Source organism: Pristiophorus japonicus, chromosome 23 (genome assembly GCF_044704955.1).
Source record: "Pristiophorus japonicus isolate sPriJap1 chromosome 23, sPriJap1.hap1, whole genome shotgun sequence".
NCBI classification, from domain to species: domain Eukaryota; kingdom Metazoa; phylum Chordata; class Chondrichthyes; family Pristiophoridae; genus Pristiophorus; species Pristiophorus japonicus.
In genome coordinates this window covers 34,581,611-34,687,126 of record NC_091999.1, presented here as the reverse complement: position 1 = coordinate 34,687,126, position 105,516 = coordinate 34,581,611, and the positions used below count along the sequence as shown (strand labels likewise).

Here is a 105,516-nt window from a genome sequence, read left to right as displayed (position 1 = left end):
GTTCTGCAACCAATCGCGGTGCTTGAGGGGTGGATCCTGAGTCAGCCTATCAGGTGAGTCTGTGTGAACCCCTGTTAAACTATTTATTTTTTAAAGTTCATCGAGATTTCTTTTGTCAGCAAAACAGTTTAACATTTGTCAGTATTTTATTTCCCTGGAGTTCCTATTATGAGTTTCAGACACTTCAGTGCCAAGTGGACCAGGTGTTTAAAGGTCATTCATTTCCCTCATGTCGCTGTCAGTTGAAGATACAGAGATTGATTTCCCTCCATTATGCATCTTTTGTAAGTAAACAAAAATCCTTTCTGTTAGCAGTGAGTCACATTCTGCACTGGGGGACATGGCTGGTGGCTTCAGGCTTTAAAATTCTCATCCTCTTGTTCAAATCCCTCCAAGGCCTCGCCCCTCCCTATCTCTGGAACCTCCTCCAGCCCGCCAATCCTCTTAATAAGGAGAAACAATTTTCAGTGTCAGAAAGTTCAGTAACCAGAGGCACAGATTGAATGTGATTGGTAAATGAACCAGATGCTACATGAGGGGACTAATGAAGCAGCGAGATGTTCTGGCCTGGAACGCACTGCCTGTTCGGGTGCTGGAAGCAGATTCACTTGTAACTTTCGAAAGAGATAAACATGAGTTTAAAAAACTTTCAGCGTTATGGGGCAAGAGTAGGACAGGAGTCCCCTGAGTGCATCTCGCTCGCTAACCGGTTTTCAGTTCTGGATACTGATGGTTTCTCTGGGGAGTGCAGCCAGAGCCATGTCCACGACACCGCGGGGAGGAAGAAGAGTGGAAGAGCAATAGTGGTGGTGGATTTGATAGTTCGGGGAACAAACAAGCGCTTCTGCAGGCACAGACATGATTCCAGGATGGTATGTTGCCTCCCTGGTGCCAGGGTCAAGGATGTCACTGAGCGGCTGCAGGACATTGTTGAGGGGGGAGGATGAACATCCAGAGGTTGTGGTCCATATCGGGACCAATGACATCGGTAAAAAGAGGGATGAGATCCTGCAGGCAGTATTTAGTGAGCGAGGAAAGAGATTAAAAAACAGGACCTCAAAGGTAGTAATGTTCGGATTACTCCCTGTGTCCCGTGCGGTGAGTACAGAAATAAGAGGATAGAGCACATGAATGCATGGCTGGAGTTTGGTGCAGGATGGAGGGCTTTAGATTCCTGAGGCATTGGGAGCGTTTCTGGGTGAGGTGGGACCTGTACAATCCGGACAGGTTGCACCTCAACAGGACCAGACAATATCCTCACTGGATAGAGAGAGGGGACAGTGTGGATAGAGAGAGGGGACAGTGTGGATAGAGAGAGGGGACAGTGTGGATAGAGAGAGGGGACAGTGTGGATAGAGAGAGGGGACAGTGAGGATAGAGAGAGGGGACAGTGAGGATAGAGAGAGGGGACTGTGTGGATAGAGAGAGGGGACAGTGTGGATAGAGAGGGGGGACAGTGTGGATAGAGAGAGGGGACAGTCTGGATAGAGAGAGGGGACAGTGTGAATAGAGAGGGGGACAGTGTGGATAGAGAGAGGGGACAGTGTGGATAGAGAGAGGGGACAGTGTGGATAGAGAGGGGACAGTGTGGATAGAGAGGGGGACAGTGTGGATAGAGAGGGGGACAGTGTGGATAGAGAGGGGGACAGTGTGGATAGAGAGAGGGGACAGTGTGAATAGAGAGAGGGGGACAGTGTGGATAGAGAGAGGGGACAGTGTGGATAGAGAGGAGGGACAGTGTGGATAGAGAGAGGGGACAGTGTGGATAGAGAGAGGGGACAGTGTGGATAGAGAGGGGACAGTGTGGATAGAGAGGGGACAGTGTGGATAGAGAGGGGGACAGTGTGGATAGAGAGGGGGGACAGTGTGGATAGAGAGAGGGGACAGTGTGAATAGAGAGGGGGACAGTGTGGATAGAGAGAGGGGACAGTGTGGATAGAGAGGGGGGACAGTGTGGACAGAGAGAGGGGACAGTGTGGACAGAGAGAGGGGACAGTGTGGACAGAGAGGGGGGACAGTGTGGACAGAGAGAGGGGACAGTGTGGACAGAGAGAGGGGACAGTGTGGACAGAGAGAGGGGACAGTGTGGATAGAGAGAGGGGACGGTGTGGACAGAGAGAGGGGACGGTGTGGACAGAGAGAGGGGACGGTGTGGACAGAGAGAGGGGACAGTGTGGATAGAGAGAGGGGACAGTGTGGACAGAGAGAGGGGACAGTGTGGACAGAGAGAGGGGACAGTGTGGACAGAGAGAGGGGACAGTGTGGACAGAGAGAGGGGACAGTGTGGACAGAGAGAGGGGACAGTGTGGACAGAGAGAGGGGACAGTGTGGATAGAGAGGGGGGACAGTGTGGACAGAGAGAGGGGACAGTGTGGACAGAGAGAGGGGACAGTGTGGACAGAGAGAGGGGACAGTGTGGACAGAGAGAGGGGACAGTGTGGACAGAGAGAGGGGACGGTGTGGACAGAGAGAGGGGACGGTGTGGACAGAGAGAGGGGACGGTGTGGACAGAGAGAGGGGACGGTGTGGACAGAGAGAGGGGACGGTGTGGACAGAGAGAGGGGACGGTGTGGACAGAGAGAGGGGACGGTGTGGACAGAGAGAGGGGACGGTGTGGACAGAGAGAGGGGACGGTGTGGACAGAGAGAGGGGACGGTGTGGACAGAGAGAGGGGACAGTGTGGACAGAGAGAGGGGACAGTGTGGACAGAGAGAGGGGACAGTGTGGACAGAGAGGGGGGACAGTGTGGACAGAGAGAGGGGACAGTGTGGACAGAGAGAGGGGACAGTGTGGACAGAGAGAGGGGACAGTGTGGACAGAGAGAGGGGACAGTGTGGACAGAGAGAGGGGACAGTGTGGATAGAGAGAGGGGACGGTGTGGACAGAGAGAGGGGACGGTGTGGACAGAGAGAGGGGACGGTGTGGATAGAGAGAGGGGACGGTGTGGACAGAGAGAGGGGACGGTGTGGACAGAGAGAGGGGACGGTGTGGACAGAGAGAGGGGGACGGTGTGGACAGAGAGAGGGGACGGTGTGGACAGAGAGAGAGGACGGTGTGGACAGAGAGAGGGGACTGTGTGGACAGAGAGAGGGGACAGTGTGGATAGAGAGAGGGGACGGTGTGGATAGAGAGAGGGGACGGTGTGGATAGAGAGAGGGGACGGTGTGGAGAGAGAGAGGGGACGGTGTGGATAGAGAGAGGGGACGGTGTGGATAGAGAGAGGGGACGGTGTGGATAGAGAGAGGGGACGGTGTGGAGAGAGAGAGGGGACGGTGTGGAGAGAGAGAGGGGACGGTGTGGACAGAGAGAGGGGAGACAGTGTGGACAGAGAGGGGGGACAGTGTGGACAGAGAGGGGGGACAGTAGGTATCATGTTTGGAAGGCAGTGGAAACAAAAGCTAGAAAATAGACAATAAGGGAGTTTGGCAGCACTAAATGCCAGTGCCAGTGTATTTCAATGAGATCACCTCTCATTCGTCTAAACTCCAGAGAGTATAGGCCCATTCTACACAAACTCTCATCATAAGACAGTCCTCTCATCACAGGAATCAATCTTGAAATACTTCAATGCCAGTGCAAGGAGTCTAGGGATTAAGGCAGATAAGCTGAGGGCACAGACAGACATGTGGGGGTATGATATTGTAACTATTAGTGAAACACGGCTAAAAGAATTTCAGGAATGGCAGCTCAACATTCCTGATTACTGGGTTTTAAGACGAGACAGAGACAGGGATAAAAAAAGGAGAGCGCGTCGCAGTGTTGATTAAAGAAACAATTCCTGCTGTGGGGAGGGATGATATGTTCGAAGGATCATCAAATGAGGCCACATGGGAGAACTGAAGAACAAAAAAGGGGCAATCACACTGCTGGGGATGTACTATAGACCCCCAAACAGTCAGAGGGAGACAGAAGAGCAAATATGTCGGCACATTTCTGATACGTGCAAAAATAATAGGACAGTAATAGTCGGGGATTTAACTATCCAAATATTAACTGGGATATAATTAGTATGAAAGATATCGAAGGAGCAGAATTCTTAAAATGCATTCAGGAGAACTTTTTTGGCCATTACGTAGCAAGCCCAACAAGAGAGGGGGTGGTTCTGGACTTAGGTTTAATGAATGAAGCTTTGGCAGGTGGAAGGGGTATCAGTGGGAGAGCATTTTGGTGCTGGTGATCATAATTCAGTTAGATTTAGAGTAGTTATGGAAAAGGACAAAGATGGACCAGGAATAAAAGTTCTCAATTGGGGTAAAGCTAATTTTACTAAGCAGAGAGGTGATTTAACCAAAGTGGACTGGAAACAGCTACTTGAAGGTAAATTAGTGTCAGAGCAGTGGGAGGCATTCAAGGAGGAGATAGCGACGGTTCAGAGCAAGTATGTTCCCTTAAGATAAAGGGTGGGACTAATAAATCTAGAGCCCCATGGATGTCAATATTAGAATATCAGAGATAGGAGCAGGAGTAGATCATACGGCCCCTCGAGCCTGCTCCACCATTCAATAACATCATCGCCTTCAACTCCACTTTCCCACCTGATCTCCATATCCCTTGATTCCCCGAGAGTCCAAAAATCTAACTATCTCAGCCTTGAATAGACTGAGCAACCACAGCCCTCTGGGGCAGAGAATTACAAAGATTCACAACCCTCTGAGTGAAGAAATTTCTCATCTCTGTCTTAAATGACCTCCCCCTTATCTTGAGCCCCGAGTTCCAGTCACTCCAGCCCGGGGGAATCGAGCTCTCAGCATCGACCCTGTCAATACCCTTCAGAATCTTGTATGTTTCAATGAGATCACCTCTCATTCTTCCAAACTCCAGAGAGTATAGGTCCATTCTACACAATCTCTCATCGTAAGACAGCTCTCTCATCCCAGGAATCAATCTTGTGAACCTCCGTTGCACCATCTCCAAGGCAGGTATATCTTTCCTTAGATAAGGAGACCGAAACTGCCCAGTACTCCAGGTGTGGTCTCACCAAGGCCCTGTACAATTGTAGCAATAGATCCTTACTCTTATACTCCACCCCCTTACCGCTTGCTGTCCCTGCATGCTCGCTTTCTGTGTTTCTTGCACAAGGACACCCAAATCTCTCTCAACACCAACATTTAAAGTTTCTCACCATTTAAAAGATATTCTGTTTTTTTTATTCTTCCTACCAAAGTGAATTACCTCACATTTCCCGACATTATACTCAATCTGCCACCTTACTGTCCATTCACATCGTCTATCTATATATCTTTGCACTCTTGTGTTCAGCTCACAGTTTACTGTCTCACCGAGCTTTGTATCGTCAGCAAATATTACACTCGGTCCCTTTATCTAGGTCATTAATATAGATTGTAAATAGCTGAGGCCCCAGCACTGATCCTTGCTGCACCCCACTAGTTACAGCCTGCCGGAAGCCCCACCCCTCACACACTCCAATTGGTTGGAGGACCAACCGCCCATTTGGTCTTCCAGCCCCGCCCCGTTCTTCCTATTGGTGGGGAGCTGCCGTCAATCACCCGGGCAGTGTGAGCTGAGCATGTGCAGGCGGCGGTGACAGACGCTGACGTCGGAGGTGAGCGAGCTCCAGGGAGCTGGTTAAAGAAACGCTGGGGACAACAACACCGAGTGCAGCCCCCGGGCCCGGATATAAACCGGGGAACATTCTCCCCACACCGGGGGGGGGATATAAACCGGGGAACATTCTCCCCACACGGGGGGGGGGATATAAACCGGGGTTCATTCTCCCCACACCGGGGGGGGGGGATATAAACCGGGGAACATTCTCCCCACACCGGGGGGGGGGGATATAAACCGGGGAACATTCTCCCCACACCGGGGGATATAAACCGGGGAACATTCTCCCCACACCGGGGGATAAAAACCGGGGAACATTCTCCCCACACCGGGGGGGGGATATAAACCGGGGAACATTCTCCCCACACCGGGGGATATAAAACGGTGAACATTCTCCCCACACCGGGGGGGGGATATAAACCGGGGTTCATTCTCCCCACACCGGGGGGGGGGGATATAAACCGGGGAACATTCTCCCCACACCGGGGGGGGGGGGATATAAACCGGGGAACATTCTCCCCACACCGGGGGGGGGATATAAACCGGGGAACATTCTCCCCACACCGGGGGATATAAAACGGTGAACATTCTCCCCACACCGGGGGGGGGATATAAACCGGGGAACATTCTCCCCACACCGGGGGGGGGGGATATAAACCGGGGAACATTCTCCCCACACCGGGGGGGGGACATAAACCGGGGAACATTCTCCCTACACCGGGGGGGGGGGGGATATAAACCGGGGAACATTCTCCCCACACCGGGGGATATAAACCGGGGAACATTCTCCCCACACCGGGGGATATAAACCGGGGAACATTCTCCCCACACCGGGGGGGGGGATATAAACCGGGGAACAATCTCCCCACACCGGGGGGGGGGATATAAACCGGGGAACATTCTCCCCACACCGGGGGGGGGGCGATTTAAACCGGGGAACAATCTCCCCACACCGGGGGGAGGGGGGATATAAACCGGGGAACATTGTCCCCACACCGGGGGGGGGGGGGGATATAAACCGGGGAACATTCTCCTCACACCGGGGGGGGGGGATATAAACCGGGGAACATTCACTGCACACCGGGGGGGGAGATATCAACCTGGGAACATTCTCCCCACACCGGGGAGGGGGGAGAGGGGGGATATAAACCGGGGAACATTCTCCCCACACCGGGGTGGGGTGGGGTGGTGTGGGGGGGGGGATATAAACCAGGGAACATTCTCCTCCTGCCTGCCGGGTCCTGGGTCCGTTCCAGCCCGAAGGAGCGGTCAGTGCACGCGCTGTGTCTGCGTCAAACTCTCAGGGAGCGTCTGTAAATCAACGAGAAATAGTAATGGACCAGGGAGCGTCTGTAAATGAAGGAGCAATGGTGACTGAGCAGGGAGCATCTGTAAAGAATTCTAGAATCACAGAATATTACAGCAAAGATGGGGGCCATTCGGCCCATCGAGTCTGCGCCGATACTTTCGGGGAGCAATCCGGTTATCCCACTTCCTCCGCTCTTTCCCCAAATCCCTGCAATATCATTCTGCTTCAAGTGTTTGTCCAATTCACTTTTGAAGGCTACTATTGACTCTGTCCCCACCGCTCCGTCAGGCAGTGCATTCCAAACCCTAACCACTCCTTGTGGGAAAATGGTTTTCCTCATGTGACCTCTGTTTTTGCCAATCGCCTCAAATCTGTGCCCTCTGGTTATCAGCCGATAGAAACAGTGTCTCTATTTATTCTATCTCATCTTCATGATTTTTAACACCTCTATCAAATCCCGTCTTTACCTTCTCTGCTCCAAGGAGAACAATCCCAGCTTCTCCAGTCTCCACATAAATGAAGTTCCTCATCCCTGGCACCATTCCAGTAAATCTCTTCTGTCCCCTCTCCAAAGCCTTTGTGTCCTTCCTGAAGTGTGCCCAGAATTGGACCCAATCCTCCAGCTGGGCTCGAGCTAGTGTTTTATATCGCTTTAGCATAACTTCCCGGCTTAATACTCTGTGCCTCGATTTATAAAGCCAGGATCCTTTACGCTTTATTAACAGCTTTGTTAACCTGTCCTGCGACCTTCAAAGATTTATTAAAATCTTTAAATATTTCAAAAAATGTAGCAGAAATGGAGAGTGGCCAGGGAGCGTCTGTAAAGGAAGGAGAAATGGAGAGTGGTCAGGGAGCGTCCGTAAAGAAAGGTGAAATGGTGACTGGGCATGAAGCTCAATTTTAAAATTCTCATCCTTGTTTTCAAATTTCTCCGTAGCCTCGCCCCTCCCTATCTCTGTAACCTCCTCCAGCCCGACAACCCTCCAGGATCTCTGGCCTCCCTCGCATTCCTGGTTTTAATCACACCACCATTGGTGGCCATGCCTTCAGCTGCCTAGGCCCGAAGCTCCAGAATTCCCTCCCTAATCCTCTCCTTCCTCCTTTAAGACCCTAAGAACATAAGAAATAGGAGCAGGAGTCGGCCATTTGGCCCCTCGAGCCTGCTCCGCCATTCAATAAGATCATGGCTCATCTGATCATGGACTCAGCTCCACTTCCCTGCCCACTCCCTATAACCCTTTACTCCCTTATTGTTCAAAAATCTGTCTATCTCCACCTTAAATATATTCAATGACACAGCCTCCACAGCTCTCTGGGGCAGAGAATTCCACAGATTTACAACCCTCAGAGAAGAAATTTCTCCCCATCTCAGTTCTAAAGGGGCGGCCCCTTATTCTAAGACTATGTCCTCTAGTTTTAGTTTCCCCTATGAGTGGATGCAAATATCCTCTCTGCATCCACCTTATCGAGCTGCCTCATTATCTTATATGTTTCAATAAGATCACCTCTCATTCTTCTGAACTCCAATGAGTATAAGCCCAACCTATTCAACCTATCTTCATAAGACAGCCCCCTCATATCCGGAATCAACCTAGTGAACTTTCTCTGACAGCCTCCAATGCAAGTATATCCCTCCTTAAATAAGGAGACCAAAACTGTACGCAGTACTCCAGGTGTGGCCTCACCAATACCCTGTACAGGTGTAGCAGGACTTCTCTGCTTTTATACTCTATCCCCCTTGCAATAAAGGCCAACATTCCATTGGCCTTCCTGATTACTTGCTGTACCTACATACTAACTTTTTGTGTTTCATGCACAAGGACCCCCAGGTCTCTCTGTACTGCAGCACTTTGCAATTTTTCTCCATTTAAATTATAATTTGTTTTTCTATTATTTCTGCCAACGTGGATAATCTCACAGTTTCCCACATTATACTCCATCTGCCAAATATTTGCCCACTCACTGAGCCTTTGCAGATTTTTTGTGTCCTCCTCACAATTTGCTTTCCCACCCATCTTTGTATCATCAGCAAACTTGGCTACATTACACTCTGTCCCTTCATCCATGTCATTAATATAAATTGTTAATAGCTGAGGACCCAGCACCGATCCCTGCGGCACCCCACTAGTCACTGTTTGCCAACTGGAAAAAGACCCATTTATCCCGACTCTGTTTTCTGTTAGTTCGCCAATTCTCTATCCATTCTAATATATTACCCCCAACCCAGTGAGCTTTTATCTTGTGTAGTAACCTGTTATGTGGCACATTATCGAATGCCTTCTGGAAGTCCAAATACATCACATCCACTGGTTCCCCCTGATCCACTCTGCTTGTTACATCCTCAAAGAACTCCAGCAAATTTGTCAAACATGATTTCCCTTTCATAAAACCATGCTGACTCTGCTTGATTGAATCATGCTTTTCCAAATGTCCCATTACTGCTTCCTTAATAATGGACTCCAACATTTTCCCAACGACAGATGTTAGGCAAACTGATCTGTAGTTTACTGCTTTTTGTCTGCCTCCTTTTTTAAATCGGGGCGTTATTTGTGGTTTTCCAATCTGTTGGGACCGCCCCAGAATCCAGGGAATTTTGGTAGATTACAACCAATGCATCCACTATCTCTGCAGCCATTTCTCTTAAGACCGTGGGATGTAAGGCATCAGGTCCGGGGACTTGTCCACCTTTAGTCCCATTATTTTACCTAGTACCACTTCATTACTGACAGTGATTGTATTAAGTTCCTCCCTACCTATCGCCCCTTGATTATCCACTATTGGGATGTTTTTAGTGTCTTCTACCGTGAAGACCGATGCAAAACATTTGTTCAACGTCTCTGCCATTTCCCTGTTCTCCATTATTAATTCCCCAGTCTCATCATCCAGGGGACCAACATTTACTTTAGCCACTCTTTTCCTTTTTAACCCTCTTTAAAATGTGCCTCTTTGACCCTCTGTGTCATGCTATCTGATGATGCTCCTGTGAAGTACCAGGGGCCATTTTACAGAGTTATTTCAAGGCTGAGATAGATACATTTTTGGTGTTTTGGAGAATCGAGGGATATGGAGATCGGGCGGGAAAGTGGAGTTGAGGTTGTTGTTCAGTCATGATGTTATTGAATGGTGGAGCAGGCTCGAGGGGCCGTATGGCCTACTCCTGCTCATAACTCTTATGTTCTTAAAGGTGCTATATAAATGAAAGTTGTTGTTGTTGATAAAGGAAGGAGAAATGGTGATGGGTCAGGGAGAGCATTTGATCAGAACTGGGAGATATGGCAAATGGACAGCTTATCGGGAGTGATACAGTGAGGGAAAGGAGAGATAGAGAGAGAGAGACCATGTACACAAGAAATGAACTGTAAAGTTGGGTGGGGAAGAAGAGGTGGGGAAGTGACAGCAGACAAAAGGAGGCACAATGGGAGAAGGGAGAGTAATAAAAGACACATAGAAAATAAAAAGACTTGCATTTATTTCGCACCTTTCACCACCACCAGATGCCCCAAAGCGCTTTACAGTCAATTAAGTTCTTTTTGATGTGTAGTCACTATCGTAATGTAGGAAACGCAGCAACCAATTTACAATGTGATAATGACCAGATAATCTGCTTCACTGATAAGGGAAAATATTGGCCAGGACATCGGGGATAACTCCCCTGTTCTGCTTGAAATAGTGCAATGGGACCTTTTACATCCACCTGAGGGAGCAGACGGGGTCTCGGTTTAACATCTTATCAAAAAGACAGCACCCCCGACAGTACAGCAGTCCCTCAGCACTGCACTGGAGCATCAGCTGAGATTTTTGTGTTCATGTCTCTGGAGTGCGACATCAACCCACAACCTTGTGACCCAGAGGCAAGTGTGTTACCCACTGAGTCACAGCTGACACAAATACTGACATAGTTACAGCAGGTTAGCTCAGTTGGAGATGTTTGATGATGCATTTATCAATGCTTAGATATTTTGTCTATTCCTCAAAATCAGTAACATTTTGGAAGGTTCAGGTCAAGGTTCACAGATTAACAATAAGAAATAGGAGCAGGAGGAGGCCATTGGATCCCTCGAGCCTGCTCTGCCATTCAATAAAATCATGGCTGATCTGATCTTGACTTCAACTCCACTTTCCTGCCTGCTCCCCATAACTCTTGATTCCCCGATAATTCAAAAATCTGTCTATCTCCCTTTTAAATATATTGACTGACTCAGCCTCCACAGCTCTCTGGGGTAGAGAATTCCAAAGATTCACGACCCTCAGAGAAGAAATTCCTCCGCATCTCCGTTTTAAATGGGCGACCCCTTATTCTGAAACTAAGCATCCTAGTTCTAGATTCCCCCACGAGGGGAAACATCCTCTCTGCATCTACCCTGTCAAGCTCCCTCAGAATCTTACACGTTTCAATAAGATCACCACTCATTCTTCGAAACTCCAATGAGTACAGGCCCAACCTGCTCAATCTTACTTCATAAGACAACCCTTTCATCTCAGGAATCAACCTCGTGAGCCTTCTGTGAACTGCCTCCAATGCAAGTATATCCCTCCTTAAATAAGGAGACCAAAACTGTACGCAGTACTCCAGGTGTGGTCTCACGGACACCCTGTACAATTGTAGCAAGACTTCTCTACTTTTATACTCCATTCCCCTTCAATAAATGCCAACATTCCATTTGCCTTCCTGATTACTTGCTGTACCTGCATGCTAACTTTTTGTGTTTCATGCACAAGGACCCCCAGATCCCTCTGTACCGCAGCATTTGGCAGTCGCTATTTAAATAATAATTTGCTTTTTTATTCTTCCTACCAAAGTGCATAACCTCACATTTTCCCACATTATACTCCATCTGCCAAATTTTTACCCACTCACTGAGCATGTCTATAACCCTTTGCAGATTCTTTGTGTCCTCCTCACAATTTGCTTTCCCACCTATCTTTGTATCAGCAGCATATTTGGCTGCAGTGCACTCCGTCCCTTCATCCAAGTCATTAATATAGATTGTAAATAGTTGAGGCCCCAGCACTGATCCCTGTGGCACCCCACTAGTTACAGTTTGCCAACCTGAAAATGATCCATTTATCCCGACTCTGTGTTTTCTGTTAGTTCGCCAATCCTACATCTATGCTAATATATTACCCCCAACCCTGTGAGCTCTTATATTGTGCAGTAACCTTTTATCTGGCACCTTATCGAATGACTTCTGGAAATCCAAATACACAACTGCTACTGGTTCCTCTTCATCCACCCTGCTCGTTACATCCTCAAAGAACTCCAGCAAATTTGTCAAACCTGATTTCCCTTTCATAAAACCATGCTGTCTCTGCTTGACTATTATGGTTTTCTAAATGTCCTGCTACTATTTCCTTAATAATGAACTCCAGCATTTTCCCAATGATAGATGTTCAGCTAACTGCTCTATAGTGTCCTGCTTTCTCTCTCTCTCCCTCCCTTGTTGAATAGAGGTGTTGCATTTGAGGTTTTCCAATTCACTGGGACCTTGCCAGAATCCAGGGAATTTTGGTAGATTACAACCAATCCATCCACTTTCTCTGCAGCCACTTTTAAGACCCCAGGATGCAGGCCATCAGGTCCAGGGGACGTCCACCTTTAGTCCCAATAGTTTGTCTCGTACTTTTTCTCCAGTGATAGTGATTGTTTTAAGTTCCTCGCTCCCTGTGAACCCTTGATTATCTATTATTATTGGGATGCTTTTAGTGTCTTCCACCGTGAAGACCACACAAAATATTTGTTTAAAGTCTCTGCCATTTCCCCGTTTAATTCTCTCAGGGACCAACGTTTATTTTTGCTATCTCTTCCTTTTTATATATCTGTAGAAGCTCTGACTGTATTTATGTTCCTTGTCAGTTTACCCTCAATATATCTTCTCCCTCTTTATTATTTTTATTAAGTCAATACTTAAAGCCACACAGCAGAAGGAAAGAATGTTCCATAGAAACTAGAATTGTCTCTTCTGAATTTCGATCCTGTACTTAGTGATGACTTTTGTAAACTCCTTTTGCAGGGTGTTAGAAGGGGAGGATTTGAAGGAGGGAAACTCAAACTAAACATCACGTCATGATCAGATAGAGTCACTCGATTCAGCAGGACTTGAATATCATCGGCCTTTGAATGTGGAAGGAGAAATGTTTGTTTATTCTGTCTGTGGGGAAAGATTACAAACATCAATGTGACTGAAAAAAGCACTGAGACACACACACCCGAGTGAGAGTGTTTCAGTGCACTGATTGTGGAAAGAGCTTTAACCAGTTACACAGCCTGAAAAACCCTCGAACCATTCACAGCGGGGGAAAACTGTAAACATGTTGTCTGTGGAGGAGGCTTCAACTGATCATCCAACCTGGAGAGACAGAACCACACCCGCACCACGGAGAAACCGTGGAAATGTGGGGACTGTGGGAAGGGATTCAGCTACCCGTCTGCGCTGCAAATTCATCAACACATTCACACTGGGGAGAAGCCGTTAACCTGCCCCGTGTGTGGGAAGCCATTCACTCAGTCATCCAGCCTGGTGAAACACCAGCTTGTTCACACTGGGGAGAGGCCGTTCACCTGCCCTGAATGTGGGAAAGGATTCATTCGGTCATCCGACCTGCTGGCACACCAGCGAGTTCACACTGGGGAGAGGCCGTTTACCTGCTCTGAGTGCGGGAAGGGATTCACTGTGTCATCCAGCCTGCTGAGTCACCAGCGAGTTCACACTGGAGAGAGGCCGTTCATCTGCTCCGTGTGTGGGAAGGGATTCACTGTTTCATCCAACCTGCTGGCACACCAGCGAGTTCACACCGGGGAGAGGCCGTTCACCTGCTCGGAGTGTGGGAAAGGATTGACTCTGTCATCCAATCTGCTCAAACACCAGCGAGTTCACACTGGGGAGAGGCCGTTCACCTGCTCCGTGTGTGGGAAGCGATTCACTCGGTCATCCCACCTGCTGGCACACCAGCGAGTTCACACTGGGGAGAGGCCGTTCATCTGCTCCGTGTGTGGGAAGGGATTCACTGTGTCATCCAATCTGCTGGCACACCAGCGAGTTCACACTGGGGAGAGGCCGTTCATCTGCTCCGTGTGTGGGAAGGGATTCACTGTGTCATCCCGCCTGCTGACACACCAGCGAGTTCACAAGTGACTGCAGTGGTTGGATTCTGCTATCATTGCTGCTGTTAATCACATCCCGACTGAATCGTGTCCATTCCGACAGTTGAAGTTTGTTTCTGATGATAATAACCCCTATAACTGGGCTGGAATATAATATTTTGATGTTTCAATAACAGCGTGTGTCGACATTTAATATTCCAAGATAAGAGGAGACTAATTGATGTCCTGTTACTGACTCCACCATTTTGGGGCCTTTTCTCCTTTCTAACTCTGGATTATTTCAGTTATCATACCTTTGGTTACTCTCGTGGACAAATGCCAGTTCCCCATACCTTCCAGAGTACCTCTCCTAGCCTTGGTATTGTGGGAAGGTGTCGGTAACATGCCCCGGATCACTAAACACAAAACCCAGTCTGTGAATCACTTTCAGATACTGGACTTAGCGTGTGCCCCACAGCATCTCTCTCACCTTCGATGTGTGAATGGAGCATCACGCCTGCAAACCTGGGTTCAATTTAAATTTGAATTTATTCAGCAAATGTATTTAAGAAAATACAGATCACATCAAATAATTGGCAACGGTTTAGAGTCAACAAGATGAACAAGTAAATACATTCCGGCCCAAGATTCCAGCTCTACATTCACAGGAGAAAGCCTGTTATCAAACTCCTCGATTAGACAGAATAGAGAACAATGCTAACTCGAAGAATATCTAGCATCTGTTGTAAATATCTTTCAAATCCCGACTGATACAATCTGGCGTTTTCCTTTCAGTTGAAGTGAATGGAAGATGAGAGGGGTGTTGGCAAAGGGAACTCGGTTAATTCAGCTTCTGAAAGGTGTTCATGTTTAGTTCATTGCATATCGGGGAAAATGTGGTTGTTATCATTAGAGAGAGATTTCACTGAGCAGCAGTTGGTGTTTGCAAACAACTGGCCGTGGATATTTTCATCATAGAATGTTTAGATTAGAAATATTATGTTTGAAAAAGAAGAGTTCAGAGACTAGTGGTTTGTGCTTGCCACAGGAAGACCAGTGTTTTACGTACTTCTAACATTGTTGATGCATGGTGAAGAAAATGCAGACTTGTGTCTCTGGACTATGCCGTAGCCAAAGACTACCATATTAGACAATGCCAGTTCCAGTTGGATAAGAGGTTGATGGAATAGCAAAAGATCCAGCAGCTAAGACAAAATTATCTCCAGTTATCTGCAGCATGCTGACACAGTTGGACTTAAGAATTTAAAGTATTGAGTTAAATTATTGCGATCGATTGTTATAGAATTGAATTGTTGTGGAATGGAAAAGTAGCGAAGTTATGCTAAACTTGTATCGAACCTTGGTTAGACTTTGTGTGTGCAATTCTGGTCACCATATTATAAAAAGGGTATGGTGGCACTGGAGAGGGTGCAGAGAAGATTTACAAGGTTGATGCCAGAAAGGCGAGCGTGTACCTATCGGGAAAGGATGGACAGGCCGGGTCTCTTTTCTCTTGAAAAAAGAAGGCTGAGGGGTGACCAAATGTTTTTAAAATGATGAAAGGTTTTGATAGAGTAGACACAGTGTTTCCACTTGTGGGGACCAGCATAATTAGAGGCCATCAACATAAGATAGTCACCAAGAAATCAAATGGGGCATTCAGAAGAAACCTCTACCCAGAGAGTGGTGAGAATGTGGAACTCACTGCCACAGGGAGTGGTTGAAGCGAATAGTATCGATGCATTTAAGGGGAGGCTAGACAAGTATATGAGGGAGAAGGGAATCGAGGGTTATGTGGATATCGTTAGATGAGGAAAGAAGGGAGGAGGCTCGAGTGGAGCATAAACGCCGGCATGGACTGGTTGGGCCGAATGGCCTGTTTCTGTGTCCTATATCCGATGTAATCCTATTGTCCAAGTCACACTGCTCGAAGGGGAAGATAAATGACTTGCATCCAAACGCGATTGTTACTTTTGTCTTCTTTGTAAAATGACAAAGTCTGGGCATAATTTGTTTGTGAAATTAAAACTGATTTTATATATATATATATATATATATATATATATATATATTGCTAAGCATCACTGGTCAAACCCATGGGAAGGAAAATTTAGCTGAAAATTGAGATAATTAAGTTTTATTTTTGAAAAAGTCCTGTCTCTGTGGTTCTGTCCAAACTATGTATTCAGAAATAAGTTTTTGGGGGCGACTGTTATGCTAAAGGTAACTAACATCCTTCCTCTTGGATACTGAATTGCTCTCTGGCATATTTTGGAGAATAAAAGGTCCAAGAAGAGGTTCGGTTAAATAAAATTAAACAAAGAAACTGGGTCAAAACTTGGACCAAGTGGGAATGTTTGATCGATGTTTAAAGACAGTATGATAATATTGTATTCGACAGAAAAGTTCCTCCGTGCTCATGAATGAAATGGTGAACACTGTATAAAATGTAATGAGAGGAAATGAGTGAGGATATAAGAAGAAAACAGGAAAGTTACATCTCCAAATAGAAATGTTTCTTAACTCATTGTTCCTGGGTGAATTGTCATAAATCACCTGGGTACAATCTGGTGTTAATGTAAATTCTTGTTAAAGTCAGGGATGTGTAGGAAATTGCTAAGATTTCTCTGAGATGTTTGTGTCATTGCCTACACTGAACAATAAGAAAACTGAATTTGATCATCTGGTCACTACCCGAGACATCGGGACCGTGCAGAGGGAGATGAGCAAAGATCTTCAGACACCCCACGATCTTTTGATAAGATCACCTCAAATGGCTTGGATCAGATGTCACATGTGGCATGATACTGGGATACCGCTGCGTGTGTGTGTGAACGAGTCTCAGGCATGCTCAGTTATCGACAACAGCACAACATGAAATGGCTAATGTGGCACAGGAGAGTGAGAGAACCTTTTAAACCATCAAGGTCGTCACACATTCTCCATAGAGAAAGCGACTTTGAAATAATCCGGATAGAGTTAAACACACTGCTACCTGTCAGAGGCATTAGAATTAACAGGAGCGAGAATGCTGACCAAATTAGGATTTCCTTACAGCTGGAATGGTCATCAGTTTCAAGGCCTCCACTAAGTACTGAACAAAGAAAGCTTGTAGAGAGGCTAAAAACAAAAAAAGTCAGCCTGTCTCTGTCTGGAAAAGGTGGCCATGGCTGTGTACAGATCCGCTACAAGCTGAAGGTGGGAGATAAGGAGGCCAGACCTTACAAGCTCCATAAAAAAAACATGGATCCAAGTGAGAGGCGATCTCCAGTAGGAAACAGAGGACCTCAAAAGAGTTAGTTTTGGAATCCGTGATAAACCGAGGTATAGACCCTCAAAAGCATACTTTTAGTGGTAATAGAGAAAGAACCCTAAAGCGTGCTCCTTGGGAAGATTAGGAGACCAGGAAGACTCCCCTGAACCAGGTGGGTTGGAACACATCCTGACCCCAAACACTAAATTAATAGTGTTCACTTAAAGAGTTAGTATCACTCCAGGACAATAAGTAATTCAAGACCATTATAACATACTTCAATACAAACTTAAAAGATAATGACGGCAGGTTATTTTAAAGTAAGAAATATTGTATGTTGATCAGTAATGTTAACTATTGGTTTGCCAAGTACAAACGCTGATCGTGATCATCATATGTGGGACTTAAATAAAATGACATCCCACCTCACAAAAAGAACTCGACCTGACCCATCCAGTAAAAGAACCCACATTTAATGGACTAGAAGTAACTGAATCAGGAAATGTATTATATAACAATGTGTGTTTTTAAATTGTTCATTGAAATCAAAAGTTTTAAACATGAGCTTGAATCTATCAACTAGATTATGTGAAGGGAGATATTCACAATTAATAGACAAAATGGGAAGAGAATTAGTAAATAATGTGTTAGTAAAGAAGAGAAAACAGGAACCAAGGGATGAGGAAGATGGAGAACACAAGGAGAATCAGTTTAAATCACAAGGAAAGTGAGAGCTGACAGGATAGCTCAGAATAGGAGCCACAGCAAGGTTAGCAGGAGTAAACAGAATAGATATAGAAAGTGAATGGGAACACGATGTGGCTTACTGGAGGTATCATGTGTAGCCTCTGTGACATTTATGATGAATGTGATACAGAAGGGACTGGACAAGAGAGAGAGTAATCAAATCCCTTTGTTTATTCATGAAGAACAACTGAGAAAATGGTTTAGGGCAACCAAGTCATAGGCTTTGATGTGATGCCGACAATAGGATTGGAGATTTTGGCTCGTAGGGAAGAAGAAAGAAGTGAAGATATTAGACCATTGGGATTGGTCTTGCCTTTGCTAAGGAAAAATGGAAATGAAACGAAATCTTGGCCAGTGTATAGGGTAGAACTGTTTGCAAGGGTGGAAGACTGAGCTCGGTCCGATCCATAAGCAGTATGAGGAATATCCAAGATATCTGATTAAGAAGGGAGGAACTTGGATAGCACCAGATATGCAGTGTTGTACTCTGAAAGGGACAACATGGGTTTATAGATGCTCCAGCTTGTGGGTTCAACCTCGACAAAGAATCTCCAGAATGCCAGATTGAAATAAGTAAATGGGGTGAAGGCCAAACTAATACCGTGTATAAAGGAAAAGGACAGTATTGTGTGACTACTACTGTCACGTATATGACTGTGGGTTAAACCGATGCCCCATACTAGAACATCACTTTAGCTTGATTCCACCGAGGAGCACATGTATCGCTGCTAAACATTGGTTCTGGCACATCAGCATGACGCAACTTATCTGCAGACAAGACTGCCTCTGGAGGATGAAGCCATTCAAGTCATTCCACATATAGGACACTATATTCTCCTTGTTTCTGGCTTTAAAGCTCATAATTCAGCGAATTAGGACATCCCAGAAACACACAGTGCAAATGATATAGACGAATAGAAAGACAGAACAGGCAATCCCGAGACATGAGAATCAGGAATGGAGGAAAGTAGTATCTAATTAGATTGTTCCAGCTGGGATTGGTGATAGCACGGATAATAGCTTCAGGGAATCTGGGCATTGCATTATGCTGTAAGGAAGTCAATAAGAGACATTGAAAATATAAGGAAAGGGAAGGACACTGAGAGGAAACCAGGATTAGTAAAGACAAAGAAGGATATAAAACACTTTGTCAACATGTAATGTAACCCATAAAAAAAAACCTCTGGGACAGGTTGACACGTGGACCCTGGTTAATTCAGCTTCTGAAAGGGGTTTATGTTTAATTCATTCGATAGTGGGAAAATGTAGTTCATATTATTAGGGAGAGAGAGACAGATTTCACTGAGCAACAGCTGGTGTTTTGTGACCAACCAGGCTTCGATATTCATAATAGAATGGATTAGAAATATTGTTAGGATAAGTAAAGTCCAGAACTAGTGGTTTATGATCACCTTGGCCAGGCCGCAATGCTTCTAAATGTGTTGCTGTTGTAAACTTGTGTCTCTGGACTATGCAGTAGCCAGAGACTACCATATTAGGCAATGCCGGCTCCAGTTTGATAAGAAAACAGTCTATAAATGTAAGCTTTTTCCTTTGTTCGTTAGCATGGAGATACCCGTGCCTGGTTACACGTGCTCCATCTGTGACTATATTCCACTTGTAAATTGCTTTTCATGCTGATGGTAAAGAATAAATTGATTATAAACAGAAGACTGAATTCGTTACTACTCAAGTGAACAAACAGAAGTTTGTTTTAAATCAACACTTGGTTATTTTTTTTAAGTTTGGAACTTCATAACTTCCTTAAGAATTAAAAATCCGTTAAAACAGCAAAATCATTAGTAAAGCTATCATTATTATCCTTGAATAAAACATAGCGTAGTTAATTTCAATAGCTCCAATTTAATTCAGACCAATATTTTATTAACTAAACAATACAGAACAGATAAAATGAAACAAAATAGCACATGCTTACAGAACACAGTAAATTACATCATTGTTACCTTCAGGTGCTTTTCCAAATGACTAAAAATACTGACTATGAGTAGACAAATATTGATTTAATTTGTTTAAATGTGAAAAAACAAAGTGCTATGGAAATTTCAAACCATGCATCAGGCACATGGCAACCGTAACTTCAAGGCTGAAGCTTATCTTTTGTAAAACAAACTCGCCTGACTTTCAGAGTTGCACAGCTTGCCCCAGTCAAAATATATCCACAGCAGCGTCTTTAACTTCAAAATGTAAATCACAAAGATCCAATGCTACTAGTTCCACAATCTGAATTGAAATGAACATACTCAACACATCCACACTTCTGTAAAACTCCCAACATCCAAGACAACAAAGGGTTAAATGGCTTTGAGCTCCATGCAGAGAAAAGTGGGTGAAGCTAAAACAAACATAACAGATGCTTTTTTCAAAGACAGACTTTCAGACAAAAGGAATACTGTAAATTCTTAAACAGTCATGGTCAGGAAAACTTCCACTCTAATATAATTCACCCAAACTTAAATTCCAGCATCCTTTCAGGTTCCTTTCACTCAGTAATCTTGTGCTTTATTTTTCTCGGCACAGACACTGACAGCTTCAGTGTTGGTTTCAACTTTAAGTTCCCCTTTTTCACCTTTTAAATTGTCATCTCAGTAACTTATTCTCTAATTCTGTTTTGTCCTTCCTTTGCTGAGTTCTCGGCTGGGTTAACTTGCACCTTAGATCTTTTCCCCTCTCTGTCTCGCCTGCTCCTTATGCTTCTCCTCTCTCACCTGTTAATTTCTCAAGTCTGTGCACAGAGGTGGGTTGCGTAAACCAATATACGCTTCCCTTTGTCAAATTGGAACTTGCCCTCGTCAATTTGACTCTGGACCCAATCGACCGATTTTCAGTACGAGTCACCTTGTGGACTCGCAAGGAATGATGTCAAGTGAGTGGTATGGAGCAGCTTCACATGTTCATTGTTCCTGGCACACTCTGTCAGGTTAGCCATGCTTAGCAAACCCATCGCTCAATTACTGGTAGATTAGTCCTACATCTCCCAGAAATTCTCCATCCTGGATTGATAGCATGGCTGAGTAAAACGAGATGGCCAGAGATCTACGGACCCCAGTTCCACTGAACAAAATATTGATTAATTACTATCTGTCAAGTCAATTTGTTGAGTTTTTGGGTCTGTGCCAATTCGCCCTTTCACACCTAAGTTCAGAAAGCTTTCACTTAACTCGTATTGGTGACAGTAATTATATTTTATTCAGTGAAATTGAGACACTACTCTTCACCAAACCCCGCATCCCAACTCCCCTTGCACATCTGTCTCCAACCATCTTCATCCCAACTCCTTTCACCCTTATTCTCCACCCTCACTGACCACTCCTCTTAAACCCCTCTCATCTTAGTCATTTCAATTGAAAGGAAACAGAGAGATTGTACCAGTCAGGATTTGAAAGATATTTACAACAGATTCTACAGGTTCTTGGACTTATGGTCTTTTATATTCTGTCCACGCGATCAGTTAGATAACAGACATTCTCCTGTGAATACAGAGCTGGACTATTGGGCTCTGATGTGTTTATTTGTTCATTTTGGTGAATCTAAAGCTTTGCCAATTAATTTATATGATCGGTCTACTTGTTCATCTTTTGTCAAATACATTTCCTGAGTGGATTCAAATTTAAATTAAAACCAGGTTTGCAGCCATGATGCTCTATTCACACATCGAAGGTGAGAGAGATGCTATGGGGCACACGCTAAGTTCAGCAGTGGAAAGCCTCTCCCCAGTGTGAACTCGCTGGTGTGTCAGCAAGTGGGATGACCAAGTGAATCCCCTGCCACACTGGGCGCAGGTGAACGGCCTCTTCCCGGTGTGAACTCCCTGGTGTGTTCGCAGGCTGGATGGCTGAGTGAATCCCTTCCCCCGGTGTGACTGTGCTGATGAATATCGAGGTTAGACGGTGAACTAAATCCCCTCCCACAGTCTCCACATTTCCACGGTTTGTCCATGGTGTGGGTATCCTTGTGTCTCTCCAGGTTGGACGCTCAGTTGAAGCCTGGTCCACACACACAACACGTGTACGGTTCTCCCCGATGTGAACGCTGCGATGTTTTTTCAGGCTGTGTAACTGGTTAAAGCTCTTTTCACAGTCAGTGCACTGGAACACTCACTCGGGTGTGTGTGCCTCGGTGCTTCTCCAGTCACACTGATGTTTGCAATTTTTCCCACAGGCAGAAGAGACAAACATTTCTCCTTCTATATTGAAAGGCCGATGATATTCAGGTCCTGAGGAATCGAGTGACTCCATCAGATCTTGGTGTGATGTTTGGTTTGAGTTTTCCATCTTCAAATCCTTTGAATACCTTGTAAAAGGAGTTTACAGATCTCATCACCATAAGTACACAAAAAAAATTCAGAACAGTAAATTCTAGTTATTATGGAACATTTTTTCCTCTCTTGTTCCTCCAAGGCTGTAAATCGCTGCCTCCTCCTTCTGCTGAAATCCAAACACATCGCACGTCTCAAGACATTTTATCCTCCATTCCCAGTTTTCCCCACCAACTATGGCTGGTTTCAGTTCTACACTCCCTCTCCTACTCTGATGGTGCTGACTCTGGCTGGGTTCCGTTCTCCTTCACTGGTTCCTCTCCCTCTCTTCCCCTAATGGTGCAGACTCTGGCTGGGTTCAGTACGACACTCACTGGTTCCACTCCCTCTCCTCCCCTTATGGTGCTGACACTGACTGGGTTCACTTCTGCACTCACTGGTTCCCCTCCCTCTCCTCCCCTGATGGTGCTGAATCTGGATGAGGCCCTGAAGTTCCAAGCACTCTGTGTTCATTTAAAAGGTGACCACACATGCGCTCTATGGCTCGACGAACAGTGATAGCGGTGCACAGATCTGCATCGTACCTTTACAAAGGCTGCCAACCTGGGCCTGTTCCCGTGAAAAAGTCCCAGAGCTGCAAACGTGGGACCTCTAGGTTCTTAGTCAGGGTTTAGCACCAACACCAGTTACAAATGGATATGGTCTCATAGCCATTACAGAGACATGGTTGCAAGGTGACCAAGACTGGGAACTTAACATTTCGGGGTACTTGACAATCCAGAAGGAAAGACAGAAAAGAAAAGAAAAGGAGGTGGGGTAGCTCTGATGATAAAGGATGGAATCACCGCCATAGTGAGAAACGATATTGGCTCAAATGATCAGGATGCTGAAACACGTTTAGTTACCAACGGATGGCTATCTTTTCTCTTACACCCTTTCCTCCTCACTGAAATATATTTTTCTTGAGAGTTGTGAAATATCTCCTGAAATGTACACCAACCATCCTACACTTTAATCTATTTTCCCAGTCCACTTTAGCCAACTCAGCCCTCATCCCTTCATAGTCCCCTTTATTTAAGCTTAGTACGCTGGTTAGAGATCATAGAAACATAGAAAATAGGTGCATGATTAGGCCATTTGGCTCTTCGAGCCTGCACCGCAATTCAATGAGGTCATAAGAACATAACATAAGAATTAGGAACAGGAGTAGGCCATCTAGCCCCTCGAGCCTGCTCCGCCATTCAACAAGATCATGGCTGATCTGGCCGTGGACTCAGCTCCACTTACCCGCCTGCTCCCCATAACCCTTAATTCCCTTATTAATTAAAAATCTATCTATCTGTGACTTGAATACATTCAATGAGCTAGCCGCAACTGCTTCCTTGGGCAGATAATTCCACAGATTCACAACCCTCTGGGAGAAGAAATTCCTTCTCAACTCGGTTTTAAATTGGCTCCCCCGTATTTTGAGGCTGTGCCCCCTAGTTCTAGTCTCCCCGACCAGTGGAAACAACCTCTCTGCCTCTATCTTGTCTATCTATTTCATTATTTTAAATGTTTCTATAAGATCACCCCTCATCCTTCTTAAACTCCAACGAGTAAAGACCCAGTCTACTCAATCTATCATCATAAGGTAAACCTGTCATCTCCGGAATCAACCTAGTGAATCGTTTCTTTACACCCTCCAAAGCCAGTATATCCTTCCTTAAGTAAGGCGACCAAAACTGCACGCAGTACTCCAGGTGCGGCCTCACCAATACCCTATACAGCTGCAGAAGGACCTCCCTGCTTTTGTACTTCATCCCTCTCGCAATGAAGGCCAACATTCCATTCGCATTCCTGATTACCTGCTGCACCTGCAAACTAACTTATTGGGATTCATGCACAAGGACCCCCAGGTCCATCTGCACCGCAGCATGTTGTAATTTCTCCCCATTCAAATAATATTCCCAATTTTTGTTTTTTTTCCCCAAGGTGGATGACCTCACACTTTCCGACATTGTATTCCATCATGGCTGAACATGCAACTTCAGTACCTCATTCCTACTTTCTCGCCATACCCCTTGATCCCCCTAGCAGTAAGAACTACATCTAACTCCTTTTTGAATATATTGAGTGAATTGGCCTCAATAACTTTCTGTGGTGGAGAATTCCATAGTTTCGCCACTCTGAGTGAAGAAGTTTCTCCTCATCTCTGTCGTAAGTGGCTTACCCCTTATCCTTAGACTGTGATCCCTGGTTCTGGACTTCCCCAACATTTTTGAACATTCTTCCTGCATCTAACCTGTCTAAACCCGTCAGAATTTTAAACGTTTCTATGAGATCCCCTCTCATTCTTCTGAACTCCAGTGAATAGAAGCCCAGTTGATCCAATCTTTCTTGATATGTCAGTCTCGCCATCCCGGGAATCAGTCTGGTGAACCTTCGCTGCACTCCATCAATAGCAAGAATGTCCTTCCTCAAGTTAGGAGACCAAACTGTACACAATACTCCAGTGTGGCCTCACCAAGGCCCTGTACACTGTAGTAACACATCCCTGCCCAGTACTCAAATCCCCTAGCTATGAAGGCCAACATGCCAGTAGCTTTCTTAACCGCCTGCTGTATCTGCATGCCAAACTTCAATGACTGATGTACCATGACACTCAGGACTCGTTGCACCTCCCCTTTTCCTAATCTGTCACCATTCAGATAATTGTCTGTCTCTCTGTTTTTACCACCAAAGTGGATAACCTCACATTTATCCACATTATATTTCATCTGCCATGCATTTGCCCACTCACCTAACCTATCCAAGTCACTCTGCAGCCTCATAGCATCCTCCTCGCAGCTCACACTGCCACCCAACTTAGTGTCATCCGCAAATGTGGAGATACTACATTTAATCCCCTCGTCTAAATCATTAATGTACAATGTAAACAGATGGGGCCCCAGCACAGAACCTTGCGGTACCCCACTAGTCACTGCCTGCCATTCTGAAAAATATCCATTTACTCCTACTCTTTGCTTACTGTCTGCCAACCAGTTCTCAATCCACGTCAGCACACTATCGCCAATCCCATGTGCTTTAACTTTGTACATTAATCTCTTGTGTGGGACCTTGTCGAAAAGCTTCTGAAAGTTCAAATACACCACATCAACTAGTTCTCCCTTGTCCACTCTACTGGAAACATCCTCAAAGAATTCCTGAAGATTTGTCAAGCATGATTTCCCTTTCACAAATCCATGCTGACTTGGACCTATCATGTCACCTCTTTCCAAATGCGCTGCTATGAAATCCTTAATAATTGATTCCATCATTTTACCCACTATCGATGTCAGACTGACTGTTCGATAATTCCCTGTTCTCCCTCCCTCATTTTTTAAAATGTGGGGTTACGTTGGCTACCATCCACTCCATAGGAACTGATCCAGAGTCTATGGAATGTTGGAAAATGACTGTCAATGCATCCGCTATTTCCAAGGCAACCTCCTTACATACTCTGGGATGCAATCCATCAGGCACTGGGGATTTATCGGCCTTCAATCCAATCAATGTGCCCAACCCAATTTCCCAACTAATAAGAATTTCCCTCAGTTCGTCCTTCTTACTAGACCCTCTGACCCCTTTGATATCCGGAAGGTTGTTTGTGTCCTCCTTAGTGAATACCGAACCAAAGTACTCGTTCAATTGTTCTGCGATTTCTTTGTTTCCCGTTATGACTACCCCTGATTCTGAGTGCAGGGGACCTACGTTTGTCTTTACTAATCTTTTTCTCATTACATATCGATAGAAGCTTTTGCAGTGCGTTTTAATGTTCCCTGCAAGCTTCTTCTCGTACTATATTTTCCCTGCCCTAATCAAACCTTTTGTCCTCCTCTGCTGAGTGCTAAATTTAGCCCAGTCCCTGTGTTCGCTGCTATTTCTGGCCAATTTGCATGCCACTTCCTTGGCTTTAATACTGTCCCTGATTTCCCTTGATAGCCACGGTTGAGCCACCTTCCCTTTTTATTTTTATGCCAGGCAGGGATGTACAATTGTTGTAGTTCATCCATGCAGTCTCTAAATGTCTGCCATTGCCCATCCACTGTCAACTCCTTAAGTATCATTCGCCAATCTATCCTAGCCAATTCACGCCTCATACCTTCAAAGTTACCCTTCGTTAAGTTCTGGACCATGGTCTCTGAATTAACTGTTTCATTCTCCATCCTAATGTCGAATTCCACCTTATTATGGTCTTCCCCAAGGGGCCTCACATTACACATTCCTCGCTCATTACACAACACCCAGTCTAAGATGGCCTCCCCCCTAGTTGGTTCCTCGACATATTGGTCCAGAAAACCATCCCTTATGCACTCCAGGAAATCCTCCTCCACCGTATTGTTTCCAGTTTGGTTAGCCCAATCTATATGCATATTAAAGTCACCCATGATAACTGCTGCACCTTAATTGCATGCACCCCTAATTTCCTGTTTGATGCCCTCCCCAACATCACTACTACTGTTTGGAGGTCTGTACACAACTCCCACTAACGTTTTTTGCCATTTGGTGTTCTGCAGCTCTACCCATATAGATTCCACATCATCCAAGCTAATGTCCTTCCTAACTATTGCATTAATCGCCTCTTTAACCAGCAATGCTACCCCACCTCCTTTTCCTTTTATTCTATCCTTCCTGAATGTTGAATACCCGTGGATGTTGAGTTCCCAGCCCTGATCATCCTGGAGCCACGTCTCTGTAATCCCAATCACACCATATCTGTTAACATCTATTTGCACAGTTAATTCATCCACCTTTTTACGGATACTCCTTGCATTAAGACACAGAGCCTTCAGCTTTGTCTTTTTAACACACATTGTCCCTTTATAATTTTGCTGTAATGTGGCCCTTGGGATTCTCTGCCCTCCACTTTTACTATTCTCCTTTCTCTCTTTTGCCTCTGTCTCCCTTTTATTTCCCTCTGCCTCCCTACATAGGTTCCCATCCCCCTGCCATCTGAATTTGAAATTGAATCATGCTACTGATTCCAAGGGGATCTTTTACTTGGAGATTGTTTATTAATCCTGTCTCATTACACAGGACCAGATCTAAGATAGCTTGCCCCTTGGTTGGTTCCGTTATATACTGTTCAAGGAACCCATCCCTTATGCACTCGATGAACTCTTCCTCAAGGCTACCTGACCAATTTGATTTGTCCAATCAATATGGAGATTAAAATTACCCATGATTATTGCTGTTCCCTTTTTACTAGCCCCCACTATTTCGTGGTTTATACTCTGACCAACAGAGTTGCTGCTGTTCGGCGGCCTATAGAATACACCCACCAAGTGACTTTTTCCCTTTATTATTCCTTATCTCCACCCAAACTGTTTCAGCACACAGCCGATTTAATCAACTGGTTCTCCTTAGATAATAAAGATCACATATATTTAATTGCAGTTCCAAACCTACAACAATACCAAAGATTTCTTAAAGAAAATAAAGTCACATATCCACCAGCCAATCACTTACCTGCTTGGCTGTGACGTCACACTTCGATTTCGATTTTTTTTCACTTTATGTTCCTGCTGCAGCTGGCCTCCTTCTGACTGCTGCCCTTTGTACTCCCGCGTCCGCTCAGGTCTCGCGATGCTGGCCTCCTCCTGACTGCTGCCATTTGTACTCCCGCGTCCGCTCAGGTCTCGCGATGCTGGCCTCCTCCTGACTGCTGCCCTTTGTACTCCCGCGTCCGCTCAGGTCTCGCGACGCTGGCCTCCTCCTGACTGCTGCCCTTTGTACTCCCGCATCCAATCAAGTCTCGTGATGCTGGCCTCCTACTGACTGCCGCTGCTCCAAGCTGCCACTACCCTTTGTACTCCCACGTCCGCTCAGGTCTCGCGATGCTGGTCTCCTCCCGACTATTCCACAGAAGCACGGGGTTTGTCTGCTTTTATTGATGAATTTAACAAGTCTATATTAAAAGGATGAATTTTAAAAATCTGCATTAAAATGTGAGCCAGTGGGTTGTGAGCCCCAGAGCCTTGTGTCCACGGCAAACGAGCCAAATGTGGGCAGCAGAAATGTTACAAGGACACCCTCACAGCTTCCCTGATAAAGTGCGACATCACCACTGACACCTGGGAGTCCCTGGCCAAAGACTGCCCTGGATGGAGAAAGTGCATCCAGGAGGGCATTGAGTACATTGAGTCTCAATGCCGAGAGCATGAAGAGGTCAAGTTCAGGCACGGAAGGAGTGTGCAGCAAACCTGTCCCGCCCACCAGTGACACAGTCTGTGGTTCTCGTATTGGACTGTTTAGCCACCACATAACTCACTTCAGGAGTGGAAGCAAGTCTTCCTCGATTCCGAAGGACTGCCTATGATGATGATGATGATGTGTCCAAAAGGGCGCAAAATAAGGGCCCATAGCCTCCCCTGGCCCCAGGCCCTGAAACTCTTTTGAGTTAACCTGCAAAACATAAAACATGTATCCGTGCCACCCGACCTGGATGACACACACAAGACAGTTACAAGGCCCTTTTTTGTTTTTTTGGGGGGGTTTTTTTGCGTTTTTTTTTTTTTGGGCACTAAAATCAAATTGTTCCTTTTTCCAGTGCCCCCTATAAAAGGAGAGGGGGACACTAAAAGCACCGGCAATTAAAACAAATTAAACTTTAAAACGTAAAATCAAATTAAAATTTGGTTGCCGGGCGTGATGATGCACTCCAGTCCCTCCGGTGCCCACCTCTCGCGGAAGGCCGCGAGCGTACCGGTGGACACCGCGTGCTCCATCTCCAAGGACACCAGGCCCTGAACAAGGGACTGCACAAGGTCGCGCCCTGTGGCTCAGACAATCAGTGGCACAAATCCCGCCCCTCGGGCTCCCCAATTGGTTGGAGGACCTGTCGCTGGCTCGTTCCTCCAACCCCGACCCGCTCGCTCCGCATTGGTTGGAAGCTCCCGTCAATCAGGACCGGTCACATGTCCCTCGAGCGCGCTCCGCCAAACTGCTGAAAACTGGTCTCGGGGACCCGGATGGGCGGCTCTCGGGTTTGGATTTCCCTTTATTCTCTCCCTATCCCCCCTGCTCCCTCGCGCAAATCTCTACCCAATCAGAGTGCAGGAAAGTCGCTTTGCATCACCGCTCGAGGCACTTTAACGGACACAAACGCCTTTCCCCAGAAGGCGCCGCGCCGACTCCACACCACAGGATCCGAGTGCAGAGGCGCAGCTCCGAGTGTGGGGGGGAGGAGTTGGTTGGTGTCCCCTGGGCATGCGCGGCTATTACCGATGGCGATCGCGAGGGGGGCGCTGTGCCGGACGCTTTTCCCGGTGTGCATGCGCAGACTCACGGCTGTCAATCACCAATCAGGCAGCTCAGCTGCTCGTGAGACCTGTGACATCATCGAATCCCAGACATTGACAGCACAGAAGGAGGCCATTCAGCCCACCGTGTCCCTGCCGGCTGGCACATAGCTCTGCAGCCTAATCCCACTGTACAGCTCTTGGTCTGTAGCTCTGTAGGTTATGGCACAATAAAGAAAGCCGTACATTTATATAGCGCCTTTCACGAACACCGGACGTCTCAAAGCTATTCACAGAGAATGAAGTACTTTTGGAGTGTAGTCACTGTTGTAATGTGGGAAAGGCGGCAGCTAATTTGTGACCAGCAAACTCCCACAGACAGCAATGTGATAAAGACCAGATAAACTGTTTTTGTTATTTTGATTAAAGGACAAATATTGGCCACGACGCTGGGTGTAGCTTCCCTCCTCTTTTTCGAAATAGTGCCATGAGATCTTTTACGTCCACCAGAGAGAGAGTTGACCAGGCTTCGGTTTAAAGCCTCATCCGAAAGATGGCTCCTCCGACAGTGCAGTGACACTGGAGTGTCAGCGTAGATTTTTTGTGCTCAAGTCTCTGGAGTGGGACTTGAACCCACAACCTTCTGACTCACTGAGCCACAGGTGACACCTCTGCTAAGGCAAATAGGTCCTTCGTATCCACTCTATCTAGGCCCGTCAAGTGCATATCCAAGTACTTTTAAATGTTATGAGGTTTTCTGCCGCTACCATCCTTTCAGGCAGTCAGTTCCAGACTCCCACCATCCTCTCGGTGAAAAGATTTCTCAAATCCCATCTAAACATTTCACCAATTACTTTAAATCTATGCACCCCCAGCGATTGACCCTCTGCTAAGGGAAATAGATCCTTCCTATCTACTCTATCTAGGCCCCTCATAATTTTATACACCTCAATGAGGTCTCCCCTCAGCGTCCTCTTTTCCTAAACAAACAACCCCAGTCTATCCAATCTGTCCTCATAGCTAAAATTCTCATGTCCAGGCAACATCCTCGTAAATCTTTGTACCCTGAGTGGTGCAATCACATCTTTCTTGTAATGTGGTGACCAGAACTGCACACAGTACTCTAGCTGTGGCCTAACTAGAACCTCGCCAGAGTCAGCACCTTCAGGGGAGGGGAACCAGTGAGTGTAGAAATGAAACCAGCCAGAGTCAGCACCTTCAGGGAAGGAGAGGGAGGGGAACCATTGAGTGTAGAACTGAATCCAACCAGTGTCAGCACCTTCAGGGGACGAGAGGGAGAGGAACCATTGAGTGTAGAACTGAATCCAACCAGTGTCAGCACCTTCAGGGGAGGAGAGGGAGAGGACCCAGTGAATGTAGAACTGAACCCAGCCAGAGTCAATACCTTCAGCAAGAAGGAAAAAATATTGGCAATGATGTAATGGGTTTGGATTTCAACATGGGGAGTAGGGATGACATTTGTAAACTCCTTTTTCAGGGGATTAGAAGGGGAAGATTTGCAGATGGGAAACTGGAACCAAACATCACCAAGATCTCACAGCGTCACTTGATCCACCGCAACATGAATATCATTGGCCTTTGAATGTGGAAGGAGAAATGTTTGTCTCTTCTGCCTGCAGGCAAATATTCCAAACATCAGTGTGACTGCAAAAGCACTGAGACACACACAGCCGAGTGAGAGTGTTCCATGGCACTGCCTTTGGAAAGAGCTTTAACCAGTCACACAGCCTGAAAAAACATCGCACCATTCACAGCGCAGAGAATTTGTAAACGTATTGTGTGTGGGCGAGGCTTCAACTGATCATCCAATCTGGAGAGATACCAGCAGCATGGAGAAACCGTGGGAATGTGGAGACTGTGGGAAGGGATTCTGTTACCCGTTCTGAGCTGGAAATTCACAAGCGCATTCACACTGGGGAGAGGCTGTTCACCTGTTCAGAGTATGGGAAAGGATTCACTCGGCCATCCCACCTGCTGAGACACCAGCGAATACATACCGGGGAGAGGCAGTTCATCTGCTCCATGTGTGGGAAGGGATTCAGTGATTCATCCAGCCTACTGGCACACCAGCCAGTTCACACTGGGGAGTGGCCATTCACCTGTGTCCGTGTGTGGGAAGGGATTCACTTGTTCATCCAACCTACTGGCACACCAACTTGTTCACACCAATAAGAAACCGTTTAAATGTTCTGACTGTGAGAAGAGCTTTAAAAGCAGAAATGACCTGAGGAAACACCAATGCACTCACACTGGGGAGAGGCCGTTCACTTGCTCCGTCTGTGGGAAGCGATTTACTGCTCCATACAACCTGCTGACACACCAGCGAGTTCACACTGGGGAGAGGCCGTTCACTTGCTCAGATTGTGGGAAGCGATTCACTCAGAAATCCAATCTGCTGACACAACAGCGGGTTCGCACTGGGGAGAGGCCATTCACCTTTCCATCTGTTGGAAGGGATTCACTGCCCCATACAACCTGCTGAGACACCTGCGAGTTCACAAGTGACTGCAGGGTTGGATTCTGCTGTGAATCACATCAGGACTGAATCGTGTTCATTCTGACAGTCGGGCTGTGTTTCCCCTGTAACTGGGCTGGATTTAATGTTCTGCATATCTGACAAATAAATCAGCTTTGGTTCCAACACACAGTGTGTCGATTCCTTGAATTCTCCAATATAAGAAGAGACTAATTGTTGTACTGTCACTAACTGTTCCTTTTTTGGAACTTTTCTCCTTCATTTAACAAAGACCTGTCCTTATGCAACACCTCACATGACCTCAAAGTGCTTTACAGCCAATGAAGTGCAACAACACCAAAGTACATTTGAAGTGCATTCACTGTTGTAGTATAGGAAATGCAGCAGATGATTTGCACACAGCAAGCTGCCATGAACAGCAATGGCCAGAGAATCTGTTTGAGTGATATTGGTTGAGAGCTGATGGGGCCTCGGTTGAACGACTCATCTGAAAGATGGCAACACTGACAGTGCAGCAATCCTGTGCAGTACCTGTCCTGGGAGTGTTTGATGGGACAGTGTAGAGGGAGCTTTACTCTGTATCTAACCCGTTCTGTACCTGCCCTGGGAGTGTTTGATGGGACAGTGTAGAGGTAGCTTTACACTGTATCTAACCAGTACTGTACCTGCCCTGGGCGTTTTGATGATACCGTGTAGAGAGAGCTTTACTCTGTATCTAACCCGTGCTGTACCTGCCCTGGGAGTGTTTGTTGGGAAAGTGTAGAGAGACCTTTACTCTGTATCTAACCCCGTGCTTTACCTGCCCTGGAAGTGCTTTAGGCAGACACAAGGTGCTCAGAATGACCCATTCCCAAACACTGACATCCATCACATCGATGAGAACATCATTTAACCCAAAGATAAGGAAAACCCATCGGTTCCTCCCCTGGACACAGATCCGGAGGGACAGTGAGTCTCCCGAACATTGTTGTACAGTGTGTTCGATAGCTCACCCCTGGGTCTGAGCCTTTTAGTGATGATTTGAATTTGATGCCCTCGAGTTGCTGACTCACCGACTGGTATAAATAGTTTTTCCTCACTTACCGATCAAACTTTGAACACCTCCCTCAGATCTCCAATGACCATTTGTTATAATGAAAAGAGTTCCAGTTTCTCCAATCTGCCCTGATAACTAAATCCTCTCTTCCCTGGTATCATCTCAGTGAATCTCTCTGCACCCTCTCCATGGCCTCGATATCCTTCCTGGTGTAAGATCCCCAAAACCTGACAAAATACTCGAACTGCAGCCTAACCAATGATTTGTGCACGTTTACATGACCTCTGCCCTTTTGTACTACACAGCCCTATTTATAAACCATAGGACCCTTTGTGCTTCTTTAACCACGTTATCAACATAAAATGGCTAAAATACATTGACTTTGACTTAAATGTGCATCATGGGAAAGATACGTTTAGTCTGAGTTAGAAACTCAAACAATCGATTCACTGCAGACAGGTCACCATGGCAACACTGATAAGACATTCCATTCACTGAATCCACAGTTGCAATCTGTAATCAGATCAGGGAAAAGAACAGGGTTTGTCTGTGAGTAACCAGAATGTAAGCTTAAACCAGAGTGAGTAACACAATAGATTAGAATATAACGCGTGATGCTTATACCTATAATTGTGAAACTATAAGAACTAACAACTAACAGCAGGCAGGGGAGTTTAGGGATAATGAGAAAATTATTGAAGAAAAGTAACTGCTGGGAACCAGGGAAAGTGTCCTTGTAAATCACGGATTAGAGACGTTCTAGCTGTCTTTTCCTCGTATCCTGCCCAAACCCAGCAGACAAGACAAAGAAGAGTCCAGTGCCAGAGATGGACCAGTGCAGGGCATAAAAGTGAGGGGTGACTGATGTACGAGGGCAGTGGGGACTAGAGACACCGGAGATCAAGCTCAGGGCACCCGAGGTACCATCCAGCAAACTGACCTGGTGTAAGTTACTGTGGACACGCGGGACTTGCATCTTTACTCTGATGTGGTAGAGCACAGAGAATCTGCTCAAATTACAGTTCTTAAAATCTTAATGTTTCTAATAATAATCATTGAATATATTTAAGGTGGAGATAGACATATTTTTGAGCGATCAGGGAGTGAAGGGTTATGGGCAGTGGGCAAGGAAGTTGATTAGAGGCCAGGATCAGATCAGCCATGATCTTATTGAATGACGGAGCAGACTCGAGGAGCCAGATGGCCTACTCCTGCTCCTATTTATTATGTTCTTGTGTTCTAACACTCGTCTCTCGATCCTCAATAAGACATGGAATTAGCTGGAATCCTACAATCCTAAATCTCTCTGATCCTCTACTCCATTGAAAGTTTTACCATTTAATATACATTTCCTCCCTTTTTCTTCCTCCCGAAATCTATCGCAGCACATTTCTCTGCATTAACTTTCATTTCACATCTACCTGCCCAATTATTAACCTGTGTATTGACAATGAAGGCACTTAAAGTCCTCTTCACAGTTAGCCATGGGCCCTTTTTGGTGTTCCCTGGAGATTTTGATTGTGTGCCCCATATACCCAAGCCCAGATCATTTCTCTATATTGAGCAGAGCAATGGTTCCAACACTGACCCTGGGCTCACCACTGTTTACATCCCCCCAGTCTGAAGAACCTCCATTAATCGCCACTCTCTGTTTTCTGCCCTTGACCCAACTTCCTCTCCACGCTGCCCCACTCCCTTTAATACTGTGAGCATTAATTTGGTCAACAAGCCTCCTGTCCGGCATCTTATCAAACACCTTTTGACAATCCATCTACACTACATTTATTTCCTTTCTCACTGCACTGTGTGATTTCCTGAAACCCTGCTGATTGTCCTGAATGAATCCCTTTCACTAACAGATGATCCAATGTTTACTCCACCCCACAGGGTTCCATCTGTTTAAGCCACAACACAAAATCCCGATTCCTCCTGGAGTTTAAGAGACAACACGCCGCATTATCCGCTGCACCACAACCACCCGCCAGTTTCAGACACAGACTCTGGGACCAGCAGGAAGTGCTGGGAAATCCCCAGCGAGTTAGGGAGTGTCTATAATGGAGGAGAAATGGGGAGTGGTCAGGGAGTGTCTGTAAATGGAGGAGAAATAGCAACTGGTCAGGGAGCGTCCGTAAATGGAGAAATGGGGACTGGTCAGGGAGCATCTGTAAATGGAGGAGGAATGGGGACTGATCAGGGAGTGTCTGTAAATGGAGGAGAAATGAGGACCGGTCAGGGAGTGTCTGTAAATGGAGGAGACATGAGGACCGGTCAGGGAGTGTCTTTAAATGGAGGAGAAATGAGGACCGGTCATGGAGTGTCTGTTAATGGAGAAATGGGGACCTGTTAGGGAGCGTCTGTAAATGGAGGAGAAATGGGGACTGGTCAGGAAGCATCTGTAAATTTGGGAGAAATGGGGACTGGACAGGGAGTGTCCGTAAATGGAGAAATGGGTACCGATCAGGGAGCGTTTGCAAATGGAGGGAAAATGGGGATTGTTCAGGGAGCGTCTGTAAATTAAGTAGAAATTACTATTTTTAGTGAACAAATGTATAATTTCCCGTGTCCCAGCTCCTGTAAATACTGGCCGTAAAGGGATCGAATCCTCAGGAGGCTCAACACTGCTGGCTGTTCAAGAGCCAGTGATCTAGCATCACATTCATGGGCTTCTGCTGTGTGTGTTTAATAAAGTGTCAGGAGCATTTCACAAACAGTGAGGAACCAGTGAGTGTAGAACTGAACCCAGCCAGAGTCAGTACCTTCAGGGGAAGGGAACCAGTGAGTGTAGAACTGAACCCAGCCAGAGTCAGTACATTCAGGGGAGGGGAGCCAGTGACTGTAAAACTGAACCCAGCCAGAGTCAGTACCTTCAGGTGGGAGGGGGCGAGCCCGAGTTGGGGTAGGGGGAGAGACGGGGTTGGGGGAGCCGGAGTTGGTGGAGAGGGGAAGGGAGAAAGAACGAGTTGGGTGAGAGGGGTGGAGAGGGAGAGCCTGAGTTGGGGGAGGGGGGATGGGGAGAGCACAAGTTGGGGGAGAGGGGGAGGGGAAGAGCCCGAGTTGGGGTAGAGGGTTAGAGCCCGATTGAGGGGGAGGGGGGATCCCGGGTTGCGGGGGAGGGGGAGGAGGAAAGCTCGTGTTGTGGGAGAGAGGATGGGGAGCCCGAGTTTGGGGAGAGGGGGAGGGGGAGCCCGAGTTGAGGGAGAGGTGGAAGGGGAGAGTCCGAGTTGGGGGAGAGCCCGAGTTGGGGGAGAGAGGGAGGGGGAGAGCCCGTGTTGGGGGAGAGGGTGAGGGAGGGGGAGAGCCCGAGTTGGGGGAGTGGGGGAGGGGGAATGCCCAAGTTTTTTGGGGAGAGGGGGAAGGGGAGGAGCCTGAGTTGTGGGGAGGAGAGGAGCCCGAGTTGGGGGGTGGGGAGGAACCCCAGTTGGGGGAGGTGAGAAGCCCCAGTTGTGGGGGAGAGGAGTAGCCTGAGTTGCGGGGGGGGGGTGTGGTGATAGCTCGAGTCGGGGGGGAGGGGAGGATGTAGGAGCTCGAGTCGGTAGGAGAGGGGAGGGTGAAGGAGCCCGAGTCGGGAGGGGAGGGAGCCCGAGCCAGATTGTGGTGGGTGGGAGGGGAGGGAGCCCGAGTTGTGGGGGGAGGGTAGGGAGCCCGAGTTGAGCTGGGAGAGAGCCCGAGTTGGGGAGAGGAGGGGTGGGAGCCCGAGTTGGGGGAGGGGTGTGTTCTGTATCTGTAAAGCATGCACTCCCATGTTCTGCCAACAGGTATCACATCCCCTGAAGTCCCAAGGGATCCCAGCATCCCTTGGGAGCACTGTATATAAGCCGGCCCCTAAGGCCTGTTCCTCATTCTGGAGTGCCTTAATAAAGACTGAGGTCACTGTTACTTTAACCTCCCTGTGTGCAGTCTCATCTCTGTTCGGAACACAATAACTGGCGACGACTATGCAAATCCAATGGAAAGATGCAGCAAACTGTGGGCGTCCTGGAGAAGGTCTTGGAGGATGGGGACTAGGAAGCCTATGTCGAACGGCTAAACCAGTACTTTGTAGCCAATGAGCTGGATGGAGAAGGAGGTGCTGCGAAAAGGAGAGCAGTCCTCCTCACGGTTTGCGTGGCACCGACCTACAGCCTCATGAGGAATCTTCTGGCTTCAGTGAAACTCACAGATAAGTCGTATGAGGAGCTGTGTGCACTGATTCTGGAGCATCTTAACCCGAGGGAGAGCGTGCTGATGGCGTGGTATCGGTTCTACATGTGCCAGCGATCTGAAGGTCAGGAAGTGGCGAGCTACATCGCCGAGCTAAGGCGACTTGCAGGACAATGTGAATATGATGGCTACCTGGAGCAGCTGCTCGGAGACTTTTTTGTACTGGGCATTGGCCACGAGACCATCTGACGAAAACTTTTGACTGAAGAGACACCGACCCTCAGTAAGTCCATTGAAATAGCACAGGCGTTTATGTCCGTCAGTGATAACACCAAACAAATCTCTCAGCACACAAGTGCTTGCAATGTTCACAAATTAATTGGAACTGTGTTTGTGAGCAGAAATGTACAGGGCAGAAACCACGAGTTTGCAACAGCCAGAAGGCCTCAGGTGACCCAGATGACTCAGAGTCCGCAACAAAGGATGAATGCAAGGTAATTCACACCTTGTTGGCGTTGTGCAGGCTTCCATTCAGCCTAATCATGCCGCTCCAAAGGGTATGTTTGCAACAGCTGTGGAACAATGGGGCTCCTCCAACGAGCTTGCAACCTGCTGACCACCACGTGGCAGAGTAAGATCAGTCCATGGTGGATAAAAGCAATTTCGAGCTTCAGAGAGAGGAGGCAGATGCTGAAGTAGACGGGCTGTACACATTTTCGACAAAATGTCCACCTATAATGCTAAATGTTAAATTGAATGGCTTACACGTAGCCATGGAACTGGACACTAGCGCTTGCCAATCCATCATGGGTAAAAAGATGTTTGAGAGACTGTGGTGCAACAAGACTCTCATACCAGCCCTGAGCCCCATGCACACGAAACTGAGAACGTACACCAAAGAGCTCATCACTGTCCTGCGCAGCGCCATGGTCAAGGTCACCTATGAGGGCACGGTGCATGAACTGCCACTCTGGATTGTCCCGGGCGATGACCCCACACTGCTTGGAAGGAGTTGGCTGGGCAAAATCCGCTGGAACTGGGATGACATCCGAGCGCTATCACATGTCGATGAGGCCTCATGTACCCAGGTTCTTAAAAATATCCTTCCCTTTTTGAGCCAGGCATTAGACATTTTTACCGGGGCGAAGGTGCTCATCCACTTGGTCCCAGAGATACGGCCCATTCACCACAAGGTGCGAGCGGTACCTCACATGATGAGGGAAAGAGTGGAAATCGACTTGGACAGGCTGCAACGCGAGGACATCATCTCCCCAGTGGAATTCAGTAAGTGGGCCAGCCCGATTGTTCCTAAGTGATGGCACAGTCAGGATTTGCGGCGATTATAAAGTAACTATTAATTATTTCTCGCTACAGGACCAATACCCACTACCTAAGGCAGACTACGTATTTGCGATGCTGACAGGAGGCAAGACGTTCACCAAGCTCGACTAAACTTCGGCCTACATGATGCAGGAGCTGGAGGAGACTTCGAAGGGCCTCACCTGCATCAACACGCACAAGGGACTGTTCATCTCCAACAGATGCCCGTTTGGAATTCGGTTGGCTGCAGCGATCTTCCAGAGAAACATGGAGAGCCTACTCAAGTCGGTACCATGCACAGTGGTCTTTCAGGACGACATATTGGTCATGGGTCGGGACACTGTGGAGCACCTACAAACCTAGAGGGGGTCCTCCAGCGAATGGATCGCGTAGGGCCGCGGCTGAAGAGGTCGAAATACGTTTTCATGGCAATAGAAGTGGAGTTTTTGGGGAGAAAGATTGCGGCGGACGGCATTCGGCCCACAGACGTCAAGACAGGGGCTATCAGGAACGCGCCCAGGCCACAGAACATCATGGAGCTGCGGTCGTTCCTGGGACTTCTCAACTATTTTGGCAAATTTCTACCGGGGTTAAGCACCCTCTTAGAGCCCTTACATGTGTTATTGCGTAAAGGTGAGAACTGGGTATGGGGGAAAAAAACAAGTAATTGCTTTTGAGAAAGCTAGAAACATTTTATGCTCCAACAAGCTGCTTGTATTGTATAACCTGTGTAAAAGACTTGTGCGAGCATGTGTTTTGGATCGATAATAATAGATCCAGATTCGGGATCTGGATGAATGTTAAATAAGAGACAAGACAAATGAAGTAAAGATAAAACACCATTTACTGAGAGAAAGGAAACATCATACAGTTTACGAAGAAAAGGGAAGTATGATAAGATGCAACAAAGCTCACAGCCTTCGACCCGTCGGGAACTCCGCAACGACGGCTGGTCTGGAGCCTTAGGGGTCCTGGCACCACTCGCGAATCACGGTCTAAGGTGAAATTCAAAGAGCTACTGGACAGTTCCGTTCCTTTATACTATTGAATAAACATGGGTGCATGTGGCTTATGGACAACTCCTAATCTGTAAGGCCCCAGATGTTCTTCCACAAAGCATGAGGCCTCGAGGCGCTGATCGTCCCACAAACAAGATGGTGTGCGCATCAAGGTCTCTCTCTCTCTGGATCAACAACATTCCACGAGGCATGAAGCAGAATACACACTGTAAGTGTCGGAATATCATAATTAACCCTATGTGATTAACCCTATACAATACAATCCAATCTTGATATTTAGACATTCTAAGTAATATAATCGAGTTGAAAGCGTAATGCATCAGTTACATATTGTGTATGCGCGAACAACGCCCACAATCTACATCAAAGAATACATAAATATCAGTAATAACGCGATGAGTAAAACAACGATAGGATGTAGTAACAGCTTCAAAGCGGCAGATGTCTTTGGGGACCATTCGTAAAAGATGTCCCATCAATGGTGTACAGTAAGGTCATTGACCGTTGTCGCAACTCTGACCAAGGCGCCTTCACTGTAACTCATAGCAACTTGCAGAGTATGAAGAGTACGCCCTCGTTTGCTCAATTCGTCAGTGACCTTTTGATTATCTTTTAGAAATTGAGCTCAACGAGTTAGGTCTACAGTGTGGAGGAAGGTTAGTAATTGTCTTGCATACGATCAGAATTAGCTATCCGCCACCCCATGCTGTGTTTGAGGATGGAAGTAGCACAGTCACAGATAACGAGACACAGAGGCTGGCCAGCACGAGTTGGTAAGTCGCCATTTTGGGCTGAATTCCTGTGGGAGGAAGCATAATTATATTAATTCAACCCCGTTTAGTCAATTTACCCTTGTCAACAGAGGGAGGAACATCTTGACCGGTCAGGAGCACCCAATAAGTGTTTTGTTCTTCTTTCACAAAGATTTCCCCTGCTTGTAAGCGTTTCTGGGGGTACTGCACCCACACTTTTCCTCCTTCACAAACTGTGTTCTGAGTCTGATTTTCTTTTTCAATAGTAGGGACACTAACTTTGCCTAACATGTGGCTTATGGGAGTTTCCCCCCACAATGGTCAGTGATTCAGATTGCGCACTGCTTGTGGGAAAATCTTTAACCACCCTTGCAATGTGTTAGTGGGAGTTAATATTTTAATCTGTTGTTTAAGTAATCCATTCATGCGTTCCATTAAACCTGCAGCTTGCGGATAGTGAGGTATGTGAAACATCCAATAAATCTCGTTATCTACCGCCCACTGTTGCACTGTTTGACCTGTGAAGTGCGACCCATTATCGGACTGTACTTCTGCTGGTTCACCGTAGTATGTGATTAAATTCTCCAGTCCTTTAATCGTACTTGGTTGATTCGCTTTAGTCACAGGATAAGCGATCAAAAGTATAGAATAGGTATCAACAACAGTGAGCAAATATTGGAACCGTTGTTGCAATGGTAAAGGTTCTACATAATCAACTTGCCATGTTTCTGCTGGTTGAGTCCCTCTCTTAATTGTCGTTGTAGGGGGAAATGCTTCACCTTTTGACAAATTTCACAGGTGTTTATGATCTGATTAACACCGTCCGTAGTCAAATGTAACCCCCCATTTCGTGCCCAATGTATCGTACCCTGAATGCCCAAATGTCCAGATTTGTGGTGGGCCCACTTGCCTATGCCGTATTCTTCCTCTTCCGCCTCTTTGACAGCCCGTACCCGGGCTATATTATCAACTGTGTTATTATATTCAGAAGTCTTTGAAGTGTTTTTCATGTGGGTGTCCACATGATATACAGTTATTTTCATTTTCTGGGCTTTGGAACATATTTGTTCCCATAGGTACTTTCCCCACAAGTCTTTCCCAGTTATTTGCCAGTTATGTTCATGCCAGTTTCGCATTCAGCCCGCCATGCCATTGGCTACTGCCCATGAGTCAGTATATATGTGTATTTGTTGCTGTTCCTCTTCTAGCGAAGGGACTACAGCTGCTAGTTCTGCTTGCTGGCTGGAGCCTGCCACGCCCTCATCATGCACAATTGTCTGTTTTTTTGGATTGAAGGCAGCGGCTCGCCATCACCGAAGGCCATTTCGCCACACCTGTGAACCAGGCATGGCTACGTTCTTCGGGTGTTAACTGTTCAAAAGACACATCCCAGGAGATCGGTGACTCTTTGGTTAAACTGACAGACGACTGCGTAAGTTCACTCTCAGCTGTTTGTGGGTATCCAGCCACATGCTCATGTAGTCGGGTGATTCCTTCTTTCCCTTTACTTGCTCTGTCTGCGATATACCATTTCCAGCGCACTATGGAGCTTTGCTGCACTCGCCCGACCTTGTGTGTCTCATTTTCTGAGAGAACCAAGGATAATATGGGTAGGTCTTGTCTTAAACTGACTTTGTCGTCCCCTGTCTGTCCTTCTGTTTCTGTTAGGAACCAATAACATGCTAATAATTGTTTCTCAAATGGAGTGTAACGAGCAGCAGCATCTGTCAATGTTCTAGACCATAACCCTAACGGTATACGAGTGCCATGTTGAACCTGCCACAAACTTTATACTGCAGTATCATTGGTAACGGATACCTGGAGCTCAAAAGGCTGTCTAGGCACTCGTGGGGCTAGGGGTAAAGCTTGAGCTACGGCTTCTTTGGCTGCATCAAAAGCCACCTGTTGTTCCTTTCCCCACTCGAAGTGGGCCTTTTTTCGTGTTACGGCATACAACGATTTTAATAGCAACGTGAGGTGAGGTATGTGTCTCCTCCAGTAACCCAATAGTCCCACGAACCATTGTGTCTCAGTTTTATTCGTGGAGGTGACCATTTATTGAATTTTATTCTTCACAGGCTCGGGTATGATGCGCTCACCGCGAGTCCATTGGATCCCCACAATCTGGACAATCTGGCTAGGGCCCTACACCTTCTTCGGATTTATCTCCAAGCCCAGATCTCGCATGTGTTGGACTAAAGTAGCTAGGGCTTCTGACACCACAGCCTCGGTGGGACCCCTTATTAGTACCTCATCGATGTAGTGTGCCAGTGAGATATTAGGAGCCAACGTGCACATGTCCAGGTCCCGGGCCACCAATCCGTGGCATAGGGTAGGGCTATGTAGGTAACCTTGAGGTAGGCGTTTAAACGTGTATTGCCTCCCTTCCCAAGTGAGTGCAAACTGGTCCTGGGATTCTTCCGCTATTAGAATGGCGAAACTGGCATTGGCCAGGTCGGTTACCGCATACCACTCCGCACCTTCTTCAGACAGCCGCTCTGTTATAGTTACTACATCTGGGACAGCGGTTGCCAGGGGAGGGGCACATTTGTTCAGTTGTCGGTAATCCACAGTCATCCTCCAACTTTTGTCGGGTTTCTGCACACGCCAAACAGGGCTTTTGTAGGGGACACCACATGTCTAATGATTCCCGTTTCCAAGAGCCCTTGTATGGTTTCCCCTATTTCTTTGTGTCCCCCAGGTATTTGGTACTGTTTCATAGTCACTATACGCAATGGCCGTGGTATTACCACTGGTTCCCACTTTGCTTCCTCTGCAATCTCAATGATCGCCCATATCCCGAATGAGAATCGCCCGAACGAGATGTTGTGTGTGGTTCCCTTTAAAAGGTCCATCCCAATAATATGCTCCGTTACTGTCGATATTAAGACCGTTACGCAGCGCGGAGGCCCATTTCCCAACGCCATTCTGATAGTTGTTCGGACAGCGGGCGTTTCTGCCCCCTCCGGCCCATTAATCATCATACAGGTCCCTGTGTGTTTCCTAGGGTTTCCATGGATAATAGTAACTTCTGCCCCTGTGTCTAGTAAAGCAACATCTCTTTGTATGTTCGCCCCCACCCCGCCAATGTATCGTAATCGGAATGTGTGGCCTCAGATCCCGGGAGCTTGGGTTGATGTGGTTCTAATGGGGAGTACTCCCGGATCCCGGCCACACCCCAGTCGAGGGGATTACTAGCCTTCCACAGCTCTTCTACGCTGAGATATAGACTAGTGGGAGATGGTTTCTCCACATCCGCAGACTTGACGTTATCCGACTAAGTCTCCCTTACCTCCCTCCTTTTACCCTTCCCTGTTCCCGGGACGCAGTGTTGCTTCCACATAGAATACATTGCTCCTGTTGGGATTGCATCAATTTTTTTTCCTTGGGGACCCCTGCTTTCAATAAAGCCGCGTACATGTCCCTCTGCGCAATTCTTTTTTTTTGTCTTTCCTGACCCTATATCATTCCCAGAGGTCGAACCTTGTCGCTGGTCCCGATCCCTATCTACATTAGCCGTTCTCGACTCTCGCACACTATCTTCTACATCGTCTAACTGTCCTAACAACAGGAGAGCGTCCCCTACCCGCTGCTCTTGGGCTGGTCCCAATAATGCACGTAGCGCACCCCTCATCATAGGAGGGCCACTCTTCATCAGCCTGCTCTGCATTCCTGCCGTAAAGAGCTCCTGATCTGGCCCCCCATATTGTTGGTGATATATTCCTCCCTGTGTTTCCATGTTGTGCAATTGTATCGCACCCTCCACCACAGTACTCCAAGGTTTTAACTCCCCTTTCCAATCAACGGCAGAGGGATATTTTTCCTGGACCCCTATAGTAACCATGTCCCATAGCGAACTTGTGCCCTGGACATTTCGTAGCACTGCTGTGATATGGTGGTCCGTAATCATAGTCCTCATTTTTATTAACTCTTCAGGGTTAAGTATTACGCCTGATGCTCCCTGATCCCAAATCCGGGTTAGCCATTCTGACAATGATTCCTCGGGTTTTTTGCGAAATCGAGACCCTATTTCTTGTAACTCACAAGTGGTGAAGTCACGCACCCCTCTAGTGGTTACTGGCTGTTCCCCATCTTGCTGTTTCACCTTATTTGTCATAAGGGGTCTAGCTTTCTTGCTCGGAGCGTATGGGGGAGGGTTTTTAGTTTCCTCCCGTTCCCCCCTCTCCATCTGACCATTCATATTCTGAGTCAGAGGAGTACCAGATGTCTCCTTCCCAATGAGCCGGATCCCAAGTGGGTCCAGCTACCAATGCACGTACCTTTGACCGATCTATCTGTAATTTCCGTCGTCTGGCTTTTTAATAATGTTGTACTGTCACCAGATGGCATATTAAAGTTTCTGATTGTTCATTGAGCTTGTCCACCTGTTGTTGTGCAGTGTGGACCGCTTCAGTCAGAGTCGAGTTTTGACTTTCGAAAAACCTTAACAGCTGTTTTTAACTCTAGGTTTTCTGCCTCACTTTCCTTAAGTTGTTTACACATCGTCTTTAATGCTGTCAACAAAATTCATCCCATTTGTGAGGGATTACTTTTCTCCTGTGGGACGCCCGCTTCCTCCAGGAGAGACAGTACCGTGTGGGGTACGGGTCTATCTTTGCTCTGTTCCAATAACTGCATATCCCAATGTTGTGGGGATGCAAACTGGGCTAGCACATTGGCAAGAGAGCCAAAACCCTCATCCCTTGTGCTCTACCCTGGTATTCTATACTTCTCTCCCGCAGGAGGAGACTGCTCCTTGTCTTTTCTCTTAAACATTTTACCAGATCCTGTTCGTGATGCCAACATTTTTTGGATCGATAATAATAGACCCAGGTTCGGGTTCTGGATGAATGTTAAATAAGAGGCAAGACAAATGAAGTAAAGATAAAACACCGTTTACTGAGGGAAAAGAAACATAATACAGTTTATGAAGAAAAGAGAAGTATGATAAGATGCAACAAAGCTCACAGCCTTCGGACCATCGGGAACTCCGCAACAACGGCTGGTCTGGAGCCTTAGGGGTCCCGGCACCACTCGCGAATCACGGTCCAAGGTGAAGTTCAAAGAGCTACTGGACTGTTCCATTCCTTTATACTATTGAACAAACATGGGTGCATGTGGTTTATGGCCAACTCCAAATCAGTAAGGCCCCAGCTGTTCTTCCACAAAACATGAGACCTCGAGGCGCCGACCGTCCCATAAACAAGTTGGTGTGTGCATCAAGGTCTCTCTCTCTCTCTCTCTCTCTCTCTGCATCAACAACATTCCACGAGGCATGAAGCAGAAACAAACTGTAAATGTCGAAATATCATAATTAACCCTATGTGATTAACCCTACACAATACAGGGGCCATAAGCCGCACCCCTTGCACACGCTGATTGGTTGGAAGACTAACCGCCCACCCAGACCTCCAGCTCCACAACTGCTCTCCCTATTGGTCGGGAGCTGCCGTCAATCAGCCAGGCAGTGTGAGCTGAGCATGCGCGGTGGGTGAGACAGGGGGTCAGAGATGGGTGGAGGGAGGGAGCGATTTAATAAAGGACGTGCATATTTGTACTGCAAAAATGGCCGCCATGCTCCAACCTTTTTCCATGATTGGTTCCTTTGGAAGATAAGCCACAGCCTGAGGTGTCACTCGAATGTGTAACTGAAACCGCCCATCCCAACGTCTCATTTACTTTACAAATTGTAACTTGATCCACTTTGACTTCCTGAAACAACAGAGGCAGAGCTCCCAGAAGACAGCGACTGTCATCCAAAGTGCCTTGCCTCAGTCCCAGTGCATCCTTCCCCAGTCGAAGTGCCTTACTCCAGTACCAGTATATACCTCCCCAAGCCAAAGTGCCTTATCCAGTCCCAGTGCATTCCTCCCCCAGCCAAAGTGCCTTAACCCAGTCCCAGTATATGCCTCCCCAGGCGAAGAGCCTTACCCGAATATATGCCTCACCCAACCAAAGTGCCTTACCCCAGTCCCAGTATATGCCTCCCCCAGGCGAAGAGCCTTACCCCAATATATGCCTCCCCCAATCAAAGTGCCTTACCCTAGTCGCAGTGCATGCTTCCCCCAGCCAACGTGCGTTACTCCAGTCGCAGTGGAAGTTTCCTCCAAACGAAGTGCCTCCCCCAGCCGAAGTGCCTTACCCCAGTCCCAGTGCACGCCTCCACCAGCCGAAGTGACTTACGTCAGTCCCAGTGCAGGCCTCCCACAGCCGGAGTGCCTTACACCAGTCCCAGTATATGCATCACCCAGCCAAAGTGCCTTACCGCAGTCCCAGTGCATGCATCTCCCAGCCGAAATGCCTTACCTCAGTCTCAGTGCATGCCCCCACCCCAGCTAAAGTGCCTTACCCCAGTCCCAGTGTACGCCTCCCCCAGCCAAAGTGCCTTACCCCTGTCCCAGTGTACGCCTCCCCAAGCCGAAGTGCCTTACCCAAGTTTTATTTCTCTGCACCACATGCACAGAATGATTCTGGCCCAGATGGGGCGGGGCTTGTCTCCGGTCAGTCACAAAGTGCAGAACCAATAGTTCCCTGCGTTAATAAACCCCGGGCGGGACACGCAGCCCAAGCGCGGGCCCAGGCCCGAGAGACAACACTCGGCACCATCCGCTTCACATACACCCGTGCTCGTCCCCAATAACCGAATCACAGCCCGGTTCCAGGCCCAGTCAGTGAGCGTCCGGGGCAGCGGGCTCAGCGGCCGTCATCTTGGTTAGGTTTGGGGAGCGGGCTCAGTGGCCGCCATCTTGGTCAGAGCGGATCTCGCGGCGCATGCGCGGCCCTTTGGGCAGCGATAATGGATGGGCGGGGCTTCAGTCAGTTTGATTGGACACATGTTTGTGACCAGGTCAGTGGGCCCTGACAGGGAGCCTTGTTGTGCTGACTGTTGTCTGCTGACCCTGCGCCAGCCCGGCTCATCCTATTGGGCCAGCCCAAGCTCGGCCTATGGGTCCAGCCCGGCTCATCCTATTGGGCCAGCCCGGCTCACCCTATTGGGCCAGCCCGGCTCACCCTATTGGGCCAGCACGGGCGCACCCTATTGGGCCAGCCCGGGCGCACACTATTGGACAGACCCGTCTCACCCTATTGGGCCAGCGCGGGTTCACACCATTGGGCCAGCATGGCCTCAACCTATGGGGCCAGCATGGGCTCATCCTATTGGGCCAGCACAGACTCACCCTATTGGGCCAGCCTGGGCTCACCCGATTGAGCAAGCCTGGGCTCGCCATTTTGAACCAGCCCAGGCTCGCCCTATTGGACCAACCCGGCTCACCCTATTGGGCCAGCATGGTTCACCCTATTGGGCCAGCATGTGCTCACCCTATTGGACCAGCCCGGGCTCACCCTATTCGGCCAGCTCGGGCTCACCATATTGGATCAGCATGGGCTCTCCCTATTGGGCCAGCCCGGCTCATCCTATTGGGCCAGCACAGGCTCACCCTTTTGCGCCAGCACAGGCTCACCCTTTTGGGGGCCATTCTCCGGGGTTGTGCTAATTTGGGCGTTTGTGTCAGGTTTCTAACCCGTGCTGTACCTGCCCTGGGAGAGTGAAAGTACTCTGCCGTTTACTGAAGTGTGACAATCTGTGACGGAATGGAGTCCTGTTTTTCAATAGAACCTGCCATGTGACTGTGACAGACCATAATATTAGAGGAGACTGCATGGTGCACCTGGTCGTTGTGCCGTAATTCCGCCTCTGGGACCGATACAACAAGGCAGTGGTCGAGGTGTCTTTACTCCGATGGGACACTGGGTGGCGCCGTGGGTCATTCACCAATGGGACTTGGGTTCAATCACATCCCAGACAGAACGGGTGAAACATACCTGTCACGCAAATAAAACACAGTGTGACAGGAAAAATGAAGCGGTGTACAGGAGCCATGGAGAAAATCCAAGTTACTTCAATTTGTCATTCCAGATTTATTAACAATTTCACAGAAAACAATTTACAGGGAAGTGTAAAAAAGTGAACACAAAGTGAATATAACTGAGCAATATATTGAGAACCGAACACAGGCGGATTGGCCTGTACTCTCTGGAGTTTAGAATAATGAGAGGTGATCTGATTGAAACATAAGATTCTGAGGGCGCTTGACAAGTTAAATGCTGAAGGTTTGTTTCCCGCGGCTGGATACTCCAGGACTAGGGAGCACTCTCTCAGGATAAAGGATCGGCCATTTAAGATGGAGAGGAGGAGGAATTTCTTCACTCAGAGGGTTTTGAATGTTTGGAATTCCCTACCCCAGACGGCTGTGGATGCTGAGTCTCTAAATATATTCAAGGCTCAAATAGTTAGATTTTTGGACCCTAGGAGAAGCAAGGGATATGCTATTGGGCGGGAAAGTGGAGTTGAGGTCGATGTTCAGCCGTGATCTTATTGAATGATGGAGCAGACTCGAGGAGCCATAGGGCCTACTCCTGCTCCTATTTCTTATGTTCTTATGTCGGAGCTGCCAGCTATCTGTACAGTTGTGACAAACATCAGAGCGAGTGAACAGGGGCTCAGCATAAAGGGAAGGGAACACTTGTGAATAAGAATGAGAAAAGTTATTTATTTACACATGAAATGTACAAACCACAGTGAAACTCTCAGATACAGTTACATTACAGCCACAATTATCGCACACATTTCAAACAGAGAGACGGAAATCCCAGTTATATATTTATCAGCGACTGATTCGGATCTAGTAACTGAGACATTTTAGTCTGAGAATCACCAAGAGGACATATTTTATTTTTAGTGACAGAGAGATGATAAACAGATGAGGAACATCCACGGCGGCCGAAATTCAGACCATCACTTGAGCTGTAAAAGAGGGTTAAAAGAATGAAGCGGAATTTTAGTGGTCCGGGTCATTTATCTCAGGGTTCTTATTAATGAAACATCCAGAGATTTGTCAAACGGCTTCAGTCAGATGGAAGTGTGAGCGGATTGAATCTTCCCACCTTCACCAGAGTGACGGCAGCGCTGTAGGAAATGCTCAGGAAGAACAGGATGATGAATGTGGAAGCTGTTGTCCAGATGTTGCCGCTCTCGTAGTCATAGTCTTCATTCCAGATGTGGTCTGAGGAATCTACGGGGATGTAGGGGAGGAAATATATTCAGATCATTTATTAATTCCGGGTATCATACTATTATTTTATATTATCTTTTCTTTCCCTTAAGGTATTAGTTTGTTCTTTAATTGGACTTCCAATGTATATTTTGTGTTAAGTTAATTACTCTCAGCAATCTCTCACTGTTCCTCACTCCACTGCCGCTCTTCCTTTATGATCCCCCTTTAGTCCGTTTTGGAAAATATGATAGTTTTTCTTCCATGTCAGAGGCTAATTGATTTTGGATGACTTTGCTACGATCTATCCTTCGGGAATAATACGATGGAACATCGAGGAAGGTTTACAGCAGGATATCGATTATTTTTCCGCTAGGTTAAGGTAGTTACTTAGTTGGAGGCTGCCAAGGAGGCTATGTAAGAGATCAGTTGTGAGTTGTATCTTGTTTTTTTTATTTGTTACGGCAATGCTCTGAACATAAATAACGTGTCAGTTTGCAACAACTACATTGATCCAGTGTATGTGTAAGGCCAGAATAGTGAAATGTGATATATTATGGTATCAGGAATTATTTATTCAGGCCAAGCGTTGGATACTTTATCCGTCCAAAAACTGTATCTTAGTTCTACATTCTTCTATAGCCTGACGTTTTTGTTTGTGCTCTTTAGTGTCTATATCACTGTATGACTATCTCTTGTTTTGGATTAGTCCGTGTTTGTGTTTCCCTGTGAGGGTGTTGATCTGTGGGGTTGTGCGTATGTATAGTTGTAAGATTGTGTATGTGTGTGGAAATATTTGTTTATGTTTTGTTTAAGAACGCGTGTGTTTATATGTAAGTGTGTGTGTTTATATTTAATTGTGAGTGTGCGATTTGGTGTAGGTGAGTGTGTGTACTTTTATGTGTAAACATGTTCATATCTAAGGGTTTGTGTGTGTGTGTGTATGTGTGTGTGTGTGCGTGTGCAAATGTGTTCATGTGTGTGCTTATGTGTAAATGTATGTGTATCCTTGTGTATATGTATGTTTATGTGTATGTTTCCCTGTAAGTGTATGTGTAAGGTTATGTCTAAGCGTTTGTTTATGTTGAGGTGTAAATGTGTGTGTGTGAATTTTCGTGTAACATTGTGTTTACCTGTAAGTTTGTGTGTGTGTGTTTTGTGTTAGTTTGTGTTTGGATTTATATGCGTGTTCATGCTTGTGTAAATGTGTTCAGGTGTGTGTTTCCCTGTAAGTGTATGGCTATGTCGCAGTGTTGTTCATGTTTAGGTGTAAGCGTGTGTGTGTTTATGTGTAACAATGGGTTTGCAGGTAAGTGTATGTGTTTGTGTGTGTGTGTGTTTTGTGTCAGTGTGTGTTTTGATTAATGTGTGTGTCTAAGTGCAATTGTGTATTTGCATCTAAGCGTTTGTGTGTTTTGTGTAAATGTGTGTTTGGATTGATGCGTTTGTTTACGAGTGTGTGTGTGTTTTGTGTACGTGTGTGTGTGGATTGATGTGTGTATTTATGTATGTGTAAGTCTGTTTGTGTGTTTTGTGTAAGTGTGTGTGTTGATTGATGTGTATTTATGTGTGTGTAAATGTGTTTTGTGTAAATGTGTGTGTGGATTGATGTATGTGTTTATGTGTGTAAAAGTGTGTGTAAGTGTGTTTTGCAAGTGTGTGTGTATGGATTGATGCGTGTGTCTATGTGTGTGTAAGTGTGTTTTGCGTAAGTTTGTGTGTGGATTGATGTATGTGTTTATGTGTGTAGGTGTGTTTTGCGTAAGTATGTGTGTGGATTGATGTGTGTGTCTATGTGTGTGTAAGTGTGTGTAAGTATCCGTTGTGTAAGTGTGCGTTTAGATTGCCGTGTATTATTGCTATTGTTCAAAGTTTTAGAGAGTACCAATAACTGGATTTGACAATGATGGTTTTCATGATATTCTAGTTATGTATAATATTATGTGTCAGAGTGTTAATGTATGTCTTTATATGTAAGTCTATGTGTGTTTGTGTGTAATTGTGCACTTACACAAAAACACACACACTTGGACAAAATCATCAGCACACTTACATATGAACACAGACAAACTCACCTCCACATGTATTCTCCCTGCTCTGTGTAAGTGTGTCCTGTGTGAGGCGCAATGTGACGTCAGCCGAAGGAATGCAACAATTCAACCGATGGGCCTCAGAAACATCAGGGACACAACTGTGAGAAACCCGCAGAGGATACAATCACCAGTTTAGATATGGCCCATTGAATTCAGCATGTTAGGTTACAATTAACAGGGACTGTTGCACCCCCAACCCTATTTAAAAATATTACGTGGAATAAATAGTTATATCAGAACATAATACTCATGTGACAAGTTTAAAATCTTTAGACCATGAGTTAGAATGTGACATTGTACTGATGGCAACTTAGTGCATTTAAAAGAGAGTGGTTCACTGCCCATCTCCCTGCGGGAGGGGCAGTGGGGGTTACGTGAATTACGTATTTCTCGTTCCCCTCTCGCTGGTGGGTGTGAGAGGTACAGTGAGTTAAAATTACCCTTTACTCTCTCTCTGCTGAAGTTACTTTCAGGAATCCTGTAATGAGAGAACTTCACCCAGTCTCCAACCCATGGTGTATCTGAGCTGGGAGCGCTGGCTGTACAAGCCTTGGGAGCGAGACGCGCAAACACCCGACTTCAGATAAACAGCCCTGACATTGGCAAAAATAGGAAACATAGTTAATTGAGCGGCTGTGTGTTTAACTCATGATTGGAAAAAAAAGCCATTTATTGTTTTTTATTTAAGAACTGAAATGCAATCGAGAGATTCTCATTGACAAGAATTGACGGTGTCCATCAGAACAAGGGAAATGTTGACGAAACTGGGTTTACCGCTGGATTTATTGACGGTTCTGTTGGTGATCTTCAAGGGGATCGCTTCATGTCCCACCACACAGGAGTAAGAAGCGCCGCTGGCCCACTCCTCGGCTGCAATGGATAGCAGGCTGTACAAGAAGAAGGATCTGCTGCCGTTCTCCGCCATCACCTCGGTGTTCTTGTAGTTGCCCGAATCCACCGGCTTGTCATTGACGGTCCATTTGACGAAGATCTCTCGGGGGGAGAAACCTCTCACTAAGCAGGTGAGGCTGACCAACCTCTGAGCGGAGACTTCTTCTGCCGAGGGCAGGAGGACAGACACGGCTGGTTCCCGTGGAGCTTTCGCTGCAGAAAAGTTACAATAAAGACCAATGAACTGGACAGTTCCAGAGACAATGGGGAAACTTTAATTCAATACAGATGGCGGGCTTTGGACGTGGAAATTTTTAAATTGATAAAATTCGGAATCCCGACCTCAACGCGCCCACTCCCGGTTGTAATATTATATTTGAGTAAAATATTTAAATGAGACTGGAATCTTCTATTTTAACCACCATTTGGTGTTTAACTGTCGCTGGTCCGGTTTGACACACTGTGTAAATCCCTGCAGTTATAGCGAGGCGGGGACCGCTGCACCCAGGTCGCAATTGCCCTTACACCTACCCCCTGGATCCAGGGTCCCTGCCGAACCCAGCCCCCGCGATCTGAAACCTCCTCACTCGGCTTCCAATCTTCCCGTTCTCCCGTTTGGCCTGTGAGACCACCGCGCCCACAACACGCCTTCCTCATTTAAATTCTTCCAATTTCAGGTGGTTAGATGTGAGAGAAATGGACACTCCGTTAAATTTTAACGCTTTTCCTTTTCCCCTCTGGGGCCTCTCTGATTTTCCATCCCGCAGCAGAGGGAACACAATCCTTCTCTCTGAAATCTTGAAGGATAGGTCTGGAAAATTACATAGAATTTACTGCACAGAATGAGGAGATTTGGCCAACTGGTCTATGCGGGTGTGTATGTTCCACATCAGCCTCCTCTTAGCTCACTTAATCTAATCCTAATAACATACCCTTCTATTCCTTTCTCGCTCATGGACTTATCCAGTTTCCCCTAAAATACATAATGTCAGGTCCCAGAGTGCTGAGTTCGTGGAATTACCAAACTGAATGATCAGAGTAGCCCATTAAACACTTTATATAATGAATTGGCCCTTGAACATGCACTGGAAATAGTCACAGTATCTCACTTATTGCAACAATCTCCCCGCTCACCCTTTTCCTTGTGAATGGAATCTCTGATAGGAGTCGGCATATCCTGATGGCTCACCACGCAGTAGAACTTATCCCCACTCAGCCAGTCTTGTGTCGAGATGTTTAAGTTGCTGATCACACTGTTGGGATCCTCTCCAGGTTGGACGGCAATCTCTGATTTCAAAGCCTCCTTTTCTCGGGTCCAGGACACGGTGAGTCCATAAGGAGCGTCAGACACGATGCAGGTTAAGGTCACCGTCGCCTTCAGTAAGACCTGTTCCAGTGACGGTGGGCGAAGTGTGATTTTTAATCGCTGCATGGGACATCCACTGCGAAATAGGAATGAAAGTCAGGAAAATCTGCAGCTTCAGAATCAGGGCATCAATATTTAGCCTTAACTCTTTCAAGGGGGATATATCACTTTTGAGATATCAACCTCTCGCTGTTGCTTTAAGACCGGCGGTAATGGAAGGACAATGAATTGGCAACGATTCCAGGAGATCTGTAACATTTCTTGTGTATTTGCAGCCAGAGCCACCTGTATTGGGCTGTGAAGCAAATACCCGGCGTAAAATGGAAATACATTGGGGCGCAATTGTGTTAGGCATTGAATAGTGCTCTTCCTGAAATCCCTTGCTCCTTTAAGCCCGTCTGTAGATCCTTGCACCCAAATTCATCTCCGCTGGTTATAATAGCTGAAGCCCGAATAGCCCGAAGTTCAAGAGATCTACACCAGCATTATACTGGTTCAAATCCAGTGTCAAATTAATTTCAGGATTTATGCGACAACATAAACAAAGTTAAGTTTCTGGTCTCTTGTTGCAGTGAAAATGTGCAGGAACCAGTCACAGCCCCCGTCAGATGAGTCGTGCAAGGTCGGGAGAAAGGAGTTCCAAGGGGTCGTTGTGGTGGGGCATCATTTGTAATGATGTGAGGTAGTTTGTTAACTTCTGTAATTACTGAAAATTTATCATGTCTGGTGAGAGAGACTCAGAGTGAAATATGACCTCAGGGCATTAATAGCAACATAGGAACAGGAGGAGGCCATTCAGTCCATCCATCCTGTCCCGCCAACCAGTTAGATCATGGCTGATCAACACTCAACACCATCTTCACGCCTTGGTTACGTAACCCTTGATAACCTTGCCTAACAAAAATCTATCAATCTCAATTTTCCACTTTTCAATTGAAAGCAAGCTTCATCAGCTTTTGGGGAGGGAAATCCCGACTTGCACTATTCTTCCTGTGAAAACATCCTTTCTAACATCACATCTGCACGGCCTAACTCTAATGTTAAGGTTCTGCTACTTGTTCTGGACTCTCCCATCAAACTAAATAAATGTTTCTGTATCTACTCGATCAATTCCATTTATCAACTTAAACACCTCAATTGGATCATCTCTTAACGTTCTATACTCGTCTCCTGCTCATTTTACATTATTAGCCACGGTTTAATTCGGGTAAACCTGCAGTTTAGCGCCTCCATGTATATCCTTCCTGAGGTGCGGAGCCGAGAATTGGGCTCAGTGCTCTGAATAGGGTAGATGCCCATTCTAGCAGGATTCCTGGACAGTTGGCAGGAAAGGGTTCCAGACTCCTACTGCCACTCCGTATATGACCAGCCAACTCAGGATAAACCTGTGACTAAGGACACTTCACTCACTGCCTGACATCAGAGCAAGAGGAAAGCTTCTTCGGCGAGGTTAATAAATCTTGATCAATGAGGAATCCTGAACCAGAAGATCCTGGATTGAATTCCCACTCCAGATACTTGATCACAAAATGTAAGATGAGTCTCCCAGTGCAGCACTGGGAGCATGGCACACGATCGGAGGTGCCGTCTGTCAGATCAGCTGTTAAACCGAGGATCCGTCTGTCCTCTCAGGTGGAGGTAAACGATACCCTGGCATTACTTCAATGAAAAGCAGAGGAGTTCTCCCTGGTGGCATGGGAATATTTATCCTTCAAAAAATATCACTCCAAAGAAAATGGTCATTATCACACTGCTGTTTGTGGGAGCTTGCTGTGCACTAAATGACTGCCGTACTTTGTAAATTACAACTGTGACCACATTGCACAACTTAATTCATTGGCTGGCAAGCGCTTTGGTTCAGTCTGTGGTCGCTGAAAGCGCTGTATAAAGGCAAGTTTGTATCGCAAGAATACACAAACTGCATGATTGGAAATTAGGAACAGTCCTCTGCTTTTTACTAATTCCAATAAAAGTCATGACTGAGGTCAGCGCTCAGAATGGTCTGGAACCTCCAGGGATTGTGCCTCTTACCCTGAGATCTGCTGAAGTTACGGCTTTGCGTGACCCCTTCATGAGTGATCTGGCAGGTGTAGACCGAGCCGGTGAACCATTCCTCGGCGGGGACCGTCAGCCGACTGGCCGTCGAGAAGTTCCCGTTCACCTTAAAGACGGGAGAGGTGATGAAGCCCGAATCCAGGAGTTGTCCACTTTTCAGCCAATTCACGGTCAGTGACTTTGGGCGGAAACCGATGATTGAACACACGGCGCTTGCATATCTGCTGCTGGTGATTTCTTCAGTGGAACTCAGCGTGAGGAGAACAGTTGGAGGAACGATGTCCCGTTCAGGATCTTCAAAAAAAAACATATTACTGACATTGCTTGGAAAATAAATGATTAAGAAATGCAAAGTGTCCTTATGTTTTAACAGGTTATTTGCTGTCAGGCTAACATTAACCTGGCATTTACAGAGAGCAGAACTGTGCACATTATTCTCAGTGTAATAGGCAGACCAGAACTGTGCATAATATTCTAAGTGCGATGTGGGGACCAGAACCATGCACAGTATTCTAAGTGTGATATGGAGACCAGAATTATGCATAATATTCTAAGTATGATATGGAGACCAGAACTTTACACCGTATTCTAAGTAGGTGATGGAAGCCAGAATTCAAACAATATTCTAAGTGTGATATGGAGAACAGAACTGTGTACATTATTCAAACTGTGATGTGGAGACCGGAACTGTGCATAATATTCTAAGTATGATATGGAGACCAGAACTTTAGACACTATTCTAAGTATGAGAGGGAAACCAGAATTGTGAGTAATATTCTAAATGTGATAAGGAGACTAGAACTGTGCACAGTATTTTAAGTATTATATGGAAATCAGAACTGTACACAATACTCTAAGTGTAATATGGAGATCAGAACTGTACACGTTATTATAAGTATGATATGGAGAGCAGAACTGTACACAGTACTCTAAGTGTGGTCTAACCAAATTTCTATACAAGTTGAATGTAATTTCTCACCTTATCACAGTTTGCCCTGTATCCCACACCACTAACCTGGCATTGTGATGGCCCAGACCGACACACCACGTCGAACCTCGCAATAGATTGTGCTGCTCCCCACATCTGACTCGGTGATGGTTAACTGGCTGCTCTGGGTGTAGGTTCCCTTCTTGTTGACCACTGGCGGGTAGGTCTTCAATCCAGTGGTGATCGGCACTTTATCTTTCTTCCAGGAAAGGCTGGTGATATCGGGGGAGTAGTCCATCGCCAAACAACCGTATGTGATGGAGCCATCGGTGCTTGGTTGTTCACAGGAGGAGAGCAGGGCGTAGAGGGTAGGGGGAGACGATGTTACTGGGAAAGAATGGCCCATTGAACAAGTTAGACTCTGTAATCCATGATTATAAAAGAAATAAACAACTCGAAATTTGACTGCAGAATAAAGTAATTCCACCATTTCCCCATCAAAGATTACACGGGCATTTGAGTTTCTGTCAGTTCCATGATAAGCACCTGTCAATGCGCTGGTCAGGAACACACCTTTCTATCCCCGAGCTCTATCACATTACACAACAAGAACCTTTACACAACTGTCAATAAAGAATCCTTCATTGCACCATACAATAGAAGAACAGAGATGTGTTCCTGCTATTTCGGCCAGCATTTATTTCTCAATCAGCACCATTTCTGGTACTTTATTTAATTGCAGTTTGGGGAAATTTGCTCTGTGCACATTGCCTGCGGCATATCCCTAGAAAACAACAGTGACTGCACTTCAAAGTAACAGCGGAATTCCTGCTTCGGACGTTAGCAAAAAACCCTCTAAATTTGCCTACCACATAATTCAACAGGTAGCATTTCCATAGTCTAGTTTCTAAGATTCAAACTGTAGGTGAACCGCGATTGAGTCGAATTTCTCCCTTTCTTTCTCAGCATTTGAGGGAGAGCGATGTCCCTCAGTGTACTGTGATCTGGGCTCTATTCCATCCTATTGATTGCATGTCCCTTGGGTTTCCTCCTCCCTCCCACTCAATTAATAATCCGAATAAAATACCACTCCAAAATCTGGTTAATTGGAAGTTTCTCCTTAAATGGCCCATTTCAATTCCTATTGTTGTTCTTGTTATATAACAATGATCTGGACTTGGTTATAGGGAATACAATTTCGAAGTTCGAAGGTGATGCAAAACCTGGCAACGTAGCCAATAGTGAGCATGATAGCAGCAGACTCCATGAGGGTGATAAATGAAATGGATCAGGACATGGCAATTGCAATTTAATGCGAATCATTGAGAAGCAATGCACATTGGGTGGAAGATGGAGATGCAGTATAATCTAAGTAGTATTGTTTGGAGGGGATGCACGAACAGAGAGATCTAGATGTACATATTCACAAATCTTTGAAGGGGGCAGGGCAAACTGGTAAGACAGTTATGAAAGCGTATGGGATAGATGACTTTGTAAATGGGCCATTGACTACAAAAACAAGGCGGTTATGCTAAACTTACAGATCACGTGTTAGACCTCAGCTGGCGTATTGTGCACAACAATGTAGGAAGGATGTCAAGCCCTTGGGGAGTGTAGAAGGGAGGCTTTTACCATGATGATGCCAGGGATGTGGTCTTCAGTTATGTGGAAAGATTGGAGAAGCTGTGCCGTTCTCCTTGGAGCAGAGGTTAAGTGGAGACCTAAGAGAGATATTCAACATTATGACAGGTTTTGATAGAGCAAGTAGGGAGAAACTGCTTCCGCTGGAAAGTAGGTGGGTAACTAAAGATCACAGATTTAAAATAATTGGCAAAAGATCAAAAGGGAAAATTGGGGTAATTTTTTCACACAGAGGGTTGGTAATTTCAGGAATGCTCCAGGCAGTTCCTCCTGTACTTCAGGAGGACTCATGTGCACGTTTACAAGGAAAACCCTGGTGAGTTTGGCTAAATTGGACAGCTCTTTCAGAACCGGCACAAGCACGATGCCTGAATGGCCTGTTTCAGTGCTGTGAGATACTATCATTCTACACGATTCAGTGGGAATAGTTCTTCTACATTTAATGGAAGGAAACGCTTCATATTTTGGACACCTCTACCAGATCTATTTTTATTGTTCGTTAAAATGAAAGAGGATATTTAAAATAAAGGGATCTTATAAATCTGACGCAAATTAGTCAATCGCATGTTGTTAGAAAGGCTTAAATTCATTACGAATGATGACTTATTGCAGGTTGAGTCTATCTCTTTAAATGTTTCACAGAATTGCAGCTCAGTGACTGAGTGCCTTGTGTTGTGACCCAGGCCAATAGCTGCATCTCATCAAAGTTTCTCCCTGACTTGAACATTACAGGAAAAATTGGACAAAATAATGTTTCTAAACATGAGGTCCCCATGACGGTTATTTGAAGCGGCAGTCCCTATATTCTCCATTTAAATTGTGAAAATAACTTACAGCCTCCCAACAGATCAGAACAGGCGCTGCTCTCTGGAGCGTTATTCACTTCCTGAAACGGTTTGTTCTGAAAGTGAGCTGAGGATCAGGCCAATCGTGTTCAATAGTAATCTAATGCTCAAAATGTTCAAACATTAATAACGCATTAAAAATTGGGCATTTTTTTCAGAAAGAATAGAAACATCAATGAATGTGCGTTGTTTAATCTGGGCAATGGGACGATTTATTGTGTATATCTGGCACGAGTAGTTTATCTGCTATCTGTTAGTCGCAGATAACGGTGCCTTGAACATTGCCTGACTAAGCACTCTCAGGTCAGATACAGCACGGATAAGAGAACAAAGCTCCCGCTGTGCTGCCGTGTGGGTCAGGACAGGTATAGCAAGTGTTGCACACAGAGTAATATGTTATCTATACTATCCCGTCAAACATTCCCAGCTCAAGAACTGCAGAGATGTGCTACGAAATGTCTCCCCATAAAATGCGTTATCAAATTGACCGATTAATTAAGCACAATTATCACAAGTACAAAGAAAAGCTTCCTATACACTGATCCATTAAAGCGCACCCACTGACATATAGCTCTGATTAAATAGAAGATCAATCTATATTGAAGGACCCAATTAAGCTCCGCGTCCTTGTAAATAAAAGGTTAAATACTGAGTAAAGCTATCTCTGCAATGTCCCATGAAGCACTGCCAGATAAGTTAAAGCACGGGTGAGTTGCAAAGTAAAGCTCCCTCTTCACTGTCATATCAAACACTCCCAGGGCAGGTACGGCACGAGTTAGATAAAAAGTAAATTTCCCTCCACACTGCTAATTAAACACATTCACGGCAGGTACAGTAAGGCTTGGATAAAGAATAAAGCTTTCTCTACACTGTCCCATCATACACTCCCAAGACAGGTACAGAATAATCTTCCTCTACAGTGTCCCATCAAACAGTCTCAGTGCAGGTACAATATTGCCAAAATAAATTGGAGCACCCATCAGATCGGACGAGGCGCTGCTTTCCTGAAACTGTTTGTTCGGAAAGTGAGCTTAGAAACATTGAAACACAGCAACATAGAAAATAGGTGCAGGAGCAGGCCATTCGGCCCTTCGAGCTTGCACCGCCATTCAATGAGTTCATGGCTGAACATGCAACTTCAGTAACCCATTCCTGCTTTCTCGCCATACCCCTTGATCCCCCGAGTAGTAAGGACATCATCTAACTCCTTTTTGAATATATTTAGTGAATTGGCCTCAACAACTTTCTGTGGCAGAGAATTCCACACGTTCACCACTCTCTGGGTGAAGAGGTTTCTCCTAATCTCGGTACTAAATGGCTTACCCCTTATCCTTAGACTGTGACCCCTGATTCTGGACTTTCCCAACATTGGGAACATTCTTCCTGCATCTAACCTGTCTAAACCCGTCAGAATTTAAAAGGTTTCTATGAGATCCCCTCTCATTCTTCTGAACTCCAGTGAATACAAGCCCAGTTGATCCAGTCTTTCTTGATATGTTATTTCCGCCAGCCTGGAAATCAGTCTGGTGAACCTTCGCTGCACTCCCTCAATAGCAAGAATGTCCTTCCTCAAGTTAGGAGACCAAAATTGTACACAATACTCCAGGTGTGGCCTCACCAAGACCCTGTACAACTGTAATAACACCTCCCTTCCCTGTACTCAAATCCTCTCGCTATGAAGGCCAACATGCCATTTGCTTTTTTAACCGCCTGCTGTACCTGCATGACAACCTTCAATAAATTATGTACCATGATACCCAGGTCTCGTTGCACCTCCCCTTTTCCTAATCTGTCACCATTCAGATAATAGTCTGCCTCTCTGTTTTTACCACCAAAGTGGATAACCTTAGGATCAGACCAATCTCATTCAATAATTATCTGATGCTCAAACTGTATAAACATTACTAATTTGTTACATGCAGATTGAAGTTGCTTCAATATTTTTAGAAAATCACTCAAATGAGATACAAGATAGATTCGATAGAGTAAATCTCCCTCTTCACTGATCTGTCTGGCGCTGTAAGGTCATGTAAAGCAAAGGATGAATGCATATTAAACTACACTACCCTGTAAGACGGGTCAAATATAACAAGGTTTAGATTCCGAGTAAAATTATTTCTGTACTGTGCCATCAATCCGCACAGGGCAGGTACAGCATGGGTCAAGATACAGAGTAAAGCTCCCTCTACATTATCCAATCAAACATGCCCAGAGCAGGTACAGTATGGGTCAGATACAGAGTAACACTCCCTCTACAATGTCCCATCAAACACTCCCAGGGCACATACAGCATGGGCTGGATACAGAGTAAAGCTCCTTCTGCCCTGTCCCATCAAACACTCCCAGGGCAGGTACAACCGGGTTAGAAAATGATTAAAGCTCCTTCTACTGTCTCCCCGTGGTGTTTCGGAACTGCTCCTTCTGATTACCACAATCTGGGTTACCGATTTCATTTCTGCGGCGACTCATCAAACTTAAATTAAATCTTTCACGTTTCTCACATATACCAGTTCCTTAAATAACTGAGTTAAATTACACTCTCCGCAATACAGAATCACAACCCAGAAGGTTTACAACCAGTCAGAAGGACTCCTGATTCTCACACAGTGAGCAGGCGCACAGAAACAGAACAGACACAAACGGTGCAACAATGGTGCTCCAGGCAGAGAGACAAGTTCAATCTCTTAATTTCAATTAAGCTGTTTGATTTCTAATTTATTTCTTGTCATTTTCCAACCACCTCAACTCTGCAAATTTTTTGAAATTAAACTGATATTAATTTGAGAGACTCTGCAACATCCAGCCATTTTCCCATCTCTGTCAGCTATCTTCTAAACCGTGCAAAAATTAACTCCCCTGAAAGTAAGTATCTGGAAATAATTCACATTCCAAGGGAATTTGCTGCCTGTCACATGGGACTCGGTGACAGAATAAGAATGTCACAATCCAGGAGACATCTACATTGAAACCTGATCACCCACTGATTTGATATATTTTCATCAGTAAATATAACGTGTAAAATCATCGAGGCAAAACAGGAAGTTAATTCACTAAAATCTGCAGCGGCACCTTATCGAACTCAGCACAGCCGAGTTATAAATGCATTGATTTATAAATTAATTTAGGAATTAATTAAACATTCTCTCCAACCATTGAGGTTTTGCAATAACTATAATACGAACCAGTATGCAACGCAATTGCAAGGGATCGTTTATGGTTAATAAATGATCACTGATGTTACATTCTAATTAATGTTCATGTTCGCTGATTATTGAAAATAATCTGAGTGCCTGTCTGGTCCTTCCTCCTCAGAAGCACACTTACCTGGAACATTTGAAATTAACTTAATGTGCAGAATTTCAGCCTTACTAATACAGCCGAAATTTGTTATTGAGACGCAGCTTTTGGTCTTGCAAAGTGTTCAAGATTAGTTTAGTGATAATTCTATCAAACAACACACACTATTTATTCAATGACAAATTTCGGCTGCACAGTAAGAATGTCATACCCCGGCAGATATATTAAATGGAAAAATGCAATATAAAACACGGCTTTAAATTACAAATAATTGTGCTCAGTCATGCATCTGTGTAAATAGGAGGTAGCAAGTAATTTAAAACCCTAGTCAATCTGAACACAGCGCTGGAATCAGTCTGTTGTCAGTGAAATAATTGCAGGCATAATTAATAACTGTATCCAGCCTCTAAAAGTTTCCACTCCCTTTAATGGTGCCCAGTGTAGAGCAGGATTTTAGAAGGCGAATAATATTAAGTAAATGAGCATTGGACTTATAGCATATTTTAATAACACTGGGAGATATCGCATTATAATCGGTTGGTTAATATTAATTTAATTCAACTACAACCTGAACACTTGTTAATTATGTATATGGTAATTAGTTACATTTCACACAATAAAATATCAGCATCGTAAACATAGATTAATAGTTGAATATATAATTATCACTTCAATAATTGTTATGTTAAAATACATTTCAATGATTTATGATTTCTAACACCTTCCTGTTCTCTGCCTACAATCTGTTTCCAAACAGTTTCAAACATATATCATTATTGCATTCGAGCAGAAACCTGCTGCTGCTCGCTGACACCGATATTAAACATTGTAGAAACGCCAAACAGCTTCACAAATTCTAGGTATTCTGAGTAAACACAGGCACAAACTCTCCTCAGCAGAACAAGACTAAATCACATCACTGAGGGGCGGAATCCCTCGACAGAATCTTTCATGGAACAGACCCTTCATTCTATAAACTCTTTCAGCAGAACCAATGTATCCTTGCAAAAAATCTCATTACACAATCACCAAACCCGCCTAACAATGAAATAACTAATGATTGAATTCAACAGAAATGCAAAATATTGACAGCAGAATTGTGATTTGACAGATCATGCTAAATAAATTAATGTTCATATTATAGCATATTTAATAATAATTGGTGATATTACTACATTATAATAATGTTAGTAATATTAATTTAAATTTTCCGGCTGGAAATGTGTTAATTTATCAGTTCTTAATTACAGTAACACTTCACGTATTTAATCTGAGCGTTCGGGATCATTCGCTCAGTCGATGACAATGTAATTTTCATTAAAAAAACATTAAATTCCTAAAGATTATTTACTGATCGCTAAGCTTTCTGTTTTGTGCCTACAATGTTCCTTTAAATAGATTTAAACACAATGTTTGCATTCGATCAGAAGAACTGCAACAATCAGATGTCACCGAGATTAAACATTGCAGAAACGTCAAACAGTGTAACAACCATAAAGTATTTAAAGTAACCCAGACACACAATCGCTTCAGCGAATAAACACCAAATTACATCAACAACATTTTCTGTGGAGAAACTGTTGAATTCTATAATCATTTTGCAGCAGAATCACATTGAGCATTGCAAAAAATCTCAAAACAAAATCCACCGAACCCAAGTTTCAGTGAACGAAATAATTATTAAAATAAACAAAAATATAAAATAAAGACACAAATACAAGAGTTACTGAATGAGTGGATGTTCCTTACCTGCAGTCACCGTCACCATGGTCCCTTGTCCCCAGTAGCCCATTTCGTAACACAGTGAGACACGTTGTGTCAAATACTCCGGCGGACTTTTAACTGTAAAATACAGAAATTAAATTGCACGCAGCTTTAAAAACCTGATTCTGACTCCCTTAAGAGTGAATCAGTGAGATATTTCAGTTTGTACCGTTCATTATATTTATAAAAAATGATTGGAATACTTCTGAAGCAGCTGTGCAGATTCAGCATGGCAATCAAGAGTAATAAAGCAGAAAAATGTGATACATTTAAATATATATATATCTTACTTCTACTCATTATTTTTACTTAAACCTCAGTTCCTTCGACGCTCCTGGCGTGGTAGCGATCGCATGTTTGTGCAAATTCCATGTCTGGGGTTTTTGTATGGAAAGCTCGCTCTGTATAGCACCGTGGCCCACTGCTGTAGTCCCACAGTGACAGGAACCCGCACAAATACTGCCCTCACTCTCTGCTCAGTACTGAATCTCAACGTACACTTCAAATAGACATTCACTTCAAATACAATTCGCTTCTGATCAAGTTTAGAATTTAGCCAACAGTTTACACAACACGATAGTAAGTGAACACACTTCCAACCAGCTCCCTGCATGTACCAGGCACAGTGAATCGAGCATCATCTCCAGCTCTGCAATTGCTGACACTGTTCACATTAAACAGGAGCACAACCAAAACTATCCCTCAGTACATGGGTTAGTGTGTTAGATTTTCACCATTGAATTCTCAGTTTCTTAGTTTTGTAAGAAGCGGTTTATGGTCTTGTTCTGAACACTGTTGTTAACATTGCATTTGACACACTTACTGACCGTCAGGTTATGATGGAAATTGTTGAATTCACTCTCGATCTGTTCTTGTACGGGTCCAGCCCTGGTTCCTCTCGCTGTGGTACCTTGCACAGTAATAGATGGCGGTGTCTTCGCTCTTCAGGTTCTTCATGTCCAGCGCGAAGATGTTGTTTGAAGTGTCTTTGGACGCAGTAAATCGGCTCTCAATCGCTGCGGCGTAATTCTTGCTAGATGGACTGTAGTAGTAAACCAGCCACTCCAGCCCCTTTCCGGGAACCTGGCGGACCCAGTGCATGTAGCTGCCACCAAGATCGAAGCCGCTGGTTTTACAGGTCAGTCTCAGGGAGCCCCCGGGAATCCTGGTCTCTGCCTCGGGCTGAGTCAACACCACATCCGACTGGACACCTGTAAAAATAATCAAAAACCCCGAGGATCAATCCTGGTGAAATGATTCCTGACTCTGTAACATTCCAGAGAGAAACTAACACTGAAACAGTAACAGTGAGAGATTGGACAATAAAAACTACTCACGGGAAAAGAAAGCCAGCAACACACTGAGAGAAATCGCCAACCTCATCCTCCTGGCAATGTGTGGTGAATGGTTCCGGCAAGAACTCACTGAGCAAACCCACTTCCAGACTGTTGTATTGCGGTCCCAATGACCGGCAGTTAAATAGCCGGGAGATGGGGGCGAGGTCACAGGCGCCGCCTATTGATTCCCAGATTGGGGCGGTTTCTGGATCCACATCACACCTTCCGCATCACGAACAGAACGGACTCACATCTGGACTGTAAGTTAAATCTCTTTATTTACTCACTGTTTCAAGGGGGTGTGAATCTCTGAGATTGAATTACATTATCAGGGTCTAAAGACACCGCCATTTTGTGTTTCTCCATCTCCCACTATCTATCCATGCATCTGTACTAATAAAGTATCCCTTATAATCTGAATTGTTATCACTCTATGTAACCGAATTCGGGAGATGGGTAATGTGATTATTTTTATGGTGTACGTGGCTAAAGCTACACACTTTTGGTCTGGAGATGAGATCATACTCCTCACATTATGCAATTGTCTCTCATTGCATTTCATTAACTGCCCCTGATTCTGTGACCCTAAGGCAGCCGTTTGTAAAATTAGCTGTAAAATAAGTCCGCTTGACTGATGATAAAGGAGTGAGTTGACGGAGACACATAAGAAAATGGGTCCCGCCCGCTTCAGACCTGCGTTTTATGAGAGAAGCTTGTGAATCAGAACCGATAATATGATCAGCAAACCTCGACATTCAAATCCTTGTAGCTAACTTTACTAGCGACCGACTGTGCAACAGACACGGGTAACAGGAACTCGGTGTATCAGGACATAGCGGTATGTTACAGAATATCACAGGAGTAAATGCATCATCTCCAGCAGAAACAGATCACAATCTCGCCATTTCACTACCCAATGGTAGCCAGGCTATGTGAGGGGTTGTTCAGGGATCCAAATCAGCGCAAATTACACCGCACACTGCGCGGCTACTAATCAGGAATAATGGAGACATTAGTTTAGACCAGGTGCAAAATTCTGTGATAATATTAAAGAAGTGCAGCTGACACTTCTCTGTGAGAATATTCAAGTCAATTCAACCTGTTTTAGTTACTTTGCGAATCCCAGTCATCTCATTACAGTGTGGGGTAAGGCCATTAAACCTCTCTCCAGCACTTCATGCTGTACTGAATAAAGTGACTGAATGGTCTAGAATGGTCTTTATTTGGAAATAGTTTTCCTTAGATACCGTGTGGATCAATTCATTATTTTCCGATCTTATCTTATAATATGGCGAGCATAGAATTTATGGAAAATCATTCTTGAGATGTTATACCATGTAAAATGCTCCTTATTTTAAAAGTTCGACTGAATAATTTAATGTTCAAATAGTTAAATACCATCTTTCTCCCATTCTTGTTCACACTAATCTGACCCACACAATATTTGGCACTAACATAACCGACTGACGTCAGCGAGCCTCGAACATCAGTGTCATTTACAGGAAGCATGTGGGGTTCTGTGCAGTCCATCAACGTTCAGTTTTCTCACTACTGACCGCATGCTTGGAAGCCAAATTCAAAACCTTCACATTGTAAAAAGACCTATTTATATACACATCTACCCAGTAACAGTACTGGAGTTAAGTTTAATTTTTTCGTTGTGTAAATGTGTGTAACTGTTCCCATATCCCAGGAAAGGAAATATATCCAATGTCTCAGAAACCATGTCAATAGCAGCAGTCAGCTGGAGTATCAGTACCGCACATAACCCTGTAATAGATAGATAGATAGATAGATATATAGATAGATAGATAGATAGATAGATAGATAGATAGATAGATAGATAGATAGATAGATAGATAGATAGATAGATAGATAGATAGATAGATAGATAGATAGATAGATCGATAGAGAGATAGATTCGTAGCTAGCTAGCTAGATATATAGCTAGCTAGATAGATAGATAGAGAGAGAGAGAGAGAGATAGAGATAGAGAGAAAGAGATAGATAAATAGATATATAGAAATATATATATAGATGGATAGATAGATGGATAGATAGATAGATAGATAGATAGATAGATAGATAGATAGATAGATAGATAGATAGATAGATAGATAGATAGATAGATAGATAGATAGATAGATAGATAGATAGATAGATAGATAGATAGATAGATAGATAGATAGATAGATAGATAGATAGATAGATAGATAGATAGATAGATAGATAGATAGATAGATAGATAGATCGATAGATCCCACAAGGATCAGTGCTGGGTCCACTATTGTTCACAACTTATGTTAACAATTTAGATTTTGGAGTCAAAAACACAACTTCTAAATTTCCGAATGCACGTGGGGCGGGCAGGTCGGGGTGTAAATACTGTGGAACACTGCAACGAATTACAAGAATACATGAATTGACTAATTAATGTCAACACAGACAATTATGGGGTATTACATTTTGGTAAGAAAAATAAAGAGGTCACTTATCACGTTTAAAATAAGAATCTAAGTGGGATGGAGGAACAAAGGTATCTGAGAGGGCAAATGCACACATCACTAAAAGTTGCGACGTAGGTTAATAATTCCATAAAAATAAGAATACCTGAACTCGGGGTTATTTCGAGAGGGATAGAATTGAAAAGTGCAAAAGTTATGCTAAACTTGGTTAGACCACACTTGAAGTACTTTGTATAATTGACCCAATTCCCCGGCCTTTCCCCGAAGCCCTGCATTTGTTTCCATTCAGATATGTTGATAGTGCAGGGAAGTGCAGTTAAGGTAGAAGATCAGCCATGATCCCGTTGAATGACAGAGCAGGCTCGAGGAACCATATGGCCTAATCCTGCTCCCAATTCTTATGTTCTTATGTTCTGCTTTTCTCGTAAATATGGACATTACATACTCAATCTCTCCTCACAGGACAGCACCACCGCCCACCCCCGCACCCCCTCCACCCCCGCTGCCGTCCCAGGAATCAGGTCAGTCTGATGAACCTTAGATGCACTCTCTCCAAAGCAAGTGTATCCTTCCTTCGGTAAGGAGTACACAACTGTACACAATATACTAGGTGTAGTCTCAGCAGGGCCCTATATATGTGCATGAAGGCTTCTTTGCTCTAATACTCGAATCCCTTTGCAATAAAATGTTGCTTACCAGTTGCGTTCCTAATTGCTCACTTTGGCTCTATTTTAGCTTTCTGTGATTCGTGTACAAGGCCATCCAGGTCTTTCTGAATAACAACATTACCCAGTTTCTCAGCATTAATAAATTTTCTGCGTTTCTATTTGTCCTACAAAGGTGCGTAACTTCACACTTCTCCACATTATACTCAAGCTGTCATGTTCTTGTCCACTCACTTCACCTGTCAATATCCCTTTGCTGCCTCCTTACTTCTTCCTGACTGTTTACTGTACCACCTAACTTTGTATTGTACAGTACGATAATTTAAGTCATTTTCTATACAAGTGTAGAAGCTCTAACAATCTGTTTTTAGGTTTTTGATAGCTTATTTAATTTTATATTTTCTCCCATATTCTCAGTTGCATGTGCATCTTTTGCAGAATTCTAAAATCTTCCCAATTGTCGGGCTTACTACTCTTTTTGTCAACATTCTAAGCCTGTTCATTTAATCCACTACTATCTTTAACTTCCCTTGTTAGCCATGGTTGCACCATTTTTCCTGTGAGGTTTTTATTCATTATGGAAGTTTATCTAATCTGACGGCTCTGTGTGATGGGCTGCAGGTGAATTTGCAACAATAATTTTGATATTCCGCCCTTGATACTTCCTGATCATCTGCTCTAAAAAAAATCCTCTGGGTAAACGTTCAAGCAAGTTGTTGTGGTTAGAATTATGAATCATGTTTAAATAAGCTCTGGGGCTTGCAGTAGATATCGTTTATCAGCAGGTGGCGACAGTGATCATATTGATACATGAGTCATGTGGAGACGGATGTCGCTGAGCATTTCAGTCACCGTCTGCATTGTCAAAACAAGTAAAACAATATAATTAATGCTTCTCATTCAGTCAAATTTGAAGGCAGCATGTATCCTTAGAAATAATCTGAAGGGCAAATAAAGATTGCATTTATTTCAATCCACATTTTAGGAAGATTGTCGGGCTCTTGCCGAGGATGCAGAGGAGATTGCTACAAGGCAGAGGGAGTTCAGTTATGTGGAGACGAGAGAGGATGGGATTATTCTCATTATAGCAGGGAATGCTTCGGGGGGAATTAAAATTGTGAAGGGGTTTCATAGATAGTAAGGTAGGGTTTCCATCGGCAGGTCTAACGGTAACCAGAGGAGAAATATTAAGATGATTGATAAAATAAATAAAAGACGGGAGATAAGGAGATTTTTTATGCAGCGAGTTGTAATAACTGGAATGTAGTGCTTGAAAGGGTTATGGCAGCAGATTCAATCATAACTTTCAAATAGGGAAATCAATATGTATTTGAAAAGGAAAGATGATCTGGTGTATTAAATGAGAGACAGTGTCGAGGATAATATAAACAGAGACAGTGCCTGGCGTAATATAAAAAGAGACAGGGTCTCGTGTAATATAAACTGAGACAGAATCTACTGTAATGTAAGCAGAGACAGGGTCGAGTGTAATATAAACAGGGATAGTGTCTGGAAGAATATAAAGAGAGACAGGGTCTAGTGTAATATAAACAGAGACAGGGTCCAGTTTAATATAAACAGAGACAGGGTCTAGTGTAATATAAACAGGGATAGTGTCTGGAAGAATATAAACAGAGACAGGGTCTACTGTAATATAATAAGAGACAGGGTCTAGTTTAATATAAACAAAGACAGGGTCTAATGTAATATAAACAGAGACAGGTTCTAGTTTAATATACACAGAGACAGGGTCGAGTAATGTAAACAGAGACAGGGTCTAGTGTAATATAAACAGAGATAGGTTATAATTTAATATAAAAAGAGACACGGTCCAGTGTAATGTAAACAGAGACAGGGTCTCGTGCAATATAAACAGAGACACGGTTTCGTGTAATATAAACAGAGACAGGGTCTAGTGTAATATAAACTGGGACAGGGTCTAGTGCAGTATAAACAGAGACAGGGTCTAGTGTAATATAAACTGGGGCAGGATGTAGTGTAATATAAACAGGGACAGGATCTTGTGTAATTTAAAAAGAGACTGGGTCTAGTACAATATAAACAGAGACAGGGTCTTGTGTAATATAAACAGAGACAGGGACTCGGGTAATATAAACAGAGACTGGGTCTAGTGTAATATAAACTGGGACAGGGTCTAGTGTAATATAAACAGGGACAGGGTCTAGTGTAATATAAACAGAGACAGAGTCTAGTGTAATATAAACAGAGACAGGGTCTTGTGTAATATAAACAGAGACAGGGACTCGGGTAATAAGTGTAATATAAACAGGGTCAGAGTCTCATGTAATATAAACAGAGACAGGGTCCAGTGTAATATTGGATAGAAGTACAGATAGATGGATAGAAGTACGAATCGACAGACGGACGGACGGACAGACGGATGGACCGACCAACCGAACGACAGACAGACAGACAGACAGATAGACAGTCAGACAAACATGAAGATTTGCATGGCTGGAATGTTGCTATCAAATTACTCTTGACATTCTATATGTTTAAATTACTCTAGACCCTGTTTAATTATAACTGCACTGACCATCTCTCTATTCAAATTGCCCAAGGCCCTGTCTCAGCTATTACCGCACTCGTCTCAAGATCTATTTTATTACTGTAGATCCTGTCTCAGTTACACTGCACTAGACATGGTCTCTGTTTATATTATGCTAGGATCTGTATCAGTTATCACATTTCTAGACCCTCCGTTATAATATATTTGAACCTCTCTCAGTTACTACTGAACTAGACGCTGTCTCTGTTTATATTACCGTACACCCTGTTTCTGTCAATATTTCACTAGTCCCTGTCTCTCCTTATATTACACTAGACACTGTCTCAGTTTATATTGCACTAGAAAATGTCAATGTTTCTAATACAATAGATCATGTATTAGTTATTATTAGAGCACGATATCCTTTATTATATTATATTAGACATTGTCACTCTTTATATTATACTATCTCCTGTCTCTTTATAATAGATTGGTATATTGGTCCTTTCTCTGTTTATATTACACTAGACCTTGTCTCTATTTATATTACACCGGACCCTGTCTCTATTTATATTGCACCCGACCCTGTCTCTGTTTCAATTATACTAGACCCTGTTTTTTTTATATTACACTAGACACTGTCTCTGTTTATATTACACTAGATACTGTCTCTGTTTATATTACACTAGACCCTGTATTTTTTATACTACATTAGACCCTGTCTCTGTTTATATTACACGAGACCCTGTATTTTCTATATTACACTAGACACGGTCTCTGTTTATATTAGACTAATCCCTGTCTCTGTTTATGTTACGCTAGACACTGCCTCTGTTTATATTACACTAGACGCTGGGTCTGTTTATTTTACACTAGACCTTGTCACTATATCCTCACTCTGTCTATGTTACAATTGGACCTGTCTCGGTTATTACTGCACTGGACCCTGGGGTATAGATGTGTCTATATAAGTCAAATCGACCAATCCGTGTGGCTGAGGGTCAGAGGTCGCACTGATTTAGCTATGGCGACAAAGTCACGTTGATGACGCTGCATTGTTGTGAACAATGACGTCGCCCATTGTTTACGTGTTGCTGACGTGATGATGTCAAACAGGTAAAAACGAAATGCAGTATACAGGAAGTTGCACTGATAATACAATTTTTCTGGGATAGTGATGTCACACTGTGCCATCAAACATTCCCAGGGCAGGTACAGCGCGGATCTATGCAGAGAAAAGCTCCCTTGATGCTGTCCCATCAAACACTCCCAGCTCAGGTACAGCACGATTCGAGAAACAGTAAACGTCCCTCAACACCGTCACATCAAACACTCCCAGGGCAGGTACAGCACGGTTTAGATAGAGAGTAAAGCTTGCTCTACACCGTCCCATCAAACTGTCCCAGGGCAAGTACAGCACTGGTCTATACAGAGTAAAGCTCCCTCCACACTGTCCCAGCAAACAATCCCAGGGCAGATACAGCACGGGTTAGCTACAGAGTAAATCCCCCTCTACATCTTGCCCTATTCCTAATTCTTATGTTCTTATGTACACTACACCCTGTCTCTGTTTATGTTACACTAGGCCCCGTCTCTGTTTACAGTACACTCGACCATGTCCCTGTTCATATTACACTCGAATCTGTCTCTGCTTATATTAAATTAGACCCTGTCTTTGTTTAATGTCCTCTAGGCCCTGACTCAGTTATCATTCTGCTAAACCATGTTTCTCTTTACATTACATTCAACGGTATCTCTGTCTATATAAAGTAGGGCCCTGTCTTAGTTATTCCTGCACTAGATCCTGCCTTTTTTTATATATTACTCTCGCCCATGTCTCTGTTTATATTACACTAGACCCTGTCTCTGTTTATATATTAGACTAGACCTCCCTCTATTTATATTACACTTGGCCCTGCCTATATTTATATTACACAGATCCTGTCTCTGTTTATATTGCACTCGACCCTCTTGCTGTTTAAATTACACTGGACGTTGTCACTGTTTATATCATACCAGACGCTGTCACTGTTTATATTGCACTTGATCCTGTCCCCATCTAAAAAAGGACGTAGACAAAAAGCAGTAAACTATAGACGAGTTTGTCTAAAATCTGTCGTTGGGAAAATGCTGGAGTCTAAGGATCAGTAACGGGACAATTACAAAAGCATAATTCAATCAGGCAGAGTCTGCCTGGTTTTATGAAAGGGAAATCATGTTTGACAAATTTGATGGATTTCTTTAAGTAAGGATGTAACGAGCTGGGTGGATGAAGTAGATTGGTAGATTGGTCCTGTCTCTGTTTATATTACACTAGACCACGTCTCTGTTTATATTACACTAGACCCTCTATCTGTTTATATTTCACTAGATCCTGTCACTGTTTATATTACACTAGGCCATGTCCCTGTTTATATTACACGAGGCAATGTATCTGTTTATATTGCACTAGACACTGCCTCTGTTTATATTCCACAAGACCCTGTCTCTGTTTATATTACACTAGGCCCTGTTGCTGTTTATATTACAATAGACCGTGTCTCTGTTTACATTACACTCGATCCTCTCTCGGTTTATAATACAATAGACCCTGTCTCAGTTTATATTACAGTAGACCCTGTCTCAGTTTATTTTACACTAGGCTCTGTCCCTGTTTACGTTATGTTAGGCCTGTCTCTTTTTATGTTAAACTAGACCTTGTCTATTTTCATATTACACTAGACCCTGTCTTTTTTTAAATTACACTAGACCCTGGCCCTGTTTATATTGCACTCGACCCTGTCTCTGTTTATATTACACAAGGCCCTGTCCTTGTTTATATTACACTAGACCCTGCTGCTGTTTACATTAAACTAGGCTCTGTCCCTGCTTATATATCGTTATACCTTGGCTCTCTTTATATTGCACTAGACCCTGTCTATGTAATATTATACTAGACTCTGTGAGGATGCAATACATTTTTTGGTTTGAAGTATATGTTTAGTTTTGTTAATAGCTATCAAGAGCTGTATGCAATTTCTGCTTGATTTGGTATTGTTTCGTTAATATTTGTGTTGAGAAGATGTGGTGAATTTTGTAACAATGTCCAAGAGGTGGACTGGGATTGAGGGACAGGACTGCAGGTGTGCAATAGCGCACTGCACTTTGTACTACTTAGTGGCACTCTGTCTGCTAAAGGTTACTAATTTGCACGCGTGTTGTCCTGTGCCAATTACTCCAAGTTCTTTAATGTTAAGGATTGTTTTTCCTGCAGTATTTGCTAGTTCGCTGTCACGTGACCCAGTGATTATGTCAGACAGAGCCTGGAAACTTGACCTAACAGCACTGCCGGATGGGCGGCCGCGTGGTCCTAATATCCACCTGAAAAAATTCTCTCATCTCGTTAAGATGAACAACTGAAAAGAGCACACACAAAGTTTTTCCTATATGTGTATGTGTATGTGTGTGTGTACAAAACACATCATTCATTATGTGTGCATTACACAAAGATAAATGATTAGCTTCAACCATTATTTTTCAGCATTTTATTGTATTCAAAATGCAATTGCATGTCGTTTAATAACTTTAAAATTTATTGATAACCCATTGTCCTGTATGCTCTTGTTTAGAAAGTGATGTCACACTGACCATTCCGTTACCAAGGTGACCATGTCTGTCGTTGTATTCAGTGTGAAAGGGGATTAAATCCCACCGAGTATAATCAGCAGCCCCCCGCTTTATTGTCTAGTGATAACCTCACCGTCACACAGAAGTTCCTGAGATTTACCTCCTCTGTGGATGATTAGTGTAAGTGTTGGTAAAAATGAAAATGCACCTGTACCTGGCATGAGGTTAATAAATCTGTAATTGTCTGATGTTTTGTTTCTCTCGTTACACCAGACCCCGTCGCAGTTTTTACTGCACCAATAACCAGTCTCAGTTTATATGGTTGATGTGGTCCACTTCCAAAAGGCGTTAGATGAAGTGTCTTGATCATATCCTTGTCGGCAAAGTTGAAGCCCATAAAATAAAAAGAACAGTGGCAGCATGGATATGAAATTGGCTGAGTGACAGGAATCAAAGAGTAGTGTTCTTATTTGGACTGGAGGAAGGTATACAGTGGTATTCCGCAGTGGCTGGTAATTGGAACTCTGCTTATCTTGATTTATATTCATGACGTAGATGTTGGTGTACGGGGCACAATTTAAAATGTCATATCATTCATGGCTTGGAGGCATAGTGAACAGTGAGGAGGATAGTGCTGACTGCAAGAGGACATAGATATTCTGGTGGAATGTGTGGACACGTGGCAAATGAAACGGAGAAAATTTTCAAGCGATACATTTTTGTAGCATGAACGCGGAGAGGGAAAATAAACTAAAGAGTACAATTCTAAAAGGTGTGATGAACAGAGAAACCTGGGGGTATGTTTGCACAAATTATCGAAGATGGCAGGAAAGGTTGAGAAATTGTTTTAAAAGCACAAGGAATCCTCGGCTTCATAAATAGAGGCATAGAATACAAAAGGAAGGAAATTATGATGAACGTGTATAAAACATTGTTTAGGCCTCAACTGGAGTATTGTGTCCAATTCTGGACACCACACTTTAGCAAGGATGTGAAGCTCTTCCAGAGGGGGCAGAAAAGATTGTGGTGTTGTTCCAGGGATAAGACACTTCCGTTGTGTGGATAGAATGGAGAAGCTGGTATTTTTTGCCCTAGAGCAGAGAAGGTTGTGATCAGATTTGAGAGAGGTGTTCAGAATCATAAGGGGTCGAGACAAAGTAGCTGGAGAGAAACTGTTCCCATGAGGAAAACGTTTTTACACAGCTAGAGGTTAGGATCTGTAATGCACTGCCTGAAAGGGTGGCAGAGGCTGAGTCATTCATGGCATTACAAAGGGAATTCGATAAGTACCTCAATTAAGAAAATTCACAGGGCTATGGGAAAGGGCGGGCGAGTGGACTAACTGAAATACTCTTGCAGAGAGCGGCACGGGCTATATGGGCCAAATGGCCCTCTTCTGTGCTGTAACCATTCTATGATTCTATAATACACCAGGACCTGTCTCAGTTATTATTACACTAGACCCTATTCCTGTTTATATTACTCCATTCACCACATTAAATATTCTCTACCTCCACCACCAGCGCACTATGTCTGCAGTGAGTACTATCTACAAGATGCATTGCAGCAACTCGCCAAGCCTTCTTCGACAGCACATTCCAAACCTACGACATCTTCTAGCTAGAAGGACAAGGGCTCCGGGCTCATGGGAGCACCATCACCTCCACATAACCCTCCAAATCACACACCATCTTAACTTGGAAAGTTACTACCGATCTTTCATAATCGCTGGGTGAAATTCGTGGAACACCCTCCCTAACACTGTGGGAGTACCTTCACCACAGGGCTGCAGCGGTTCAAGGTGGCAGTTCACCACATGCTTTTCAAGGCCAATTAGGGATAGACAATCAATGTTGGCCTTGCCAGCGACACCTACACCCACATGCCAGCGACCAATAAACAATGTCCCAGTATCATTACTTACAGCACGAGCCACTACTTCAGTTATTATTGCACTAGCAACACTAATTTTGTATTAGGCCCTGTTTCAGATATTACTGGAGTATGCCATGCCTTTGTTCCTATTACTGAAGACCCTGTCTCTGCTTATAGTAAACTAGACAAATACACTCTTTATATTACACGAGCCCAATTCTTTCATAATAATAAACTAGACCATGCCTCTGTTTCTATTAAACTAGACCCTGTCTCAGTTATTACTGCACTAAACTATGTAACTTAAAGGGCAGATACAGCATGTGTCAGATACAGAGTAAAGCTGTCTCTACACAGTCCCATCAAAAACGCCCAGAGCTGGTAAAGCACGGGTTAGATAGTGTTTAAAGATCTCTCCACATTGTCCCATCAAAAACTGCCAGATAATTAAATGCACATGTCACATTTTGGATGAAAGCTCCTTCTGCGCTTCTGATCAATTTGGTTCGAGGCATATGATTAGGGCTCAAGGAAAACGTTTGTTGGATGTTGACATCAAGTTGTGGGGGAAAGCCAATTATCCATTCTTGAGCGACAAGACGGAAAGTGGAAATAGGAGAGGGAGAGGATACAGGAAGTCTCCACTGACACATTTGTGATGTCACTATATACGGTGATTAGAATCTTTCCCCTTTCTGTCCGTGGGGATCATCTTTACTTTATTCACCTATAATTTAGAGAAATGTATCAAAAAACAGTTGTTGCTGGAATCTGTTGAGAGATTTGCATTTTTCCCTATCTTTATTTCTGTGCTGTGTTGGTGGGGAAACATTTATTGTCTTTCTGTCGCTCAATACTCTAATCTGAGACTGCTATTTCTGTGTTTATTTACATAAACGCCTCACTGGTTCCAATCAAATGTTCATGGCAGCAAAATAAGATAATTGATTCTTTTCAACTCACAACAAGGGCGTATCTTCAGAATATTGACAGTTGGTACACAAAATTATACATATCTCGAACAATGACGTTGGCTTTCGTTTTGTTCAATTGGAACAGATGTGATTTATATGAAAGGAAATAAATTTAAAAATGAATAATTCAGTTCTGAAAGTTCTGCTGTTAAACTCAGTGGAACATCTCTGAACAGGCTGCTATTCCACTTAGTGGAATACTTAATCCATTGAAATTTAATACGTTAAAGCAGTGAGCAGAGGAGTGTCGGACAATCACAGTAATATCTGAGCTTTTCACATATCACAACATGTATTTTCCAATGTTGACATTTAAAAACACCTTACATTTATATAGCACCTTTAATGACCACAAGTTGTCCCAAAGTGCTTTACAGCCAATGAATTATTTCGGAAGTGTGGTCACCGTTGTAATGTAGGAAACGTGGCAGCCAATTTGTGCACAGCAAGATCGCATAAACAGCAATGGAAAAATTATAAGATAATCAATTTTTCAGATGTTGGTTGAGGGATACATTTTTATGCTGGAAACCCTGGTGAACTGCTCTGCTCTTTAAGATAGTGCCATGAGTCCTTTAAATCCACCTGAGCGGGAAGACGGGGCCTCAGTTTAATATATGCCCCAAAAGACAGTACCTCTGATCATTCAGCACTCCCACAGTACTGACATCAGGCGTGTCGGTTTAGATTATGGGCTCAGATGTCTCGAGCGGGGTTTATTATCTGTGTCCTTCTGAGTCAGAGGCGAGAGTGATCCCGCTGAGCCGAGGCTTGAACATATCACAGCTTGTATTTTAAAATGCTGCCATTCAGCTCATCATGTCTGAGGTTCAAGGTCTGAGCCCAGTCTTACACCGCTCCGTTTATCATCAGGCGCGAGTTCTCTTATCTTGCCTGAGATGTCATTACCACACTGGTATTTACACTGGGTCTGTAAACAAGTGTCAGTGATTCCGCAGCGAGCATCTGGAAGTGCTCGAGGCACAAGGACTCATGGAACTTGAGATTTACATTGTGTGAGCTGCAGCATCGGAGCAGCTGGAAGCTGGATCTGTTCTCCTTAGAGCCGAGCAAGTTCTGGGCCACTTAATAGAGGTGTTCAAAATCATGGAAAGTTTTGATCGGGTAAATTGGAAGATACACCATCATTCCCTCCGACCATCCCTCCCATCCTCCACCCATCTCTCCTTCCCTCCATCCCTTCATCCCTCCCTCTCTCTATCCCTCCCGCCCGCCATACCTGCCTCCATCAATCGCTCCCTCCCTGGACCCACCTCTCCCTCCCTCCAGCCGGACTCCACCCGTCCAATATACTACATCTCCCTTGCTCCACTCCTCCCTCCCTCCATCGCTCCCTCGTGCACCCATTCCTACCTCCGTCCATCCCGCCACCACTCCAACTCTCCATTCATCCCTTGTTCCTTTCCTAACTCCCTCCCTCCCTCTGTCAGCCCAAACCTGTCTTTTTTCCCCTTTGCAGTATTTCTGATTCCATTGATGAGGATTCCTCAGCTGGAATTTTCTGCAGCCAATTCCTTCACCGGGCTTTCATATATATTAAAAATGAGAGAGGGAGCAATGGCAATTATATATATATATATTTAACCTCCCCACCCCCACCTAAAAAAGCTGACAAGAATTAAAATGTTGACCTTTCCAGAGAGGGAGTTGGTTGGTGAACTGTCACAGGGCAGAAATTCTAGTTGGCACAGTCAGGATATTTTTCCTGTTTATAAAAAAAAGTAAGCGGAACAATTTTAAAAATTGTTTTAAGTCATTGTCGACTTTCAGCTGCTGTTTTTTCCTTCCCTTTCTCGCTGTTGTGGACAGGGCAGTGCCCGCATGGAGCTCGCTGTCAATGTGTGTACGGGACAGTAGGACGTAAGCTCTCGCTGCGCGGACAGAGTTGGAGAAGCTGGGGCTGTTCTCCTTACAGCAGAGAAGGCTGAGGGGAGATTTACCAGATTAGTACCAGGGATGAATGATGAGATACACTAGTTCTGCCCAGCTGGAGTATTTTGTCCAATTCTGGGCACCACACTATAGGAAGGACGTGAAGTCTTTCCAGAGGATGCAGAATAAATTTACTGGAAACGCATCAGGTATGGGGGTTACAATTATGTGGAGAGACTTGGGAAGCTGGGGTTGCTCCCCTTCGAGCAGAGAAGGTTAAAAGAAGATTTAGTAGATTGGTACCTAGATGAGGGAATTCAGTTAATGTGGAGAAACCGGAGAAGATGGTTTGTTCTTCGAGTAGAAAAGGTGAAGAGGAGATTTAGTAGATTAGTGGCAGGCATGTGATACTTCAGTTAACGTGGAGTTGAGGTCAGAGACCAGCCATGTTCTTATTAAAATGTGGAGCAGGCTTGAGGGGCCGAATAGCCTACTCTTGCTCCGAATTGTTATTTTCTTTTGTTCTTAAACAGAGACAGTGTGTATAACTCAGACAGGGCCGAGTGTAATATAAATCAGGTCCTGAGTTATGTAAACAGAGAAAAGATCTGTTTCAGTAATAAGTTATATAGGTACTTATGTAACATAAACAAAAATATGCTAAGATATAATTTAAATAAAATATGTTCTGGTGCAGGAATAACTGAGAATGGGTCATGTGTAATATAAACATGGATATGGTCGAGTATAATATAAACTGAGGCTAGCTTGAGTACACTAATAAATTTGAAAGCGGCATCCTGCTTCAGTTATACTGATCTAGACAATGTCTCTGTTTAAAGTACAGTAGGATATGTCTTGGTTTTTGCTGCAATCGACCTTGTCTCTCTTTATATTACACTAGACCCTGTCTCTGTTTATATTTCACTAGACCCTGTCTCTGTTTAAATTACACTAGACCCTGTCTCTGTTTATATTGCACTAGACAATGTCTCTGTTTACATTACACTAGACAATGTCTCAGTTTATATTGCACTATACAATGTCTCTGTTTATATTACATTAGACAATGTCGCTGTTTACATTACACTAGCCAATGTCTCCGTTAATATTACACTTGACAATGTCCCTGTCTATTTTGAATGAAGAGAGTACTCGAGTAATTTTGACTGTGGAATGAATGAAAGCCTGTTTTAAGAAGGTGTGGAGTTGCCTGCCTGTTTTAGCTCCACCCACTCTTTCCAAACAGAGTGAAATGTTTTTTTTTAACCCTTCGTAGTTTTGTCCTGTATGTGGGAAGTTTAAGAAACTGTGAACCTTATGGTATTACATTTTAAGTTGGAAACGAAGTTGTGGATATAAGTTACGGAGCTAGGAAATGCACAAAGGATAGGTTTGTTGAGTAAAAGATAAAAATACATGGTCCCGGTAGTAAAGAAAAAAAAAGTTTGACACGCTCAATTACTTGTCGAAAGAAAACATGCAATTGGGTTGAAAGACATAAATTGAGTCTAGGAATGAGATAAAGAATGCCTTTCAAAACGCTCCCATTTTCCTTTGTGTAAAACCTTGACATGAAAGCTTCTAGCTCAGGAAAAAAAAAAAGAGTTTCAAATTTAGAAATACTTCAGGGATCAGGTCAAACCCCTGGGCGAGTGGTGAGCTATCTGTGAAGGTGTAAAAGGGACTTTTGAAAAAGGCTAAAACAGTAAGCTTTAGCAGTTTAGAAAAGAAAAAGATAAAGCAGGAAAAGGTCTCTGCGACGGGAACAGGAGGAGGGCAGAAAAGGGGGACTTGCCACAATACCCTATAAGACCTGAAGCTGGAACAGCGGTTGTAGAAATAGTAAAAGGGCTGGTGGAAAAGGGTATCTTAAAAGAAAGAGTTAGCACCACTAACTCCCCAAAAAGGCCCAGGTAGGGAAATCCCAGGTCCTGTACCTAGGGTACTGCCTCTCAAGGGGCTAAAAGACACGCCCTCGGATAGGAAAAAGGCTGTCAAGGACATGCCTAGACCAGTAACGGTAAGGGGGGTGAGGAAGGTACTGGGCCTCTTTAATTACAGCCGGAACTTTATCCCTGATAAATGGAGACCTATAGCCTATTACTCTACCACCGAAAGCCCGGTGGTGACTGGGTTATCCAGATGTATAGCCGCGCTAGATTGCGCAGCTTGGGCGGTAAAAATTAAGCGAGCCTGTGGTGATGACTGGAAACATCATTCTCCACACTAAACACACATTGGTAGAAATGTTAAACACAGGAAAACTAAGAACCGTATCTAATATGAGACGGGCAAAGTGGGAAGCAGTCCTCTTAACAGCCAACAAAGCGGTAACTATAATTAGTGATGTAGGAAACAACCCCACAGAAGGTATGATGGGTGAAGGGGAACCCCACTTTTGCGAAGAGGTATGTGAGGATATGGAAGAGGATAGAATAAAAGACGCCCCCCTTCAAACCGCAGAACAAACCTTGTTTGTGGACGGCTCACGAAAATACGTAGAGGGACTACCTCGTACCGGATGGGCCATAGTTAACCAGGATCTAGAGACAGTTGAATCAGGGCGAATTAATGGGGGGTCGTCAGTTCAAGTGGCAAAACTGGTAGCCCTCACCCGGGCACTGGAATTATCGGAACATATGAATGTTAATATCTATACGGACAGTAGATATGCATTCGGGGTAGTACACGATTATATGAAAGCATGGGGGAGAAGGGGTGTTTGCGATGGATAAAGACATAACTTACTAAATACCAGTTGATATCAGCTGTGAAAAAGATATTGGTTTAATAGAAAAAAAAAGAATTTGAAGAGGTAAAAAACACTCTCCATTGATAATGATTTTAAATTATTAAAATTAAGTCAGTGCCACTGGGGCCCAAGACGAAGAGATAAGTATTGAGAAACTACACCAGGACACTTCTGAGGAGGAAATAGGTATGTGGACAAAGCAGGGCGCAACGCAAGGGAAGGATAACGTTTGGAAACGAAACGACAAGGTAATGGCGCCTGAACGACATACCTTATTGGAGTTGCATCATGGCCTGTCTCATTCAGGATGAGAGGCCATGACCGAGAGTCTTGGAAGAGATTGGTGGTGGAAAGGGATGGGGAGAGATATCACCAAACATTGCCATCGATGCGTTACGTGCGCACAATATGATCCAGGCCGGCCCATTAAAATTAAAATGGGACACAAGCCCCGTCCACGGGGGCCATGGGAACACATACAAATTGATTTCACAGGTCCTTTGCCCCCATCCCATGGAAAACGATATTGCCTAGTGAATATAGATCAATTTACCCGGTGGGTAGAAGCTTTCCCCACACATGATTGCACTACCTCACAGTAGTAAGTATATTGACCGCGCAGGTGATTCCCCGATGGGGAGTGCCTCTTCAAATAGATTCCGACCAAGGCACTCATTTCACCGGAAAAATTGTAAAAACAATATGCCAGCTGATGGGCATAAAACAAAAATTCCACATCCCCTACCACCCGCAGAGTTCTGGGATGGTAGAGCGCATGAACCATACCCTTAAGAACGCCCTGGCAAAGGCCATGCAAACGTCAGGAAAAACGTGGACAGAAGTATTACCCATTATATTGATGAAGTTAAGAGCCACGACAAACCGCACAACCGCATTAACCCCTTATGAACTAATGACAGGAAGGGCGATGCAATTACCAGAGAACATCATAACAGGGTGGGCCGATGTAGGCCCATTAAAAGTCAAAATAAAACGGTATGTTTTGGAACTAAGTACTCAATTAAAAGGGATGCATAAATTAGTTCGGGACAATCAGGAAGAAAGAGATGCGGAAGCAGAGCTTACAAAGCTCCCTAAAGTCCCGTAGGCAGGAAGTCGCATTATGGTAAGGGTCCGCCCGGGAAAAACCGGGGTTTGCCTCAAAAATGGATAGGACTATATGAGGTTATAATCAGCAGGGACACTTGTGCCTGCATCGATGTTAAAGGGAACGGACAATGGAAGCATCGGACCCAGCTTAAGGTTTTTGAACCAGCCGTTTAGCACACGTATTAGATGTTGTTGTTTGTCTATTTACAGATTGACAGCGAGAGATTCTTCAAGCAAGCCATATGGCCATTTTACCTTTGACTATTTGTTAATTATAGAGTAATAAGATGAAACTATATATTGGGATCGGTGCGATTATCATAGTTTGTGTTAGGTCCGGCCTGCTAGCTAGACCGAAACGAGAGTTATTTGTGAATACCTTTTTGTACATGTCTTATGTTTATGCACAAAATGAGAACTTTTCTAGTTGCTGGGTATGTTCGCACATCCCCATACATAGCAAAGGAGGCATCCCTTTGAGGTCAATCTCCCTTAACATTTCAGAAGTAGCAGAGTGGGTAATGCGACAAAACGGTACAGGGGAAGTAAATGATACTTGGAACCACAGTGGGAATAAAGAAACGTGGAGATCGGGGGGTTACCTTTTGGATGCATTGACAGATGGTACCAGCCGGAATATAATAGGTCGGTACGAACCCCGTTCCTGTTTTTGACCAACACCTCAGAAGTTGGAAGGCCCACCGCTGACATTTGTTTCACTAGAGACCTGACCGGTGAGGAAACAGGTTTTGTAGCAGGATATACTTTAACCTCACCAGATGGAACATAACAGACAGCGAAACAACAAACCAGGGCTTCTTCGAAATAGAGGGCTTGAAGAATCATACACGTAGCCAGGACTGGGACCCTAAGATTAGGTGGCGACGGGGGCTGAGAGAGAGATTGGGATCGAATCTAACAGCATACAATGGCACTTATTTTGTGTGCGGGCATAAGGCCTACACCTGGTTGCCTCAGAACTGGAGGGGGTCTTGTTATTTGGGATATGTGGTCACCTTTGTCAGACGGGTACGTACTTTAGCAGAAGTACAGACACCAGGTCGACTAAGACGAGATCTTACCGCGGTATGGAGGCTATTTGGGGTCATGATGCTCCCATTCGGGATAGGACGCACCATGGATGAATTACATAACCTAGAGAGGGTACTGGAACAGATAGTTAACGGCACTGCTGAAGCAATGGAGGGCATAACGGCTGAAATGGTAGCCATATGCACAATGTGCCTTAATTGGAGCTGAATGTTGCACTTACATTCCTGATAATTCAGAAAACATAACCAACCTCGCTGATCATATAAGAAGGGAGGTAAAGAAGTTATACATAACAGCAGGAGGATCTGGCTGGTTTGACTGGCTGTTAGGGGGATCCTGGGAGTCCTATCTTATGCATGGAGTAATTATTCTGGTTGTAATAATAATTACTTGCTGTCGGATTATCGGGTGTTTTAATATCTGCTGTAAAGTTATGATGGCTCGACTGATGCCAGTAGCCAGTGTAATCGCTGAAGAATAAGCACATCTGATGGAAATACCTGAAGACACCAAGAATGAAGAAACAGACGACAATGACACCGACCACTATCTTTGAAGGGTAGCCTAGAGCTACAGGCAAGGTGGACATACAGATCATCAGGGAAGTAACATACCCCAAAGGACGAATATATGCTACTATCATTGTGGTCATCTGGATTTCGTAAACATCATCCAGGACCAAAAGGGGGAACATTGTAGGAGCGGATTTTTGGACATATACTGGACTAGTATACGGGTTCAAACATTTGTTTTATTTTCCCCTTCAAATGAATTTTGTAAGGGACAATACTGATGCATTATGCTCGATATAATTAAAAACAGTTAGACTTTAAGGTATGCTGGCCTTGAGTTAATGCAGATAGGAAAGTGAGATAATGAACACTGGAGAGTTAAGTGCTGGATATGTTTGTTTATACCGGTGTCAAAAGCCTGCACTTGTTTATACTGCCCTGTCACAATGCAGGATGGGTTATATCAAAAGCTTAGCCTTCGATAGTCAAAGCTTTGTAGTGCTAAAGCATTTGTTGTAAAGTGACGTAATTTGTAAGATAAAAGAACTTCACTGCCGATACCAATTTGAGAAGATGGTTCAAAGACAGGGGTCTTTTACACTTCTCCCAAAGCTTTGACTCCAATTTAATAAACCTCTCTTTATATATATTATGCAGTCTCAGAAAAAATTTCCACAACATATTACACTAGACAATGTCTCATTTTATATTACACTAGACTCTTCCCCTGTTTATATTACACTAGACAGTGTCACTGTTTATATTACACTAGACAATGTCGCTGTTTAAATTACACGAGCCAATGTCTCCGTTAATATTACACTTGACAATGTCCCTCTTTATAGTACACTAGCCAATGTCTCAGTTTATATTACACTTGACTCTTTCCCTGTTTATATTACACAAGACAGTGTCACTGTTTATATTACACGAGACAATGTCTCTGCTTATATTACACAATAGCCTTTTTCTTTTTATATTACATCAGACAATGTCTCAATTTATATTACACTGGACTCTGTCTCAGTTATTACTGCACTAGACCATGTCGGTGGCATATTACATTAGGTTCTCTCTCCGTTAGTACTGTACTAGAGTCTGTTTATGTTAATATTGCACAATGCCCTGCCTCATTTATTATTGCACTAGATCCGGTGACTAGTTATAGTACACTGGGCCCTGCATCTGTTCATATTACACTGGGCCATGCCTCAGTTATTACTGCACTAAGCCATGTCTCTGTTTATATTACACAATGCTCCCTCTGTTATACTGCATGAGAACACGTCTCTCTCTATATTACACTAGGCCCTGTCTCAGTTATCACTGCACTAGACCATGCCTGTGATTAGATTTCACTCAGCGTTGTCTCAATTATTACTGCACTGGACCGTGCACCTTTTCATATAGTCTTATATTAAATACTGTCTCATTTATTGCTGCCCTCTGGTATGTATCTCTCATATTACACGAAACATTGCTTCAGTTATAAAGCACTAAGCAATGTCTATGTTTATAATACACTGGGCACTCTCCGTTATTACAATCTATACCATGTCTCTATTTATATTACACTAGGCACTGTTGCAGTTATTACTACACTAGACGACGTCTCCTCTTTATATTGCTCTAGGTCTTGTCTCTGTTATTAATGGATTCGATCAGTCTTCTGTTTAAATTACACGATACGCTTTCTCAATTCGTACTGAACTATATCATGCCTCTATTCAATTAGATGACGGATGATCGGCATCTTAACTCCATCGACCAGCTTTGGTTCCGTCGCCCGTAATCTCCTAACCGAACCAAAATCTACCAATCAATCTCTGGCAGCAATCAGAAAGTAATGCCTCTGCCTGTCATAGCCTTCCTTTTATGAAGGGATTTGATACGGTTAAAAGTGAGATAATGTTTACACTGAGATTGTCGGTAACCAGAGGATACATATTTAAGATCATTTGCAAAAAAAAAACAAAAGGGAGATGTGGAGATGTTTTAATGTAACAAGTGGTTCTGATCTGGAATGCAAAAGGTATACACTATCTTTAGTTTTCATAAATAGAGATGTAGGGTTCAAATGCGAGGAACTTATTGTTAAGCATCTGTAAAACATTGGTTATACTCCAGCTGGAGTATTGTGTTTAATTCTGAGCGCCACATTTAGGAAAGATTGAACGGCTTTGGAAAGTGTGCTTGGGGAATTGACTAGAATGGTACCTTGGATAAAAGACTTCAATTAAGTGAAGACACGCGGGGCATTGAGATTGTTGTCATTAGTGCAGAGAAGGTTAAAAGGAGCTTTTACAAACATGCTCAAGACCGCGAATGGTTCTGACACTTTAAATAAGAAGATAATTTTCCAGTGGCTGATGAGTCTGTCACCATATGACACACATTTAAGGAACTTGGCAAAAGAGCCCGAGGCGAAATGAGGAAAAAGAAATACACAACTAGCTGTTATGATCTGGAATACACTATCTGACAGGGTGCTGGAAGCAGTTCCAGTAATAAATTTCAAAAGTGAATTGGGTTAATAATTGAATTGGAAATAATGCAGGGTTATTGGGAAATAGCAGGGATAGTGGGACCAATTGGTTAGCTGTTTCAACTCAGTGCAGGCACAGGCACCAGAGGGCTTAATGTGCACGTTATGTGCTGTATCATTCTTCCATTCTGTGATTTTATATCGACATCATGTCTCGGTTCATATTACACTAAGACCCGTCTCGGTTTATAAAACACTAGTTCCTGCCGCAGCTATTATTGCACTGGTCACGGCATTTTTTTATATCACGCGAAGACCTTAGAACACAAGAACATAAGAATATATGAAATAGGAGCAGGAGTAGGCCATTTGGCCCCTCGAGCCTGCTTTGCCATTTAATAAGTTCATGGCTGGTCTGATCATGGACTCAGCTCTAACGCCCTGCCCGCTCCCCCTAACCCTTTATTCCCTTATCGCTCAAAAATCTGCCCATCTCTGCCTTACATATATTCAATGACCCAGCCTCCACAGCTCTCTGTTGCAGAGACTTCCACAGATTTACAACCCTCTGAAAGAAGAAATTCCTCCTCATATCAGTTTTAAATAGCAGGCTCTTATTCTGAGATTAAGCCTCCTAGTTTTAGTTTCCCCTGTGAATGAAAATGTCCTCTCTGCATCCACTTTCTCGAGCCCCCTCATTATCTTATATGTTTCAATAAGATCATCTCACATTCTTCTGAACTCCAACATATATAGGCCCAAACTACTCAACTTTTCTTCATACATCAACCCCCTCTTCTCCGGAATCAACCCAATGAACCTTCTCTGAAAAGTCGCCAATGCAAGTATAACCTTTCTTAAATCCGGAGAACAAAACTTTATGCAGTACTCCAGGTGTGGCCTCACCAATACCCTGTAGAGTTGTAGCAGGACTTTTCCGCTTTTGTACTCCATCCCCTTTGCAATAAATGGCAACATTCCATTTGCCTTCCTGATTACTTGCTGTACCTGCATAGTAACATTTTGTGTTTCATGCACAAGTACAACCAGGTCCCTCTGTACCGCAGCACTTTGCAATTTTTCTCCATTTAAATTATAACTTGCTTTATTTTTTTATTCTGCCAAAGTGGATAATCTGAGATTTTCACCATTGTAATTCATCTGTCAAAGTTTTGTCCACTCACTTAGCCTGTCTATATCTCCTTGCAGAATTTTTTAGTGTCTTCCTCTCAATTTGTTTTAGCACCCAAAATTTATTTTTACACAACCACTTGAATGTCCCCATTAACTCCGTGTTGTAGTCAGTTTACTAATCTTCTCAGCAGTCCCTCTCTTGTTTATCGATGCCCTGGACCCTGTCACAGTTATAACTGCACTAGACCCAGTCTCTGTTCATATTACATTGGACTCTGTCTCTGTTTAATTGACATTCGTCCCTGTCTCTATTTATATTACACTAGACCTTGTCTCTGTTTATATAACATTAGACCCTGTCCCTGTTTATATTACACTACACACTGTCTCTGCTTATATTACACTAGACCCAGTCACTTTTTATATTACACTAGACACTGTCTCTGTTTATATTTCACTAGACCCAGTCACTGTTTATAATACACTAGCCCCTGTCTCTGTTTATGTTACACTAGACCCTGTCTCTATTTATATTACACTCATCCCTGTCTCAGTGTATATTACACTATACTCGGTCCCTGTGTATATTATACTGGACCCTGTCTCAGTTTATATTACACTACACCATGTCTCTGTTTATATTACACTAGGCACTGTCTCAGTTATCCCTGCCATAGACCATGGCTGAAATATATTATAATAAATGCCTGTCTCTCTTCATATTACACTAGATCTTGTCTAAACTATTAGTGCGCTGGATCCTGTATCTATTTCTTGTAGCATAGACCCTGCCTCAGTTATTTCTCCACTTGCACATGCGTCTATTACATAGGCAGACGATATAATGAGAGATCGAAAGATATTAATATAAATAAAGATGTATATATGTGTGGCTGTGAGGATGCAATACTTTTTTGTTTGGAAGTATAGGTTTAGATTTGTTAACAGCTATCAACACGTGTGTGTAATCTTTAATTAATCTGGTATTATGACGGTAATATTTATGTTGAGAGGATGGGGTGAATCTTGTAACAATCTTCCAGTAATGGACTGGGATTGAAGGACAGGACGGAAGGTGAGCAATAGTGCACTGCACTTTGAACTACTGGCAAAATCTGTGTGTTTGAGGTTACTAAATCACACTTGTGTTGTCCTGTGCCTATTTCTCCAAGTTCTTTAACGTTAAGGATTGTTTTTCGTCCAGTATTTTCTATTTAGCTGTGACGTGGCCCACTGATTATGTAAGACAGAGCCTGGAACCGTGAGCTCAGAGCACCGCCGGATGGGCGGCCGCAGGGTCCTAATATCCACCGGAATAATGTTCTCACATTGTAAAATGAACAACTGAAAAGAGGACACAGAAAGTGTTTGCTATATGTGTATGCGTGTTTGTGTGTATGTGCGTTTGTGTGTTTATGTATGTGTGTGTGTGTGTGTGTGAATGTATCTGTGTGTGTACAAAACACTTGCTCACATTCATAATGTGTACATGTGCATTCCAGAAAGATAAATGATTAGCTTCAGCCAATATTTTTCAGCATTCTACTTTATTCAAAATGCAATAACAGGTCGTTTAATAGCTTTAACATTTATTGATAACCCATTCTCTTGCGTGCTCTTATTTAGAAAATGATGTCACTCTGACGATTCTGTTACCAGGTGACCATTTCTGTCCGCAGTTTCAGTGTGAAACGGGATTAAATCACCCCGAGGATAATGAGCAGCCAGACGCCAGTCTCTGCGCTTTATCGTCTAGTGATCACCTCAGCATCACCCAGAAAACACTGATATACACCTTGAGGGAGTGCAGCGAAAGTTCACCAGACTGATTCGCGGGATGGCAGGACTGACATATGAAGAAAGATTGGATTGACTAGCCTTATATCCACTGGAATTTAGAAGAATGAGAGGGAATCTCATAGAAGCATATGAAATCTGACGGGATTGGACAGGTTAGATGTAGGAAGAATGTTCCCGATGTTGAGGAAGTCCAGAACCAGGATTCACAATCTAAGGATAAGGGGTAAGCCATTTAGGACAGAGATGAGGAGAAACTTCTTCACCCAGAGAAATGTGAACCTATGGAATTCACTACCACAGAAAAATGTTGAGTCCAGTTCGTTGGATATATTCAAAAGGGAGTTAGATTTGGCCCTTACAGCTAAAGGGATCTTGCAGAGAAGACAGGAATGGGGTATTTACGTTGTATGATCAGCCATGATCATATTGAATGGTGCTGCAGGCTCGGAGGGCCGAATGGCCTGCTCCTGCACATATTTTCTATGTTTCTATGTTTCTATGATTAGTGCCCATGATGGTAAAAATGAAACTGCACCTGTACCTGGCAGGAGGTTAATAAATCTGTAATTATCTAGCATTATTTCTCTCATTACACCAGACCCCATCGCAGTTTTTACTGCGCTAGATCCAGTCTCAGTTTATAAGGTTGATGTGGTGGACTTCTAAAAGGTGTTTGATAAAGTGCCTTAATAATAACCTTGCCAGAAAAATTTAACCACGTAGAATAAAGAGGACAGTGGCAGCATGGATATGAAATTGGCTGAGTGACAGGAACCACAGAGTAGTGGTGACCAGTTATTTTTTGTTGGACTGGGGTAAGGTATATTGCGGTATTCTGCAGCGGTTGGTACTAGGAACACTGCGTTTCTTCATTTATATTCATGACTTAGACTTAGGAGTACAGGGTACAATTTCGAAATTTGCAGATGATACAAAACTTGGAAGTAGAGGGAACAGTGAGGAGGATAGTGATGACTTCAAGAGGACATAGACATGCTGATGGAAGGGGTGCACTCGGGGCAAATGAAATGGAGAAAAGTGTGAAATGAATCATTTTTATAAGACGAATGAGGAGAGGAAAAATAAACTAAATGTACAATGCTAAAGGAGCTGCATGAACACAGTGACCTGAAGGTAAATGTGCACAAATCATTGAAGGTGGCAGGGCCAGTTGAGAAAATGGTCAAAAAAGCTTACATGATCCTGGGCTTCATAAATACACGCATAGAGTACAAAAGAAAGGAAGTTATGATGAACTTCACCTGGAGTATTGTGTCCAATTCTTTAGGAAGGATGTAAGGCTTGAGAGAGGATTCAGAAAAGATTTACAATTATGGTTCCAGGAATACGGTACTTCGGTTACGTGGATAATCTGGAGAAGCTGGAATTGTTCTCCTTAGAGCAGAAAGTTTGAGATGAGATTTCATAGAGGTGTTCAGAATCATATTGGGTCCAGACACAGTAGATAGATATAAATTGTTCCGATTAGTGGAAAGATCGAGAACAAAGGACACAGATTTAAGGTGATTAACAGATTGGAAAACTGCAAATTTAATGCCCCTATTTACGAAAGGTTGCAGGCAAAAAGCAGGAATCTATAAACCAGTTAGTCTAACATCTGTGCTTGGGAAAATGTTGGAGCCCATTATTAAAGAAGCAGTGGCAGGATATTTGGAAAAGTAAAATTCGGTCAGGAAGAGTCAGCATGGATTTATGAAGGGGAAGACATGTTTGACAAATTTTCTGGAATTCTTTGAGGATGTAACAAACAGGGTGGATACAGAGGAACCAGTGGATGTGACGTATTTGGGCTTCCAGAAGGCATGTGACAAGGTGCCAAATAACAGGTTACTGCACAAGATAAACATTCACGGGCTTAGGGCTGATATTTTAACATGGATAGAGGATTAGCTAACTAACAGAAAACAGAGAGTCAGGATCAATGGATCATTCTAGGGTTGGCAATCAGTAAATAGTGGGGTGCTGCAGGGATCAGTATACAATCTACCGACTTTAAAGAAGGGATCGAGAGCAACATAGCCAAGTTTTCTGATGAAACAAAGATGGGAGAAAAAGCAATGTGTGACGAGGACACAAAAATACTCCACTACACTACAGTAGACCATTCTCAAGTTTATTTTACCCCATCCACCGCGTTAAATATTCCCTCTCTCCCCCAACGGTGCACCATGCCTGCAGTGATTAACATCCCCAAGATGCTTTGCAGCAACTCCCCAAGACATCCTCGACAGCCCTTTCCAGACCAGCGACCTCTTCCACCTAGAAGGACAAGGGCAGCGTGCTCATGGGAACACCATCACCTCCATGTATCCCTTCAAATCACACATCATCCTGACTTGGAAACTTATTACCGTTCCTTCATAGACGCTGGGTCAAATTCGTGGAACCCCTTCCGAACAATTTGGGGGTTCCATCACCACATGGACTGCAGCGGTTCAAGGTGGCAGCTCGCCACCTGTTTTTCAAGGCCAATTAGGGCTAGACCATCAATGTTTGCCTTGCCAGCGACACCCATACCCATATGCCAGGAGACAATAAAGAAATGTCCCTGCATCAGTAATTACCGCACGGGGCCCTATCTCAGTTATTACTGCACTAGAACTATTAATATTGTACGAGGCCCGGTATCAGATATTACTGGAATATGTCATGCCTTTGTTCCTATTGCACAAGACCCTGTCTCTGTTTATATTAAACTAGACCAGGACATAGATTATATTACACTAGCCCCAACCTTTTACATTACTAAACTAGAACATGTCTCTGTTTATATTCCACTGGACCCTGTCTCAGTTATTACTGCACTAAACTCTGCAACTTCCAGGCCAGGTTCAGCATGTGTTAGCTACAGAGTAAAACGCCCTCTACACCGCACTATCAAACATTCCCAGGCCAGGTACAGCATGTGTCAGGTACAGAGTAAAATGCCCTCTATACTACGACAGCACATACTCCCAGGGCAGGTAGAGTACGAGTTAGACACAGAGAAAAGCTCCCTTTACACTGCCCCATCAAACACTCCCAGGGCAGGTACATCATATGTCAGATACAGAGTAAAACTCCCTCTACAATGTCCCATCATACACTCCCAGGGCAGGTACAACTTTAAGCATAAACCTCCACTATCAAATTAGTGATATTGCTGTACATGCTGATGAGAAGGAGTATTTCCTCATTCTGTCCGTGGGTATCATCTTTCCTTTATTCTAATAAAATTTAGAGAAATGTACCAAAAAACAATTGTTGCTGGAGTCTGTTGAGAGATTTGCATTTCTGTCTATCTTTATTTCTATGCTCTGTTGGTGGGGAAACATTTATTGTGTCTCTGACGCTCAATACTCTAATCTGGGACATCTATTTCTGTGATTATTTACAAAATGGTCTCAATGGTTCCTATGAAGTGTTCATGGCAGCAAAATCATGCCAACAGAGTCACTTACATAGAAACATAGAAAATAGGTGCAAGGGCAGGCCATTCAGCCCTTCTAGCCTGCACCGCCATTCAATGAGTTCATGGCTGAACATGAAACTTCAGTACCCCCTTCCTGCTTTCTCGCCATAACCCTTGGTCCCCCGAGTTGTAAGGACTTCATCTAACTACATTTTGAATATATTTAGTGAATTGGCCTCAACTATTTTCTGTGGTAGAGAATTCCACAGGTTCACCACTCTCTGGGTGAAGAAGTTTCTCCTCATCTCGGTCCTAAATGGCTTACCCCTTATCCTCAGACTGTGACCCCTGGTTCTGGACTTCCCCAACATTGGGAACATTCTTCCTGCATCTAACCTGTCTAAACCCGTCAGAATTTTAAACGTTTCTATTCTAAACTCACAGCAAGAGCTTATTTTAAGAATATTGACAGTGGGTACACAGGAGTAGCAATATGTCGAACAGTGACGTTGGCTTCAGTTTTGTTTAATTAGAACAGATGTGATTTATATCAAAGGGAATAAGTACAAAAAAAATAATTCAGCTGTGAAAGTTCTGTATTCCACTGGATCTCCACTTCGTGGAAGATTTAACCCAGTGAAACTAAACAAGTTCAACCAGCGACCATCAGTAATATCTGAGCGTTTCACAAATCGCAACGTGTATTTTGAAATGTTGACATTTAGAAACAACTAGCATTTATATAGCGCCCTTCATGACCTCATGATGTCCCAAATGCTTTACAGCCAATTAATTACTTTGGAAGTGTTGCAACGTAGGAAATGTTGCAGCCAATTTGTGCAGAGCAAGATCCCATACACAGAAATGAAATAATGACCAGATAATCTGTATTTCAGATGCTGTTTGAGGGACAAATGTTTTCCGTGGAAACCCTGGAGAACTCCTCAGCTGTTTAAGATAGTGCAACGAATCCTATAAATCCACCTGAGTGGGAAGATGGGGTCTCAGTTTAATGTTTGCCCCGAAAGACGGCAGTTCTGATCGTGCAGCACTCCCTCAGCACTGGCACCGTGCATGTCGGCATCGATTATGGGCTCAGGTCTCTGGAGTGGGGTTAATATCTGCGACCTTCTAAGTCAGAGGCAAGAGTGATCCCACTGAGCCGAGGCTTGAACATATCACAGCTTTATTTTAAAATGTTGCCATTCAGTTCATCCTGCCTGAAGTTCAGGGCCTGAAGTTCAGGGCCTGAACCCAGCCTTACTCCGATCCGTTTATTATCACGGGCGAGTTCTCTTATCTTGTCCGGGATGTCATTCCCACACTGGGGTTTCCACTGGGTCTAGATAAAAGCGATTCCACAAGGAACGTCTTGAAGTGCCCGAGGCATAAGGACATACGGAACTTGAGTTTTACGCTGTGTGAGCTGCACCATAAGAGCAGCTGGAACCTGGGATTGTTCTCCTTCGAGCCGAGCAGGTTATGGGGCACTTATTAGAGGTGCTCAAGAATATGAAGAGTTTTGATCGGGTAAAATGGGAGATACTCCATCACTCCCTCCAACTATCGTTCCCTCCGACCACACGTCTCTCCTTCCCTCCCACCATCAACCCTCCATCTCTCCATCCCTCCCACGCACCACCCATCTTCCCGTCCCTCCCTCCCTTCATCACTCCCTCCCACCATCCCTGCCACCCTCCTTCCATTTCCAGCCCTCCATACCTCCATACCTCCTTCCATCAATCTCTCGCTTCCCGCAACCATCCCTCCCACCCTCCGACCATCCCTCCACCCCTCCATAACAGCACCCCTTCCTTGCTCCACTCCTCCCTACCTGCATCCCTCCCTCAGCTCAGCCGATTCTTATTTTCCCTTTGCAGTGTTTCTGCTTCCATCGATGAGGATTCCTCAGCTGGAATATTCTGCACACAATTCCTTCACCGGGCTTTCATATATATTAACAAATAAGAGAGTGAGCGACAGCAAATGTATATATTTAACCCCCCTGCCTAAAATAATACTGATGATAAATAAAATGGTGACCTTTCCAGAGAGGGAGTTGGCTGGGGAACTGGCACTGGGTAGAAATTCTAGTTGGTATTGTTGGGGTATTTTTCCTTTTCATGAATAAAAAAAAGAAGGGTAACTTCTTTAAAAATTGTTTTAAGTCATCGTCAACTTTCAACTTCTCGTTTTCCCTCCCCATTCTGGCTGTTGAGGATGGGCCAGTGCCCGCCTGGAGCTTGTTGCCATTGTGTGTACGGTATGGTAGCTCACAAGCTCTCGCTAGATGGACAGACTTGGAGAAGCTGGGGCTGTTCTCCATACAGCAGAGAATGGTGAGGGGAGATTCAGTACATTGGTACCTGCATGAGGGACTTCAGTTAAAGCGGAGACTGGAGAAGATGGGATTGCTCTCCTTGGAGGAGGCAAGGTTGAGGGCATGTCTAATAGAATGGTACCAGGGATGAGGGTCTTCAGTTAATGTGGAGAGACAGGAGAAGATGGGATTCTCCTCTTTAGAGGAGAGAAGTCGAAGAGAAGATTTGATGGACGTTTTTGAAAATATCAATCATTTGACAGAGTAAATAAACATAAACTGTTTCAGATGGGTGGTGATTGACAAAAGAACAAGAAGCGATATGTAGATAAAATTTCTATGCAACCACTGGTTAGAATTTAGAGTGTACTGCATAATAAGGTAGTAGATACAGATTCAATAGTAGCCTTCAAAAGGAAATTGTGCAAGTATTTGAAGGAGAAAAAATGCAGGGATATAGGGAAGGAGCGGGGGATTGACATTAATGGGCTTGCTCTTCGAAAGAGCCGGCACAGACTCTATGGGCTGAATGGCCACCCTGTGTGCCGTACCAATCTATGAATGACCATAACATAGTTGAATTTCAAATTCAGTTGGCGGTGGGTGAGGTGGTGGGGTAGAGTTGGTTCACAATCCAGTATCCTAAGTTTAAATGAAGGAAACTATGAGGGCAGAGTTGGCTAAAGTGGACTGGGAAATTAGATAAAAGGATGGGACAGCTGATGAGCAGTGGCCGACATTTATGGAGATATTTCATAACTCGAAACAAAAATATATCCCAATGAGAAGGCAACACTGCATGAGAAGAGATAACCATCCGGGGCTAACTAAGGAAATAAGGGAAGGTATCAAATTGCAAACAAATGCATACATTGTGGCCAAGACGAGTGGGAGGTCAGAGGATTGGGAAACATTTAAAAGCTAGCAAAGAAACAATAAATGAAAAAGAGAGGGAAGATAGATTATGAAAGTAAACTAGCACGAAATATAAAAAACAGATAGTAAGAGTTTCTACAGGTGCATAAAAAGGAAAAGTTTGGCTAAAGTAAATATTGGTCACCTAGAGGATGAGATTGGGCAATTAATAATGGAGACCAAGGAAATGGAAAAATCGTTGAATAAATATTTTGTATTTGTCTTCACGGTAGAATACATTAAAAAAATTCCAATAGTGGAACATCAAGGGGCTATAGGGAGGGAGGAACTGATTACAATCACGATCACTAATGAAGTAGTACTCGGTAAAATAATGGGAATCAAGACGGACAAGTCCCCTGGACCTGACGGCTTACATCCTAGGGTCCTAAAAGAAGTGGCTGCAGAGATAGCGGATGCGTTGGCTGTAATCTACCAAAATTCCCTGGATTCTGGGGCGGACCCAGCAGATTGGAAAACTGCAAATATAACGCCCCTATTTAAAAAAGAAGACAGACAAAAAGCAAGAAACTATAGATCAATGAGCCGACCGTCAGCCATTGTAAAAAAGCTGGATTCCATTCAGGTAGCGGGACATTTGGAAAGGCATCATTCAATCAAGCAGAGTCAGCATGGTTTAATGAAAGGGAAATCATGTTTGACAAATTTAATGGAGTTCTTTGAAGATGTAACGAGCAGGGTGGGTAATGGGGGACCAGTGGATGTGGTGTATTTGGATTTCCAGAATGCATTCGATATAAAAGGTTACTGCACAAGATAAAGGTTCACGGGATTGGGGTTAATATACTAGCATGGGTAGCGTATTGGCTAACTAGCAGATCGGCGAGTCGGGATATTTGGGTCATTTCCCGATTGGCAAACAGTGACTAGTGGGGTGCCGCAGGGATCGGTGCTTGGTCCTCAACTATTTATAATTTATAGTCATGACTTTGGATGAAGGCACTGAGTGTAATGTAGCCAAGTTTGCTGATGATATAAAGATGGGTGAGAAAGCAAATTGTGAGGAGGACACAAAAATCTGCAAAGGGATATAGACAGGCTAAGTGAGTGGGCAGAACTGTACAGGATATTGTACTACAGTACTGCGTAAGGTTTTGGTCTCCGTATTTAAGGAAGGATATACTTACATTGAAGGTTGTCCAGAGAAGGTTTACTTGGATGAGTCCGGAGATGAGGTGGTTGACTTATGAAGATAGGTTGAGTAGGTTTGGGACTATACAGATTGGAGTTCAGAACAATGAGGTGATTTTACTGAAACATAGGATAACGAGAGAGCTCAACAAGGTGAATGCAGAGAGGATATTTCCACTCAAAGGGGAGAAAGAAACTAGGGGACATAGTCTCAGAATAAGGGGCAGCACATTTAAAACTGAAATGAGGAGGAATTTCTTCTCTGCGAGGATTGTATATCTATGGAACTCTATGCCCCAGAGAGCTGTGGAGGCTAGACATGCAATATATTTAAGGCGGAGACAGACAGATATTTGAGCGATAAGGGAATAAAGAATTGTGGCGAGCGGGCAGGGAAGTGAGGCTGAGTCCATGATCAGATCAGCCATGACATTCCTATATGACGGAGTAGGTTCGAGCGGCCAGTTGGCCTACTCCTGCTCCTATTTCTTATGTACTTATGTTTTTATATTTATATTGCACTAGGCACTGTAGCTATTTCTATTACACTAGACCTTGTCTCTGTTTATAATACACTAGACCCTGTCTCTGTGTATATTACACTAGGCCCTGCCTCTGTTTATATTACTCTAGACCCGGTCTCCCTTTATGATGGACGAGGTCATGTATCATTGCACTTCACAAGAAGACCCAACAGATTGGAAAACTGCAAATGTAAGACCCCAATTTAAAAAAGGAGGCAGCCAGAAAACAGGAAATCATAGATCAGATAGCCGAAAATCTGTGTTTGGGAAATTGTTGGAGTTCATTATTAAGAAGCTATAGCAGGATATGAGGAAAAGCATAATTCGGTCAGGCAGAGTCAGCATAGATTTATGGAGAGGAAGTCATATTTGCCAAATTTGCTGGAAATCTTTGAGGATGTAACGAACAGGGTGAAGAAAGGGGAACCAGTTAATGTGGTGTACTTGGACTTCCAGAATGCATTTGACATGGTGCCACATAAATGGTTATATCACAAGATAAACCTTCAAGGGGTTGGAGGTAATATATTAGCATTGATAGAGGATTGTCTAAATAACAGAAAACAGAGAGTCGGGCTAAATTGTTCATTCTCGGTTTGGCAATCAGTAAATGGTGGCGTGTCACAGGGATAAGTGCTGGGGCCCCAGCTATTTACAATCGATACTAACGACTTGAATGAAGGGACCGAGTATAACACAGAGAAGTTTGTTGACGATACAAAGATGTGAGGAAAAGCAATGTGTAAGGAGGACACAAATAATCTGCTAAAGGACAGACAGGCCATGTGAGTGGGAAAAAAATTGACAGCTGGAATATATTGTAAGAAAGTGTCAGATCATGCACTTTGGCAGAACAAATCAAAGAGCAACTTTTTAATTAAATGGAGAAAAATTGCAAAGTGCTGCAGTACAGCGGGACCTGGGGGTATTTGTGCAGGTAAAGGAAGTGATCAGGAAGGCCAATGGAATTTTGGCCTTTATTGCAAAGGGGATGGAGTATAAAAGCAGGTTGGTCTTGCTACAGGTATACAGAGTGTTGGTGAGGCCACACCTGGAAAACTGCGTACAGCTTTGTTTTCCACATTTACGAAAGGTTATACTTGCTTTGTCGGCAGTACAGAGAATGTTCACTAGGTTGATTGCGGAGATGAGGGCCTTGACTTACGAGGAAGGGTTGAGGAGTTTGGGCATCTACTCATTGGAATTCAGAAGAATGAGTGGTGATCTTATCGTAAAGGTGGATACATAGACGATGTTTCCACTGATAGGGTAGACTAGAACTAGGGGCATAATCTTAGAATAAGAGCCGCCCATTTAACATTGAGATGAGGAGGAACTTCTTTTCTCAGAGGGTTGTAAATCTGTGGAATTCACTGCCTCAGGGAGCTGTGGATGCCGGAAAATTGAATAAATTTAAGACAGAGATAGACAGTTTATTATGTGATAACGGATTAATGGGTTACGGCGAGCGCACAAGGAAGTGGATCTGACTCCATGATCGGATCATCCATGATCATATTGAATGACGCAGCAGGCTCGAGGGGCCGTATGGCCTACTCATGCTTCTATTTCTTATATCCTTACGGTCTTCTAATGTTACAATGTCTGTTTGTGTCAGCCGAGGCACAGTGTGTCTCACTTTTCCCCGTCTAAGACAGTTTTGGGATAAACTCCCACTCCAAGGAATATGTCTCTAGTTATTGTACAATAGACCCTGTCTCCGTTATTTCTGCACTTGACCATGCGTCTGTTAGATTGACAGAAGATATATAGACGCTGGATAGATATTGATATAAATAAAGATATTTATATGTGTGGTTAGGAGGATTCAATACTTTTTTGGTTAGAACATACGTTTAGTTTCAATAATAGGTAACAAGAGTTGTGTGCAAAGTCTAATTGATCTGGTATTGTGTCGGTAATATTTGTGTTGAGGGGATGGGGTTAATCTTGTAACAATCTCCCAGAGATGGACTGGGATTGAGGGACAGGACTGAAGGTGAGCAATTCAATGCACTTTACACTACTTAGTGGCACTCTGTGTGTTAAAGGTTACTAACTCACACTGGTGTTGTCCTGCGCCAATTGCTCTCGGTTCTTTAATGTAAACGATTGTTTTTCTCGCACTTTTTTCTATTGCACTTTCACGTGTCCCACTGATTGTGTCAGACAGAGCCTGGAACCGTGACCTCACAGCACCGCCGGATGGACGGCCGCAGGGTCCAAACATCCACCGGAATAAAAACTCATCTGCTTAAGACGAACAACTGAAAAGAGCACACACACAGTGTTCGCTATCTTTGTGTGTGTGTGTGTGTGTGTGTGTGTGTGTGTGTGTTTGTGTGTGTGTATGTGTTTGTGTGTATTTGTGTGTGTATGTGTGTGTGTATATGTGTGTGTGTATGTGTGTGAATGTATGTGTGTGTATGTGTTTATTTGTGTGTGAGTGTGTGTAAGTGTGTGCATGTATGTGTCTGTATATGCGTGTGTTTGTGTATGTGTGTGTGTTTGTGTGTGTGTGTATGTAAAAAGCACATCATTCATAAGGTGTGCAAGTGCATTGCACAAAGATAAATTATTAGCTCCAAACTTCATTTTTCAGCATTTTATTTTATTCAACAGCTAATTGCAGATCGTTTCATACCTTTAACATTTATTGATAACACATTGTCTTGCGTGCTCTTCTTTAGAAAGTGATGTCACACTGACCATTCCATTACCAAAGTGACCATCTCTGTCCGCAGTATTTAGTGGGAAAGTGGGTTAAATCACTCCGAGAATAATGAGCAGCCAGTCAACAGTCCCTGTGCTTTATTGTTCAGTGATCATCTCACCATCATACAGAATCCGCTGATATACACCTCAAGTGTATGATTATTGGTGCAAGTGATGGTAAACATGAAACTGCACCAGTACCTGGCATGAGGTTAATAAATCTGTAAATATCTGACTTACTGTCTCTCTCATTACACAAGACCCCATCGCAGTTTTTGTTGCAGTAGACCCAGTTTCAGTTTATGATGGACTTCCAAAAGGCATTTCATAAAGTGCTTTGATAATATCCTTGCCAGCAAAGTTCAGGCCCATAGAATAAAAGGGACAGTGGCCTCATGGATATGAAATTGGCTGAGTGACAGGAATCAGAGAGCTGTGTTTTATTTAGGACTGGAGGGAGGTATACAGTGGTGTTTCGCAGCGGTTGGTACTAGGAAAGCTGCTTTTTTTGATTTATATTCATGACCTAGATTCGGGTGTACTGGGCACAATTTCAAAATGTTCAAATGATTCAAAGCTTGGAAGTTTAGTGAACAGTGAGGAGAGGAGGATAGTGATGACTTCAAGAGGACAGCGACATGCTGGTGGAATAGACGGACACTTGGCAAATGGAACGCAGAAAAGTGTGAAGTTATACATTGTGGTAGGAAGAACGAGGAGAGGAAAAGTAACCAAAGGGTACAATACTAAAAGCTGTGATGAACGTAGGGACCTGAGGTTATATATGCAAAAGCATTTGAAGGTGGCAGGGCAGGTTGAGAAAGTGTTTTAAAAAACATATGGGATCCTGGGCTTCATAAATAGAGGCATATAATATATAAGCAAGGAAATTATGATGAACCTGTGTAAAACACGGTTTCGGCCTCAAGCTATTACTGTGTCCAATTCTGGGCACCGTACTTTAGGAAGGATGTAAACGCCTTCGAGAGGGTGCAGAAAAGATTTCCCTGTGGTTCCAGGGATAAGGTACTTCAGTTATGTGGATAGACTGGAGTAGCTGGGGTTGTTCTCCTTAGAGCAGAGAAGGTTGAGATGAGACTTGATAGAGGTATTCAGATTCATAAGGGGTCGAGACAGAGTAGCTGGAGAGAAACTGTTCCCATTGGCGGAAGGGTCGAGAACAGAGGATACAGATTTATCGCAATTGGCAGAACAACCTAAATCGACACGAGGGAAAATTAGGATCTGGAATGCACTGCCTGAAAGAGTGGTGGTGACAGATTCAATCATGGCATGGAATTGGATAAGTTCCTGAAGGAAGAACAATCATAGGGCTTCGGGAAATGGCAAGGGAGTGGACTAGCTGAAATACTCTTGCAAAGAGCGGCATGGTCTATATAGGCCGAATGACTCTTTTCTGTGCTGTAATTCTATAGTTCTATAATACACCAGAAACTGTCTCAGTTATTACTATACTCGACCCTGTTCCAGTTTATATTACCGCAGCCACCACGTTAAATATTCCCTCCCCCCACCACCAGCGCTCCATGTCTGCAGTGATTACTATCCACAAGATGCATTGCAGCAACTCGCCAAGACATCTTCGACAGCACTTTCCAAACCTACGACCTCTTTCACCTAGAAGAACAAAGGCAGCTGGCTCCTGGGAACGCCATCACTTCCAAGTTCGCCTCCAAATCAAATACCATCCTGACTTGGAAATTTATTACCATTGCTTCATAGTCGCTGGTTCAAATTCGTGGAACCCGCTCCCTAACACTGTGAGAGTGCCTTCACCACACGGTCGACAGCGGGACAAGGCGGCAGCTCACCACCTGCTTCTCAAGATCAATTAGGGATAGACAATTAATGTTGGCCTTGATTGCACTGCCTGAAAGAGTGGTGGAGACAGATTCAATCATGGCATGGAATTGGATAAGTTCCTGAAGGAAGAACAATCACAGGGCGACGGAAAAGGGCGGGGGAGTGGACTTGCTGAAATACTCTTGCTGAGAGCGGCATGGTCTGTATGGGCCGAATGACTCTCACATCCGCATGACAGGAACGAATAAAACAATGTCCCTGTATCAGTAATTACTGCACTAAGTCCTGCCTCAGTTATTACAGTACTACAACTATTAATATTGTACTACGCCCTGGCTCATATAATACTGGTATAGTATGTGCGTTTGTTCCTATTACACAAGTCCCTGTCTCTGTTTATATTAAACTTGACAAGGACTGTGTTTACATTACTCTAGCCCCATCATTTCACTTTACTAAACTAGACAATGCCTCCGTTTATGTTAAATTAGACCCTGTCACCGTTATTAATGCACTAAACACTGTAAATCACAGGTCAGGTACAACATGTGTCAGATACAGAGTAAACCGAACTCCACATTGTCTAATCAAACATTCCCAGGACAGGTACAGTACGGGTTAGATACAGAAAAATGGACTCTATACACTGTCCCATCAAACACTTCCAAGGTAGGTACAGTACGGGTTAGATACAGTGTAAAGCTCCCTCGACTCTGTCCCATCAAACACTCCCAGGACAGGTGCAGCATGTGTCAGATCCAGAGTAAAAAGAGCTCTACAGTGTCCCATCAAGCACTCCCAGGGACACTGTAGAGCACAGATTAAATACAGAGTAAAGCTCTCGCTACACTGTCCAATCAAACGCTCCCAGATCGTTTAATTCACAGGTCATATCTTGGATTAAAGCTCCCTCTGCGCATTCCAATGAAGTTGGTTCGAGGCGTATCATTAGGGTTCAAGAAAAACTTTTGTTAGATTTTAATATCTAGTTGTGGGAGATGGCCAATTATCCATTCTTGAGAGACAATACACAAATTGGAAATAGGAGAGGGAGAGGGTACAGGAAATCTCCACTGACAATTTGTGATGTTACTATATACGGTGAATAGAATATTTCCCCATTCTGTCCCTGGGTATCATCTTTACTTTATTCTATTTTAGTTTAGAAAAATGTCCCGCAAAACAATTGCTACTGGAATCCGTTGGGAAATTTGCATTTCTTTCTCTGCTTATTTCTATTCTGTGTTGGTGGGGAAACATTTAAATTGTTTCTGTCACTCAATACTCTAATCGAGAACTTCTATTTCTGTGTTTATTTACATAACCGCCTCACCGGTTCCCATGAAGTGTTCATGGCAGCAAAATCAGATCAACAGATTCACTTATTGATTAGTCTCCTGTCACAACAAGTGTCATTTGTAAAAATATTGACAGTTGGTACAACTTTAATAGAAAAATCTCCAACAGTGAGGTTTGCTTCAGTTTTGTTCAATTAGAACAGATGTGATTTATATCAAAGGAATACATAGTAAAATGAATAATTCAGTTCTGAAAGATCTACTGCCGAAATTAATGGAACATCTCTGAACAGGCTGCTATTCTACTGGATCTCCATTTCGTGGAAGATTTAACCCATTGAAACTAAACATTGAAAGTAAAACCAGTGACCAGAGGAGTGTCCTACAATCACATTAATATCTGAGCTTTTCACATATCTCAAATTTATTTACAAGTGTTGACATTTAGAAACACCATGAACTTATATAATGCCTTTCTTGACCTCATGATATCCCAAAGTGCTTTACAACCAATGAATTACTTTGGAAGTGTGCTCACTGTTGTAATGTAGGAAACGTTGCAGACAATGTGTGTACAGCAAGCTCCCACAAAGAGCATGAAATATTGATCAGATAATTTGTTTTTCAGATGTTGGTTGAAGTATAAATATTTGCGCTGGAAACCCTGGAGAACTCATCTGCTCTTCAGTATAGTGCCATGAATCCCTTAAAACCAACTGAGCAGAAAGATGCAGTGATATAGGGAAAGTGCACAGGAGTGGGACTAACTGGGTTGTTCTTCGAAAGAGCCGGCACAGACTCTATGGGCTGAATTATCACCTTCTGTGCCATACTAATCTATGAATGACCATAACACGGTTGAATTTCAAATTCAGTTGGAGAGTGCGATAATTGGTTTTCAAACCACTGTCTAAAGCTTAAATAAACGAGCCTGCAAATGTATAAGGGCATTGGTGGCTAAAGCGGACTAGGAAAATAGATAAAAGTATGGGA

General features: G+C 44.1%; 1 protein-coding gene and 1 gene segment (V, D, J or C); one reads left to right on the top strand and one right to left on the bottom strand.

The window, feature by feature from the left end:
* Positions 1 to 10,146: 10,146 nt before the first annotated feature.
* On the top strand, positions 10,147 to 42,456 carry LOC139235479 (zinc finger protein 211-like). The gene is made up of 4 exons (XM_070866573.1): positions 10,147 to 10,179; positions 13,228 to 13,867; positions 40,122 to 40,278; positions 42,336 to 42,456. The coding sequence occupies exons 1-4, from the start codon at positions 10,147 to 10,149 to the stop codon at positions 42,454 to 42,456; spliced, it is 951 nt and encodes a 316-aa protein (XP_070722674.1).
* A 9,659-nt stretch (positions 42,457 to 52,115) lies between these two features.
* Positions 52,116 to 65,573, bottom strand: LOC139235342 (Ig heavy chain C region-like). The segment is given in 9 exon segments: positions 52,116 to 52,507; positions 53,429 to 53,736; positions 55,062 to 55,065; positions 55,692 to 56,009; positions 56,731 to 57,030; positions 64,176 to 64,213; positions 64,785 to 64,797; positions 65,069 to 65,401; positions 65,528 to 65,573. Coding segments are annotated over 9 exon segments (1,752 nt in total).
* Positions 65,574 to 105,516: the final 39,943 nt, after the last annotated feature.

Bases quoted from the DNA above. Each gene is read 5' to 3' on its own strand.
- LOC139235479 (XM_070866573.1), top strand. From the start codon at position 10,147: ATGGCAAATGGACAGCTTATCGGGAGTGATACA. The intron at 13,868-40,121 runs GGAAGGGATTCA...ATTATCTTTTAG, and splicing joins GTTCATCTGCTCCGTGTGTG to AAATTGAGCTCAACGAGTTA. The intron at 40,279-42,335 runs GTAAGTCGCCAT...TATTCTTCACAG, and splicing joins AGGCTGGCCAGCACGAGTTG to GCTCGGGTATGATGCGCTCA.